This window comes from Alosa pseudoharengus, unplaced genomic scaffold (genome assembly GCF_046254945.1).
Source record: "Alosa pseudoharengus isolate Yale_2024_CS ecotype anadromous, Long Island Sound unplaced genomic scaffold, YU_APseudo_1.1 YU_APseudo_1.1_scf_21, whole genome shotgun sequence".
Classification (NCBI taxonomy): Eukaryota; Metazoa; Chordata; class Actinopteri; order Clupeiformes; family Clupeidae; genus Alosa; species Alosa pseudoharengus.
In genome coordinates, this window is record NW_027468674.1 from 33419665 (window position 1) to 33562110 (window position 142446).

Sequence of the window (142446 nt, forward strand, 5' to 3'; positions counted from 1 at the left end):
GAGTCTCATCAAGGCTGAAAACTGCGGATGTCAGGAATACACACCGCTATGATTACATTCAATGATGTATATTTTATAATCCTGATCCCCCCTCCGCAATTTGCAGCTGTGACATGTGAATACTTTAAAGTAGATTTTTGCTCTTTGCAAACAACAATGGGCAGTATATCTTGATTTTTTTATTTAGTATGCTCTTTGATTTTCTCCCCATTGTTCTATGCCACTAATACATGATTGGATACCTAATTTGACAGATTTCAGTTGTGCACTTTCTTGGCTGCAACTGTGTTACCCACCCAACAAAAATTGAAGTGCAAATTGACCATTTCAGTTGTTTACCACTGCTGGCCTGATAGTCAACATGGGATCACATACACCATGTAGAGAACAGGGTAATTGTTTGCACAAGGCTACAAGTCTAAAACCACTCAAATTAGTTTTAATAGTGCAGGGGTTTGCAGTAGTACTGCCATAGTAATTATTAGATTAAGCACCACAGGGAAAAAAACGTCATTGTGTGAACTGATTGTAAGTAGGTCTTCTGCAGTGATGTAGTCTAGTTAGCTGTAGTGGGTATACTGTTATGGCAGTAGTAGTAGCTGTGCTGTTGAGGTTGGGAATATGTGCGCCTGTAACCTTGGGATCACAATGCTGATCATGAAGATGATCACAAAACCTTGTACGGCACAATGGTGGCTTGAGGGTGTCTACATGTGCTAGGATTGATTGTAGAAATCAATGTCACTTTTGGATCATTTTGATACATCAAAACATGGCTTGTCATTTACTGTCATTATTTGAAAAATTATGCAATATCATTTAATGTTGGCATGAGACATTAGAAACAATATGTTTTTTAAGTTCAGATACGGGTAAATAATGGGGGTGAAAGCTAAAGCTAAAGTAAGCGGAGGTAAGGAAGACAGTCATATTCTCTAGTCATATACTCTACCTCTGTTCTCCTCCAGAGCATGGCTTGTGCAGTGAGGAAAACACATACTGCTTCTAGGCCTACTTAGTTATGCCACCATGCCCAGAATTTTTCCTATCTGTTTTTCTGGAAATGCCTCAATAGAGAGCATAAAAATCAATGCATAATATTGTGAATCATTAAGCCTAATTAAGGGCGCTGTCTCCGGAGGAGATCTTGTCCAGACAGATAATGGTGCATTATATATATATATATATATATATATATATATATATATATATATATATATATATATATATATATATTACACTGTTTTAGAGACAGTGGGAGCCACAATGTACCTCAATAATTGATGGGCTGTAATATATATATAAATATTTTTTTTTTAGTTAGTAATATATATGTATTAATGCAAGTTCAAATATGTTGAAATATTAATAGGCTTTGTGGTGTTATATTTATTCTCCATTCAAATGGCTAGATGTTTCAGGACCTTGGACAGAGTTGACCTGACAGAGCATGGAGCTCTCAAGGGCATTGAACTGTGATTGTTTTCTTTGGCCATCTTAATATTGATGGAGAGAGAGGTTTGGCAAATACGTTATCAAACTAGTTGCAGTTTTACTTGTTAGAATTTCTTTGTGTTTGAGTTTTGATCAGTATCAGTAATGGTATTTCATGCATGTTTTGCATAGTATATTCTTTGCTGCTAATTATATAATTGCAACTGTAAATGAGAATAGAGAAATTCCTTTAAATACTTCTATCCATCTTTGGAATCAGTATCTGATTTTATTGGCCAAATATGTTAACCTGCAAAAAGAGTTAGATTTCTAGCAATTTGGTTTCTAGTAATACTATTTATAGACATGATTCAATATACAGGCAATATACGGATTACAGAAAAGACAGTCAGTATACATAATGTGCAATGTGTTTTTGAGTGCAAATAACAATAATGTGGATTATGGGAATGAAATGAGCTGTAGATACAGTATGGAGTGGGATATCACAACTGTGTTAGGAAACAAGAGTAGGTAATGTACTGTACTGTATATGGGAAAGGAGACGATACTGTTGTGTTATTTATGAGGGTGATGGCCAGAGAAGAGAAGCTGCTGCTGCACCTGCATGTTTTGGTATATGAGGTTTGGTAGCGCCTGCTGGAGGGAGGAGATGAAGCAGGTTGTGTGCAGGGTGTGGGGAGTCTGGAATGATGTTGCCTGCCCACTCCCTGGTTCTTGAAGAGTACAAGTCCTGGTGGGTGGGCAGGGAAACCCCAATGATCTCATCCTTTCAAGGCAACACAATGTGGTTTTTATGTGAAAATAATGCCTTCAAACACAATTTGATGACACACAGACTTAGAGTAGTTGGCAGAACTGTGTCTCTGTTAATGGTGATACGTGCCTGGATCACCTGGCATTGTGCTACTGTATACAACTTCTATGGTGTGACATGACCCATCTGGTCAGCTTTGGATGCCCTTAGCTCTTCATTGGTACCTATTGTGTTCAGAGTTAATGACAAGGAGTGTAAATACCTGTTTTTATATCATATTGCTTTAAATGAGTAGTAATCAGGATTAATTTAGGATTTATGATCCCATAAGAGCTTATACTATTTGGCTGTCACACATTTTGAGAACTGTCATGCCAATATCTGATAGTCACTGGTATGTCAGTAACCACTGAATGTCATGCAGAGTTATGCCAGGATGTGCCAACTGGCATGAGTTGATAACAGAAGCACAGGAGCCCTATAACAGGAGGGTCAAGTGAAGTGTTTCCCATTTCTCTTAACGGTGCATGAATCTCCGGATCCTTTTGGACAGAATTTCATTACCAGGCCACATTGTCTTAACTATGCCACTCATTTGATCCACCCCATCAAACCCTCCTCTCCAGAGCACAGGGGGAGGGTTCGTGCTGGCGGGGTGTATAGATTTTTAGTATCATGGACTAATCTGCTCTTCCATCCCTACTTTGAGTCCTGACTGAGACGAAGTCCAAGGACAAGAATAACTCCACAGTGTTTGGAGGTTGGAGAGTGCTGCACGACTGTGCCAACTTCTATAGGAGAGTGAGGGGATGATGAGATGGACTTGGCTCATGGCCATGTGGCCATCCACAGGGCACAGATATAGGGGACTCTCTGTTATAGGGCCCTATAATGAGTGCTTGCACTGGGGGCATGGATGAAAGATGAAAGACCCTCTAGGCATGAATATCCCATGTAAGGAGGTGCCTATTATTGTCTCTGTATGATGAATGTTCTGCCCTTTTCTTCAAGGGTTGAGAGTTTGCTATATATGATTCCAGGTTTTCGTCTTCCCCAGTTCTGATGCTGCTGCTGTGGTGCTTCTCAGTAGTGATAATGAATTTCATTCAAGCAAAAATAAAGGCCTTGGGTGACTGTAAACTCCCAAAACACATTACTGTAGACGGGAAAGTCATCTCCGGAGTAAATTAAGCAGCTGTCTGTGGGTGGGCCTGCTGGAGAGCTCCACCTCAGACACAGAAGCAGCTCCAGACTCGGCGTGTCTGCCTACATCCTCCCTGCTGTCTCTCATTCATCATGCTGATAACACACAGGGACATGCCGTTGACATGGCAGACATTTTTATAGCACCACAACGATAAGAAGATTCTCACTTCCCTAGTTAGCTAGTCATTTATGTGTTCAGCGTTGATAAGCAGATGTTTAGTGTGAGATCCTGTGAAAATGATGGGATAGACAGTGGCTCTCTGGGTCTCTGCGTCAGTAGGGGGAAGGTGGGGTTTGATATTACTCATCTTCCCCCAGCCTTATTGAGTGCACTTTGATGCACTTTGAAGGCTACTTTATGCTTCTTTACTCACACACTCCATGATGTACTTTGAAGGCTACTTTATGCTTCTTTACTCACACACTCCATGATGTACTTTGAAGGCTACTTTATGCTTCTTTACTCACACACTCCATGATGTACTTTGAAGGCTACTTTATGCTTCTTTACTCACACACTCCATAAACACAGATTCCAGCCTGTCATATCATAAATCAAAGCAGTGGGATGGATCATTACAGTGATATATTTTCTGGATGGGTACCATTGCCAATAAATGCCATGGTGGCTCCCATTACCTCTATGGCACCTTGTGTTATATAACAGCTGGGAAAGAATCCCACAGAGCCCACATTTCCATATTCCCATAAGACTTGTCTGAATTATGTTACTGGTATTGTGTTGATAATGGGCTGGATCATTCATGTGTTGAAAATTCTTCATAGCACTTCAGCAAATATGTGTATGTGGACATGATCTGTTTCTCTGGCTTCTTATCCGTCTGACATGTTTATCTGCATCCCAGGCAAGGCATTGTGTTTTCAGAAAATGTTTCTGTCCTCTCAGTCTGGCCCACTAAGGGTGTTGTGGGAATTTGTCAATCCTTCCAACTGATGCCCCTCCTTCTCCTGCCTAAAGGACAATGGTAATGATGGACACATGCGTTTATCAGCCACTGACGTGGGAATAGGCAGAGTTGTGGTGAAGATTGTTAAGAAAGAGTGAGAGTGCATTAGGGAGAGAAGGAGAGAGAGATTGTGTATGTGTGCATGCAGTTTACATGCTGCACAACACCACCAATCCCCCCAAATCTCAAAAGATGTTGTCCACAGTTTTTGCATTGTGCATTGTTTGCACAGCTTAAACGGTAAACAGCCCTAGCTACGGGATAAGTACTTTGCTTCTGAATAAGAGACAGAACATCCCTGTTGAGAGCGCTTTGGACTACTCCCCCAGTGAGAACACTGGGCCAGATGCAAATAGGAATTGATTACCACTACTGTGTTCCCTTTGGAAGGCTGGCCTGGATAGAGTCTGTGTTTGTGTGTTTTGTGTGGGCAGGGGAACTATGTGTTTGCTAGGGGATGCATCTCTGCGTATTGATGTGCTTTATTTCTGTCTGCAAATGTGCTGCATTATTATGGCCTACGTTTGTAGATCTCTCAGTGTCTTCCAGCATGTCAAGCCAAGGGTTGCCTTAGTCTGTTGCATTGTCAGGGCATTAAAGTGGTGTAAACAAGTGAACATTCTTAACAAATAGTAATACATTTACAATATGCAAGCCAATTAACATAATGACGGTAGTGATTGACAGCATTACAAATCTAGCAAAGCTGAGACTGCACTGCAGCGATGATGGACTTTGCAGCAAACTGCTCGTGTGGGGCTTAGCCGTGTTTTGCAAGTAAGTTTTGGGAATGATGACATTTTGCAGTTGCAGTATTTTACCTCAGCTCTCCTAGAATCTCAGTTGATCTCAGAGAGCAACTGTGGAGCAACCCAAAAGGTGTTATGGGTGAGGTATTACACCGGGAAAAGCCTGTATTGTAGGGCAAATGCAAACATGTCAGGCTCTGGGTGGCGGTGACAGCCACAGCCTCAAGTCCATGTAGGTGGCTAAGGCATTTGATCTGCTGAATGAACAGACCTGCTTCATCATCAACCTGCATGCTTATATTGCTCCATCTTCCAACATTTCATATAGAGATTGAAAGGATCCAAACATGAAAGTGAAGAGCTGAAAAGGAGTGTGTGTGTGTGTGTGTGTGTGTGTGTGTGTGTGTGTGTGTGTGTGTGTGTGTGTGTGTGTGAGTGTGTGAGAGAGGGAGAGAGAGATGCTGTGTACTTCTCTATGTGTACTCCTGTTGTAGTATTTTGAGTATGAGGGGCAGATGTACTCAAATGTAAGCGTTCCTTTTAGGCTTAATGTTGTCCCAAAGTGTGCCTAAAACATGGCATAGTACAAACAGAGTATGTGACTACAGCTGCAGCCTGACTGCTGTAGGAGCCTGAAATGGCAAGTTGCACTTTTTCTACTTGTGCACATTAATAGGAATTTTGAGTTTGGTGTAAATACGTGGGAGGAGATGCTTTAACGTGAGTGATTACTTATTCTGTCTTAATGTATGAAAACGGCAGGGGATAGTGCACATACGTATATCAGTGAACATTTTTTGCCTCTTGAAAGCAGGTGTAATCCAACTGAGTGAATTCACTACGTGAATATAATAAACTTCTACAAACAATGGAATCAGTACACTGAGCATGAGTTTTGCTAATTGATACCTTGTCAAAAGCGAACCTTACTCTTGCTCTTCTTGTCTTGACATTGCTTTTTTGTGTTGTCCATTTTCTTACATAGATGACAACACTATTGAATATGTTCAATAGTTTCACAAATCATCCGAGTTATTGTCTTGTAACATCTCTCTGCTTGAAGACACCTTATTAGCATGTGTATCTGTTTCCCGATCACTAAGCCTTTAATTCCTTTTACTGTTGGTTGGTGATTCCATTTAACTGCGCCTGTAATTGAATCTGCTGTAAATTACCTTTGGATGGATGGTGACATGCACTGATTCAAACTGATACATAATCAGTTTCAAGTTTAGTATCTTCAACGCCGAATGAAAAGGCACAGCATGCGCTTTGTGTGGACTGGCCTAGTCACTGTTTGCGCTGCACTCTGTAACGTACATCTGGCCCTTGGGGTGGTGGAACTGTGTCCTGTGTTGACGGAGACAGAGCAGAGATCCTGAGAGAACTGTCTGACATTTAGAGGAGCTGTTAGTACAGGGCTGGCATCGATCAAGCTCGACCATCCCGCATATAAATAAAGATGAGGTGGAGTGGGCCGTGCCCTGCGACCAGACCGGAAACAACATCTATGACTATCACACACACACACACACACACACACACACACACACACACACACACACACACACACACACACACACACACACACACACACACAGAAAAATCATGTTTATATTTACTTTCATTAGAAAGGACAAAGTTTAAGTGTACACTGAAAGTGCTCTTAGTACGACAGGAAAGGAACATTACTGGTATTGAATATACATTCCTAATTCCTAAAATTAAAAAATGCAGGAGGCAAAATACATTAAATCAAAATGGCTGTGAATCAGTGGTTACATTTTTAGATCCATTTGTGAAATTTTAATGACTTACAGACCATTTTGTCCATGCAGTTGTTAAACTGTCCTAAGATGACCTATTGGTGCCTGTCTACAGCTGTCAGTGTATAAACAGGCACACAAAGCCAAACGTATGTGAGGGAGCAGGCACAGGGACGAGGCCACAACTTGTGTGGCCAATCTGCTTTAAAGTGGAACTCAGTTTACAAAGACTGCCACTAATCACATCGACAAAGAATAGAATGGCCTGTTAATCATGTTTTGGGCATGAAACACATCTGAAATGTGCTGCATAATGTGCCAATACGGATCTGCCAATAAGCTCAGAGAGATAAAGGAAACTTTGGACAGTAGAGTTTCTCTGGGACTTTGTTATCAGGGATCATATCACTTGCTGTACTTTTATAAAACAGGTCAAACCAGTACACAACGAAGAAGAAAATAAAAGTCAAACATTTCGCTACTTACATGCCAGTCTATTGACAACTTCCTAAGGTGATTTATAGTAAGGAGGCCTACTGTACATGTATGTATTTTTAATACTTTTCCCGTTTTGGGGAGTGGTTGGACTGTCTTGGTGGGTGTTTGAACTAGGTAAAAAATTAAACACATAAAAGCATTGTTTTATTTTGTTGACATTAGTTTCACCATGTTTTAGGGATATAATGTAATATCAGGGATATAATGTAATTAGGGCTGCATGGCTGCACGATTTGGGGGAAATGTCTAATTTCGATTTTTCTGACAGTTAATGTGATTGCGATTGCAATTTGCGATATGATTTTTGAATGTCAATGATTCAATTCAATCAATTGATTCAGTTGAATATTCCAAATGTCTCTTTAAGTTGTGCTGCTTCTGATTGGTGAGTGCAGTGTCGCCTCTACCACCACGCACATCATGCACTGTGCCTAAGGCACTAAGGGACAGAGGGGGCACCACAATGTAGCCAATACATAGGAGTAGCTTTACTGGAAACTGCTTTCCACTCTTCTTAGAGAATGTTTAAAAATGTCAAAATGCACCAAAAGCATGTTACATAAGGATGACACTTTTGGGTCCTCTCTCAGTCTCCTCTATATGCATCAGATCTACAGTATAGTAACATGAACATCACACTACTCCATTTCATTGGGAACGCATCTGAACGCGCACAAGGGGGAGAGAGGAAGTGGCAGGTTCCAGCTGGCTTTTCATTGTTGATATATCCTTTTTAATATAAGACACTTTTAAAAGGATATCATGAAGGCAACAAAGACGAGGCGAGGAGATTGTGGCTAATGACCATTTATAAACTGTGAGAGGGCACTTTGACATAGGTTGCACTCACTGTGATTTGGAAAATGTACAAGAATATGAAGAGTGTCTTTGCCTTTGTGTAAGGGAATTGGTGAGTGTTGAAGTCTTCAATCATTTGTTTCCCTTAAACTAAGCATTTACACGAAGCACATGATATGCTGGTTTAAACGCTTTCCACTCAGATAGCGAGGTGGATACAGGCTCATAATTCACTTTTAATTGCAAACAGAAAAAGGTATAAATGAGGATTTTTAATTACAGAATTGGACATATCTTTTACAATAAAAAAAAATGACAAGGAATGGGAAATATACCTCTGTGGGTTGCAATGAGGAGTTGTAACTACAATATTAGTCCCACTCTATCATAATCACAGTGTGAAATACCATTAGAGTGTCTCTCTCTCTATATGTTCTGCCATTCTGCTGCAGCCCCTAAAGCTGGCCACTGTGCATCTGGCATCCTTTCTGTTGTGTGTCTATGTATATGGTAACATTTTCACTGCATTTCTGCTTGATGCTGTGAATGGAACAAACAGCTCAATAACGGAGGTCATTTTTCCCTTGAAAACTCAACTCATATGTATTTACTTGGTACTTTTCCGTAATGAAGTCCCATAGGATGCTGTATATCTCTCCTCTAATACACATCATCTGCCACTGTGTACCTCCACCGTTGATTTAAGACTTCCAAAAGTACAATACTGTATAGTGCAATAGCCCTCCATCATACCAGAAACAGCAATAATTTATGTAATGCTTCCTGCTCTAAGGCTGGAGGACAACATAAAAATATTGGTTTTATACTCCACCCACTCTACAGTGTGTTGATATTACCTGGCCCTGCTCTTCTAAAGAAAACAAACTGGATAGTGGAACAGAAACAGGTGACAAGGTGACTCATTTACTAAACCACATTACATTGGAATAAGACAAACTTAGTCATGTTTCTCTTCAAAATATGATGATATTATATTGGACTAATGCATTTTGACAGCAATTTCAATTGATCTCATTGAATCATATATGATGAGAGCGCAGCATGAGGTATATTTGCAACAGGGAATGCAAATAATCACATCCGGAAAACGTTGCTCTCGCCACTCCTCTGCTCAGCTTAGCTTGGTGTTGCTAAAGGTGTTCATATGTGTTGATGTGAGGTGTTCTTGGTAAACCAAATGAATTGGCTAGACAGGTTGTCTGCTAATGTATGTATTGACACTTTATTTTCTATATTTCTTATCATGTGTATGTCAGGGATTGATGCTCAACATGTATCTTTATGGTCAGTTGCATTATGTAAGCACATAATGTAATCTGAAAACTGCTGCCCTGATTTAAAAAAACAAAAAAACAATGCAACTGATCTCAGCTGATATTCTGTCTATAATGGAGTGACCTGGAACTTTTGAACGATAGTGTAAATTCAATGAAATAAAAATCAGATGTCAAGTTAGTCTCAGTTTTATGAAACTTTGAGCAAATACATCTGCTCTTTCGTGATTTGGCGTCCATTTAAGGGTATATTTCACTTTGTACATTATATTAAAATATAGTAGATTATACAGTATATTATACAGGATGAACATCTTTAATGTGCACAACCCTTTCATAAGGGGTAAAAGACAAATGTGGCAGGTTTGAGACAGTCAAAGGCCTATGGATGTGTACCTCAGTAGGATTATTCATGAAAATGTGCCTTTCAGTGATAATATTCAGCAGTTCAGTTTTCAACCTGACTGCTCCTGACTGCTATTATTGTTAGTTTGACTCAGGACTGACAATCCTGTATCCAAATCCTGCTCATTCCACGTTGCTTTCACTGATTCAGCCCTCCTATGTGCCATCTCTTCTGGCACATTAGCTTGCTCTGAAAGGAGACAGATGGTGCTGATGTAGAGATAGAAGGGACACAGAGAGAGAGAGAGAGAGAGAGAGAGAGAGAGAGAAAGAAAGAGAGAGAGAAAGAGCTCTTCTGTTCTCTTTAGAGCTCTCTTGTAGCTTATTTTGTTATTCCGTACTTTAATTTCTTTACTTAATTTGTCATTATGGCCAGAACATTTCTACCTGGTTTGTTTTGTGGTCTTAATTCAAAGTGAAGGGAGGGCAGGGGTGTGATTTTGTTCCAAAAAGTGCAATGGAGGAGAAATGACTTTTGCTGAAAGATTGATTCACATGTATGTGACAATGCAGATGTGTTGATTAAAAACATTTCAAAATGCACATTTGAGGCTACACATAATCTGTAACCTAAACTAACCTATTGAATGTGTTTGCACAGTCTGTTTAAGTTGACATGTCAGATCAGAGCCACATATGTGTGGCTGATGACAAAATGAAGCAGCTGTGTCACTGTAGAGTTCTGGTGAAATGAATTTCCCTCATGCACTATTTGCATAAAGTCAGAATCGAAATAATGCCATTCAAGGTTGTGCTCCTGAGATATTTAGAAGCTGCTATACAGCCTGAGCATGTAACAGCTGCTCTTTCCAGGTAGAACGTGCAACTTTCGGACAATTGCAGACAATTTGATAAAGCAATGGGGACAAGTCCTCGGTGTCCTTGCAGTAAATAACAGTTCAGGGGAATGTGTCTTTCATCTCTTCTGGGGGCATTCTACTTCCACTTAATAATCTTATTTTCTGGAATTTTCTCACCTGATGCAGCATTCAATTTAGCCTCTGAAAGAAACAAGTTCATGCCTTGATTATAAATGATTGATTAGGGATTTTACATGAACCCTGCACCATGCATGTACAGTAACATACTTATCACACCATTTTAATCCTACTCTCCTACTTTGCCTCCTTAAAGTGTGTCTCAAACGATGTGGCCTTCAATCCAAAGAGAAAAAGATTGGTGTAAGTGTGACAATTACCATAGAAACAGAAACCTCCAGTGTTGAAAATTAAAATAGATCAAGCTCTCTGGAGTGTAAACAAACAGTTAAAAGCACCGTGTTTCCATGGTGAAATTCTTTGTGTTTACATGATTTTCCTTTTTAAAAAATAAAATAATAATTCACTTTTAACAAGTATTTTTGTGGGACATGATATCATTCTGCCTTCTGTCTTTGTGTCTAAGTGTATGGCTTGCAAACTGCAGGCCGCTACTCTGTGGGATGGCATTATAGCAGTGTTTGGCTCATCACTATTGGATGAAACATATTTTCAAAGGAATAAATTGTACTGAAAATGCAGTGTTCTCCATCCATTTCTAGTCATGTATTTTTTGTCCAGTCCAGTCCATTTGCTCAGCCAAAGCAGTAGCTCTGCTCTCATGTAGCTTATGCTTGGTGCTTAGGTAAGTGATGGTCTGCTTTATTTACTGAATATAATGGAATATGAGCTGCCAGGAGATTGGTAGGTTATTTTAGTCACTCTCATTCCCTGGTGCAGTCTGGTGGCAGTATGGGATTTGTGTGCGTGCACACACACACACAGACACAAGTCTCTGGGCTCTGGGAGGTTAAAGGAGTTTAGATGCTTCTTTTTTCTTAAAGATAGGTGAGTGTCAAGAGCCATGGACAAATAGAATAGTGGACAGAGAGGAGGTTGAAGAACCAAAAAATAACCTCCCCTTAATGAATCACTGACCAGATATAGCACTCACCGAGTACAGCCCTCAGGATCCTGAGGAACTCATAACCTCCCAGTCATCCTCGCAACTGACCCCCCATCCTTAAGCTGCCCAGGTTCTTATTATTGGAGGTGGCTCGAGGAACCTTTGGTCAGAGGGGCCAGGAGCACAGGAACAGCAATGCTCTGCAGCGTGTTCGAGGGCTGTCAACTGATTAAAACATTTCATCACAATTACCACAATCGCATGAGTATTTATAGCGAACCACAGATTAATCACAAAGTAATCTCTCATATTTTTCAGTTCAAAATGACCATTAAGGTACAGTACATCTTCACTGTGTAAATGACCATTAAGGTATCTCACTGTGTAGATGAGGGATTCCTAAAATGGACAGGGTAGACTTGCTTTATTCAAATAGAATCATTTCACAATACAAGACACTGACAAAGATTGTTGGACATCTTTATGGTCAGTTGCAGTTTTTTGTGTAACTGAGTAACTATGGTAATGAGGACTGGGCTATTGTCTATGTCAGTGGGCAGACTTCATTAGCAGCGTACCTCATCAGTGAGGCGATTAAGAGGTTTTGTTGCAGTGATTTTTATGGCCCTTATGGACTGTACTGTGTTTTACATTGTGTGAAGTCTGATACAAGCAGTCATGTGCAATGCATGGATTCCATGTGTGTGTGTGTGTGTGTGTGCATGTATATATGTGTGTCTTCAGTGCATACTGTACACTATATGCACATGCTTCTCTCTCTCTCTCTCTCTCTCTCTCTCTCTCAGTGTGTGGTTTGGATGGAGGTATCTGATGTTTGTAGTTTTTGCCCACACCAGAGTGAATTAGACAGCTGATAGGGGTGGGCTAATGTAGTTTCAGGGAAAGGTTTTGCTGACACGTTTGAAAAGTGGCCCTGAGTAGTGGGTGCAATTACAGCATGGTGTCACCACAGTGTTGAAGGGTTTAAGTCGGGTTGAAGCTCAGGGGTATTTAAGCAATGTGACGCTGTACAGTACCTACTAAGCTGATGTTGGAGAGTATATGCAGAAATACTAGTCCAGTGGCATCAGTTCAGGACTAAAGACTATTTATTTAGTTTCTCCTAGACTGCTGGTCTAGCACAGTGTTCGATAAGTCTTCAAGAATTCAGCAATATGTAACAGACAGTGCAAGATATATCACCTCATGTTTCAGATTAAATATTTATGGTAACACTTTCTAAGATGCCGATATCTATAAAGCCCTGTGATGGCATAAATAATGTATTCAAAAGTCACTATAAGTCCTTGTAACATTCATTATGACCATGTTTGTCTTCATAACTACATACTTAGTAGCCTAACTACCTCTAATCCTCATCATTGCAGACCCAAACAGAACAAATCTTGATAGACTGTGAGGATTTGCAAATCTTGTTAACCATATATTTAACTGGGCATAGTGTAGACAACATATTGATTGTTGAAATAGAAATGTTTTTTTGGTACACATACAGGTATGTTCATTTTGAATTTGATGCCAGCAACACATCTCAAGTTGGGAGAGGGATGTGTTTGTGTGTTTGTGCTGCATGGTCACTTCTTTTAATAAGTCTCTTAATATTTAGGAATTGAGCTTTCAGCAGTGCAACATTTCATGGTCCTCTTTGTCATGTTTTCTGTGTCATGTTGCTCCAAATATGACAAGTATAGACTGCATTTAAATGGGGCAATGCTGTAATATGTGCTGAAAGCAGTTTGGCATTGTCTTTCTGAAATATTCAAGGTCTTCCTTGAAAGAGCCTATGTTGCTCCAAAATCGTTATATATCATTCTTTATTAATGCTGCCTTTCCAGATGTAGCATACTGTACATCCTGCCTATAGTCATGGCACTAAGGTCCAATGCCATCATGGATTCTGGCTTTCCAACTGTGGGCTAATGACAAGTTGGATGGTCCTTCTCCTTTCCTCTCCTTCTCCATGATTTCCAAAAAGAATGTACAATTTTGATTGGTTCGACCACAAGACAGTTTTCCATTTTGCCTCGGTCCATCCTAAATGAGCTCGGGTCCAGAGAAGATGGGGGCATGTCAGGATCATGTTTAAATATGATTTCTTTTTGCAGGGTAGGCAACAGCATGTGTATTGAGCGTCAAAACTGTTCATAAACAATGGTTATTGGAGTTTTCCTGTGTGAAAGATTTCTTTGGATTCTCTGAATATTTATGATATTATATATAGATAATGAAAATCCCCAAAAGCTTTGCAATTTTACATTTAAGAGCCTTAATTCTTATATTGTTGCAGTATTTGCACACACATTTTTTTAACCTCTGAAAGACTCTAAAAGATGCTCTATTTACACCCAATCATGGTGTCAGTTAACCTAATTAGTTGTGAAATGTTCCTCTTTGTGTTTTCTCTAGCATTTTACAACATTTTCACCCTTTTGTTGCCCCCATCTCGACTTTTTATTGCCCCCATCCCGACATGTTGCTGGCATCAAATTCAAAATGAGTGTATTTTTCCATAAAATAGTAAATAGCTTTTGAAGAGAAAATGCATTTTGTTTTCCCAGTGTCAATGTAAGAGTACATAATGTTACTATAATAATAATGATTATACTATATCTTCATGATTTGCATGTAACATTAGTGTCACACAGGTCATATACTAAAATGTAAACAGACACATGTACACCTACACCTATGGACATACTGACACATACTCAGAAGTCCAGTGCACACACACACACAGACACACACACACACACACACACACACACACACACACACACACACACACACACACACACACACACAGGTAACTCCTCTCTCTTTTTCTTTCTATCTCTCTCCCTCTCTCTCACACACACACAAAACAGACACAAACACACACACACACACACTGCTTGCAGCAATCTTGCTTGCGCCAGGAAACTCCCTTGTCCCTCTGAGCTCAGAAATGTCTGTTGCTTAGCAACATTGGCTTTTGTGAGGAAGAATCGCAGTTCAGCAAAATAGTATCTCAATTATTGTTGCGGTTAGACTGAGGGGACCGAGTGCATCCATGGTTCTTGGCCTAAGTATGTATGATAGTGGGTTCCGATATCTTTATAAAATGTTTTGCTTGCTATACCTCTTCACTATTCACGTTCCAGGAACCAGCAGCAATATCAGTTGCAAGGTGGTCAGTTTAACTCTCCAAGTAGGGATGTTGAGAAGATCCATTTGGTGGGCATCTCAGTTATAAATGGCAAGGGTAAATGCATCTTTACAACTTTGAAGTTTGCATATTTTAATATATTTCTGAATGTTATTGGACAGACCAAAGGTGTGCCACTTACAGTAATATTTCTACCTAACTGCTTGGAGAAGTTGTGCTGTTCACTGCTAAAGTGGATCAGATCTCTTGTTTTGTTTGGGGCATTCTGTTTTGTGATTGGTAGCATTAACTAAGCATATTGGTAGCATACACATTGCAATTTGCAGTTATCAGCATCATTTTTTAAACATCACCTCAGATATCAGTCTCCAATGTGTTATGGTGTGATATGTAATATTGAAGACAAGCTTTGCATGTAAGAATGGCTTTTTCAACAGTGTCAGACCTGTGCTGAAGAAAAACGTCTGCAGCTAATCCCAGAGGTCCACTGTAAAACATTGAATTTGTCTTAGTGGCACATCAATAAGAGGCCTTGAAGAGCCAGACTCCATTAACCATCAACACTCAATAGCCAGCCAGCTCCTCTCCCTGCTGAGCAACTACTGTTTCCTGAGCCGATTCAGCAATTCAGAGATAAAGATCAGGGGGGAGTTAAGGTGTAATGCTGGTACAGAAGACAGGGCATACTGTCAGATGCAGATTTTGGTCGACACCTACAGTAGTTGTATTGGATGTTTGTCACCACCCTGTAGCAGTAGGATGTCGGTTGCAAGTTTCCATTTAGGATTTTCCTATTCTTTGTCACTATCCTTGCAATTGAAGGTGTCCCAAGGTTGTTGAGAAAATAATTAAATGAGTTTTCCAAGAACCTTTCCAAGAGCATTAGAACACACCGGTATGGCATAAGAATTAGAATTTTGCAGACCCCTTTCTACCTGAAAGCTCTGTGAAGCTCCCGGTCTTATTCATCGAGTTGTTTTTGCCTTTTCTCTCTGAACAAAAATCTACAGTGAAGTGAAGTGAAAAATATAAATGAAGAATATAGAAATGAAAGTGTAACAGTGAAAAGAGAAAAGGGGGGGGGGGGATATGTCATGAAACAGGAATACTGGATGTAGGTGGGTAGTAGGTGGTTGTTGGTTTGTGTTGTTGGTTTGTTGTGTTTGTAGTTGGTGCAAATTGCATTTTGCATTAAATTGTGTGTAATTGATTGATATCCATGTCGGAATCCACCGTATGAATGATCTTTTGTTTTGTTGGTATGGTCAAATCTGCATATCCCCACTTATGATTTAGGCTGTTTTGCTTTGCCATATTGTGCTCAGGCTCAGAGTATACCTTCACCTTTTCATGTTTAACTGTTTCACAATGTCCTGTCTCTATTCTCTTACTGACACAAACACCCTGGAGTCTTCTTTTATGCTTGTTCTTATGTTCACCCATCGATCACCTCTGCAACCACAAAAAACAAGCACTCCCTGCATCAATATGGACAGCAGTATGATAAATTGAGTTTATTCAGGCTTAACGAGAGCAAGAGAAATCCCCATGTGGCCACTGGTACAGAAGGAATACTGAGGCATACCCTGAGTTCATCTATAGTTCAGTTAAAACTGTGTACTGTGGAGGAATCATATTTTTTTTATTTTTTTTTTTATTTGATGAGGCCAATATGAATCATTACATATATTCTGTCAGGTAGAGACTGGCTCTTTCTATGTTGAAGTGTAAGATAAACAGAAATGAAAACACAAACAACACTTCCTGACCTACACACAAGAAACTACATTAAAATAATCATAGCTGAATTGTAAAGTTGCAGGCATTATTGTGACACATATGCAGACTAGGCCTTTACTAAAGCCACTTATTAGTGGTAGCTGACATCCCCCCAAAATGAATCATCTCATTAGCTAATCAACCTCTGTTCAACTGGAGTAGGTGGGGTTTGCAGTGGTAAAAATTACAGTCCCATTTTTCTCAGCAATGTGAAACTGCCAGAAGAAATTAAAGTGAAGGAGTCCGTATTTGAATACATTACAATACACGGGGGAAACCCTGAAGACGCATGCTGAGTGCAGAGGTTCTGTGTCATTATTCATGACTGTATACAGACTTACCAAAGTGATTCTTATGAATGCCATGCGAGCAGTATAGAGTAAATATCAAGTCAAATCAGATAAGAGATGAATATTTTAATTAACAAAGCACATATGCACTATGCACATTGCTGTGCAGACAGAATTGCTTGTTTAACGTCAGTGTCATTTTTATAATGCTGTTAATTCCTGGAAATTTATTCTGGAAATTTTACGCACACTGCTTCCTACCCCAAACGTTGTGGTCAAGAATGTCAAGTTACCCACAGCATGTCAATAAAAGCCAAGTGAGTGGTTGGCAGCTGGACCAGTTAGTAAAAGCTATATTGCACCTCCTAAGCTTGATGTCTCAGACTCAACTGTGAAAATCCACCACACTGTCATCCACCACATAAAATGAATCCTATCTTTTGAATGGCTGTTTGGTTGACTGATGCGTAGGAATTATACATCCAGAAACGGCTAACACTATATTACATCTAATTCTGTCCATGAGACAGCTGACATCAGACAATGAAGCAAGTGTTAAGGTCTTAGCAGAGGCTTAAATTAAACTATTTTCTAACATTACATTTCTGTAAGTCTTTCAACATACCCACAGATACTTTAGTCTGGAAGTTGATGTCAGGAGTTTGCAGAATCCTTGCTGTGCTCGCAAAGAAAAGACTGAAACTGTAGCCAAGCAGCATATACGACCGAAAAGTCTTTCTTGCCTGCTTTGAGAAGCAAGAAAGGCTCCAGTGCATGAAGAGACCCCATAAGGGAATTTGCCTGCACATAAATAAACTAGGAGGTGTTGATGAGGTTTTGATCCTGCTGTCGCCTGTGAGCGAGCTCCACTGTGAGCCACCTACACTCCCCCACAATGCTGCATGAGCCATGTGGGGCTTACACGTGAGAGTGCATGTTTGCTGGAGGAGGGAAGGCAGTGAGGGGTTTTGTCAAGGCACTTTTTGTATGCATGATGAACCCACTTTCTGTGACAATATTTTAAGTGAGACCACTGTCTCTAGAAAATGAGTTCTACTCTCGTGTGCATCTCTGCGTGATGAGGAAGAAAAACAAGATAAGGATTGTTTTTTATGGCTACGGATAGATATTTATAAGTTCCTCTGACCTTATGGGTTGGAACACTTAGTGTTGGAGGGAGATTTTGTTTGTGGTTATATGGATATTACGACTTTGAATGTGACAATTTTGGATTCAACACAATGATTTGGTTGCTTTGGATCTAATGGGAGCCAAATGTTTAAGATATTTTGTTCTTGGTTTGAACATTCTTTTACATAATGTTGTGTTCTACCAGTTCATTCATCATTTTTATACAGATAGTGCTTGTCTCCATATAAAGAGTTCAGATGCAAAACCCTCTAAATCCCTCAGACCACTTTTTTTTAAAATTAGCATTTTTTTTTTATCAGGCTTCTATCGCCTACTACTTGATATTTTAGACCAGGAAGAGAGTGGTAGCAGGCTTTTAAAGCTACATTATTTGATTAACGTATATTATGTGTGGAGAGGATTCACTCACCATCAATATCTCATTTTTGATGCAGGTGGCGTTTATAGAGGGTTTGCATCTAAACTCTTCATACACTATACTGTAGCCCTGAGCTCTGTTTGGAGATTAGTATAGTGGATAATGAGTAGGAATAATTCAGGAATAATTCAGTGATCAGTGAAGAATGATATGACATTTAAGCACTGTTAGTGCAGCTACCATATTTACAGCAGAGCTGTGGAGCTCAATGCTCTGTGTCCTTGTGCATTGAGTTCAATAAAGATTTAACTTAAGTCATGATCTAATCCTTGGTAGTCCCGGTGAGGCAAAAGTGTGTTATGTTTGGAGAATTTAGCCTAAATATGGATTGGGAAGATTAGCATAGGTTAGCAGGTCTCACACGATTTAAACTTTCTAATCTAAACCAATCCAATGCCTCATGAAGCCAGAGCTTAGAATGGCAGAGCCAATTCAAAAAAAAGATTCAATCTTAAGGAAAGGATAGTGTCACTTTTCCAATATTGTGGGCAGGATTTAGACTAGAACCATCCTTGATGATATAGCCTACCCTCACCATGTCTGACTCTGCTAACTAAATGTTTTGCAAATTGCATTGGTTGCATTTACAGTATTTGGCAGTAAGTGGTGCACAGGCACTACATTTTCACATTCTAATATGAAAGATTTCATTGCCTCATCACCTGTTTCCTTAGTAACATCGGTGATATTATAATAACACTGTGCGCTACCAGAGAAACTCTGAAGAGAAAATGTCAACATGATCGAAAAAGTTTAAGAAACTACATTCTTCAGTTTTACTGAATAATAGAATGCAGTAAGGGAGATGTATCTGTGGTCATCCATATTAAATAAACATTGTCAGATTATGGCAACATTATACTGTATCAGTTATAACAGCCGTTTCTTTTTCACAGTAAAACACTGATAGGCAGGTGTACTTCTATTTACCAAACCTGAAGCTCATCTCATAGTTGATGCTTTTTCTCCATTCCTATAATGTAATTTGCGGTTATCACAAGCACAGTTAAAAGGAATCAACTGTGGAGCACATTAAAAGGAATGAAATATTTAACGATCTGGAAATAATACAACACATGCTAAGAAGGCATCAAACATACTGTAGAGATAATGCAGAACAGTAATTCTACCATTAAAAAAAATGTTCAAGCTATTTGTGCAGCCAAAACAAACAAATTCAGAATCAATCAGGCATAGTGGATGACAAAGCGAAAGTAAGATATTAAAAAGGCAAGCAAAACTAAAGGTTGCTTTTGGCATGGTACAAATAAGCAAAACTGGGGCTTTGGATACTGATTCCATTGTTTCTGAAAGTTTCTTCTATTCACACATTTAACTGCAGTCTTCAAATTACACATGCATTAAAAGGTGGAACATTTTCAACGGAAAATAAATATGTGCGCTGTCACCCGTAGTTATGATACATATTCTAGAATACCTAATTCATCGCTGTTAATGCTCCTCCTCTCATGTCTTTGCACAAAGCTTTCACTTTTTCTCTGGCCTTCCCATGAATGCATATGTATGAGTGGGAAAAGCACAACTTGCCATGCAGCAAGCGCTCCTGTTGGAGGCAAAATGTACTTTCTTGTGCAGTCTGCTCATACATATCATGCCATATTTTAAGGTGCTGATAGCGAAGAATTAATGTCTGAAACAAGTTGCAAATGATTTGGTACATCTGACCCTAAGTCTCTCAAATGGACTGTGAAGAATTGAAATGGAGAGGACAGCGTGAGTGCTTCTTCCGGGTGTTTACATTTGGCTTTTTCATCATGACAATTTTTGGATATGAATCACTTTGTTGTTGTGATTTCCACCACAAATTCTGCCTTGAGAAATATTTTAATGATGCATTCACCTTTTTCAACAGTTTTTTTTATCCTTTGTCCTGTAATAACATGATAATGTGTTTGCCAGTAATTAAGAGAAATGAGCTGTTCTTTGTCTGGTTTCAGTGTGTTCAGACAGCCCCCTACCAGGGCATTAGCTTCTGTTAATTCAATTAGCATGGTGACAAGTTTTGGCTGCTTGACAAAGGTCGCTATCTGCATCTTTTGATCTATTACCTAGTCCAAGACTAAAGACATAAATGTGCAGCAGGCGATCTGTTCTGAGCAAAGTAAATTAAATGGCACAATGATAAACAAAATGATGAAGACATCTTTGTCTCCTTTTAATTTATTCTTATTAGTCCTATCTTGAAACAACTTACTGAGTACCAGTGGCAATATGTGGTATTAGTAGTGTGTCCATATGCTCACAAAACCAAGAGATGTTTAGGTTGTTTTATGTGAAAAGTTTGTTTTCATTGCTATTGACTGAATTTAATGTTTACTGTTGTGTTTACTTCACGATGCCATGAGTCCATCAGATTTTGTAACATCCGTTGATGACATTAAAAACAACAGTGCACACTGATAGAAGTGTTGAGCATCACACCATACAGTACTTATGAAATAGTTGTAGAATGACCTCTGTCATCAAATGTTCCTTAACTCCTGTTTCCCACGTGGTTTGAGAGGATGAGTATGCTGGTCATTCTGCTGAACTGCGTCACCCTGGGGATGTTCCATCCTTGTGAAGATATCTTGTGTGACTCGGAACGATGCAAAATCCTGGAGGTGAGTGTCCCTAGATATACCTAAACAACACCACTGTTCTGTGAGATGTCACTGTGTATTAAACAAAAATCCCACCTGTTACTCTCTAAACAATACATCACATCTCTGGTTTATTTGCCTTTCTGATCACTGAGAATTGTGGTTGATGGAATGAAACATTAAATGTTGACTGTTAGTAACTTGGATTGACAGTTGCGACTTCTCAACTGAAATTAGGAAAGAATCATCGATGCTGCTACACAGGTAAAATCCTGGAATTCTTCATCTTAGCAGTTGTGTTTACGGATTGTTCTGTTCAGTATGTAAAGTATAGGAAATGTGATGCTCAATTTCATCAGAACTGTTAAAGTGTTATTTTGTCTGAGAAGACTGGAAAAAGTCCTGTCTGTATATTTTCGTCTGTATGTTTTCTTTCATCTTACAAATATTTCTTAGAAACCATTTGTTTATTCTTTGCTTAATGCAGTCCAAAAATACTGCTGAACTGAGGGACACCATCCATAACACAGGCAGCGTAGTGGATCAGTGTACCTATTCGTCTGAATTACATTGCTCCCCTAACGTTTTCAACCAAGGAAGTGAGCAAATTTGCCATCTCCATCTTGACTCCAGACATCATTTGAGTGACAGTGACAGAATGCATACTGTAAGTAGGCGGACTGTCGACTCAATCTTGCACATTGAAACGAAATTTCAGCATTCGAATCCTGTTCGTGATCCAGATGATCCAGGCTCAACTATAAATATCCATTTTTAAAACCTTTATTATTGAGAAAAAACTGTATCAAGTACTACACAGATATCTTTGTCTGTAAACAAACAGCATGATTTCTTGCTACTTTATTACAGTAGAATATCCTATACAGGGTGAGTTAAGTATTCTTTTCAAGTTGGCTTGGAAGTCAACATGTAAATTTGTACTGCGGCATAGTGCAGCACACCACTTTATTTCTCTCTAGAGCTGAACGTGGAGGTCTTTTCCTTTTTGCCCGGGGCTCTGCGAGGTTTACAGCGATTATCTCCTCTGATGGGTGATCAAATCACTCCCCTCTTATCACATGGAAATTGGCACGGGTATTTTAGTGAAGTCAAGAGAGGGAGAGCAGAAGAGAGACTCATCCGACAGGCAATCCACAAACACATGCAGTCCTCTCCCATCACTGTCTGGATGATGGCTCCCAGGGGGCTGGCATGACTCGGGTTAACCTCTTGCTGAGCCAGAAATAATGCCTTCGGTGGAGTAATGGTATCTGAGGCAATGTAATAAAAGACTGAGTGTGCCAGAGCCCCTACTTCTGATCCGCCCCCACTCCAACAACAGCACACATCATCAGCTCTTACTCTTCAACTCACTCCCCTCTGCAGTATTGAGTGTGAGCTACAGTATGTGTCCTCTTTAGATGCTACTAATCTGGGCTAATGTGAGTGATGAGAGTTCATGAGACTGATCACTCTCACTGTGACTTCATTAACTCTCCATCTGCATATTTAGGAGCCAAGTACCACATGCATGTATAGATCATGTTTAAATCCATACTGATTTCTTGTGATGCTTGTCCAGATTGAGTCAAAAATAGACACTGCTAGAAATTATAAATATGGCATTTATGTTGTATGTATGAGGGAAGAGGGTTTATACCATTTTGGAGTCCCAAGCCTTAAAAACTGGATACATGCATATGTACTGTAGGTAACCTTTGGATCATTCCAATATGTGACAGATAGTCATCTCATCTCATGAAGATGTTATACTTGTTATACTACAATTACTTGTTGTTATATGTTGTTCTTGGTCCTAGAAACTCTCTCAGTGAAACTCAGGCATAGGTAAAGACTTCCTCTATTTTCTCTTCTGCCCTGCTTTTTATAGCTATTGTGAAAAGAGCTTTGTCATTATTCTGTAAATGTTGTTATATACTGCAGTCAAGATTATGTATAGAGTGTATGGTAAGTGGAAAGCTAGGAAATGTCCTCAGGCTTTTTCTGTGCTGACTATCATAGATGTGAGGTGCTACCTCTTTATGCTCGTGTGGAAGGAAGTGAGATTTTGGGAGGAGCAGTTGCCGGGTAAGATATGCAAAGGAGACTGTGTTTGGTATCCTTGAGAGGGGTTCTCAACTGAAATCATGAAGCACAGGGCAGAAGAACTCTTTCCATGGCTGAGCACACCATTTGTCTCTCAAGGTGTTGGTTCATATTTTTTTTTATCTTGAACTGTGTTGCAAGCAGCTCATCCAATTTTACAGTGTTATGAGGAAACAGCTCTGCGGACAGAGATTGTTTTAAAACGTATGTTCTTTATTATTTATCTTACCCAGCGGATGAGACAGTCCATATCATGCAACTGTGTTCCAACAGTCACTGTAGATAACCAATATCAACACCTGACCTGAAACAACTCTAGCAAATCTTCCAATTCTTTTTTATTTACCATTGTTCATTTTTTTCTTTATATTTTATCAGAAAGGTAAGTGTCAAATCTGTGAAAACAATGTGCTTTTCTTTTTAAATATTTTTGGTGTTGACTACTTTTTTCTATGATGAGCAGACAAGCAAGCACAATAAACAATGTCATGCCATTCACCACTCTGCAATCAATTATGCCTGTCTGCACTCACAAGGCAAAAGGAATTCAAAAAGGCAGTACCTACGTTTGCTTCATTATTCAGACCTACCATACTGTGCTAAACATGTTGAATGAAACATAACGTTGAACAAACTACGATTATACACGACTTAATATGAGGTATGTTTAAAGATAATAGAGACTGATTGTAATTCCCCTACTGTAGGTATCAGCACCAAATTGTCTGAATGTTCTCTGATATGTTGCCATCTGAATGAGCACTTTACATTAGAGTCCCTAAACCACACTTGTGCACCCGTGGCACTTTCCACTGCAGTCAGAGAGAGGATGATTAGTGTCTAGTGTTGTTCTGGGAAGTATACTGCATTGAGGGAAACCCAATGTTTGGATTAGTTCTCTTGAGAGAGCACAGCTGAAGCACATAACAGCTCACACACAGCATAAGCAATCACACCCACACACAGACACTTTGTACAGTGGTACAGTCAGTCACTCATGCTTGGTAGGACACAGTGGCTTACCTTTTGATCAGACACACACTAGCTCACACACACATAAGCACAGACACATATGGTTGTTCACTGACATTTGTCGCATAGTGCAGGCAACAGCTTGCTTTTTCTCTCCCCTCTCCTATCTTTCTCATCTCTCCCAGTCCCCAGCCTCCTCCTACGCCATTTTGCATAGTTACAGCCAATTCCAGCTGGCACTGATCACTTCGCCAGTATCTGAACAGGAAGGGGTTTCCCCTCTATAAGCCACTCTCACCAAATGTTGTACCAGCTGGTGAGACATCCCACAAGGTGTGTTACCTAGACAATGAGATTTGACCTTGAGGGACTGGTCTCCCAGCCTACTGCTGTATCTTCAGCCTACACCAAGGGTGACATCATGCAAAGGTACCAGCTGGCCCGAGTGTCTGCTGATGAATAAACAAGTAGAAATCCTCAACCTATGCAAAGCAGACTGCCAAGTCACTAATCAGTTCACTGGAGTGTCCGGCTCCAATGTGATCAGTGGTTTCTTAAAAAGAGTTTCTCACCGCATCATTTTGTAGGATATCATTTATCCTTCTATAATTTATCTATCTATTTGTACATAATTTGTACCTTACAAGTTGTGTACAATGGGGTCCTATGCTGGACCAAGAGAGGAAACTTTATGGGAAAAACAAAACAAATATTTTTGTTTGTTTTGTTATTATTATTTGTTTGTCAAAGACAATGTATGGTGTAAATGTAAGTATGATGTGCTCTGCTTTAATGTGATTTCACATAAACCTTAATATACATAGGACACTGGTAATTGTGTGTCAAGGTAGCTTAGCCTGACTACAAATGAATATGAATGTTGCGTCTTTCCCTCTTGTGTGTAGGATTTTGATGACTTCATCTTTGCATTTTTTGCTGTGGAAATGGTGATAAAGATGGTGGCCTTGGGAATTTTTGGAAAAAAATGTTATCTTGGTGACACATGGAACAGACTAGACTTCTTCATCATTTTAGCCGGGTAAGTGTCCTCTCTACATCTTCTCTTAATTCCTTAAATCAAGCAAATGATGTCCCCACATTTGCAATTACACATGCAACACATCGGTTAGTATTTTAAAGTTAACACCAACTGTCTAACAGAATAATAACAGAGATGCAATCACAATCATGGCCGCCGGCCAGATGAAGAAGCAATCACCAGACCTCATATTGTTAAACCACATTGTTTTGTAGTGTCCCGGGCATCCCCGGCCAGCATGTCATTCACATACCATAGACGTCACAGACCTAGTGTGTTGATAAATATTGATGATTTCAGGAAATGGTTTCAACACATTGGCCATACAGTATGTGTAAATACAACACAGATGTCTGCCAATGTGTAGAAGACGAGTGCAGAGTGGCATCAATCTGGCAAGCCTTTTTGGCAGTTTGATTAAATCAGTTTTTGTTTAGGCCTTTTTATTACAGCAGGGCGGAATATAATGGTTGATGACTTTTTCTGAGAACGTGTTACGTAAGTTGCTCTCTGGCACTGTGCATTTGTGTTGCTCAGCAGATGCTGGGTGTAGGTGTTCAGGTGAATAGGTGTTTTCTGTATATTCAGTCAGCAATTGCACAAATCTAAAATGAGACAACAATAATGATAACATGAGTATATAGGGAAGCTGCTGGAAGCATGAGAACGTACTGATCTACGTAGGCATACTCCCTGATGTCCTTCACATGAGGAGGATATCAGTTGGAGACAGACTAACCTAAACAGTTCTGATACACCTGAGTGTATTATTTCCTGCTACCCAAACTCTGTGAAGTCCATTTTCCCACTTACACCATGCAGGTCTTGCAATATATAAGTTCTTACTATATGGTTGCTAGGGGTGTAACGGTACACAGAAGTCACGGTTCGGTTCATACCTCGGTTCGGACATCACGGTTCGGTACGAGTTTGGTACAATGGAGGGAAAAGCAAAACAAAAATGCAGAAAGCATTTTTTTTGGTACATTTCTCAGGCTGTACCACCTAGTGTCCTACAGTCTCTTTCCTGAGCTATCTGCAACAGCCTGAAGTGTGTAAGATGTAGGCTAAACAGTACAATAAGTACCCAGACTCCTGTAACTTGTAAAAAAAATAAAACAATCAGCTATAAAACTGAAAATAGGCCTACAGCATCTCTTATTTCTGAAAGTGCAAATTACATAGAAAAATTATTTTTAAAAATCCACTTAGCCAAGACCTTCAACATCTGTGTTTAGTTGTATATGGAAGGGTCTACAATTTGCCTCAATATTTTTCATTGTGTGTAAAGTAATAATCTAGCCTACTAACTGTGAAAATATCACACTATTTTGCCTTTTTTTAAAAAATAAAAAAAACACCCACTGGGGCGAAATTGCTCCTTTCATTTCATAGAGACTACAACTAGAAGTCACGTGACTTTGCCCTTTGACGTTAACTCACCGTAGCATGGTTTGTTTATTAGCCTGGTTAGCGTTGTCACTTTACTGTCACTTAACACTACCAGCTCCTCATGTGAGAAGTTACAAGTTACCACGCGATTTACATAGCTTTCTGTCATTACGAAATCGTTTAATTTAAGCCATAGGTTTTGGCCCTATTTGTATGTATCCAACGGCTGCTGAAGCGCAGGGGAAGTTTTTTTTTTCAGTGATTGGTTGCTAGCCTATACATCATCTGGGTGATGGCTTCTAATATGTGTAGCATTTTTTCCACTCACATACCCAACAACAACTGCTGAACAATGCCGACACACAGTTTCATCTTATCCACCACTCTTTCGCCTGTACTAACGTTACTGTAACTGAAGTTCTCAAACTTGCGATATTAAAGAGACCAGCGGATCCTCTAACTCTTGGGCGACCCAAGAGTTAGAGGATCCACTTGCTTATGTTGCTGCTATCTCTGACTTGACTGACGACCTGACAAAAAAAGAACATAGGCGCCAATCAGAGCTTCAGAGCTAAGGCGAGGCTACAGATTAGCGTTAGGTGTCGCTAAAGAACTCCCGTAACTCTCGCTAGTTAACAGTAATTGCGCATGACATGATACCGTGTATTCTCCGTGTAAATTCATGCACCGAACCGTGACGCCCGTACCGTTTCGGTTCAATACGAATACATGAACCGTTACACCCCTAATGGTTGCTATGGCCATAGCCCTGTCATTACCTCCATATCTCTTGCTGCTTAGGTGCGATATGAAGCGTTTTACTGAGCCTTAGCTTTGTCAAATCACGCACTTCCTAAGGCTGATTTACAGTCCAGGCGACTAGTGTCACTCCAAAAAAAAAAAAGTTGGCGACAGATGTCCTGGTGCTGTGGGCTTTCGTAGACCTGTGCCAGCAACAAAATATTGAATAGAATAGCATCTATTTTCAGTGACAATGTACAGTAGCGAATGTTTACATTTTCTAACATCACAAAATGAAAGTAAACACAGACACACACCATGCCAACGGCAGCACTCCAGAACACTGAACTTTGAGTTGCTATCCAATCAGAGTGTGCAACAATGTTTGCGCTCTTTCAAATGTTTGGGTGTGCACCATTTCTTTTCTCTTAATGATAGGTTATGATGGGGGGAAATTATACATGAGGGGGCCTTATATACATTAATAGATTGATTAAGTTGATTATGGTCACTAGTATTGATGAATTGCATTTATAAATGGTAACAGTAGTGATTACCGAAAAGGATATCCTGGCAATAGTGGGTTAAGGGCATCACTCACCTCACCAAGATCTACCAATTATCCAGCATACATGAAGTCTAGAAATGTTGAAGAATGAAAATGCCCAGACATAGAAATCTGGATCACTTTACTTGTCCATTTGATTTATTTTGTCTGTCTGACTGAGAGCTATTTATGGCAGATGTTACGTGCAGATAGTATTGATGCAAATGACAAAGTAAAGGACATAGGCAAGGACACTGTTCTGATGAAGAAAAGCTATCTTTACCAGGGTACAAAGAGCCCGTAAAAGCAGCTTATGACTTTAGCAGGGAGGTAAGTGCAGGCATGCAGTGTGTGTCTTGGTCACCTACTTTTGTTTCCTTTAGGATTGGTATCTGCCATCAAACTAAAACAAAACAGGTCAAGAGAATGTTAGATGAGTAAGGAATGAGAGAACACAGCGTAATAGATAGAAACTTTAAAATGATTGCCATTCCTCTTTTGCCTGTGGGCAACTTCGAAGTTTACCGTAATCTCCCACCTATTAACCAAGGTTTATACAGTACATTGATTTTGCAACATTTCCTCAGCTATGAAGTTCATAAACAGAGGCGGGGTATACATGAGAATGTGTTTCATTTCTTCATTCTTCTTTCTCATTAAAGCATGATCTGATTCTGATTTTTTAGGCTATTTGGCACTGCACTTAATAAACAGTTTTGCGGTCATGCGGTCTATACACGGTGTGGCTAATACACTGGAAGTTACTGTAGTCTCAAGTTGCACACTTGGATGCAGTGCAGCATTTCACTGGTCCTACCCAAAGCCCTAACCATAGCATATTATCTTGGACATTTATGAAAACAACAGAGCACTGATTGGATTGACCAGGTGTTCTGGGCCATTACACACTCTCAACAACCTGCCATCCCCTTCAGATCTGAGGCTCAGTGAAGTTTGTTTTTAAATGGTCAGAGTAAGTGATGTCTGGCAGAGAAAAATGTCTTTTCTTTGTCTCGCAATAAATAAAACAGCTCTTATTGAGATCTCACCTGTTTCTCTTGAATAACCCTTTGAAGAAATAGGGAGCAATTTGAATAGATGGAGAAGAAGTGTAGTAGTTTTGGGATCTTAATTAGAACTTAAATTAGACTTTGCTGAAACAAGAGAAGAGCTAATTCTCAGAAGTTCGAATTAAGAAATGCAAGAAAATGGCCAAAATCTCATATTTGATGTTAAATTGAGCACATTTACGTTTAGGAGAAATAGAATAGACAAAAGAGATTTTTTCCTTTCCTGTGGGCTGTAGCTATCAAATTATATGAACATTTAGTTTTGAGCCTGCTTTAAGCCATGCCAGGTAGAGGTTATGAACTAATGATGTATGTTATGGAAGCCGGCGTGTGTGAAATGACTCGAAGGGGGTTGAAGGAGATGGCACCCAGAGGATAGGTCGGACAGGTGCTGGTCATAAGTTCGGTGACAGCGGTAAAAACCCTTTTGAATAAGTGAATGCAGGGGATTTCAGTTTTTGATGTGCATTTTTAATTTCATTCTGTGATATAAGAATTCCATCTTTTCTATCGCTTGTCCAGCTATGCCCTTATTTCATGTTATTTTATGCAGCAATGTGAACAAATGCTTAAACACATTGGAAGAGGGTGGTAGCACACACATTTCTCATGGCCAGAAAGGCTCCAGCAAAAGGCTTGTTTTGTCCTATTTTACCCTCAGCCTACTTTCCCCTGTAGTTGTTGACTGTTGATAGCTGAAGAACTAATAGGCTTATCAATGGTGCATGAAATATTTAGTGAGCATGAATTGGCAAAGGAATAGACATTTGAGTGGTTAATTCCAAACGGCTGTTAACACTAACAGAGGTGGAGTCATTATAGTAATCACAGTCTGATGAGTTTGAATGTAGCAATTAATATATGTGCAATTGTTATAGTGACTCACTTATGGAGAATAGATACGCAATGAGAAAGAAATGTGAAAAGAATACACAAATCTGATCTCTGTGTTCAGGGCAGCTCCCCTCTTTCTGTCGAGTGTTGGGGGTTAGGAGGTTAGGCTCTCACTCAGACTTGCTCCACTTACATGATAGCTGATGAAAAGCCAGATCCCTAACCACACGGCCTCCAGGGCCAAGGACCTTGAAGCAGGCCTGGTTTTAGCCTATTTGGGTGGACTGGTAGGAATAATAGGTGGGCTACTGTGGCGGAAGCTCAGGTCAGAGAATTGGGCTGGCAATAGATTACAGATAGGTAGGTGGATAGATAGGTCAAAACCAAAAGATCTGGATTTTTTTCTTTCAAGTAGCCTAACATAACAATAGGAGCTATGACACAGACAGAATTATAGCGAACATAATCACTGGCCTTTGTCTGCAGGGACGAGTGTACAGTAGTCTGAATACAAACAAAAACATCACATTTAATAGATTAGGCTACTGGTGTTGTGAAGGGTAAAACTGAAATGTTTAAATATCTAACTAAAAGTTAGGACATACAGTATTAATATCAAGTAGTGACCAGCAGATACAAAAATGCCATTCTGCAATGAACTTCATTTTCCAAAAGCAAGAAACAACATGCTAATGTCCGACAAGAAGACCCAGTGATATCAGCCTAATTATTAGCACTCTGACAGATGGCTGAGGTGGAGTCTGTTGTGGAAATGCATTCACATTAAACTAGATTGCATTTTTGGAAAAATACAAAATGAGGTGGAAGATGTGTCCTAGGTAGTTGTAACAGGTCTAAGATGTAAGAAACAGAATAAATTCTAGAGGGACACTGGGAAAGCTCAGGCCTTTGCTAAGGCCAAGTACACAATGTTACCAGTGATCTGGGCCAAAATTAATATGGCTCTTTCTTAGGCCATTCTGCAACTTTCCAACAAGTTTCATATTTTAAGTTTCAAGTTTCTTGTAGTTTTTACGTAATCCTGCCTATGGATTGACTAATATACAAGCAAACTGTACCAAAAACATAGTCTCCTTGTTTGAAGTAATAACTATTTAGTGGATCACTAAATAGATATTGTATTGTATTGTTAATGAAGGCCAACAATAATGGTGCTAGTTGGGGGTGGGGGGCTGTTACTTGAGCTAGATTGTGTTCGCAGCAGTGCTATGTCGTAGAGGACAGACATGTTGGATTTGTATCTCAACCAAATGTATGTTTGTGTATGTTCCTGATTACTACCTCTGTTTGTGCTCGGCTTATCTGCCCCAGCAGATGTTCTTTTTATATCCAGAATCACCCTCATAAACAAGATTGTGCTATTATCTGCCTGAGATCTAGTATATCACCTGTGAATGTTTCTCACACTTGTCCCCACTCATTTATAGGAAATGTACTGCATTGGTGCATATAGCAGTTTCATTTATAATGCAGGAGAGATTTAATGTAGAAGAGTGTTTTCAGTAATTATTTATCTGGTTTGCATAGTAATGAATACATTTACAAGTGGGTCCTCTTTTAAACAGGGTGTCCTTTGAATTGAGTTTGAATATCTGAGGTGTTTTGATTGATCCTGTTATGGCAACTTAACTGACAGCTGCTGACAAAAACTCCAAAACAAAACAACAGGCCTTGACATAGTATGGCTACATTCTTAGAGTTGCTGAAAGGTGGGAATTCCTCCATGTGCTCCCATCCAAGCTCCACATATGCCTAGCAGCTGCTCATGCATGTGTTTGAGTGTGTGCGTATGTGTGTACTCCCACGCACAAATGCACATATGTGTTTGTTTCTTGGACATTCCTCTGAAGAAGTGTTGTGATTAGTGGTACGTTGCTGATTTTCCTGCTTCACTCAAATGTAGACAGCTAAAGTTAAAACTTGAGTCATCTATGAACTAGATAAAATGCCCCTGTTCTCTTATGTAACTGAAAATGCACAAGTGAGAAGAAATAGCTCCTTTGATCACAGGTTTCACTTTTCATGCCTGAATGCCTCACTACCTTGAACACTGACATCCCTGCTGTCTTTCCCGCTACCATGCATTTTACTCGTTTTATTAAGTATACACCTTGAAGTGTTCAAATGCAGTATGCACTTTTGAATAAAAGGTATATACTGTACATTACATGGAATTAATGTTTTTTGCTAGATGTGGAAGAGCCTTTGATGTCCTCAAAGACATACGGGTTTCAGGGACGTTCTGCCCTGTGTTTGTAAGGACTTGTATGTATACTTGTACTTGTATGGAAGTACTTGTACTTAATGTATAATTATATTAACAAATCCAGCAGTTGTACTGATTTTGCTCATGCTCATGTTTACTGCAGGATGCTAGAGTACTCCCTTAACTTGCAGAATGTCAGCTTCTCCGCTGTGCGTACAGTTCGGGTCCTGCGGCCACTTCGAGCCATCAACCGAGTGCCCAGTGAGTATATGGTCCAGTAATAAATACATCATTTATTTACAAAACAGGCACATGCTCTCTTGTTGCATTATGAAATATTCCATCAAATACAACACATGTGTGACTTGATGCTGGCAACTAGTACGGCAAGTCCTCAAAGGATATTGTCTCTTGGTTTGAGGGAAACATGATAAATGATGAAAAAAATGAGGGTAGAATGCAGCTCTTAGCAAACCTAGTCATAAACCCACAGCCATAGCTGTGTAAACAGTGAATTTGATTGGTGTCATTAGATTGTGTCTTGTTGTATTATTAAAATCAGAGACTAGTAGCTACCAAGAGCCGGGTATAAATTAGAAGTTATTACATTCGGTACACATTCCATTCTGTTAGTGCACAACAATATAAACTGATACAACATTTAATTATGATTTCAGCTAATCAGAATATGAAGGTATTTCTTCCCTCAGACATTAATATTACTTAAGCACAACTGCTGCAGGTAGGTTGGTATAGTATAATATTTATTATAACATATATATAAAATTGTATGCAATCAAAGGGTCCTTGCTAAATATTTATTTGGAATTTCAGTAAACTATTAGCCACTCCACCCTTTCCTTGCCTTTTCCTCTAAAGGGCCACAGATTTGCACATTTTCCTCTTCATTACGTTTCCCTCTTCTCTCCACAAGTATACAGGCCACTGGCCAGGATGAGGGACACTATAAAGAGAGCCACACACATGCTCACAGTCCTTCAAGCAGAGAGGAGTCACCTTTTTTATTTACTGTGAAATTATCCTGTCTACCAAGCAGGTTTCTCTCCCTTGCCCTCAGCTAATAATGGCACAATGTCTGTTGTTGGTGCTGACTACATGAACCTAATAATTAGTTTTAAAGCAATGTTTGGGCGGACACTATGTGATTCAATTTAGGCGAGATTTTGATGAGAGCAATTTTGTGACTTGTGTTCCTCTGTAGTTATTCCCTGTTTGTGCTGAAGTGCAATTTTACATTAACCTATTTACTCCTAAAATGCCTGCTAAAAACGCCTATAGAATCCTATGGCATTCTAGACTAAATAACCTTATTTCCTGAGGGTTTTCTGAAAACATACAAAAAATTGTCAACGTCTACCAAAATTTAATATCTAAGCCTCTGTAGCACCTAGAAACATGACATAAAAAGTATGCTGCTCTACGCAGCATCCAGCGGGAGGGTCAATGTTGCGCTACGCAGCATCCAGCGGGAGGGTCAATGTTGCGTCATGCAGCATCCAGCGCGAATGGGTTAAAGGAAAATTCCGGTTTTTAGCACTTTAAGGCCCTTTTTTTGGTTTGTTTTGGATGAACTAGAGTGGTGGACACCGACATTTTGACGATTGGTCCTGTCTCGACTTTTCTGACTCGTTTTGAATCGCCTTTGACTGCTCAGGGTGGCTGCCAACAGGCATACTGTACTTACCGTAGGCTATTCAACGTTCGTTTTCAAAACTGCCGAGTGGTTAGTGGTGTTCGTTGATGTTCCAAAACAAGTAGCGTAGCGAAATACAGTTTCTGTCGTGTTTTATTTGGCATTTCGTAAAATCCCATTGATTTCTGTTGGAAGACTCATTGCACGTTGATATTATTGCGCCACTGTCTATGCTTCAGGTTCAAATATTGAGCCGGAAGTTTATACACGGTTGTGAGGTGTCTGAATAAATAGTTCCACAATAGGCCTAGCAAATAAGACGGCTGGAAATCATACATTGCGCTGATATATTTGCTTTTAATAGTCAACGAACTCCACTAACCACTCGATGAGTTGCACAGTTTTGAAAACGAACGTTAAGGGTTGTTTTAGGACATGTTTGAGTAGCCTACAGTATGCCTGTTGGCAGCCACCCTGCGCAGTCAAAGGCGATTCAAAACGAGTCAGAAAAGTCGAGACAGGACCAATCGTCAAAATTTCAGTGTCCACCACTCTAGTTCATCCAAAACAAACCAGAAAAGGGCCTTAAAGTGCTAAAAAACGGAATTTTCCTTTAAGTCCCTAGACACTACTTTGCCCTACCTTTGGCTCGATTACCAGAGATCACATTTCCAATAAAAAACACTACATCCGCTTTTACAAGAGTTGACCCAAACAGCAAAATGAGCTCCTGGGCCCCAGTGAGCATGAGCTTTTTAAATGTTAGTGTCTATTTCCTCTACAATTTGATTTTGCATAGTATATTGTAATAATAGTATATTGTAAGCATGTTTCTCGAACATGCTTACAATATACTATTATTACAATATACTATACTTTATTCTTACAATATTCTGTATTTTCAGTTTACTGTTCTGTTTATACTTACATAATGGATGTGTTTGGCATGTGGATGTTAATGTGAGAAGATGCTACCATGTAGGACAGCTGGAGGTTAATTGAACAGTTCTGTGCCCACCTGCTTGATTACCTTGTTGTTTGGAATGATAAAGTGATGTCATGGCCACTGAAAATCAAGGGTGATGAAATGATGATGGTCTTGTGTGGCCCTGAAGTAATTGGAGTGGCCTTTGCAGAGAGGAATCATGGGTTGGGGAAGCTGTGTATCTGAAACATGATTAGTATGTAAAGCATTAAAGTTGTGGCTACAGTATGATAAGGAGATTGGAAGGGAGAGGCAATGAAAGTGGAAAATGCTTGAAAACATGAGAGAATGGCAAACCATGACAGTACAACTGAAAGAGTGAAAAGGGGCAGTTAGTTCATGCATTTGTAAAGTAAAACAGCCTATACGGGTTTGCTGAATAGAATGAAACATGAAAGGGGGATGTTGCTATAAGCATGGCCAGTCAACCTGAAAGAACTAAGATTGATAGAAAGCCTGAGTAGTGAAAGTCTATGGATCAATAATGTTTATTATAGAGGTGCATGGCCTCACATTTGACCAATTCTAATAAGCTCGGCTTTGTCCCATTGTTCATCAGAGCCTTTTTCAATATTATTGAATTAGTAGAAGATTCAGCATTTCTTCGTAATTGCTATTTCATATTATGGGAAATGCAGGGGTGAGTGAGGAGGCCAATGCATTACATAATTAACTGCTTTGTTTATGAATGCTGTATAGATAGAGCAGAGTTAAGTTAGCTTTTGAAATGGAAAATAGTTATGACTAAGAGATATTAAAAACTGCTTTAGCACAGCAGAGCAATTCCCCTAAAACATTTCCCTAAAACTGTTGGAATCATTATCCATTTCTCACTCATAACAACCAAGGTTATAGCAATAACCCAAGAAAATGAGCCTAGATCAAAGGTGAGATGCTGAAATTACTTCAGAGGATATTGATGTGTGCATAGAGTTCCAAAAGGAATCCCTTGAGAGTCCATCATAGATTAAATGGGGACAGGCTCATCTGTCTGGGGAGCAACATCATGAAGATTTTTCAACATCGGCAAACAAGATCATTCATAATAGAAACAATAGTCTGCCTGCCTGGTTGTGTTTCTTATTACAGAAATCTGGAGATTAAATATGTTAAAATCTACTATTTTTTTCATCAGGAGGTACATGGTGATCTTGTGATTAAAACCAAACAAACCCAAATGTAAGGTAACCAGTTTTAATCGAGAGAAAGTGATTCAGCCTTTGAATCTTTCATATGGTAGTCAAATAATCTCAGCCAAGTGCTGATGATGTACCGGAAGTACTGCATATTATATTGAAGCAAAATCTTTCTACATGAAGACAAATGAAGAGTTTGGTTCAAACACTATATCTTCATTTTTGAAAACATTAATAAGTCAGTAATTAATATGTTATTTAATTGTGTATTAATGGTAATATCAATCAAATTGCAGTTGTGTTGTTACAAAATAACAATAACCCAATTACAGTTCCACTGAAATCACTTGGGAAACAAACAAAAAATATTTATGAAAATGAATTTGTCTTCATTTAGATAGATTTTTGGAACCAAACTCTTCAAATACAGCAGAAAACCTGACCTCAATCCCTAGCTAACGACAAACAAGAGAACATCAGTGTGGAGAACCATTGGGGCCAATGGGTACATTGCAAAAATGTGAAAACACAAAGGTCATTACAGGGTTCTTTGAAATACCAAGAAAATATCTAAAGAACCTTGTGTGGACTCTGTTCTCTTGGTTTTGTTGAACTCACAAGTGTTGTTTCCTTAATGTAATTTGAGGTTTGAGCTTCATAATGGCAGTCAGTGAACTTGAACACAGCCCCAATGATGCATCAGAAAAAAGAGCAAACGGAGCACCACCATAGCCTACTGTTGAACACTCTCTAAGCACAACAGTCACTACAGCAAGCACAGTAGAAATGCATGCGCCCAAACATATCATCATCAAAAACGTATTGTGCAGGGGAGAGAAAATCTGTTTGAAAAGGTCTCCATCAGGTTGTCATCCCCAACCTTGTTCGCCATGCACCGATGGTGAAAGAGAATTCCAAACGAGCACACCTGGATCCAGTAGACCCAAAGGCCAGCTGACACGGGAGAGAGAGAGAGGATCAAAGAGACACAGAGAGAGCACAGCACAACACAACTACTATATACTACAATAACCAGACAATATAGATGCAGCTAAACATATTAATCAAATAAACAGGTCAATCTTGTGATGTAGCTATTGGCAAGTTACATTTCCAACTGTAAAAGCAAATACTACAGCTTTGACGTTGAGTGGATATGTTTGGCTAGTTCCCAATGGGAAAGGTGTTTGCTAAGTCAGAGATCTTTTTAATTCTGAAAGTCATTGCCATATTTTAGATTGCTGGCCATGGCTCATTCTTATCACTGGTTCCCATTTCAAAATGCGCATATGACAACCAATTAAATTTTCTTATTACAAGGGGCATGACTATGGGTATTAAACTGCTCCACCCAGTGACCCACCAGAAATGTCTCAATTAAAACATAAATATTTTTATGGGAGTCACCGTTTTCATGAACATTTCAAACCAAATCATGTGCTGGGTCAAACTTGCCACTCTATCAGGTCAAATCACTGACCAAAAATTCGGTGAGAGTATTTGAGTATTACCACCTGCTCAGAAAGCTCAGGTGCACATTGCTGTGTATGGTTAGATGGCATTCAACTTTTCCATCATATAAGAAAGCAAAGGAATACCAATGACTAAAACGCTATTTTCAAGTTAATTTCAAGGACATGTATACAGTATGTGTGTGGCAGTTAAAGATGTTGGCCATGATTTTAATCCAATACACTTTTGTGTCCAGTGACCATATTCAGTTATACTGTAAGCAAACCTTTGTCAAAATTGTGTGAAATATTCATGCTGCAATGCAAATAATGTTAAATTATGGTTTTGGAAGACAATTTAGTCTTTTTAAGTTTGCTTTTCAGGACAGATAAGGCAGTGCCTGTACAAAACAAACCCATGCCCACACAAAGGACACCACATCTGCAGTCAGTAGTCATTCACACTCTGGTAGACAAACAGACTACAGTAGTGAGAACCTGCTGCATTAGGCTAAAAATCTCAATGTTCTTTTTTGAGACATTCTACTGGGTTATTTCATAGTGGATCATAATTACAACATTTCACAATGCCTTTGCCAAGCCAATGCCTTGTCTTTAATGTTTGTGTGTGTGTGTGTGTGTGTGTGTGTGTGTATGTGTGTGTGTTTGTGTGTGTGCCTGTTCCTGTGTGTGTGTATGTATGTATGTGTGTGTGTGTGTGTAGTGCCTGTGTATGTGTGTGTGTGTGTGTATGTATGTGTGTGTGTGTCGGTGTGTGTGTGTTTGTGTGTGTGTGTGTGTGTGTGTGTGTGTGTGTGTGTGCCTGTGTGCCTGTGTGTATGCGCACATGTAATGTTATAATACTGCACTGTTTCCTTCACAGGCATGCGTATCCTAGTGACCCTGCTCCTGGACACGCTCCCTATGTTGGGCAATGTGCTCTTGCTCTGCTTCTTTGTCTTTTTCATCTTTGGCATCGTCGGAGTACAGCTCTGGGCTGGACTGCTACGCAACCGCTGCTTCGTGCCTGAGAACTTCAGTTTGTGAGTACAGCACACACATAAAGCCAAAGCATCTGAATATGGCAAAGAAAATAATCTGAGTGTGCTTGAGTTAAAAATGTTCTATGATCAACACAAAGCAGAAGCATGATGGATTGTTGGGGCCGTTAATGAGAAATGTGTGTCCTCATTATGGTTCTGAATAATAGACAGGATGTGCTGTTTTTTGCTACTGACAGAAAGCAGATATTTTGCTTGGTAACACATAGCACTTCAGCTGTGTTCTTTTGGAGAATACGATGTAATGTGACGAAACACTAAAACATGCAGAGTTTGGAGTAGACTGTAAACATGGTTGAGGACGAGAAGATTAGAATGTATGACTCAGGAGGAGAAAGCTCATGCAAAAGTCTTGCTGTATACTTCAAGTCCTTAGCTCACATAATGAGTTCTGTAAATCCAGCACAGAGAAACTGACTGTCATTGATGATGGATGGAGTTATGTTTGAATCTTACATAATTTTCATAAACATAAAGTGAAGAAAATAAATAATCCCAGCCAATGCTTTTTGTTGCTTTTTATCCCTGTCCTTAGGCTGTGTTGACAAATCTGCAAGGTGTTGATATCAAGCCCTCAAATAATAATAAGATGACCAGGGTGGATTTTCACTTTTCACTAATCTTAGATAGGGACACTCTTAACCCTTAGAACCCGATTGACGCAAAGTGCGTCAAAAAACACACCCCTTCTTCTCTGTTACATTGCTCCGGAACGGTTCATCGCAGCAAGATGAAACCTTTATTGCACGACAGAGCAGAAGTGGGGCTTTCCAACGAGACTACACACTTGTCTGTACGATCAAGTATGAAAATTTAAAAAAATCATGAAATTAAATCAAATTGCATCATATTTACAGTCTATACTTCTCTGCGTTCACCTGCACACACATTACTCTAGTTTGAATTACTCGCGAACCCGTGATCGCATGGATATGGCAAGCATATCAGATGAAAGAGGGGGCACAGGGCTATCCATTGGTACCATGTTTATCGATCCTTCGGGCTTATAAAACTAGACGAAGTGACTGCAAAATAATAACGTCATGTACACAAACCAACGCTGCACACTCATTACTCTCGTTTGAATTACTCGCGGACCCGTGATCGGATAGATATGCCACGCATGTCAGATGAAAGAGGAGACACAGAGCTATCATTTGATACCAAGTACATCCTTCTGGGTTATAAAACAGACGAAGTGACAGCAAAATAATAACTTCATATAGCTGGACTTACCCCACGTTTTTGTCTGTTCTTGTGGCAAAGCATGTTTATAATCCGGTTTTGAGATCCTAGCAAATTCCTGCATGGCATCCAATTCAAGGCATACATTGCATCCCAATTTGTTCAACAAATAAACACCTTTTTTGCCTTTACTTTGTTCATGGCAATGCAGTAAAAAGTTGAGAATTATTATGACAGCATACACACAGGCACGCAGGCTAACACGTAACCTCGGGTCAAGTCAGGTCAGATCAGTTCGTGTCACAGATATGGAGCTCAGAAAGGTCACTATAAAAAATGGCATTTATTTCCGTAAATCACACAGCAAATATTTCTGTAAATTGCTCAGCCCCAGAGTATCCCTCCAACATGGCAATTATATTGCCCGATTCAGGACAGTCTGCCCTACAACCACATGCAATGCATGTAGAGCTGTGAGCTTGCTGTGGTGAGATACATGTCGAAATATAAGAATTTTTATAATACACTTTTTATATTTTAATTCTTTAAAAATCAAAATAAAATCAATGCTAGTATTAATACATGAAATGATGGCAGATCTGAATAGCATAGACTCTCCTGAAAAAAACAATATATAATATATGTGTTTGGCACTTACAATGACCAGAATAAATCCTTATGAATAAAGGTAGTGAAAATGCCCTAAAAACAGCTTAGGGTTCTAAGGGTTAAAACTGTGGCCTGTGCTGGTATCAATGCTAGACCAGGAACAGATTCATACCTGAGTTGAGCGCTAGGGGTGTGGCCTGCATGTCACCTCGCATGAATTTGAAATGAAGTAGGTACTGTCCTGAAGAAAATCATATAGTTCTGCAAAAAGGTCTGAATGCAACATCAAATGAACAGTAGGCATGAAATTGTTTTGACTGAATCTAAAGGGTTGCTGTCTTTCCAAATATAGACCACAGGGTGTGGATAAATTCTATCGAACAGAAAACGATGATGAGAGTCCATTTATCTGCTCCCAGCCACGGGAGAATGGCATGCGTCTTTGCAACCTCATACCCAATCTGTACAAGGAGGAGCTGCAGTGCACCCTGGACATGGCAGCATTCAACGGCACTGACAACACCACCTGTGTCAACTGGAATCAGTACTACACCAACTGCTCTGCCGGCGAGCACAACCCCTTTAAGGATGCCATCAACTTTGACAACATTGGCTATGCATGGATCGCTATCTTTCAGGTGAGCTGATTTGTCTGCTTAGCCCTCCTGTCTTGGAATCAGGGTTCAGTAAGTAAATACAGCATATTAGGATGAATCTATCTCAGCATGAGTGCTTCACTAAGTGCCTGTGTCCACCAAAATAATCTTTTGCGTAAAAAAGAGGTGACATTGACGAGCCCTGCGCTGTTCTAAAAGTGAAATAGTTATAAACTGGAAGCTCCCTGAGCGCAGCGGGGCCTTCTTATTCAGCTGAGGCCTCTGAGCACTGTTAGCACTGAACTTCATGACATTAGTAAAAGAAATAGATGGAAAAAAACATGTTTGGTGGACACAGGCCCTAAAAATTCCATTCCATTCCGTTCTTTAACAGTATCAAATGTAAGCTGTGTAGTATTACCATAATAATTTCCCTCTGGGGATTAATAAACTAATCTATCTATCTATCTATCTATCTATCTATCTATCTATTAGTAGTAGCCCATAGTCTGTTCTCGTTTCTCTCATACCATGGGCCCTGTCCTTGTCTTTTCGTGGCAATGACACTGTTGTTTATCTCGCTGTCTTGGTTGATGAAATACAACTTAGGTTTCTAAAGGTGCTTATGGAAGGTTTCACATTAATCTGGCTGAAGTGCTGCCTGTAAAGGCTTTATCATCAGCAGGAGTCCATTCTTTTTTGAGAGAGCCAGTGGGGCGGCAGAGGAGGCTTGTGAGATGTCAGATGCCGTTAGTGCCATTAGCACAGAGTGCTGTTAGTGGGGAACTTTTGCAATTTATTATTATTTTATTTACATAAACTGACCAAGTGTGGAATAATCAGATTCTAAATAAGACTGTTATGAAATATAAGTTTCCAGAAAGACAATTTTTCTTCTTGGATGGATGACATTTTAATTTGCAAACACAAACACACACTGTGTTCTTCTACAATTCATTTGAAATTCAATTACATGGGGCCCAGGGGGGTCTCATTGGCTCAGGTTTTTCATATTGATTGCTAAAGACAAAGTCATAATTCTGTGAAGTACTAAGCACCTGCCATGCATGTTGGGCATAATAGTGAAAGTGTGCCATTCCCCTGTCCAGTGGTTCCTATAATTAAAAATGTTTTAAACCGGCTGGAAATCCTAAGTTGAATCCTGAGTGGTTCCACCTTGGGATTTTTCAATTATCTTACATTCTTTCGTAATATGTTCAGATCACGTATCATTATTCTGTTGAGCGCTGACATGTCCTAGAATAACACCAAAACAGATGCCATAATCCTTATCATGAGTCATGACTGATGTTTAAAGAATGTGTTTTCAGTATTATGTGCATGGATAGATCTCTGGCCAGGGTCATGATCATGATATACCCTAAGGGCAATGTGTAAAGATTATCTGTGAATGCAGGGAACTCACATTGATCCAGAGAAAATACTACAAAGATGTACTGTAGTTAGCTGAGGCATCCCCGGAGCAGAACTTGACTTATGCTCTAATTTATGAGTGTGTCTTGAGTTTAGCTCAGTTCTGGCAAGTTATATTTTTAGAAGCCTCTGGATAGCCTATATGACAGTTTAAAGGCCATGTTCAAACACACTATTATTTGCTATGATAATTGGAGTTCCCGTATTCACAAAGCCTTTTATCTTAGGAGTACTCCTAAATCGCACTAAAAGATTTTAGCTAGGAGTTTTCTCTTAAAAGTTATTCACAAAGCCTTTCAGACCTACTCTTAGTAAGGAAAAATGACAACTCCTAAACTAAGAGTGAGTCTTCGTTGCTATGGATGACGTCATTACTCATGCACGAGCTTGACTGAAGTGACCACCTTGATTGGCTGATGATTGTAACGTGGGAATGATTCCAAACACATCCCTTACGATGATGAGTGACAGGTGACAGGTCTGAGAATGCGTGTGCTACACAAGTAGTGTGAAGGACGGAAGATGATGAATAACTGAATAAAAAGGCCTAGCCTAAATGAATAAAGAGTAAGGCAAAACAAATAGCTTAGTAGCCTAATGAAACATAGGCCTACGGATTGATGCAGTATCTTTGCAACATTATTAAATTAATCTGTCACCATATGCCTATGTTTGCAAAGAGGAGAACATTTTAATTTGATTCACAATGAAACGTTACATTTAATTTACATGTTGACAATGAGTCATTTTGGTTGTTGTTGGTGGCATTATTGCATCCCTTTTATGCCTACAATGCAAAATTGTTCCCTCGCGATTGGAAGCTCCTGTTGCCGCATACGCATTTCAAAACATTGCGACGTGTAATGCCGCAAAAAGCTGTTTGTGAATAGGTCTTAGTGAGTTAGGAGTCCTCTTGACTTCTTTTAAGCTGTCCCAGACTTAGGTGCTACTTTTAGATCTAAAATGCTTCTTGAATTACTTTTAGTGAAAAAAATTAGGAGTCCTAAAGTTAGGAGTGACACGCCCATTATTTTTAGGAGTTGCTCCTAAATTCGCCAGTTAGGAGCAACTTTTAGCCTTAAAATTCTTTGTGAATACGGCCCCTGGTCTCTAGGACATGTGGGAATATACCTGTGGGATTTTCTTTTTACATTTTGATAGTCTTTATACAAAATGTTACATTTTGAAATACTGAAATTTTTTATAGTCCCAAAATGCTGTTTAGATTGAAGAACCAGTGATAAGTGTGAAAAAAATATGATTGTATAGATTGAGAGAGTTGCATGTTTACATGAACTTAACAAGATCATTGTGCATTGGTGGATAGTGTCCTGAGTCCAATTTTAAAGAATGGCTGATGAGATAATAGTCAACAGCTGGTAAACGGAGGTTGGTGAATGAGGATGGCACTGTGACAAACAGACTGTTAAGAAAGACTTGGAGGTTCAGATTTAAGGCATGGGCTTGAGGAGATGATTAGGAACAGGTACTGCACTTACCATTATATACCCATTATATATTAGTGGATTAGTGGATAAGCCATTTACCACCCAAAGTGGGCCCAAACACCCCATGTGTAGCAAAGATAATGCTAATGAATAACATTTATGTAATCAACAGTGACAGAAAGGTCATATTTCAACAACCGTTAACTCATCTATATGAAATATTAAATTGTTGACAAAGCATGCCATTGTTTGTTTTTGTTTTCTAACATATTAGAAACAGTGTGCTGTGTACACAGTAACGATGGACAATGGAATAATGAATCTTTAACCCAATATTACTTGAGTATCTGTATTCAATGTCAGTAGTATGGCATCCTGGTTATTCAGGTTCAAGTCCCACACTTCCCTATATGTGAACATGACCTGGCTTTGTTCCTTCTTGTTAAAATATTGTACATGTTGTGCCATTGCTGATGACTTGGTCTACCTTGTGCACAACACACATTTTTGCATTTGTCAAACAATACTGAAGAGCTAAAAGAAGCAATGCTAGAGCCGAAAGAATTGACGTCAGTGTATTTAGTGAAATCCTGATATGAAGATGCTCCTGATATTTACTTAATTGAACTCATCTGAAGTTCAAAATATGTTTCTAAAGTCAGAGGCTGAAAATGTATTCTGATATCTGATTGCAGGTTATTACTCTGGAGGGATGGGTTGACATTATGTACTTTGTGATGGATTCCCACTCTTTCTACAATTTCATCTACTTCATTCTCCTCATCATTGTAAGTTACCGTCACAGCTTCCAAAAATGTTATTCAGCATCCAGAAAAGATAGTTGTACAGCTAGACTGTCACTGAAATCTCTTAAAACAATCCTATGCATTCTTCAATCTTCATTCAGTTGAGCTACACAGTTATTTGTTGCATGTAATGAAAAACTGCATGCATATCATTTAAAACTTAAAAGTACGTGTTTTCTTCTGTTCTCATTCTGACACCTATCTTATGTTTTCAGGTGGGCTCATTCTTCATGATTAATCTCTGCTTAGTTGTCATTGCCACCCAGTTCTCTGAGACCAAGCAGCGTGAGAGTCAGCTGATGAAGGAGCAGCGGGTGCGCTTCCTGTCCAATGCCAGCACTCTGGCCAGCTTCTCGGAGCCGGGCAGCTGCTACGATGAGTTGCTCAAGTACTTGGTGCACGTAGTTCGCAAGACCGGCCGGCAGCTGTGCCATTTGATTCGGGTCGCAGCTCGCCACGCCGGCCTGAGCGTCCGCGCCTCACCAGTCTTGGAGCAGACTTCACAAAAGCGCCGCCGGCAAAAACAACAGCAGAAACGGGCATCGATGCACCACCTGATGCACCACCACCACCACCACTACCACCTGGGGAACGGCAGCGTCCTGCGCGGCAGCGCCACAGACAGAGATCCTGAAACAGGGGCAGGCAGTCGGCGCTCACGCATCGGCTCCCTCATGCTGCCTGATACCTCTGTGTCTGCCAGCATTGCTGCTGGTGGGGGGCCAGATCTGTCACTTCACTGCACACCTTCAACCTCCATGGCCCTCCAGGCTTATAAGAGGAATTCAGTGCCATTTGCTGGGCCAGCACACAAAAACTATCCCACGCTGCAGAGCTCATTTCTCTTGGAGCAGCGAAGGCAGAGGTCTTTTTGTGATTCAGCTGGAGAGGGGGGAAGCTGCATGGACAGCATCTTTACCAACCTCAACATCCCACCACCTCCCAAAAGCACATCTCAGGGCCTGGTGGACACACACATAGCCCCAGGTGAGTGGGCCCACCAATGCAATGAAAGGAAATCAGTCTAATTATGTCATAATGGCCATAACCAAATTGCAATTGGCTGAAATATTGTACCCATGACTTTCATCAGGGAATAAGAAGGTATACAAATGCATGTGTATCAGTATAATTAAATATTAAACAATATTGAACTATAGTTATTATTATTATTAATGATAATAATAATAATAATAAGAAGAAGATGAAGAATAGGAATAATAATAAACATAATAATATGACTATTGTTATTGCTATTATCATTTTTATGGTATCATATTATTAATATTATTATTATTACTAGTAGTACATGTATTCATTAAATTATTATTATTGTTATTTTTATGAATCACGATCACATGTAATTAACACATTAGATGTTCCTGTCTGAATTTGAGGTTCCTTATTACTCCTTTTTTTGGAGTAATATGATCTTTTTAGCTATCAACACTTCTGAGTATTCTGCTTTGTGTTTCAGCTATGCTCAGCAGGTCATCCACTATCAGCTGCAGCAGTGCTCTAGACACTACCCTGGCCTTTGACCCCAAGAGCTGTCCTTATTGCATGAAGGCTAATGATTCAGAAGGGACAGAGGGGAATGAGACAGCTGACTCAGACAGTGAGGGAGTGTATGAGTTCACTCAGGATGCCCACTACCGGGACCGCCGGGATCCCACCAAGAAAAACAAGATGACTCTTGGTGCTCGGACAGCAAAGGTCATTCACTACTGGAGACTTGTGTGTGATACATTCCGCAAGATTGTTGACAGCAAGTACTTTGGCCGAGGTATCATGATCGCCATCCTGATCAACACACTCAGCATGGGTATTGAATATCATGAGCAGGTAAGAAGCCATTTATTTCTTAAATAACACCCCGCCAAAACCACCAAAACAATGCACCGAGGTTTCACTGATTTCACTGGGTCATAACTGATGTTATGATGACATTTCTCCAAAACCCAAGCCTGTGACCATGCCTTTTATTGATTCTCTTCAAATATCAGTGTAGTAAAGGCAGACTTTGTGAAAATGCTTGACGTTTCTCTTGGTATGAATTTGGTCAGTGCTGTGAAACTGTGTTGTACCCAATAATTGTGGCACCCTGCTGATGTGTGCATCCCATTCATTCCTTTGATAAATCCAACCTGTAGTTGATATTTGAAGCAGATTAATTCTTTTCAGCAGTGGAATGTATGCAAGTATACTGCTGTGGCTATTTTAATGTTGGCTGCAAAATCAAGAATCTGATTACGGCTCGAGGTTTTGATGTACCAGGGTGTCCTCCCATATGTTGCTCATGTTATTATTCAGACTGTGAGTCAGTTTAGGGTTGCATTAATCAAAGGTTTTTAATATTGAGATCATGATTTTTTAATGCACACATGCACAACATAACTGAGGCCATAATTGTATGACACTGCAATTACATTTTTATTGGGTCTTTAATAAAAGGAGGAATATACTGTACAGTAGTCTATAAGTATGAACATCTTGTATACATGTAGTGTAATCTGGGTGTCATGTCGGCGTTGCTAGTGTGTTCCTGTGTGTATGCACACTATAGTCATTGGTAATGCTGTCAAGAAAATTAATATTTCTCATTAAACTAAAATCTAAATCTATTTTAGCCAAGAGAAAGCGGTGTGGAGTCTGAGGATTTAACTGATAGATGCAGGTAGTTCATCTCTTATGAACTAATGAGCTGTGACACTGATAGAGGATGATGAGCTTCCTGGTGTGTGTGTCAGTTCCTTCTGAAGTGGAACAACAATAGCTATGTCATTATAATGTACGACTGGTATTGAAGAGTTCCAGCAGCTCATAACTCATAACAGCACCTACACCAACCTTTTGAACCTGAAAATCTCATGTCTGTGATTATGATTCATTCCTTCTCTGAGATGGGATTGGTGGTGACAACATTCGCTGTACCGACTGCAGGGGAAACGTACCCTTTTTACATTACATTACATTACATTACATTTGGCTGACGCATTTTTAGCCAAAGCAACTAACAACATGGTAAACAGTTTAAGTTTTAGAGCAATTCTCAACAATATTAGGACAATTTAGAGTACAGTAAGAATAAGTGCATCAGTGAGTGCTGTTTTTAACATTTAGGTGTCAGTTTAAGACGGCTGGTGAGTGCTAGGATCAGCAAGACTTGTTGTAAGTGTTGCTATGAGAGGAGATGTTCTCTAAAGAGCTGGGTCTTCAGGAGTTTTTTGAAAATGGAGAGGGATGTCCCCGCCCTTGTAGGAACTGGTAGTGTGTTCCACCAACGAGGAACAACGGATGAGAACAGTTTGGATTGGCCTGAGCGTACCGGAGGTAGAGCTAGACGTCGTTCGTCTGAGGAGCGCAGCGGTCTGGAGGTAGCGTATGTCTGTATGAGGGCATTCAAGTAGGTGGGAGCAGAACCGGAGACTACTTTGTAGGCAAGCGTTAGAGCCTTGAATTTGATGCGGGCCGCCATAGGTAGCCAATGTAGCTGGATGAGTAGCGGGGTAACATGTGCCCTCTTGGGTTGGTTGTAGACCAGGCGCGCCGCCGCGTTCTGGATCATCTGAAGTGGTTTCACTGCGCAGGCTGGGAGACCTGTCAGGAGGGCGTTGCAGTAGTCGAGTCGTGAGATGACTATTGCCTGAACCAGAAGTTGGGTGGCATCTTGAGTTAAGTAAGTCCTGATTTTCCGTATGTTGTAGAGCGCGAAACGGCATGACCGGGCGACTGAGGCAACATGATCTGAGAAGTTTAGTTGGTTGTCGAGAACAACTCCTAGATTTCTTGCAGTCCTGGTAGGTGAAACAGACAGGGAGTCAAATTTGATGTTGATGTCGTGGTGTATGGTAGGTTTAGCTGGGAGGACCAGCAGTTCAGTCTTTGAGAGGTTCAGCTGGAGGTGGTGTGCCTTCATCCATGTAGCTATGTCTGAGAGGCAATCCGAGATCCGTGCTGAAACCAAGGGGTCATCAGGTGGAAAGGACAGATAGAGCTGTGTGTCGTCTGCATAGCAGTGGTATGAGAAGCCATGCGAACGGATAATCTGTCCCAAGGAGGTGGTGTAGATAGCAAAGAGAAGGGGGCCCAGTACTGAGCCCTGGGGGACCCCTGTGGTGAGATGGTGAGGTGCAGATAGCTGACCAAGCCATGATACGTTAAACGAGCGTCCTGTGAGGTAGGATTCAAACCAGGAGAGAGCAGAACCAGAGATTCCCATGTTGGCGAGTATAGAGAGAAGGATGCGGTGATTAACCGTGTCAAAGGCAGCCGATAAGTCAAGCAGAATGAGTACTGATGACCGAGTGGTCGCCCTGGCTTCTTTTAAGGCTTCTGTTACAGACAGCAGAGCCGTTTCGGTAGAGTGGCCGCTTTTGAACCAGACTGATTTGGATCCAGAAGGTTGTTCTGTGAAAGGAAGTCAGAGACCTGTTTGGAGACTGCTGTTCAATGCCTTTGGATAGGAAAGGCAGGAGTGACTACTGAGGGACACACAGCCACAAGCCTTTTGTCTTTCTTCCACACAAAGTACTAGCTTCAAGGAGGCCACAGAAAGCAATAGAGATTCACTGGCTTTGCTGAGTGCTACAGTCACCAGCTGCTGGTAAAATTGTACATTATCATAACAATGTGTCATGCTAGAGAATAGATAGAACTTGTGGCTGTGTGTTTTCCATGGCCCTCAAGCAGTGTGTACAGTAAGAGTCATCATGGCTGGGCAGCTTGGAAGGGAGCTGTGGGGAACATGATTGTGTGAAAGCTGAACTGATGAGCTGATGAACTGATGAACAAGCAGCAAACAGCAGTGAGCCATTGAGCTGTGCTGTGTTTATAGCACAAGGTGTATACGCACACACACCAGAGCATTTTCAAGGGTAATGTAGCAGAACGTATTGTACAAGCTTTTGTAATATCTGCCATTTGTACTGGAATGTGTGAGGGTAAGAGAGTGGAGTTTGTGTGTGTGTGTGTGTGTGTGTGTGTGTGTGTGTGTGTGTGTATGTGTGTGTGTGTGTGTGTGTGTGTGTGTGTATGTCTCTGTGTGTGTGTGTGTGTGTGTGTGTGTGTGTGTGTGTGTGTGTGTGTGTGACCATGATGTCAGATTTGTGCTACAGTTACATTGCAGGGCTTTAAGCCTAGTTCTGATTTTCTGCTTATAATTGTTTTTCTTTTTTTACTGTCTGTATAGCCTACTGTACATCTGATTTTAAAAGCAGCCCATATCAGATACATGTGTTTATAGGTTAACTAACTTGTGGTTGTCTTGTCTGTGCTGACTAACACATGCTGCTCCCTCAACATTGGGAGAAAATGACCAACAGGCTAGTGTAGAGCTCCAGCGCATATATGTGGGACCTGGTGTGAGCCTGAGACGAACGCCCATTCACCGTCACGCCGCTGCACAATCCAGCCATCCAGATGCTTGTGAACTCTTTGTGTGGTCCCGTTTGAAAAGCTCCTTTCAGGACAGAGCCTATTTTCTTCCTGTAAAACATGTATCTGATCTTTCTGCACCACCAACTCAAGCACCGTTCTACAGTTGGCAGAACCCAGGGACTCACCATGCTTATGCACTATGCTGCCTCGTTGGCTGATAGAGTCTGAAAGACAAGCTGCACGCTCTCCCCCTTTATTGGCCCAAGAGAGGAGGACAGAGTTTTGGACTTTGGGGGCAGGGGAGTGGGCTTCCCTCTCTGGCTGCTGGAGCCTCTGTGCATTCATGTGGAAGGGGCACTGAGCACTCTGTCGCTGCGCTGAACGTGGGATCCAGGCTTGGAGAGCCTCGCAGTTCTTCATATCCACTTTGAATTTTGCTGTCATGAGGGTAACTGCATCACCAAAAATTCCCTTTGGGCTCACTGGAGCATCTAGAAAAGGGCTGTTCCCTGCCTCTGAGGGGCATGAGAGAGAAAGCCACAAGTAGCATTGTGACACAATCAAGGCTGCCATGTTGCGACCAATGGCTTGCGCTGTGTAATAACTGAGTCCCAGTCTCTTGGCAACTCGGCAAGCTGAGTGAGTAGCTGTGACTGGTATCACTGGAGAAAAGCCTGCATGTTCCCCACACATGCGCCTGGCCCGCGGCAAAGTATGCTTTCTGTGCTAACTCAGTCTGCTGTTTACCTACACGTGGAGGCAAAGCAGGCTTCCTCCCGAGTTGCAGGGGGAGAGGTAACTAGCCACTGTGTCCTCCACATGTGGGAAGTCTAGATAACCTAGCTTTAGCTTTAGCTTGCTTGACATCCATGTAGTCATGGAAGCCATGGCTTGGAGAGCGTGGGGAGCGTGGGGAAATGGAATTACTCCAGAATTTCATCAGCTCCCTGTGCACATCCAGAAAGAGGAACTGCCATGCTGAAGTATTCCCCATCTAACCATGATGTCAGCGTCTACCACGGCTTCTGTCATAGTATTGTCCCAGTGTGCCAGGCGATTCTTCACCCTGGCTGGACACACGAGGACCCTGGGCCAGCACAGGACACTTCTCACAGAAGAGCGTCATACGGGATGCTTGAAATGCAAAGCAACAACAATTGATATGCGCCCGGGGGCTTTCTAGCCTCAGCTTGGGCCTGGCTGTGTTAGGACTTACTCATCCATCAGCCATTTGGCATGATTTTGAAGAGTTTCGATTGGATGACACGATCTAGCTATCAAGTCCCATTGAGTAATAGGTTGCAGTTCCTGAGAAAGGGACCCCCCAAGATTCATCATTATCGGGAAACCGGGCCCTGTGCACCAGTATATGTCAAAATGTGTGACCTTTCGGATTTCCAAAGAGAGCAAAGTGTTGGAGCGCAAATGGCTGGGGCCAGAGGGACAAAAACTGCTGAGTCAAATGTTTGAAGAGAAACTATGCTGGCATGTTAAAAACAGACAGAGGCCACATGTTCATGGTGTTATTTATTTAACATGATGTTTCCATTATTTTGTTCAACCCCTGTATGTCATATAAATACGGAAAGGTATAAGATGATGTGCATTTCTGAAGACTTGTGAGTTGAAAATGACACATAACACATAACACATCAGCATCTGTTGAATGAGTTATGAGGATCAGCATCAGCCTCCAGTTGTGGTAGAGAGCAGGCATTATGCATGTTCACAGTGGGTATAATGCAGAGTATGCAGAGTGGGCATATTGTCATGGCAAGTATGAAATACCGATTATGATGTTCTTATGGTAATAATAAAATAGTTGTGGTTTATGCTGAATAAAATTACCACTGTCATGCAGCTAAAGCATGTTAAAAAGCACCTTTGTTCACGTGCGCACACACACACACACACACACACACACACACACATTCCCCGTCTACTCACACCAAACGTATTTTTTAAATCCTTGAGGAAAGAAAAGTCCATCTATGACAAATCTGGCAGTATGCATTGGCTTTTTATTGAGAACCATCTAAAAAAGAAGAATTTGGACTAACAAGGTTACTTAGATTCTTTGACCGAGTCTCTGAACTAGTAAAATCTGATGCCAGCCAGCCTAATTGTGTCTGTTCTATGTAAAATTCCAGTAGGTTTGTATGCTGTCTCTATGGTCTCATTAAACAGTACTTTTACGACTGCTCCCACCCCATCTCAGTTGTGTAAAAGTATTTTAATTTATTTTTTTCAAAAAGGTATCCACTATCAGGAAGTTGTGGATGGCTCTAGAATTGAATATATAAATCATCATCACATATGATTTAATAATAATGATCATTTCAAATGAATGCCAAAATGCCAGTGAGATAACTTCAAAAGCCAAGAGCTGGAGGTAAGGAGTTTGCATGAGGTTTGCAGTTTCACCAAAAGGGGAACTTAACATGAAAGTGGACTTAAAAACACACCTGATAAAATCAACACCAGAAAGCCAAAGGAAAGCCAAAGAGGCTACCAACTTCTATTGAAATGGGGCACTGGTAGCGAAGAGTTGTGTGTTCACCACCACCACCTTCCAACATTGTGCCCTAGAGCAAGCCACTTAACCCCGAGTTGCTCTGGGGACAATAGCCCTTGTAATATCATTGACTTAAATGAATTAATGTAAATAAATGTAAATGAAATCTTATTTGTTGAAGCAAAGTAGATCAGTCTGGCCTCCTGAATTTCATTTGAAAGTCCTTAATCCAAAGTGATCCACCAGGAAATACATAATTGAAAAGGAACATATTAAGGTCAGTGCTTCACAATAGCTGCTTGTGAAAAAAGCATTTGCATCATAATATGTAAAAATCATATCCGCTGTGCCATCTATGCTCCCAGCTTAGTATATTGTATGATGTTGCATCATGATGCATGTTAGGTGATGTAATGGTTGAAATACAGAGGCATTCATGTTTATAAATACAACTTATACAAGATACATTGGCTACCAGTCCAGTCCCATATCAAGTTCAAAATCTCACCTGAAAAGCCCTCCACAACCTGGCTCCCCTCTACCTCATTGAACTCCTGACCCCATGCTTCCCATCCTGCTCCCTTTGTCTTCTAGCAGTAACCTACCCAGTGTCCCTAGCACCAGACTCTCCTGGGAGGCAGTGGCCCCTAAACCCTGGCGTACTCTTCCAATCTCTCTTTGATTTATCTTCCTTCCCCTCCTTCAAATCTGTCTGTTTTTTCTTTTCCGTGAGCATTTCCCTAACCCAATTTTTGTGAGAGCAATGTAAAGTGACTTTGGGTTTGTGGAAGGTACTATTACTAGTAGTAGTAGTAGTGGCAGTAGTAGTGGTAGTAGTAGCATGATAGCATGTCAAGTCCATCTGACATTGAGTCAGGGGTGGGACTTTCATAAAATTTCCTTCCTTGCTTCTGGGTTATTCTTGTGTAAAATTTGTTTGAAAAAGAAGGAACCATAAAAGAGTATTTGTTTCAAAACTTTTCACCAGTTGTGTTATGGAAATAAGAATAAATGCATACCTCAAATCATATTTAACCACAACATTTGCAATGGCATGCTCAGTGTTTCAATGAAGAACAAGTTGAATACAGTACAGTATATGAGTGGTCAAACAATTAGCAGTTGAGCTTACATTCATTTAGTGCAGTGTGAGTGTGTGGAAGCCTTGTGGAGGCTATCATGCACAACATAGCATTAAGGACTTGCAACAGACACCTGGAATCCTGTGTTGCTTTGGAAGACTCCATCAGACACAGCTGCAGGACACAGGCATGACCTATGAATTGTTTTAATGACAGACATTAAAGCTCTAAAATAGCTGGGAAATTCCACGCAAAACTGTCACGTCCATAACGTCAATACAATGCCATGGTATGGTATGATGTGAATGATGATTACTTGAAATTTGAGCATTCACTCTTCTTGGTTGTAGAACTTACATGAAAAACTTTTCACATAATCATTTGCATCATACAAATACCATGGCATTTAGTTGGCGTTATGGACGTGACAGTTTTGTATGGAATTGCCCTGCTGTTATATGCCTGAATTATGTGTCTTGCATATTCAAAATTCAAAACTGTTACCATGAATGGAAAATCCCTAGTGTGCACCATTAGTAGATCAGCTTGCACATTTGTTTGCTGGTGGTTTATGCATGTACACTCGAAAACCTTTAGTAAGTATGTATGTAGTAAATATCTAGAACACAGCCGATTTATTTGGTCATATTCAACAGATAAAACAAAACGTACTGGTTGACCAACACATGGTTCATAGGCCTACTCGCTAGGTGGATCAGTGTCAGATTCAAAATACGTTTTTGTGGCAAAATGGGTGTAGCAAATGTTAGTTTTCAGATCCTTACATACATACAGGCTTGCTTAATTTGCATTCTATATTTCTAATTAACTAACATTACTTTGTAGAAATCTGCTCACTTTGATAGAGGATTTTTGTAAATTATTGTGAAAAAGGCCAAATTAAATTGATCAAGATTCCATTTATTAAAGCAATAAAAAAGGCAATATCCAAGGGGGATGAATACTTTTTAGGCACTGTAGTTCATCAGCATGCATAACTCATTCTCACATTGTGTTGTGCAGAATCATGTACCTCCACTCAGCAGCGCAGACCCAGAGTAATGGCTAATTTGCACAATTGTTCTTTAATCAGACATGCTTGGGCTGTTTGTAATTATGAGGTAATTCAGATTAATGACTGTAATTAATTTGATTTGTAACACATAAAAATATGGTATTTGCACGTTATTTGCACAAAAATACAATACTGTTTCAATGGATGTTTGTTTGTTGGTCTTGGTCTTGCTTTTCAATGCCAAATCTAAATAATGGAGTGACTTGAAACTTAGTAAGCTTCCTGTATTTTACTTTATATATTATTGATGGATTTTCAACATGTACTCTGTCAGTCCTGATGGCTGTATTAGTGAAAGAAAAAGGTAAATGCTATAGGTTGCCTACACACTTATACCACCACCAGGTATACCACCATCAGCAATTTCTTGAGCTGTTATAGGGCCATTATTGATGTTACTTAGAGGAAAATGTGATGTAATTCCTTTCTGAACAACTTTAACCTTGCTGCTTCTTTTAATAACCCCTTTTTGATATTGACCTCAGACCTTTGTCACCATACTTATGAAATCTTACTCCTTTTGCTTGTACACATGCCCTTGCACTCATCAGAGGTTGTTGTGGTTATTGTTACTGTTGCCATGAAATTGGTAGATTTCTGGCTTGCATCAAGAGACGCTAAGACCTGACAAGTAGTAGGAGGGGTAGAGCTATGGCTCTGAGCCCCATGTTACTTAGTTGCGATTGCTTGGATTCTGCTGGCAGGGCTTGCTGTTTGGCTGAGGCCCTGGTGCTCTGATAAGCTTGGTCCGGAACAGAGATGGAGGGATAGGGGGATACTGAGTTCCTCTCCTGTGACTAGCAAGATTTGTTATCAGAAAAAGGGATGAAATTTCAACCAGGTATACACTCTACGCATTGCATAACACACCTGAAAGACCACTGGTTAAGCGAGGCATGTCCCTTTGTCCATGTGTGGTTAGTAGCTCTACAACGTGATTATTAGCTCAAAGTGGATCGCAGCTTTTTCCCAGCAGATATGAAGCTAACACAAACAAATAGGGAAATAATGTGTTGACCCTTGTTTTGTGTGGAAATGAAAGCTCATAGTCATTATACAGGGAATGCGTTACTCATTCCTTGGAGATGGGCCACTTCCACCCCAACCCTTCTACTTGCCAGGAGAGCATTCCGAGAAAAAAAAAAGGTTTTTAAAGGCGAGAAATGTAACCTGATTACAGAGTCTCCACTTTGTCTATATGATTGGGAACAGGCCAATTATGGATGCTAATCAACTTTGCGCTCCTTGCCCTCAGTCCATTTGATCTCTCTCAACTTCCCTGTAGACTTTACTTCCATGAAAGCAAATGTATATTGTGCAAGTATTAGCATGTCATTTAGTATGGGTTGCCATAGATGCTGACCCAAATCAAAGTTTAAGACAGAATGACAATGTGGTAGAACCTCAGGAAAGACAAAGTTGAATGATTTTTCACATAAAAAGACCAGAAAGCAAAGACTGAACATAAAAGGCCTCTAGTTTGCAATAGAGATTTTAACATCCATCACATTTAAGTTAAATTATTTGAGGTTGTGCCTATGGAACTGCACATAATCTTGCTCTATCTACAGTACTTGTGTCACCTATGTGTGTTTCTGCCTGGTCTGGAGCTGCCTTCAGTTTTGGATACTGAGAAATTAAATCATGCACAGATTGCTATTGACAAGCAAAGATATGATTGCTTATGTCATTTTTTAGATCTCTTGAAAAGTTCACATAAGAACACATATATATATATATATATATATATATATATATATATATATATATATATATACAATATGTAAAGCCTGTCATACATTTGCACTGTGCCCACTACTCATAAAGCATTATAAACAAATAACGTCTTACATGTCTAGTAGTCCTGACTACCCACATGAATGATGACAGCTTGATCTACTGTAATATTTGAAAAGTTTTTTTATGGCGTCACATAAAGTCACATAATCAGCGTTTGACATAAGGCCATTTTTTGCACTTCACATGCTGTCCCACATTGTTTAGTACTTTAGTACTTGTGCCTTAGTGCCAGCTTTTGTGCACTGAAAATATAGATGGTTATCACTTATATTTAGACACTTTTATGTGAAGTGACTTGCAAGTGAGGCACAATGCAAACAAATAGCTGATCAAGAAAATAACGTGCCATAAATCTACTCTTCGCTCTCTCTAGACTCAAGTGCCAGATAGCTGAGAGGAGATTAAGGGGAGCCTAACAGCAGTTAAAGACAGATGGGTGTTTTTTAATCATAGGGTTAGAGCCTGAAAACGTGTCAAGTCACTGTAACAAAATGATTAGCACATTCAACATTACCCAGTTATATCTTCTGATTGGCCTGAGTTATGTGAATGTGTAAATGTCAAGTTTATGACTGGGTTATGTTGAGAATGCTAATATTCAGTGTATGTGAGGTGATCATAGTCATTGGTTTAGGACAGGGGTCGGCAACCCGCGGCTCCGGAGCCACATGTGGCTCTTTGATCCCTCTGATGCGGCTCAGCTTTTGAAAATAACAATGAGTAGGCCTATTTAATTAAAATGTATTTTATTTTAGTTCGTAGGTCTATCTGAGTAATTTATATAACTTCCCACCTCACTTGACTCCGTAACCGTAGCCTGCACAATATTGTTACATTCGCGGTTCGTTGCCATGTCAATATCAAACAAAATCACTGATTTCCTTCCATTTCAGGCAACGAAAACACTTGTCTTTAATTGTTATTGTTGATGTGTGCGCTTGCTGTAGGCTAGATAAGGAAAATGTCAAAAAGGAAACGTCAGCAACCACAGCTTGCGAGCGCGAACTAAGCGGGCTGAAATGGGAAAGTTTCCATCCGAAGGTTCTAAAAAACGCGAAATGAACTGCCCGTTATATATCGCACACTGCAACGAGTTAGTATTACTGTGTTAACCCTATTCCACTTGCATGTGAGAAATCTTTCTCACATATGAAAAATATACAGACAAACCTGCGCTCACGTTTAAAGGAACACGCCACCCAATGTCAGTAGTAATATATGTTGTTACCTTAACTTTCACAAGTTGAGTCATACCTCTCCCGTGTCCGTACGTGCACTCAAACGCACTGGTGCGCGGCTGGACTGTGTTAGCATGTTGCTATGCTAGCGGGCTTTGACGGCAACTAAGCGTAGAAGTAATCAAAAACATCCACGTTTTACCGACTTAAAGGAACACGCCACCCAATGTCAGTAGTAATATATGTTGTTACCTTAACTTTCACGAGTTGAGTCATACCTCTCCCGTGTCCGTACGTGCACTCAAACGCTCTGGTGCGCAGCTGGACTGTGTTAGCATGTTGCTATGCTAGCGGGCTTTGACGGCAACTAAGCGTAGAAGTAATCAAAAACATCCACGTTTTACCGACTTAAATACAGTTGCACCAGTAGTTGATAGAAATGCTACGGCCACGCAACATGAAACGTGGCGATTTTCCAAGCGAATAAACCGGAGAACTACAATGTGTGGCGCAATAGCACTTGGGAGTACTTCGACCTAGCGTAGTAGTATTGTTAACACCTAATTGTAGATCCTATCCACCACAGAGTTTAGAATCCATGCTGGATCGACCCTCAGCCTCTCCCTCCCCTCTGAGCGAGAGAGAGGCACACACACTAGAGATGCGCTGATGGGCTATTATTTCAACCATAACTGCATAGCAAAACTTATCATCCATCAGCCATCCATCAACACCAAAGTTTTTTGACCAATCTTCGAAACGGCACCCGCCCACCATCCGCTGGTTGTTTTAATGTAGGGGGTGATGCATCGCTGCTGACGTGAGGCTAGAAAGCCCTTGCCTGTTCTAGGAAGACTGATCCAATGCAGCAAATATATTAAAAGGCTAAAGTCGTACATTGGCTATGTTGTAGCCTATCCCCAGAATATCAGCAGCAAACTCAGTCTCTTTCTCGCAAAACAGTCTCCAAATAAAACGCACATCGGCCTGTTGCCTATACTGCCAGCTTGTGACAATATATCGTCCAAAATGCTTGATTGCATTGCATTCTCCACATTTTTAGCTACATTTTCATGTACCACATCAGCATTTTTGTTCAGTGAATCTTTTGTAAATTGCTTTAAAATGAATTGCGCTGTCTGTCTGAAAAAGACGCGCTCGTGCAGTCAAAATGAATGGGAGTCTTCAGAACAGGCTTTCAGTCACCCTGACATAACAGTGTGTAAAGTAGCCTATAATGTGAATGACTTGTTATTTTATCAAGGATTTCTTTCTTTTTGCAAAAAATAAAGTACAATAGGCATTAATTAGTAGGCCAGGAGCATGTTGAAATGATGTGGCAAATTGCGTTTTTTATTACAATTATAAAATTGTAAAAGGACGTGACCGAAGCTGAGGCAAGCCAGGCAATAGGCCTATAGGCCCGACGGTAATTGTAAAGCAAAAGATTCACTGAACAAAAATGATGATGTGGTACATGAAAATGTAGCTAAAAATGTGGAGAATGCAATGCAATCAAGCATTTTGGACGATATATTTTCACAAGCTGGCAGAAAAGGCAACAGGCCGATGTGCATTTTATTTGGAGACTGTTTTGCGAGACAGAGACTGAGTTTGCTGCTGATATTCTGGGGATAGGCTACAACATAGCCAATGTACGACTTTAGCCTTTTAATATATTTGCTGCATTGGATCAGTCTTCCTAGAACAGGCAAGGGCTTCCTAGCCTCACGTCAGCAGCGCTGCATCATGGTGGGCGGGTGCCGTTTCGAAAATTGGTCAAAAAACTTTGGTGTTGATGGATGGCTGATGGATGATAAGTTTTGCTATGCAGTTATGGTTGAAATAATAGCCCATCAGCGCATCTCTAGTGTGTGTGCCTCTCTCTCGCTCAGAGGGGAAGGAGAGGCTGAGGGTCGATCCAGCATGGATTCTAAACTCTGTGGTGGATAGGATCTACAATTAGGTGTTAACAATACTACTACGCTAGGTCGAAGTACTCCCAAGTGTTATTGCGCCACACATTGTAGTTCTCCGGTTTATTCGCTTGGAAAATCGCCACGTTTCACGTTGCGTGGCCGTAGCATTTCTATCAACTACTCGTGCAACTGTATTTAAGTCGGTAAAACGTGGATGTTTTTGATTACTTCTACGCTTAGTTGCCGTCAAAGCCCGCTAGCATAGCAACATGCTAACACAGTCCAGCCGCGCACCAGAGCGTTTGAGTGCACGTACGGACACGGGAGAGGTATGACTCAACTCGTGAAAGTTAAGGTAAGAACATATATTACTACTGACATTGGGTGGCGTGTTCCTTTAAGGGCAATTCCATAACGCCAACACAATGCCATGGTAGGCTATATGACAGTTTTGCGTGGAGTTGCTCTTAAATGATGACAGCCTCAATTCTTGCATGAAACTTCACCTCACTGAATATGAGCCAGCCAGACTCCAAGGCCATCACCAAATCTAATCTCTGGTAGGCCTAATGTTCTATTTCGCCAATGACATGTCAATGAAAATTGAGTGTTGTGTTGTGAACTATGATGTTACTTTGCATACCAAAGGACACTGGGAAAATAGGGGATGGTGTTTAGCCTACATGGGAAGCCTATGGCCTATACTTCTGGCATTCCACTTTACATTTCAAGTTACTTGCACATTACTTTTAAAACTAGTAGAAAATGTATTAAAAAATCCTCTGTTGAATGAAAGTAACTGTACGTTAAATATCCAATTTTTTCTTGTAACCGTCTTTATGTGGCTCTTCTGAGATTAAAAAAATATAAATTTGGTAAAAGTGGCTCTCCAGGGAAAAAATGTTGCCGACCCCTGGTTTAGGAGGATGTAAGTTGCCTCCTTGCAACTACACTATTTTGTAGGGTAGAAGGTCCTAATTACAGATGGATTATCCTTTACATCATTACCCAAAGGGCCTCTGTTAAAAATTTTAGAAATGAGCAAATCAGTGTCCAGAAAGATACACTGAATACACTAGAAAAGACAGGGGCATGTCATGCATTATAGTATGTTGATTTCATTATAGTATATTGAATGATCTGTCCCTGTTTATTCTAGTTGATAATAATTATAACATTCATTCACACCTATGACGTGCCATACTGATATGCAACTGATTTTGTTTGGTTACATTTGACCATGACCATTACACTGGCAACACAACAGCTTTGTTTTTCTTTCCCTGACTTGCATTTTACAACCTCTATTATTTATACATTTTCATGCAGGAGTTTCAGGATACAAGCACTGAGGATTGCTTCTGTTCAAACTGTTTTCTACATTCTTTGAGGCTTATTCAACCACAGTCATATCCCTGTGTTCATTTTTTACCTTTAGCACTCGGAATTCTTGTGCTACTGCTATTGACTCCTAAAATGGGACTGATGCACTGATGCAAAACCACTTAGCAAAGAGTAATAAACTCTTTAATGTAAATGTCTGTTGTCTTTGTAAATGTCCATTCTTGTTGAACTCAGTTTCTTCACTACTTTTGAACTAGGGACATCCTTCTTTATGTGTCTGTGCCCTCTCTCAGGGTAACATATGTGTTTGGGATAATGCTCTACACAGGGTTTAGATTGCAGAAGCTCACACACGCTCAAGGTGGTAAAGCGGCCATGACTCAAAGTGTTGAAGTAGGCCTATATAAACCTTTGACTCCTCCTCACCACCTATAATACTGTTGCCACACTTTTTGTAATGTTAATGTACTCACATTTTGATTGCTAAAACAGATGTTGACTATTTTTTTGACTTACAGGACAAACCATTACTGTGTCATTACCAGTTTGAAATGCAAGATTGATAAGGTCAAAGTCTATGGCAAACCGTTTTAATATTTAATCAAACCACACTCTTATCTGTCATATCATTGTGGATGTGGATGCCATTCTGATTATTAAGAACATAAGTTTGACTGGGAGAAATACCATTATGGATATCCACAAATTATATGACAGATAAGAGTGTGGTTTGATTAAATGTTAAAATGGCTAGCCTTATGGGCCAGGGTCCTGTTTGCCCTGTCAGGGCTTATTTTACGATAATGACTGGAGGACAGTACATTATCCCTTACTAGTAGTGTGTTATCACTCAATGCCTGAATTTACATTACATTACATTGATAATGATGATTTGCTTCTGCAGTGACCAGACTCCACAGTATCTGCAATCTGCTGAGTTGAAATTTGTTTTGGTGATATGTAGGCCTAATTAATTATACAGGTGTGCGTATGGTACAACTTATGTTTGCTGTATTCAAATAACGGTTTGTTTTCTGTCACCCCCATCTCAACCCCACTCCATTTGCCCAGCCGGATGAATTAACCAATGCCCTGGAAATAAGTAACATCGTCTTTACAAGCCTATTTGCCTTGGAGATGCTGTTAAAAGTCCTAGTGTATGGCCCCTTTGGATACATCAAGAATCCATACAACATCTTTGATGGTATCATTGTAGTCATTAGGTAGGTATTCTTGTTCTTAACTACATATCCAACATTTAAATGCTGTATACACTCAAACTGTCAAAGTGCATAAGTAAAAAATATAGAGAGCAGGGCATGTCACACATGCCAGTTTTACTCACAGTGACTGCAAGTTAAGTATCATAATGGTGACAATTTGATTGGTCTGCACAGTTCTCAAGTTTTCATAGAGGCTTCAGTCCAGACCGAATTTCTCAACCTCAAATGTTATGGGCGGAGTTAAATTCTGTCTGGCTTCCAGGCTATAGTACAACTATAATTTGCAGAGAAACACCAATATATAGCATGACTTACAATGTCAGTATAATAACTGTATACGTTAAGGCCTATTTTGACCTAACTGCAAGGATGCTCTCTTCTTTCATCCCAGCGTGTGGGAGATTGTGGGCCAGCAAGGGGGTGGTCTGTCAGTGCTGAGGACCTTCAGGCTCATGCGTGTGCTGAAGTTGGTGAGGTTCATGCCAGCTCTGCAAAGGCAGTTGGTGGTCCTGATGAAGACCATGGACAATGTGGCCACCTTCTGCATGCTTCTGATGCTCTTCATCTTCATCTTCAGGTGAGATAAAAGAGTTTGTAGAGTTATTTGTTATAAAGCCTGGAATAATTCTCCAGAATTGATGCACATCAAGAGTCTACACCAAACACTGGCAATGGACTATGGATGCACATCTTGAATACAAATTAAATGTGGCTAAATTTGCATAGCTTTAGTAGAACTAGCGTAAAACAGATTTGGAGTATGTTTTTCTTCAAGCAATGACACTAAAGGCGAAGAAAGACAAGTTTGCAGGATATTTTGAGATTCTGACGCTATGGTGAAAAGAAGGATGTGCTCTTATGATATCTGGCTTTTCAGAACTAGCAAAAACTAATATAAGCAGCAGACCAAGCAAGTGTGAAAACCTAATTTTGTATATCATATTTTATGCCATATGTATTGTCTTTTCAATGTATCATATTTTTGATATACCAGAATAATTACATCAATTTGATTCTTACTGTGCTTTATACTTTTGTCTTTTATGAAGTATATTGGGAATGCACTTGTTTGGTTGTAAATTTTCTTCGGAGAGGGCTGGTGATACTCTACCTGATCGCAAGAACTTTGACTCTCTACTCTGGGCTATTGTGACTGTGTTCCAGGTAGGTTTCTTGCTCTTTACCTTATTTGCCACTGATGAAGTATCCCTATATCCTGTGCCCAAATGTATGTTTGAGTTTCTATTGTTGTGTTTTGTGCTGGTAATGTGCCACCAGATTCTAACTCAGGAAGATTGGAATAAAGTTCTTTACAATGGCATGGCCTCCACCACCTCTTGGGCAGCACTCTACTTCATCGCGCTCATGACCTTTGGGAACTATGTTCTCTTCAACCTGTTGGTGGCCATCTTAGTGGAGGGCTTCCAGACTGAGGTAAAGCTGAGACTCCATGTAGATTATTGCAATTAAGTATGGACTTACTTAAACTCCGACTCTTAAAGAATTCTAAGAAAAATGGCTGCTCATTCATTTGTGCTTTTAAGATGATATCATTTGATTTATTATTTGTCATTCAGCAGACGCTTTTATCAAGAGTGACTTACAGTGAACTAACTAAAGGGTCAGTCCCCTGGGACAACTCAGGGTTAAGTGCCTTGCTCAGGGGCACAGTGGTGGTAGCCCCTGGGATCTAATCACATTTTCATTTGGAAGCCTACAGTACATCCTCAATCACCAGACCACCACCACCCAATAGACCATAACCACCCTTACACTTATTTTGGTGTATGTATTCTAAAAAAAAATATTGACAATCCTGTTTATGAAATGATAACTGGAACAGATAGATTTTTTGACTCGCAACGCAAGTCCCTTATTAGTAGCCTGGCCCTGCCCACTTAGTATCTCCATTCATTTTCAATTAACTGAGATACTAGTCTGGCATCTGATAATACACTAACGTTTCCCTCAGATATCCAGGGTGCCGGGCCAATCAGCGACGAGAGGGGATGACACTAGTTTCGAAATTGAAAGTGGCTATGGTAAAAAGTAGTAGCAACGCCTGCAAACATTAACATAAAGAAATTGCAGTCGGAATAATGTGTACATTTATGTACAGCAAAGGTAGGCCTAAATGCATTGAACTTGACTGCCAATGTGGTTTATTATCAGTTTGTAAAGGTTAGGTGAAGGAAGTAATGTAAGGAATCGTATCCCTGATCAATGTGATTGGTTAGGCTGGACCAATGAGTTAACACAAGGTCTACGCCCAGTAGGATGCTAGAGTTGGAAATGTTTCCCAGTCACAAGAGATCAGACTCTCTTCACGAAGTGAAACGAAGTAGTGCGTCTGGAAACCAGGCTACCTTATTATGCTCAGGGAAGTTGCAACATGCCTAGGACTGAATGAATGGCGGGTGAACCTTTGCTACATGTGCAGGCTGGGGAGTTGCAGAAGCAAAAGCCTGAGGAGCATATTAGGCTGTAGGAGCCTATTCACTCACAAACTAGATTATTTTTAGGAACTGTGGCAGTAGACATTCAACACTTCAACCATAGCTCAAATTGGTTGTCTCTTGGCATGTTGCTTTGTTGCTATTTCTTATGCCTTTCCTCCCTTAGCTCTCTCTCTTGTTTTAATGCATCCTTAATCTTGCCTTAAGTTTTTTTTCTGACATTGTGTTGGCAGATGGAGACACAGTAAATTCATAAATCTACAGTGTAACATATATGTAGTTACTGTATGTAGCATTTTACAATTGTTTAAAAACAATGCTCTTGATAGAAAAATTATATAATAGTCCTGAAGTAATGAAGGTGTATTATCATACAAACAGCATTTTCTCTGTACAGAATAGCTATTGCAAAATGTTCAAGGATTATTTTTGTTTTATTTATCTGTATGACCTAGAAGCCTGCCGTTGCGTAGAATTAGGTCTATTATACCAACAGAAAGTAATCTTCTAACTTTAATGCATGCAGCCTTATATTGGAAACAAGAACACTTAGGTGATTGGGACCGGCATTCGACATTTCCATTTTAACATTGACACATTTAATTTCAAGAATATTATGAAAACACATTATTCATGATAGAACTGTAAAGAAAAATGAGAAAAATTGTAAGCAAATTTAGGGGTTAAAAATGTAAGTGCTTAAACAAAAAAACTTGATATGTGTATTTTAAAGACCAAAAACAATGTTACTTCAAACATAATCTTACTTATTGAGATACTGAATTCGAGTATCTCTGCAATTGCTGTATCGTTTGGATTCTACGTCAAGCCTCACAAAATGTCCCACTATGTTGATGTGATGGAGACGGGCAAGAATGGAGTAGATGAATCAATATCCTCTCTGTCACTCTGTCACACTCTGGGTATAGAATGTCAGAGAAATGGCATTAATCCTTTTCAAATGTTATCAAGTACATCTAGAGCCTGTTGATCTGACAGGCTAATGCCCGCTGTGTCTTCAGGTGGGAGCAGCAGTTTCTGCTTGTTCATGCCACCCTCTATCACAGCCTCATGATGAAGTGCTTCTCTGCATGCCATATCATACTGACATATCCATACTCCTCCAAAAGCTAGCTAGATATGGTCTATCCCAAATACATACAACTTAAATGGGATAGAAGAAAGATTACATGTTTTGGTTGAATATGCGGTTGGAGATAAATCAGATATGGTATGATTATAGTTGTTGCCCGGGGCCCATTACCCGCATGATATGAAAATATGAGATGGAAAAGTTGCATATTCTTTGCACGTTCTCAGTTCAGTTCATGATTTATATCAACAAAATATGAACTCGTGAGCAGATTCATATTTGAACCCTGGAATAATCTCCATTTCTGCACTAGTAACTGCAGGATAATGGCGTAAGAGGGGATGCTGACATAAAGTAACTCAAGTAGATGGAGAGAAGAGTAGGCGAGGAGCAAACAGTTCAGGCCAGATAAGGTAGAACCACTGAGACCACAGGAATGAGGAGAAGTCAGTGAATATTGCACCATATACAACAGAGACTTCTGTTGGAACAGCAAGAGCAAAAGAGAGGAGAGACTGCTGGCGGTTACTTAGTGTTTTCTGTATCATGTCCGTTAAGCGTTGTTCTTAGCATCACTAACAGCGGGAGCTGGAGGACAAAAGGGAAAAGAGTGACCTACACAGTGGGCCTTATTCATCATCCTTGTCAGATAGGCTGGAACGGTTTTAGCAGCACTTGGCAACAGCAATCAGATATAAGTAGGGTCAAGAAGAAAGGGAAATAGAGAAGCAAATACAAGCCATGTTTTGCTGTCATCTCTTTGATATATAAGCTGATTCTTTCCGTCTCAACAGCCTACAACTAACAGTTTCTCACCAGTTTATTTAAAAAATGCTGGGTTCATTTAAGCAATCTTGTAAATCTTTATACAAACTATTATAATGGTGTACTTAATATCCTCATTTGTTGATGGGGCCCAGCACTGATTCAGTAGTCTCCTCTTCTCCATATATCCTTCAGTATACAACTACTGTACCTTTGTGTTCTGGTATTGCCAAAACATATTTGGGCCATACATTTTAATTTTTAGGAACATACATTCATTGAATAACAATAGGTCTTATGATTGATTAGGCCTAATTTTAATAGAAGTGTTTACCAGGGCCAATTCTCTGGGATTCACTGAGACCCAACATCTATTTTTTATTCAATATATGTATACATGTATAGTTTTTTTCATGTCATCTTTCTTTATTTTTAGAAAAAATGCCATAAACTGTAAATTATGCCCCACACTACTCTTTTCTACTTTTAGAAGGCAATATCTCACGGCTGCTTGCATGCTCAGGTTTGGTATGTGCAATAATTGTACTCAAAGAATTTTGTTACAAGGCTTATTGAATTGTCAGTGTAAAAGGCTGCCGTAAGTAAAAACGCTGCATGCAGTATGTGTTTAAACTGCAACTGAAACATACTACCTCTACAGCATGCCTGATACCTGTTTCTTCGGTACTGTATTTTCTTCTCTTATCTGCCTGTCATTTTATTTACTGTGGTTGAAAAAATGAATAAACAAAAAAGAATGACACATTTTCACTTCAGGAAGTGACCAAGAAAGAGGATTTGCAGGGCCAGTTGAGCTGTATTCAGCTGCCGGTAGACTCAGGGGTATGTAGTTCTTTGCATGACGTATCCCAAGTGAGACTAACCAGGAGGATCCCCAGCATTTGTCAGCAATGTGACCTGTGGTTGTTTTTGGAGAAGCAGACTCAACTCAAAGCCCCTGTTGAGAAAACTGAGGTTTAGAGAATGTTATAAACAGTAAAGACATAAGTTCTTGCTCATTACTAAGTACGCAATCTTTCAATCAATTAAGCAATGAAATTAATGATTTTTTAGATTAGACTAGTCCAATGCAGTGTTTAAAATACAACTGCAGGTACTGGTTGTTTTATATCATGGATGAGGGTGTTTTAGGAGGGTCTGCTTCTGAACATGTAGCACTGTCTATCACCTCTCTCTGGACACCTCATTGTGTTCCTGTTCATATCCACACAGCTGTGCTAGGTGAGAAAGTTATAGCAGTGAGAACCTTGGTCAGTATGACAACATACCAATTTTAGTTAGTTAGTTTAGTTAGAGGACAATATCCTCACAACTACCCAGTAACTTTGTTTTTTCAAATCTCCATTTATCTTACAGATTGCATATAACCCTGTCTGTGTCTTTCAATTGAATGTAATTGTGAACAAACCTAGCCTATTGTTCTCACTAGGATTATCTCACTAGGATACTAGGATTGAGAGTCCATGTAACTTAAACCCAACCAGAGTCCAATCACATTTTAATGACCAGGCTGCACCAGGCCACTATTTCTTTGTCAATAGATGAGCTGTCTCATCTATGTCTCTGAGGGGTAGCCTCTGTTTAAAGTCGGGGGGGGGGGGGGGTAGAAGAGGAAATAGGAAAGAAGGGTGGGCATGTATATTTATCAGCAGATTTATAGTAAACTTATTTCACCCTAACCCTACTTACTATGAATGTGGTATTTTCAGAATTGGGCAAGATACTTTTTTGAAGGCTAAAAAAATAATTGGAAAATAAATGACTGAGGCGAATGAACTCTGCTGAACTCAACCTATCACAGCTGTCTATGCATTTCGGTTATCCAAGTTCTTTTTTTCCACATGGGAAAAGGTGTTTACCCTTGTCTTTTAGAAGAGTCTGTGTTCCACTGTTTCTTACTTTCAAATTGTTTTATGTCTTCATTAATTTGTCAGATGTTTTGTAGTGATGTATAACTTCATTGGAAAACACTTCTCCATTAAAATAACACGTTGTTTGGGTTTACCTTTGTTGTATGGATATGTTATTGCAATTTGCTATGATTCTATTGGTTTGTATGTGTTGATGATTCCAAGGTTTTCCTCTTAACTTTCCATTTCCATTTCTGCTAGTCTAACTACTGACCACTAACCCTAAACCTAACTTTATGCCCAATCATACTATTATTATATATTACTATCATCATCTATTATTATTATTATTATAATTATTATTATAATTATTGTGGTTGTAGTAGTTGTACAATAGTAATGTAGTAGTAGTAGTAGTAGTAGTAGTCGTAGTAGTAGTAGTAGTAACAGAAGTATTGACTGTACCTTGTTAGAGACCTGTATCTTTATCATATCTATTTAAAGTAGTAGCATGCATAATTGTGGTATATAGTTAATGTGTGTTTGGATTTGCAAAATGTAGAACATTATACTTTGTATAACATTGTCTGAGGATAACTGTAACCTCATAAGTAAGAGCAGGCAGATCTATCCAGTCAGAACCCCACCAGCAACAGCAACACAACACAATCTATACACATAAATACACACATTTTGCTTGCACCTTCCATTTTAGCTGTACCTCACCTTTTGCATTTTCTCTGTGTGTGAAGGGAGATGAATCAAAGTCTAATTCAGAGATGGACCTTTACTCTCAAAGTATGGAAGACGTGACCAATGGCAAGGGGGATGTGGTTGCCTCTACTGGTAAGACCAGCAAGGATTAACGAGCCTATTTTATACAATGAATATTTATCTTACTGTCATCTCCATCACAACGTTATGTTGCATTGTGACTCATTCCCTCACTTCATTTAGCTCGATACAAAATATCCTTTAGTCTTATTGTCCAAATAGGTATACAGTATGCAAACGAGTATATGACTCCATGAAGTTTGATTTTTTAGTTTGTCGCAGCAGTTTTCCGTGTGCTGATTTTGTTTCCATTGCTGATAACTACTGTAGGTACACAGTAAAACATTTTGAAGCTGGAAATGGCACATCATCCATTTTTGAAGCTCTTGCTGGGAAACAGTGTGTTTCTGCCTTTATCGTGTTATACAACTTCACTGTGTTTGTAGTGGTGCCTATCAATGGACATGTGGACCTCAAGACGAGCCTTACCCCTCCACTCATCACCCACACTGCTGCCACACCCATGCCCATTCCCAAAATTGCAGGAGGAGGTGACCCTGCCTTAACCTTTGAGTCCCGTAGGAGCAGCAATATCCCCATAGACCCCAGCTTCTTCAACAAATCTCCTGTAAGTGTCTTTTTTAAATTTTTTCTATCATAATAGTCGAATGGTTGGTAATGGTTTTACTGTTTGGGTCATGTGTGACAATAAAGTGCCAAGTCAAAGACAAAAGAATAACAAACACATTGGGTGACAAACTGCTTGTATTGGACTAAAGTTCCTTCTTCGTCTTCCTCCATCTCCATCTGTGTCCTGGTGTCCTGTGCTCCCCTCCCCCAAATGCAGTCAAGTGTCCGCAGCTCACCTCCCCATGTGCCCTGGGGCTCCACCAGTAGCTGGAACAGCCGTCGGTCCAGCTGGAACAGCCTGGGCCGAGCCCCTAGCCTCAAGCGCCAGAAGCGGCAGAGCGGTGAGCGCCGCTCGCTCTTGTCAGCCGACGGCCAGTCCAGTTCTGAGGAGGAAGAGGTCAGTGGAGCTGACGCCGGGGGAGGGGGAGACAGGTTGTCCGAGTGCGACAACGCCTCCCTGGGCCGGACAGACTCTTTTGGCCAGCGGCCGCAACACCGCCGCATGGAGTCTGTGGAGACTCGTAGCTCGCTGGACTTGCCACCGGACACGCTGCAGGTCCCCTACCTCTACCGCTCGGCCAGCATCCACAGCGCTCGGCCCCCTCATCCCCAGCTCACGGCTGCTCAGGACTGCAATGGGAAGAGCTCCCCCTCAGCTGCTACCAACCAGCTCTCCTTAGATGAGCACCACAGTGAGGATGACAACCCTGAGGAGGAGGGCAACATGGTGAATGCACTTTATACTTTTGAAAATGGTCACTCTAGTGAATCGTTAGTTTTTAATTTTAATTTTAATTCCTCAGGTTGTTGATATAAATACAGTATTAAACAATAGATATTACAGTAGTAGTACACTACAGTGTCAGTTCATATCCATGCCATTTCAGTGACGAGTACATGCATAGTTTCTAAAAGGCTGTTCCATTTTGCCACTACTTGCTTCAGAGTCGGCGGTTGCGTCTACTTCGCTGGCTCTCACAAAAACAGCCTGAATGGTGTCGCCAACGAAGCAGCTGGTCCCTCTACCTGTTTCCACCCGAATGCAGGTTGGCCTTTCTCTCAACCCTTTTCATTCCTTTTTAAATGCTGCTTTTGATCTTCGTATTAAATGACTCACAAACTGTAAAATTGGAGGCGACTTCCTACAACCTCTTGTTCATTCTGGAGTGCTCATAATGCTCTCTGTATCTTGCAAGTTGCATGGTGTGGGACTGTATTTTCCCAACCACGTGGATGTGGCTTTCCTTTGGAACACCCCCCCCCTGTCTTGTTTCATCCTCCCTACTGCTCTTTGAAGTGCTTGTCTCCTCACATCACAGCTAGTGAGTGAACACGCTTATTACAGGAGGAAGAAGTGACAGAGAGGGGGTGAGGGAAGGAGCGTCACAGCGCTTTACTAATTAAACATCAAAGCAAGGGATCATCCTCCCCTCCACTCCACCACCACACATGGAGTCTCTGCTAGAGATGCAGTTTCAAGCATTCCCTCATAATCATGTGCTATTTAATGAGTTAACGATTTTATTCTCACAATGGCTCAATTGAATAAAAGATGTATAACATTTTCAGCATAGCACTTTTAGTTGTATAACATTGCATCAGCTTAATGACTTCTCAAGAATAATCCTGAAGGTGGTTGTAAACGATCACTGGCAATCACTGATTGAACCAAATGCAGGAAAACCCGTGGTCAGAAAAGCTTAGCTGGTCATTAGTCATGTCACCCGTTTTGGGGTCAGTGATAACAAAGTGGATGGTGATATTCCAGTTAGCTGTAAATACCAAGAGATCAGTCTTTGACACACAGAGCTGAAGGGGCCGGTCCCTGAGCCAAACTGAGATGTCATTAAAGTGTGCTGAGCATCATCAATGATGCCAGCATCATGCCCTGGCAGATGGTGTATTTTGTCATTAGCTGACAGTGTTTTGTGATAGAACTGTGTCATATGACAATTATTTGTGATTGTCAAAACAAATTCAAATGACTAAACATTTGATGGTCATTTGAATGATAATATGAATTACTTGTGTAAAAAAGGTAGGTGTAGAAATATAAAAGGCATTGTACAAAATCACTGCTAGTCAGTGATATTTGAAACAGTTGAAGCCTCTTGAGTGCTCCTGAATGCATGGCCATACATCAATATTCCCACTGTCAGTATACTTCATTAGGTTTTCCCCATTGCTTTGACATGCGCTATATTGGCTGAGTCTCCAGAGGAAGAGTAAGGTAGCGGAACCCAAGCGGGTTGCTTTGTGTGCGTACACACTGTGTCCTGGACTCTCTCTCCATCTCAACCAAATGCACAAGAGCTGATGGCATAAGAAAACTCAGACAAGAGATGGTTGGCATGGCAACCTTTCAAAAATATGGCTGTTTCAGACACTGCACAGAATAACTAGAGCAGCAACTACTCAGTGTCAAAAATGAATTAATCCATCTACATTAGCTTGACAACTTTAACTTCAACTAATATACTAATACTGTACTATACATGTATTATACATGTCTGGTGGTTTGACAAACTTGTCACATTTTGATTCATACATAGTCTCTTACTTTGTGTGTAGCTGTATTATGCACTGATTTATTGCAGGTGCATTTACGTACTCACTCCGACAACACAGATTGTTAGACAGGCAGTTTTGTGACAGAGATACCAGGCTACTACTTGTAGATATCAGACATTGAATGCATAGTTTTGTGTACTACATGTGAAATACATAATACATGTTTATTTCTGACAGGTTTCGTGTCATTTGCAATAAGATCATCGGCCACAAAATGTTTGACCATGTGGTTCTTCTTATCATCTTCATCAATTGTATCACTATTGCCATGGAAAGGCCCAGGATTGATCCAAGCAGTGCTGTGAGTGCAACACACACACACACACACACACACACACACACACACAGAGAGAGATAGAGAGAGAGAGAGAGCAACAGATGATATACTTTTGGTTTCCATTTACTGTTGAAGAGAAAAACACAAAATTGTGTAGAAAATGAAAATGTTATTTAAGTCCAGTTGAGACCAGTATGATATCTGGCAAAATTATAAATGACCAAATGCATACACAATACAGTAGGTCATGTAGTTGATGATGGGGCTCTGAGCTATGACTAGCACTGAGGAGCAGATCTATGTATGTTACATACTTGCAAGTTTTCATATATACAGTACATACATGCAATGCCTAATCAATCTCTATGCATCTCCTCCCATGTTTTTGCTCTTATTAACGTATATACATGAGTACGAAAAGCACAGCTTTGCATTATTTTCTACTGCAGTGTGTGGTTGTATGTACAGTAGTGCAGTCTGTTTGTATTATTCTACTGTATGCAGTATTGATACATTTATAAGCACATAGCGAGAAGTCTAAAACAGACACTAACATGTTAGTACTTCTGCCTTCGCGTTAACACTCTGTATACATTATCGTTGGTGTTACTGTAATCTTTTATAATCAAAGAATGCAAGCACCCTCTATGTAGGCGTATCTGCAAAAGGAAAAATACAAGCGGAAATGTTCATCCATCATATATTCAAGTTAAAGTGTTGATTTGAGCTTCATCAGAGAATATTTAAAATTAATTGTGAAAAATGGATGTGAAAGTGGATCTCCAGACATCCTGAAGCTCACGGAGGAGGTTTTCACAATTTCACAATCAAATCTTCATGACGTAATATAACATTAGTGGACAGGTTGTTCTCCACTCCACTCCAGCTTTCCAACACATCATGTAAAAATAATGCTGTGGGTGTTTGCAGTCAACAGCTTCTTAAATCATCAGTTGGAAATTTGGGAAATACTGTGTGTGTGTGTGTGTGCGCGTGTGCGTGTGTGTGTGTGTGTGTGTGTGTGTGTGTGTGTGTCTGTGTGTGTCTGTGTGTGTGTGTGTGTGTGTGTGTGTGAGTGAGTGAGTGAATGAGTGAGTGTTTGGTGTCACTTGGAATTCTGCTTGCCATCTGATACCAGCATTATTTATTTATTCACATAATGCGTTTCCTGGATGGGGCTTTCTCTTGAGAGGAAGAATTTTGCTTCCTGTTACTTTTATTTGCTGCTAGGCTAAGTGTGAAAGAAATGATTAAGATCCTCTGTAACAATGGCATGATCAAAAAGTACAGTTGTTCAAGCATTGTGGCAAGTGGCAAGTGTTTTCTTTTCTGTGAAGAAGAAGAAACTACATCAGCTACCACAAACCCTCAGATTGGGTATTAATATTCCATGCATAGAAATATTTTCATTTGGATATCAACAGCCATGGCTACACTTCCCACCTGAGTCACAGTGATGTCTGGGCTCCTATCTGGGAAACCCTGTTCAGTAAGCTAATGAGAGAGGGATGGGTGAAGGAGCTGAGTAGATGAGAAGGTAGATGGAGATCTTAGGGGACGAGATTGGCACATTTCTGGCTGTGTGAGCGATGGGGTATGTGTGTGTGTGTGTGTTGGGGGGGGGGATGCTATGTGCTATGTGCACATGCAGCTGAGAGTATGAACTGAGACCAGTTATCCAGAACATCTGAAATATCATATGTTCTCCCTGTGAAGTCACCATTCCTCAGATGGTTCCCATGAGAGAGAAAGAGAGAGTGAGAAAGAGAGAGCGAGAGAAAGAGAGAGAGAAAGAGACTTGAGGGAGTGAATGAGTGAGTGAGAGCACCCTGACTGTGTGAGACTTCAGAGGTCATGGGAAAGACAGACCCAGGGGTCCTGTAGCTCACACAAATGTAGGAGGAAGAGAGAGAGAGGAAGAGAAGAAGAACAAATAAGCAGAAGACTGTCTGTTGTCTGCATTCCTCTAGTGATGCTTTTTATAGCTGAAAACACAAAAGGTGACACTTGCAAAAGTCTTATGGAAATGTGCACGCATTACAGTCAAGCACACTAGAGTGGGAAATGGATAAGAGTCTTTCTAAAGATGTAAGGTTACTGAGACTTGAGGAATGTAAACAAAGTATAAACACTCAAGAATCTCAGAGTGTTTATCGCCATTGAGAACGTCCGTGTCTGTCAGAATTATTCTGTAATCTATAAACCAGAATAACTAGATTATGTGACAGTCAGAATACATGAATAGCCTTGTATTTAACACAAGACAGTTTACAGAATTTTAGCATTAATAAGAATGCAACCGGAATGCAAACGTGAACATTATGTGTACATACAGACAGTCAAACCTACACATATACATGGAACAAAGGAAACTATGGTTTTGGTCTGGTCCTTGCTCACCAGTCATTTGTCCTTTTCCTCCCTCCCTGCCTGCAGGAGCGCATTTTCCTCAAGATGTCCAACTACATATTCACTGCCATCTTCGTGACCGAGATGACAGTAAAGGTAGGTGACAGAAGTGGTATTTGTACTGGTGGGTGTGATGAGGTCCTACTGACAGCAAGTTAACAGACACAGTTCATCTCCTGACTGGGGCTCAAATGTGGGCCACCTCCGTAGCTCTCTGTGTTTTTGAGCAAGTTGTGACTCAACGCACGAATGAAACACAAGATGACTGCTCCATAGACCTATTATGCTGTGTAGGTGTGGAGCAATCTCGACCTTTATATGTTTATAGTGCTGTGTTTGCTACTGCATAGAGATTAGTTATTGAAATGAATTAAACAATGCTACGATGGCCTTTGGAATGGAGACACACGCAAAGGGATTTTATGTGTGGACAGAAAAGTTCACCAACAATAGTCTGGAAGGTCTAGGGCTTCTGTGATCAAATTCCTGCTTTATGCCAGGTCACACCTACTCGGAAGATCTTCAAATGGAAATCATGGCTGAGAATAATGATACTCACAGGAGGTTAATTAAGGAGACTGACAAAATAAAGGGGCAAAAAGTGTTCCAGAGGCTGGAAGACTCAGATAGGGGCACAGAGTGTCTGGCTTCCCATCCACATGACATGCCTTTGTTCCATTGAGGTTTGATCATTTGTGGTTGATGTATTTGGGACAAGTAGAAACATCATTAAGCCTGTATTGTTCTCTGTTCCTCTAAAATATTTCTGCCGGATCTGAAATGTATTTCTGGAACAGATTTCCTTCCAAAATACGCAAGATTTATGAAAATATTTTTGTAGATGCTTCATATGAATTATTAAACATTAAAGGTTTGTTTCTAGATCTGTTGAATGCTAATCAACCATTATGATAGTAGGCATCTGCCTTGTTTTTTCTGTCTTTAGGTCGTTGCATTGGGCTGGTGCTTTGGAGAGAAAACCTACCTGAAGAGCACGTGGAACATTCTGGATGGATTGCTGGTGATGATCTCCGTTATTGACATACTTGTGACCCTGATCTCCAACAGTGGGACCAAGATCTTAGGGATGTTGCGGGTCTTGAGGTTGCTAAGGACTCTCCGTCCTCTCAGGTACGCTGTCCGTCCCTCACAGTAACACTGTCTGCACACCATCACTAAAAGGCCACAACATGGCTGAGTGAAAGTGAAAAATGTATAGACAAAAATCACCAAAGACAAATATGCACACTGATGTGTGCTGATTGGTTATAAGATAATAAGACATCAATGGTGGATAGGAAAGTAATCCCAAAGTGAGATTAGAATCTACACGTTACAACTCCACTGTGTACAATTTTGGCAAAAACTATGGTTTCATAGAGAGAGGAGAGCAATATTTGTAAAAAGTGGTAACACATAAAATAATGGCATTCGGTGCAATTTTCTATCCATAATTGAAAAGGCATATCTCAGCAACGAAATCAAATATCAGTCTGACATTTTCATATGATAGTCATTAGGACATAGGGGTCTGTTTGGCCAAAAATGAGCACATGGTGACATGGTGTTGATTCCAATCATTTTGTGTTGAATTGCTATGGAATATCCCCTACTGTAGGTTTGTGAGGTCCAGCATGTTAGTAAATTTTCGATTATTTCATCAGTGCAAAATTATTATATCAGATAGTCTCATCAGAATGCAAAATATCCAGATGTGTCTATCAGAAAGACTGCATTGCACTGGCTCAGTGTGGTGTAAAGATAAGCAGCTTCAGTCACAGTAGCTGCCATCCCGCCAGTGCTTGATGGTTCAGCCCCTTGTGTGTCAGGGCCATTGTTTTAGTTCACCGCATCCCTGGCAAGGAGCACCGCCCTAGGAGAAGCAAAGCACTGTGAATTAAACATGAGTCAGTATTGGCTCCCTTTCTCCTCTGGTGTTAGACTGCCTCCAGCTTTAAGAGTCGACCGCTCGACCGCGGAGAAAACCAAATGGCACAACCTCTCCTACTTTTGGAGATTCAACAATCTGCGTGACACCATATACATCATTGGGTACGTTGGCCGAAAAATGGCCATTCTGTTCAACTGAGATACATAAAGGGACAGATGTAGAGCTATAAAGCTGCCAGGCAGCTACAGCCAAGTTCTTTAGCAAAGGAGGTGCTGCAGAGGTGGGTTATGAACGTGCATTTATGCCACTGACAGCCTCATCCTCCAGAGCCCACAGGATGCTGTGGCATACATCTCTCTCTCTCTCTCTCTCTCTCTCTCTCTCTCTCTCTCTTTCTCTCTCTCTCTCTCTCACGCTGTCTCTCATGCATCTGTTGCTATATCACTTATGTGTGGCCTCGTTATGTGCTGTGGACTTGACCCCAAAGCTGTCCAAGTACCTTGTGTGTGTGTGTGTGTGTGTGTGTGTGTATGTGTGTGTGTGTGTGTGTGTGTGTGTGTGTGTGTGTTTATGAAAGTGCTGTATACCCCTCAATAGAAATGTTAATCATGTTGTTTTGCAAGAACAGGGAACACAGTGTTTGTGATTATGTGGATGTGCTGACAGAATGATGTATAGAGTTTATGAAGGAAAGAGAGAGTATGTTAAGACTCCATTTATCACCTCACTGACCCCCCAGGTTGAGCTGTGGTTTCAGAAGTGCAAAACTTACAAAATAGTATGCAATCTATCAAATGTCATGATTTCCTGCTGTTGTATAATTGATGTATTTACTTATTAATGTTCCTTCATGCTTGCCTTTGTGCCCCAGAGCAGTGGTCCATTGACCATTTTGGCAGCTGAGGGTCTAAATATCTTTTACTCGTACATTACCATTGTGCATATAGTTATCCAAATTCTTTGAGTTATTGAATATGTTTTCAGTATCTCTAATACACAGTAGCTGCACACAGCAGGCCAGTGTTATTTGCGGAGCTGAATGGCTAGTTTTGTGAACATTGGGTTGTAGCTTGTTACTACTGTTGGACAGAGGTGCCATTTTTGTTTTAACAATGTTTGGCTCATGACCGGGACCAGGACCTTTGAATCTATGGATATCTTTCTGACATAACTGAAGTAATGTAACGTTAGCCATGCTAGGTCTGCAGTGGGAACCATAGGCCAATTTTCAAGACAGTTTAATAAAGACTGCTGCTCATAATATGTCATAAACATTTCCCAACTTGTATGTGTTGTTAAGTCGTAACAACTGTTTCAGCTAACTAGGTACAAGGCCAAGTTTAAACAACAAGATGTAAAAATTACTTGCCGTCAATTTCCCATGTGTTGGTACACCTTTATGGTAATTTTTCAACGTGCAGAGGGTGCACAACAAGATCATTTATTGCGTGACGATGTTCATGCATGCTAAGAAGAAACTTATGGTCAGTGTAACCAGTGTACCTATAGCAATCAACAGAAGCAAAGTGAATGGACATAACACTCTTTCAATTAAAATGTATTTTAGTACCAGTGATGAATTATTATTCATGAGCAAACTACTGGACTTTCAGATGCTAGTTGGCGATCTCTCCAGAAAAAAAAGCCAAATTGACAATATTGACACCACAAGCATTGAAAGGTTTGGTTACAAAAGACACACATGATTAAACATTAAATCCTTTGTGTTGGTAGCTAGGCAGCTTTACACCTAAATAAACCAGCTACTTAAATAAACCAACTGCTCAATAGGGATCACACCTTGCCAGTTCATGGTGCATGATGAAAAAAAAGAAAAAAAGTGTGTGGTGCTGTTCACTGGTAGATCCTGGAAATTGCATGTTTCAGTGTGAAGGGGTAAACAGATTATTCATACAGCAGATTCTGATTAGGATTGTATGGATAGTTTTAACCTGGTAAAACTGCAAACTTCCCTGAGAAATACAGAGTATGGCATGTGAGCATGACCACATTTTGTGAGTCACTCTGAATAAGTTGGCAGCCTTCTAAATGCAGCCTAGGGAGCAGTATTTCTATGCCACCTATGATGAACCTTTTAAACATGTAATGCACGTTTTATGGTGAAGAAAATTGTTCCCACAGCATATGACAGTAAGCGTTTATACCTTTGTATTTACTTATAACCATTTTAAAGAAATAATAAAGACTCATCTCTCTCTCTCTCTCTCTCTCTCTCTCTCTCTCCTCTCTCCCCCTCTCTCCCCCTTAATTACACTGACAGTCAGACACGTACACAAAGGTATTTGTAATAAGTGTTGTCATGTAGAACACACAAGAAGGCATCCCATCATGAACACCACACACAGCACATTAAGAGAAAATAGACAACAATCCCTCAGTATTACTGCCCCCTATTGGCTAAAACATGGACTCACAGTGTAACCTCCTCCCAGTCCTTAACAGATGTTATAGAGAGACGGAGTCATCTCAGAAGTATCATCTCTTCTGTTGGTCAGTGTGCTGTTGGAGGGAGGCAAGCCTGCAAACCTGGTGAACTTCACTTGTGCTAGTTGTCTACACTGTGCAAATAAGCCAATGAGCAAATAAAGAGTGTGTACAGCAGCAGATGCGGTGCAGTGTGCCTGGTCGTGTAGCGGTGTGACCGGTGTGACACAGTGGCCATTGTGTCCCTAACCCATTTACTCCTAAAATGCCTGCTAAAAACGCCTATAGAATCCTATGGCATTCTAGACTAAATAACCTTATTTCCTGAGGGTTTTCTGAAAACATACTAAAAATTGTCAACGTCTACCAAAATTTAATATCTAAGCCTCTGTAGCACCTAGAAACATGAAATAAAAAGCATGCTGCGCTACGCAGCATCCAGCGGGAGGGTCAATGTTGCGCTACGCAGCATCCAGCGGGAGGGTCAATGTTGCGCTACGCAGCATCCAGCGGGAGGGTCAATGTTGCGCTACGCAGCATCCAGCGGGAGGGTCAATGTTGCATCATGCAGCATCCAGCGCGAATAGAGACTTTCTAATGAGGAGACACAGCACTCAAAAAATCCCCCATACAAATGCATGGGGCTAGTTTGTAACCGTTACTACTAGGGCTGTCAAAATAACTGATTAATTTTGAGAATTAAATTAATTTGAGAAAAAAAACCTGATTAAAAAAATTAGTGCAGATTAATCGATTCCGTATGACCTTTGACCCTGAGCCGTTCTAGTCAGTAAAAATTAGACCTTAAAATGAAGGAGAGAGAAGAAAACGTGCTGCCTGGATCATTGATTGGAACATTTATTTTTTAAAAACGGCCTGATGGTGTTGATAAAAATAAAGTGTTGAAAATAAAGTCCTCTGCAATGTCTGCAGCAAGGAATTTGCATATCACCGGAGTTCATCAACTCTATAGTCGCACATCAATGCAAAGAAATAAGTGTTGACATTGAGTGTTAATTTATTTTCATTGTGTCCCCTAGGTTATATCTGAAGCACTTTTGAATTTATTTTCTCAGCATATTAGGTCTTATCATAGATTATTATGGCCATTATTTGAACAGTGAAAATAATAATAAAAGAGTTTTTGAACTTTAATGTCACTAATGCTGATTATTCAATGATTCATTTGAATTTAAATATTTAAAATACTTTCACAGCAAAAATTATATATGCGATTAATTTAGATTAATTAATCACAGAGTATGTAATTAATTCGATTATTTTTTTTAATCGATTGACAGCCCTAGTTACTACATATATCATACCCCTTCCTCGGCAAAACGTTGACATGTGAATACATTGAGCCAATCATGTGGTGTGTTGTGAAGACATCGTGACAATCATCATGTGTTGTGATCTCGCTGCTGGAGCAAGATTGGTGTCGTGAAGCATTGCGCACGCGCATTTCTGCCGAAATGGATGCCCGACGAGTGCCCAAAATGCGTTGCCATATGGCCGCCGAGTGGAGGACTTGCCTAAAAGGGATTTGCTTAATCTCACAGTGTCTCTCTGTCTTTTCTCTGTCGTTTCCTCCTCCTTCTGATCCAGCCATAGTCACCTTTGACATCACACAATGACATAATCCAGTATCATGGCATACAAGATGCCAAAAGTTGGGATGATATACAAACTGAAAATGGTCAGACTGCTGGATATGTCAAAAATAATGAGTTCGGCAATGAGGAGGAGAATCCATTTATGTGAGAGAAACATGGTCCAACTACACAGCGGCTCAGTGGGTTTACAGGGTTAATTACAACGGTCTATTTCCCTGTAATTAGCTTGCTAATTATCCAGAGAGACAGAGCCTCTAAATCTACACCAATCCAGGGTGAAGAACTGTCCATCATGCAGCATAGATTTCATTCATAGCTAACATTGTACAGTTTAACTGTACAGTAATTAATCGTACAGTTTTCCTCCTGTTCACTCAGTATAGTAAAGTTCATTTTTTTTGCAGCAGTGGCCAACTGGTTAGCGCTTCGGACTTGTAACCGGAAGGTTGCCGGTTCGAACCCCGACCAGTAGGTACGGCTGAAGTGCCCTTGAGCAAGGCACCTAACCCCTCACTGCTCCCCGAGCGCCGCTGTTGTTGCAGGCAGCTCACTGTGCCGGGATTAGTGTGTGCTTCACCTCACTGTGTGCTCACTGTGTGCTGAGTGTGTTTCACTAATTTATGGATTGGGATAAATGCAGAGACCAAATTTCCCTCACAGGATCAAAAGAGTACCGGTATATATACTTATACTTTGTTTACTTTCTACCGTATATTCCATCTTGTGTAATAGACTTAAGTATACTTTCCTCTTAATGTATACAAGGTTTCCACTGTGTGTACATTGCATAATACTATGTACTAGTGAATTTCTCTGGCATCAGCCTCAGTCAGTCCAAGTGAAATGTCCAGTCTCTATACAATGCTCTTTCTCCATGTCCAGAGTGATCAGCCGAGCTCCGGGCCTCAAATTGGTGGTGGAGACGCTGATGTCATCTCTTAAGCCAATTGGGAATATTGTAGTTATCTGCTGTGCCTTCTTCATCATCTTTGGAATCCTGGGTGTTCAGGTGAGACCATACAGTTCAATATTTCCTCCTGATACATTTGTATCCAGCTCCTCATCACTGACAAGACACACTTTTAACAGTAAAGGTGTCAATTTATGACTTGAAAATGATCCGCTAAGGGTGGGTGGATATTGGTGACCTATTACCTAAGGTATTTTCAGCAGTGCATAGGCCTGCATTTAGACTTTAAATGGTGTCAGTGTTATGTTTTGAGTGCTGGGTCCCAAAACCAAAACTCTTCATATGAAAGTCTCAGCTTGTCTCAGCTGGTTGAAATGATTGCAAGATCTGACACTGTATATGACTTCACTTGCTTTTTAAATCTTTACAATATTTCTGAAATGCATCCCTGAATGAACTGGCATCTCAATAACATTCGGGGTCCAAGTCCTTTCCCAGACATGGAAAGGCCCGAGGAAGGGCTTGGGCCCCGACATGTTACAAGGGAGTCATTAAAACAAATTAGGAGCAAGATTTGGTGTGTGGACTCTAGCTGCTAGACAGCTGAAAGGCATAGAGTTCACCTGCTCTGGATGATTTTCACATCTCAATAAATTCCCTTTCATCACTAATTTATCAACTCTATGTTGTGATGAACACTTAAAACAAGTATATTTTTTATGTAAATGGATTTACCCATTACAAATGAATTCCCCTGTTGACCTTTTATCTATTAGCCAAGCCCAAATATTTCAGTCTATAGAATAGGATTCTAACAAGGAGTAGCACTACTACAGGAATACTTGAGTCTCAAGAGAGTTATTTGCATTGGGGAGTCCTGAGCTTATACTATGATGATGTACAGTATGCCCTGCAATAAATCATGCCTTATTTTTCACAACTCCCCGAAGCCCATGAGACCTTGGGGGAATCCAACACTTACTCATCTGAAACACAATTTGAAGAAAAAGGCTCAGCTCAGTCGCCTGAAAGAGCAAAGCAGGTGACCTGTATTGTAACTGAAAACATGACAGTGACTTTCATGAACTGTACTGATTTAATCACTCCACAGCTATTCAAGGGAAAATTCTTTGTGTGTCATGGTGAGGACACAAGGAACATTACCAACAAATCGGACTGCCTCAATGCCGACTACAAGTGGGTCCGACACAAGTACAACTTTGACAACCTTGGACAGGTAAGATCTGAAATAGACAATGATAAATAGAAGAAGAAATGTAGAATTTCAGCTCCAAGCACAATGTGTTCATTTCCATCAGTGGTAGTGTGTTTGATTGATTGGAATGTCTTTGTCTGTCCTAACATGGTCTCTCCCTTACAGGCCTTGATGTCTCTCTTCGTCCTGGCTTCCAAGGATGGCTGGGTGGATATTATGTATGATGGACTGGATGCTGTAGGGGTGGATCAACAGGTAATTGTATACAGTAACGCCACACCATACATCTAAACATCCAGGTTAAATGCACAGAAAAATTGCCACCTCTTTGACTCAATCAGGAGACGAATACTCAAATTACAGTCAAAGTAAAAAGAAATATGAACAACAAAATGTAAATAATCTGTCACAAATAAACCATATTAAACTATGTAGTGATGCAATTGATTCAATTGGTATGTTAGTACATACTTACCTGTTTCTTAGCAGTAGAAACCTCTTCCAGTCATTGCTCTGTCCATGCAAATTTTGGGTACAAATTGAGGGTCATGAAATGTACAGGGCGCAGAAATGGGAAGGCCGTGTGTTTTTCTATAGCCCTGAGCAAACGGCTTTCAGTTTATCTGCTCACACATAAGCTCCTTACTGTCCATCCACATACACAACACACTACACTGCACACATACACACTAACTCTTCCTCTGAAGTGGCAAATTATTATTCTTAAATGTGAATTCAAATTCATATTTCAAGTACCTCTGATAGTGGCCTTACAGGCGGTGCTGTGGCACAACTGGTTACTGGTACCATATTCAGGTCCATGTGCCAACGGGGACCCAGGTTTGAGTCCGGCCTGGGTCATTTCCCGATCCCACCCCCTCTCTCTCCCACTCACTTCCTGTCACTCTTTCAATAGTCCTGTCAGATTAAAGGCATAATAGCCCCCCAAAAATATTTTAAAATAGTGTCCTTACAATGTTTTATTTTGCTATAGTATTTTGCAAGTTTTACTTTTTCAGCGTTTGCATTTAAGACTGTGAGCTGACATGAGTTGAGGCTGAGAACAGTGGTGAATAGTACTACTCATTGATATTGTACACCAAGAATATCATGAGATATTGTGGTATAGTTCTAATCATTAGAAGCAGGAAATCAATGAAATTGGCACCTACAGTGTGTACTCGAATGGTCAAAAGAAACGTTGAATTCCATTTATGACAAATATTTTGAAACAGGAAATTTGATTCCTATATGGATATTCTGTAATGATGAGAGAATGTATTATTGTATTATCATGTATTATTTAGTGTCCCAAGAAATGTACCATGTACGAAAATACATAGACCCTATCTTTTTTCTCTCTCCCTCTCTTTATATGTGTGTGCATGCATGTGTATATGCTTGTGTGTGTGTGTATGTGTGTGTGTGTGTGTGTGTCCATGCCTACAGCCCGTAATGAACTACAACCCCTGGATGCTGCTCTACTTCATCTCGTTCCTGCTGATTGTGTCCTTCTTTGTGCTGAACATGTTTGTGGGGGTGGTAGTGGAGAACTTCCATAAGTGCCGGCGGCACCAGGAAGCTGAGGAGGCGAAGATCCGCGAGGAGAAGCGTCTGAAGCGGATGGAGAAAAAGAGACGGAGTAAGGAGAAGGAGCTGGCTGGTCGGTAGTCTTTCCACTTCTTTCTGAGTCCTGCTTGAAACCTGCCCTCCGTTTCCTTGATTAAGTACTGCGCTAAATTCCTTGCTAATGCTGAGTTTGAATAGCCCCTTGTCCCCTCGCCCGGCGACAGTGTTACGCTACAGTTGGAGTGTGGGGCTTGGCCCCTTAGCTTGCGCTAGACCCTCGCTGAATGCCTGGGAATGTTCCTAGAGCATGCCCCATGGCTTGCATGATAGTTTGCTTCATGAGGCAGACAGGAGGAGGAACAGGTGACACTAAGTCCCTTTCTCGTCCTCTCTTGCATGCAGGGTAGTCTGTCTATAGAGATAGGCTAAAGTTTACAGTACTGTAGATGCTCTGTTTTAGCAATGCTACTGCCTGCTTACAATGTGAAGGCTCGCTGACCTGTTACATTTTTACTATGTCAATCCACTGTCCCCTACAATAATAACGGAGTTTATTCTCCTAACGGCCAATTCATTAATAAGAACGGCAGCATTTTTAAACAGACTGCTCTCATTCTCCACTGAATGTGTGTCTTAAACTAATAATGGTAGTTGACAGTGAATGACAGAGAAATATACATTGCCAGTTAAAAGTCTCTGAACACTTGGAACTCTTCTGTTTTATATTACTTTGAGTACATTTAGCCTTTACATATGAACCAAGAAAGGTGCATAATGGTTCTTAATTAAGGAAATGTATTAAATACTCAAGTTCTGTTGTCAAAAACATTTAAGCAGGTCATGTTATTACTTTCAACTTCTCTGCCTTCATTGTTCTTCAAATGATTCTGACAGTACTTGGGTATATGCTTGAGGATATTAGCTTTCTACCCAGTAACTTCTACATCTATGGGTAGTGGATGTTTGCATTGATGACATAGATAATTTATGAAGTAAGCAATGATAATTTAAAAGATTCAGACCTATAATTGACTTTCCACTTTCTAAATATCTGTCGATGAGGAAATCCATATTTTACAAGAATTACAAAATTGGAATCTACTTGATCAACATCCAAGCCATTACTCACTATTGTCCCCGGATTAAGAGTAGTACTTAGAACAAAACGTGATTGTACTGTAGAACTTAAATCCACAGATTCCAGTTCCTTAATGACATTTCAGATCATGCACAGGACAATTTGTGTATGAACTGTATGAAGCTCAATTAAGTCCTTAATATCTGTTCAATATCTTTTGACTGGCAATGAATGTGTGCTTGTTTTTTAAAAATACAAATGTTGTTTTTCCCCCACGGTGGAATCCTAAATGTACTCTCCGATTTTCCAAGAACCTCATCATCAGTGTTAAGGGTGTATGTATTACATTACCCATGAAATTTGTATTTAAACCAGAGCTTTTTTGGTAATCAACTTGTCTAATACTATTTTTCATCTCACTCTTTAACCAAGGCTACATTGTATTATTTTTAAATACATCTCTTTTCCTGTCATCAGACTTATTTTTTAAACTTTTTTGTGGAGAATCCCATGGTGTCGTCACACAGATGTTGGTCTGTCTCAGCAAAACATTTGGTTGTTAGGTATTTTTTCGCCTCAGCATACACAAATCACACATCAGTGGAGATTAGCATATTTTTCCTTGCTTTCAGAGTAATTTTAGCTTTCACAATTGAGTGCAGGGAATTGAGTGAGGTATCTTTCCTTGGTCAAAAGGAGACATCAATATTGTGGAGGTTGTGGTATAAGATATAGGGGAAAATAAAATCTGGACTCAGATTGACTGGAAATACGAATCCAGGGGGTATTTTCATAAACTCCTGTTACGTACATTCTCAGTACCTCTCATCAATATTTGATGGTGGTTTCGTTCTTCTAGATGTAATGCTGACGGGTTTCAGTCGGTCGGGCTTGGACGTCAAAGCGAAAGGTATTGAGTATGTTTGGCATGTTTGTGTGTTCTTCACCATGGGGTCGTGTGGGGTGAAAACAACTGGATGTTGGGAAAACACTCATGGGAAGGGATGGCACATCATTCTGAGTGGTTCCTCCGACTCACTTCATCAGATGTTCATCTATAGCTCAAAGTGAGAGACGTTTCTCTGTGGTGTGCGTTGTCTGTCTGGTGCTCCACTAATCATTCTCGCGTCCACAAGCACCACTCTCAATCTCCAGTGAACCTCTTTAAGGTCAGTTTAAGTGTATAGGTGACACTCTCAGATGACTCTTGTTTGACTCTTTCACCACATGACTGTAATCTGTAATCCATTGTCTGTTTATCAGTCTGTGATTCCCGTGTAGTATAATTGGATTTGTACTTGTTCTGCCACCCAAACCAAAAAGATATTTTTATGTTGGCGATGGATTCATTGGTGGTCATTCATTCACACAGTGATTACCATAATCAACAAACCAAGGTATTGCCAACTTAAACATTATCAATAAGTCTACTTTTTCCTGCTCAGATATACAAAGGAGAGGTGTTTCAACTTGGTTGGTAGGCTTGAAGAGTGGCATCATGAATTTACAGTAGCCTAAATGTATCCTGTTGCATAAGATAAACTATACATATTTGACACATACAGCACATTAAGTAATACTGCTTTTTTGCTAACACAAACATATCAATTATAGATTACAAAAAACAATAATTGGACAAAATGCTAATGAATGTTTGAATTTCAAAGTGCAATATGGCAATATTGCTAGGTGTTCTGCCATCATCATACTGCATTAGGCAGTCCTGTAGTAATGTCAGCTAATTAGTGTGTGTCTCACCAGACAGTCAGTGGGAATGAGACTGACAGATTAAGGGAATGAAATTGTAGAGCACTGAATAACCTCTGCATTTTGCATTCAAAGATAGTGTGGTTGCTTATGTAATCTGACATTCAGGAACATCCCCTCCTCCTCCTCCTCCTCCTCCTGCAAGTGTTCTTTATGTAACTTCACCAAAGTGACATCTCTGGAAAGGAAAAGAGCAGATGGCTTCAACTTTTCAGAAACAGACAGTTTTTCTCACTGATATAGGCAATAGTATAATTTTACACCTTTCTGCTCAAAATATTTCTTTAGGCATTTTTTCAGGTTCTACATCAAGTCTTATTAAAGTTTTAGACGTTTTAGTTTGTAGGAGCCTGCACGCAATTTCTATCATTTTAATGTAATTGCTGCTGATAATGGAGCTAGGCTGCAATGGTTAAGACTGCCTGAAGAGCATGTTTATGTTAATACCTAATTCTTTACATAAAGATTTACTTTACTTGCACAAGGTTATGCCTGATCCAGTAGTCTCTACCAATTATGTCTTCAGTTCAGACTTTATGAAATAGACATGCATTTGACAAAATTGTTTGTAGCCTATAATTTATGCGGACCTTTAAATATGGATACTTTAAATGGGAGAACATATATGAATGGCTAATTGTGTTTATGCATTTGAACAAGAGACTGTTAGCCTTGTAAAGTGAGCTTTCACAAGAAGCAGTCATCGCAATGTGTACCTCGTGTGTCCAGATGGTAAAACCCATCAGCACAGTTTAAACTAGAAGGTCCGTGTACAGGAAGTTAATCCAAAGCCCAGTTATCGCCATGGAAACCTCCCTGATCTCTGATGTGTTTGCGAGACTCCTGATTTGTGCAGTTGCTTCAGGTTTCAGGTGTTTTTCAGTTGTCTATTTGACTTCCGGTCTGAATATTGTTACAGATTGAATTTCATTGGAATCAATGGCAGAGGTTTAGTCTGGAAGCATTTTTAAGTGTGTACTATGTATGTAAAGAGGAAAGGTTTTTGTATGCCTTAGTTCTGTTTTTGGGCGAATCGTACTCACACAAAAACATATAGTTATGTCATGTCAGAAATTAAGTCAGTGCCAATTGATTTATTTATGCCTATGCTTCATGCCCACACCTTGCTCGTAGTGTCAATTCTCAACTATAGATACTTCTGTTCATAATAAAAAAAACAATAATGTAAGACTCTGATTTGTTGCATAGTTAACCAAAGGGTTAATTAAGCATTTTAAAGAACTTTGTTGTTTTGCCATGGAAAAAGCAGTTTATACGGTATAGTTTCTTTAATGTGTATAGTTAACATAAAAGCCTCGATGACTTCCAGTGGATTGAACAGAATATCAGAACGCTTTTGTTATTTTGATGTTGCAGAGCCATATGTCACTTCGAGCTCCACAGTCACCTGCCTTTGCCATTCATTTCAAGCAACTCATTACGATCAACTCTGACTCAGAAAGAAGTGTGTTATGTCTACTTGGCCTGTTGTGTGTGTGGCATTATGTAGATATTGTCTCTGTGTGTGTGCCTGCATATGTGCTTGCCTGTCTGTTTCTGTGTGTGTGTGTGTGTGTGTGTGTGTGTGTGAGAGAGAGAGAGAGAGAGAGAGAGAGAGAGAGTATGTGTGTGTGTTAATTTTCTGGTCAGGTTTTCACCAGTGTACATCTGTCACAGGTTTTGTACCCATTCTTTATATTTGTATGCTATTTCTTGTCTTTGTTTGAAATGTCATAATTCTCTTTAGTTTTCCCTCTCTCTGTCTGAATTCATCATTTCGCCCAGATGCTCCTCCTCCCAGCTCTGCTCAGCTCAGTTTTGTGTTCTTCTGTATTTTATGTGTTGTCGCTTCCCAACATTGCATTTATTTGACAGGTTTGCAGAGCAATTAGGATATTCAGCACATTTGTCGTTTCATCTCAAATATGGACTAAGTGTGTGGTGACCAGCATACACTGACCCCTTTAAGTCAAACAATTAGTCTTGGACAGTGGTGGCTAAACAACCGCATACTTACTTTTTCCATTTTTTTGCTATTTAATGTATGTCAGCCCACAGAAACCAGTCATTTTTTAATTCTGTTTGGCACAAAAACAGACAATGCATTTTTCATCAACCATTTAATGGTTCCAAAATATCTCAGTAAAAAGACTGTAGACTCTCAACTGTGAGTGCCAAATTTTTTTTTTGTATCCACTATGGGATGTTAATTTGTCTGTACCATTGCACTAGCTCCTTTTTGCAGGGTGGCTGGAGAAAACTCAATTATATCAAATATTGATCAAGTGTCAATTTAATCCGATTTTGATGAGAGTGCTACCTGATTGGCAGCCACCCTGCAATAAGGAAATGTATGTACTGGCTATCGACTTGCTGTGCCATACCATATTAAACCATACCATATCATAGGCTTAATTAATATAAATGCATCACATTTTGTTAACTTTCTACCATCCATTCTCAACAGTTTTTAGAATGCAAAAATGTCATGTTTTCCTCTCATCCAAGGCAAATATTATTAATGTAGCTTATGGAAATAGGAGTGTAGAAAGTGAGGAATTAATGGCAGCATACAAATTAATGATTGTGATCATATTAGAGGAGAAGTTGGTAGTTAGGCTGGAACTCCAAATGTTTGTGTCTGTGTGATACCTTGTAAGCAATGAGTAGTACAACTTTGGACACGAGGAGGAAGCAACACCTTGCAATTAAGTAAGAGAGGATTCTAAAGTAAGAGAGGATTCTAATTAGGTATTTTTATAGATGTTCTTGTTATGTACATGTAGACAATGTAATAATATAAAATAGTTCTAGCATTATACAGTAAGTTATGAATAACAGAGAAAGGAGGAAGGAGAGGTTGTATAAAGTGACACATGAGATGTCCTTGGCAATCTTGGCCTATGCCAGCATAACTAAAGAATGGTGCGTGCTGATCCAACACTATCACAAGGATGTTCTGAAGCTTTTTATACCAACTACAACTGCCAGGCCAGCTGCAGAGAGGCAACAGCAAAGGCATCCCTTTCCCAAGCCTCTGCCATGAATGCAGGAGCTCCACACATGATTCCTCACTATGGAGAATAATTAAGAGCGAAGTTCAGACAAATATCATTGTCAATGATCTGATCATCAGCAAAGTGTTTTACAATGTAACTATACCAGTATCATTACCTGTATTACCTGTGATAGTTCCAGTATGCTCCCAGTGTTTTAAACGCACACACACAACATAGGTTCACACATTTGTAGCACGTGCCAGCACCAGTATTAGCACCAGTATTTAAAATGGTCAGCACATGGCACTTGGACAACAAACAATATTGCTTTATGGTGATATTACACCTGACATGTCAAATGTAGCACTGTCGTGCTATGTGGTTGTTTTTACCATCTCTGTCCTTTCACCATGTTGACATTTGTTTTTTATTTACCATCCACAGTACCTTCTCAAAGTACAGTCTCAAAGACATTTACATCAGTAAATACTGGTGAAAAGTGAATAAATATGCTGTTATCATGTTACATTTTCTTAAAAATGTCATGTTGACAAATAGCAGAAAGACAGAGCATGAGCAGTGTTGAGTGTTAAGATAACTGTTTAGATATCTTTACTCCATCTAAGTGGCACAGATGTTTGAAGAACATGACGCTATATGTGTTATGTGTATGCTTCCAGACAACAGATGGACATGGCTCAAAGAGTCAGCACGTCTATGCATTTAAAATATATAAAATATATGCTGTGGCAGTTGCAAGTCTGTGACCCTATGGGTAAAAATGTCTGCCAGATGCCAGTAAACTTTAACTTTACTCAAGATAGTATTCGTTCCTCTGTGGCAAAATAACATTTTCAATATCTGTGTAGGTTGCACAGTTAAAAAAACATCGTCCAGAGAAAATAACATTATCAAACTCCTAGTTCAATATGCTTTTGTAAGTCTGCCACTGCAATTGTTGTCACATATACATAGAACCGTTCTATTGTCCTAGCAGTGAAAGACAGGGAACTCGATAAACAGGAGGAAATAACTCCATGGTAAAGAACATATGGTTCAATGTTCTACAACCTTCTGTGCTAATGTAATGTCTATTAGCTGCTCAACTATTAATATGTCCTATGCCAAAATAAGTGTATGACCTTTGCATTTGCATTCAGATCAAATGCATGTCACATCAGAGTGCACACTGCAATGATCTTGCTAGTCTAACAGGAATTAATGGAACATATTTTTCTGTATTTCCCTATATACATGTATAGTTCAACAACAGGCCATTGATCTCTCCACTCAACTATTTGTGTATGTTGTCAAACCTTTTCACATGCTAATCATTTTAACAAAGTTAAGTTTAACAAAGTAAACCTATAAAAGTAGTGCTGAAAATGATATGATATTGTCGCTTATTAATGGCCAATAATGTATTGAATTTATAAGGAGATCCATAGCCTGTTATTTTGCATTATAATTCTGTATGTCCCAACAGGTTGCATGAAGAAGAAAGCATGGGTATTCCTACAGTATCTGCTTGTTATAAATCACACATTGAAAGATATAGCCCATTGGGTATTGCACTTGGTCTATTCAACTCCATGAACAGTTATGGTATTTTGGTAACACTAGAAGGTTGTAATAAAGCCATGGTATGGTTTTAGTCCTGTGGGACATTGGATTGGTATGAATTAAAAAATGTGAGAGTGCTTCTCCAACGATTTAGAGCACATTTCAGTACTCTGATGCACTGCCTCACTCTTCCTTTTTATTGGATGAAAATGGACTCCATCCATTTTCACTGCCCTGAAATTCTTTTAAAGTGAATTTGGCTTGATGTGAAGTGGACGTTCTCTTGAAGAATTGATATGGCATGACATCAGACTAGTACCACTGCCAGTAGGAACCCAACATTCAATCAATTTTCCCCTGTGCAAAAGACTGCCACCCCCCCCCTCTCTCTCTCTCTCTTTCTGTCTGTCTCTCTGTCTATCCCTCTTCCTCCCTCTTCCCTATTTTTTTCTTTCCCCTCTTTCTGTCCTTTTGCAGGAGTAAGGGCTGAAGGCTTTGGAATAGCTGAGGGGTAATTTGGCTCTTCACACTCCTCAGTCTTGCTTGTTCCAGTTTTTACTGGGTAAAAGTGGATACTTGATGTGTGAGCCAAACTAAAAATTCCACTTCACGTTCACCCCACTAAACAGTGCAGTACCCAAAGGCTACAGTCAGTAAAACACCTTTGCAGAAGTTATTCCTTTGCTTATTTATTTTCTTAATAATAACACTACAACTAATACAGAGAAATGTATTTATTCAGAGTGGAAAATGTACATGGCAGAGCAGAAGTGGTAGCACTGGACAGTAGAAAAACTAGAGTGGTATTCCAAATGGCTGAACTCAGCATCAGAACAAAAATGCTTTGTGTTGTAGAGTAGTGTAGATCTTGTTGGGTCTCAAGGATCCCACTCAGTAACCACAACCAACTGTGCCACTGTGCCACCAAACACGTTAAGGAGCGCAAACATCTATAACTGTTTAGAAAAAATATCCAGCTCCATGCCAAGCATGGACATCTGAGATTCATAACTTGCAAGTTATGAAAAGCAGTGAATGTGATGTCAGCACATTCAGAAACAAGGCCTATTAAACATGGCTCCAATTAAACTGAATGCCAGCCATGTGCATTTGAAGAGTCTTGAGATAATGAAGTGCAGGAGTGCTCTGGCTGGCATCCTGTCCTGAGAACCCATACCATGTTGAAACCATGCACATGTATACATGTAACAGTAATTTACACATGCATGTACCCAGCTACAAATACACTAATTCATAAAGTAAGACGTGTAGTACAGTACTACTCCGTCTAATGTAAAAGACAGGCAGACATCCAGACACATAGATGACATAAGGGCACCATATATGTTGGGTCTAATGGCAGTTCTAGGAATATTGTGTTTGCTAGAAGAAACTTCAACAGTATGTGTAAACCATCAGATAGTAGAGTGTGTAACTGTTGCCACTATTTTAGCTTGTGTGCTATGTGTGAGTACTAAACTACCCCTTCTGCACTGCCATCCCTGTAGTCACAGAAAGACAGCTGTGGATAACTAAGGGAGTCTTGGTTCCCAGTCAAGTAATCCATTTACAGCCAAATATATTTTGGTGATAATCTTGTTTGGTGCAATTGTTTTGTTGTTGCAAATTATCTTGTCTCCCTGTTTTTTTTAACGTTGCTTCTGGAAAGAGAGAAAGAATGGTTAAACACATTGCCCTCAGTCCTCTATGCCATTTACAAACATAAACACTGACAAGTATAATCTGAAATTCCTTGCGGATAAGATTTGACTGATTTGTCAGCATTTTCTGTATCTTGACAGCTTATTTGAATAATTGTGAAGGAAAGGGATGTGGGAACTGGCGGCATTGCTGCTGACAAACGGACGTGGAGGATTTTGAGGCACGGTGGAGCTTAAGCACCCCTGTGATTCAGTCAGTGACTCATGCTAAGGACAGACTGTGCCAGCAAGAGCTGTAACCCTCTCTTACTCTCTTTCTTTGCTTCCAAAATGTTCTCTGAAAAGTAATATTAACTCCTGTTAACACACCTTCCACTGCGATTGTCTGCTTTATTTCTCTTGAATTGTAAATGCACTGATGTGAGTGACCTTACCCAACATGAGGCCCTTTGTTTATTGCCATCTCATGCTGTACCCCACTGCCCGCCATTCCCCCTTCACTATAGAAGCACAGAGCAAGCCATACTACTCTGACTACTCCTCCACTCGCCTGCTCATCCACAAAATGTGCACGAGCCACTATTTGGACCTCTTCATCACCATCGTCATCGGCCTCAATGTCATCACAATGTCCATGGAACACTACCAGCAACCTAAGGTAGGTCAAGATTATTGATCCTTAAAAAAGTCCCCTGCCCTAATCATGTTATTGTTTAAATGAAATGTCCAACACAGTGATGAAGTTTGGTTTAGGTTATGTCTTATTTTCAGAGCTAATGCAGAATCATCCACCTGTTTGCAATGGGAAAAAAAGTGTTTTTGCATTTATGTTCTTAATATTATGCTTATACATTTTTGAATAGAGATTTTGTGTGGCCTTTCTGTTGTGGGTGTGCTATTACTTGTAAACGTTTTGTGAAAATAGTTGTTATGCATTGTTGCTATGATTGTACTCCAGTCTATCAAGAGTGCATATATCTCTAATGAATTTCTAATGAGTTCTTCAGAGGTAAATGAGATGTATTTCTCAGTTGCATTTCCATGTGTGGATGTGATGCACTGTATATTTAAGGTTTCAGGCTCAATGTCAACAGCTAAATCTACTTAGCCCTGAGCTTTATCTGCTGACTAATATGAGACAGATACATGACATGACAAAAATATGCATATTATCATCAGAAATCCTAGGCATACAACAGTAATTCACACCTTGAAAATTATTAGGTCAGAATGATGGTGTCTCCTGCCATTTCATTGAGTCATCAGGCAATGTAATTCATACTACTGTATGTAACAGAAACAAATTGCCTTGCAGAATGTGGGATTATTGCTTTCCTTGAAATTTTTCAAATTGAAATTTTTTAATTTCATATGCCGGTACATCTAGCAAAAGTATAAGTTTGGTGCTATTAAGGGGAAGCAAGAAATATTAATTTAACGGTTTTAAGTAGTAACTCTTAAATATTTTGTAAAGGGTTAACTGAAAGTCCCTCAAAAGGGCATTGTTTCCATGGGCATAGTCCCTTTAAGCTGCACAAATTGAGGTCTTAAGCTTCACCTCAAGCTAAAAATACCAGGCTATTTCAATTAACAGCCCAGCGCGACTGCTGTCTGTACCGATGATTGTTAGGCACCCCCCCCCCCCCATCTCTGTATTCTCCCCCCAGCCCTGCAGTTGACCAGTCCACAGAGTCAATTTATTCCCACTGAAGCATTAGGACCCTTCTCAGCTTTAATTACTTTGTGTCGGTAGAGCAGGGACGGATGGAGGCAGAGGTCCACCCACCAGATGATGGAAATGCTAACAAATGACTGGCTTTGTCTCCTTAAGTTTATTCAATCAATTAGGATACCTCATCATCCTTTTCCATCATCTCAGTTAGCATCAGACATCCTGTAAACAAACTGATCCATGGAGAATGACTTATTCCCCCAAATTGAAAACACACTGTGTGTGTGTGTGTGTGTTTGTGTGTGCGCGTGTGTGTGTACGCGCGCACGTGTGTGTGTGTGTGTGTGTGTGTGTGTGTGTGTGAGAGAGAGAGAGGGAGAGAGAGAGATGGGGGGAGAGGGAGATGTGTGTGTGAGTGTGTGTGTGTGTGTGAGAGAGAGAGATGGAGGGAGGGAGGGAGAGAAGCCAGATGAAATGAGAGGAAAGAAAGAAAGTTTCTATGTGTCCTATGCTGCAATTTTCTTTATTTGTCTATATTATATTTGCCATTTGAAAATGACTTTGAGGATCTCAAAAATTGTTTTTGTGTGTGTGTGTGTGTGTGTGTGTGTGTGTGTGTGTGTGTGTGTGTGTGTGTGTGTTTGTCTGTACATTTTGTAATAAGGTGTACCATAATTTTCTGGATATTTCAATCATTTCAGAAGTACTGTACACATGAGAAGTGTTAAATTACTGTATGTGTGCTGTAGGTAGGGGATTTCCCACTGTGGCCAATCACCAAGCCTATTTAACATCACACAACATGACACAGGGTACAAGGACAATGCACAGTTGGCTGGCTGCAGTCACAAACATGCCACATGTTGTACCCAGGATCCATAATGACCCTCATGGTACCACATGTGCTGCCAGTGCCTGAATGCCCAAAGAACCAAAGCACCAAAAACAAAATGACCAACAATGTAATGTTTGGGCGCCAAACACAGCACCAATAGCCATTGGGTTAACAAGCAGGCACATTCCTTAATCTGTGTTCGTTGAATTAGCACCAGCTATGATACATAATGATTTGGGAGATGTTTCAACATATTTGTTCACTCTTAGTATTTCTGTCTGCTCCAAAGGTTCTGGATGAAGCATTGAAGATCTGCAACTACATTTTTACCATTATCTTTGTGCTGGAGTCTGTTTTCAAACTTGTGGCATTTGGGTTCCGCCGTTTCTTCAAAGACAGGTCAGAGAAAGACTTTTCTTAAACTGACGTAATTTTTGCAATGAGATGTCTTTTAGGCATTAAATAATGGATATATACCCAGCAAAGCAAACCTATGGTTGAAAATTAACCAAGCACCTACAACAACGATAGTTATTAAGATAGTTACTAGGGGGAAGTCCAAAGGAACTGTGACTGTGGAATGGATAGGCAAGTGGAGAATGCTAGCGCTCAAGTAAAGGTTAAGTAAAGTTTAAATAAAGGTAATAAGGATTTTCACTGCTCAGGTCATCAATTCTGACTGATTTTGTATAATCCTGTTTTCCTGAATTTGGATTACCCTCTATTGATATTTAGTAGTATTTAGTATTTAAAGGAACATGGCAACCAGTTGGTAAATTAGCTTACACACACACACACACACACACACACACACACACACACGCGCGCACAAACACACACACACGCACACACACACACACACACACACACAGACACAGAAACTATTGTTCATTTGTTGTTCAATCTATTTATTTGGCCAGATTGCCATGGGAATAAATGGTTTATGTTCCAGAAATCCAGATCAACAGTAAATTAAGCCTTTGTTCACAGTTATTTTCAGAAAAAAGGTCACAAATTGATTATGAATTATGACATCATTGAACGAACTTTGAGTGGATGAATTTCACACAAAAATTTGTGAGATTGGAACAAGAACTCCTTTACTCAATGCATAAGAGGTCCTTTACTCACTGCATAAATGTGAGAAAGTGTAAAGATATGAAACACCTTGGATGGCCAGACGCCATAGGGAATTGGCTGGTCATGAGAGTGTGTAAGAATTGGACTCATTTACAACAGAACTCAAGGCAAATCATAAGAAAAGGTACCAAAATGGCTTAGGGGAGAAATATGACTACTTTGAAGAAGATGGAAGAGCAATTGGAAATTGTACTCTGGGTTCAGTTGTAGCGCTTAGAACTTTAAATGTTTTTTTTCATCATTGAAGTATGACTGGAGTGTTATTTCCCCCATTACACTGCAGGTGGAACCAGCTGGATCTCGCCATTGTGCTGCTGTCCATCATGGGCATTACCCTTGAGGAGATAGAGGTGAACGCCTCTCTTCCAATTAACCCCACCATCATACGCATCATGAGAGTGCTGAGAATAGCACGTGGTGAGTATTGCCTCTACTCTACTTTCTCATTAGAATTAGATACCTTTACATGTATGAATGCAGTGATTCACTTTACATACAGCAAAGAAAGTCATGAAACAGTTATTAAAGGGAATGGGGTTACCTGTAGATTAAATAACTGGGTAACACTTCATGGTAAGGGTACATGAATTATCATGAATTCATACATGAATCAATTCATGATTTATGCATTACTTCATTCCTTTATATCTTATAGAATTGACATGAGTTCATAGTCTCTCATTCATGACCTCATGCATGAACATCACATCAACTAAGACATTAGGTACGATGGGTACATCCTTATGATTTATTTCTTAAGCATGATCATCATGGTTAGATTTGAATTTAATATGAATTGCTCGTAAGTTCATGTCTGTAATGTCATGTCATAATTTCTGTGGCCCCCCAACTAAGTGCTGATTAATGGCATGTGTTCAAATCAGAATTTGAGCAGTTATGACCACATTTTTGGCAGAAAAATAAATAATAATGATCATGCTTAATAAATCATAATTCATAATGATGTGCCCACTACACCTAATGCTTTAGGTGATTTGCTGTTCATGTATGAGGTCAATTCCTGATGATTCATGAAATATTTAAGAATGAGATATTAATTAATGCATGAATTCATGATAATTAATGTACCCTTACTGTAAAGTGTTACCAATAACTGCCTAACTACCTAAGTAAGCACTTTCACTTCACCTCAACTGCATATGTATATGTAACATAGACAATGGCACCCAATCTCCACCGGAGATGTCAGAAACTTGAACAACTAGAAGGTTTTTAAGTGGTTTGTTATGTGGGCTACACTATCCTCCATTTCCACATATTTCCACAAACCAATCCAATGATATTGCCGAGCATTCCTAAAACAATGCCATTTGTCTTAACAAAACCTTTCATTTGGTAGTCTGCTGGGGCAGTGTCAGGCAGGCTGCTAAGTATGCAGAACTTAAGTGAGATTAGTCAAGCACAACTATTTCCAGATGTTTTAGATTGCTGTTAACTAGATTTACATGATCAAAACCAGACTATTTATTTAACTTAAGTGTGGTTATCATTGAGTCTAATTAATAACAGGACTGGTTACACACAGACAGGCCAGGAATGGTCATCATGTGTCTGTATGAATAACAAAATGCAATGCAAATTTTGCTGCTGTTAGTCTGAAAGCATATATATTATTCTGTTATAGTTGTTTACAATGGCTCACTATTATGGCATCCACCAGGCGTGCAGGAACATCACAGAGTAAGCAGGGATGCTGTGTCATGCTAGGTGCAGTGTCTTAGATTAATTAACTGAACATGAACAAAATGTCTTTGTTAAAGGTGCTCTAAGCGATGTTACGCGGTTTCTAAGCTAAAACATTTTTGGTCACATACTGCAAACATCACCTCACCATCAGCTAGCTACCTGTGCCTTCCAAATCCAAAAATGGCAACAAAAACAACTTGGTCCAGCCTGGACCATAAAAAACTTTTACAGCCAATCACCGACAAGTTGCACATTTAGGAGAGTTTCAATTGCACGGGAGGGAGGAAGAGGGAGTAGCTAGCTAGATCTCTGTTTTGTTTGAACGTCAACAGAAGTGATGTTACCCAACATTGCTTAGAGCACCATTAACAATCAAAGCTGGAGTCCCACTGCAGTTTTGATCATTGTATTGTTTCAGCACAGAAACTTTTAGATAAATCAATGTTATATTTCCAAGGGCTCCAACTTGGAAAACAAAATTGCTGCAACCTCTAAAGAGACTGTGGATTTTTACTTTCTGTACTGGATGAAAATGAGGTTTCATATGAAAAATGAGGTCAAGTGTGCAACATATTTTTCTAACACAAACAATACAAATAGATAAATGATTAATTAATCGGTAAACATTTAGTGTCATTTAGATTTTTCTTGTAGTGTCAAATCGGGGTCACAGCAAATTCCTTCTGTCTGTTGCTTTTTGGTGCTAGTCCTGGCATTCATTCGAACCTTTGTTTAGGTATCAGACTCTCCCTTACAGTATATAGGTGGACATGGGTGTATCTTTTTGGTGGGCAAACAGAAATAATTGACAGATGTCTTTATTTTTGTTTTACAGTGTTGAAACTGCTGAAAATGGCTGTGGGTATGAGAGCTCTGCTGGACACAGTCATTCAAGCCTTGCCACAGGTATCATGTAACACAAAACATTTAATGTCACTATGTCACCAGGAAGAAAAAAATACTGCTTACGACTTAAACTAAATATGAGTTGATGTCATTCTGTCCCTTGGTGTTCTTCTGCAGGCTACTTGACACAGCCCACAGACATGATATTCCAACTTGAACACTCTAACATTAATCACTGGAGATACATTTATACTGATGCTACGCTATACAAAAACCCAAGAGGGAAAGATGAAAGAAGAAGTTATCTGCTCATTTGAATATACAGTATTTTTATAATATCTGTAAGCCAGAGCCCCTCATAAAGACAGGACAAATCTAGCTTGTATTCCCCTAGCAGTGATTTCTTCTAATTGATTTCACACAGTGATCAGATTCCCCTCTGTGTCCTTTCTCCTCCATGCATTTCCTCTCATTCTCTGTCACACTACAGGTTGGGAACTTGGGTCTTCTCTTCATGCTGCTCTTCTTTATCTACGCAGCCCTGGGAGTGGAACTGTTTGGTGACCAGAGTAAGTGCAGACGCTCGTGTCCCCTTTTATCTTTCTCCCTTATGTTCAATCTTCAATTACCAGCATCGTCACGCTCAGAGGATGCAGTATGCAGAAAATAGATATTTTCAATAATTTGGTCATTAAACAAAGTCACACATAATTACCAAACTCAAAACAGGCTCATGCCCGAGTCTAATCAATATCAATAATAGACCTGTGCTGTGGCATTAAAATTACTGCCAACATAGTTTTCATTCTCCTCCCAAAGCTCTAGCGGGTTCAGGCTCTGGGTTTTGTAAAGCAACATCAGACAGTTTTAGTTATTATTGGCACTATATGAATACAATTGAGAGATTGTTCTTGAGAGAAAATGTCTTAAATGCAGACATCTCAATGTTATTATTTCATTAATTACCAGTCTCTTATTTTTTCAACTAACATTAGAACCAGCAAAACACCATTCTTTTTACACCAAAACCCCTGAATGTTACTATAAAATTCTGAATTTCTCTCATGGAAAACACCGGGACCTTTGGATACGAAACTGCTGCTAAGTCTGTGGTTTCTTTCTTTCTGGACCTGATATCAGCCTTTAACATTTCCTCCTATCCACTCTCTTCTCTGTTCTTTTCTGAAAGAGCACATGGTGGTTTGAGTCCTGTATCACAGGTTGCCATTAAAGCATCATAGCAGGGACAGTTGTCTTGAGTTCCATTACCTCTCCTAAGAAGTACCTCAAGGCTCTTGCTCAGTCTTCTTCTTTTTGTTCACACCGCCTAAACTGAAATTATCCACTGTCATGGATTCTATATAACAGTTAAGCGAGTATGCAAAAATAGACAGCATCTTTCATTTTTGTTATATTTTTGTTGTGTATCAGCAAAGGCCCCATAAATATTTCATTTATACAGCATATGGGTAAAGTGACTTGTGCCTATGTGCATACAAGCATAGCACATAGAAATAGTAATTATGCTAAGCTAATTGAGAAAGGCAATTATTTTTGCTGAGATTAGACATGTCAGAGTCTGAAGCAGAGTGACTTGCATTTCTCTCTTTGAACTCCTTCTTACCTTCAAACTGAATTACTCTTTGTTGCACCAACTCGTTTTGACATTTACCAGAGTTTTGAGTTTTTCTTCCTTCCTCCCTTTCTTTCTTTCTTTCTTTCTTTCTTATTGTGTATATGGATATGAAGACTTTATGGATCAGGCCTTATATCTATTGGAAAACTATGGTGAAGAGTGAATTGAAGATTATAATGTGCGTATATTATGTGTGGAGTGACATCATGCTGACACATGTCTCTTCCTGATTGGTAGTCTGTGATGGGATTCACCCCTGCGAGGGACTGGGCCGCTACGCAACCTTCAAGAATTTTGGCATGGCGTTCCTCCTGCTGTTCCGTGTCTCTACTGGGGACAACTGGAATGGGATCATGAAGGTGAGATTAAACATTTTTGGTGAGGAAAGCTGTTCTCCAAACTTGCTACTGCTGCATTGTTAATAAACTCATTATCACATGCATTATTTTTACCACATGCACATGCTGAAGAGAAGAGAAATAAATATGAAATCCTGAACATGGGTCATAGTCTATACAGGGTGCCCAAAAACGCACTCTCAAAAATATATTTATTGATATTTAATGACCGATTGACATACATAACTTTAGGCTAAACTGCTTTTCAGAATTTGTTCCAGAACTTTTTCATGGCTGTCCAGTGTCCATATTAGATTATTTTGACAACTGGGGGTTGGAAACAGTAGAGAGGTATTCATCAGAGAAAAAAATCTACAAACCGGTGCCTTCTTGGTTTAGCCTTGCAGATAAGGTCCGACCGCCTCTTAGTCCAGATGGAAATTCAGCAGTGGCCTTGTCATTGTCATCCTTGTATTGGTGTTGCTGCCACCACCTTTGAGTCCACCCTACACTTCTGGCCAGGGATGTGACTACCTCCTGAGAGGTTTATTCCAGTCTTTTGAAGAGCAATGACCTGGGCATGAAGCTGAGACTCAGAGAGAGTAGCTATTCCAGACTTTAGCAATAGTGGTACTATTTAAAAAGAATACAGTAATTGATCAATACTTTGGTGAAGCAGGCTGGAATCAAACAGAATGTATAAAAAACGCCATAAACCATCATGCTCACACATCGTAACTGGTGTGATTTTTTCAGTGTCATTTTGGTTGCAATTCACGACAGCCGTAGATCCATGGATGTGCTGTGTACTTCATCAGAACTGAAAGTGTGATTCTGTGGTTGATCTGCAACTTAACTACACTCACATCACAATTCTTCATTTCCTTTTTCTTAGGATACTCTGAGGGACTGTGCAGGGGACAATGGTCCATGCTATAACGCAGTAGTATCCCCCATCTACTTTGTGTCCTTTGTCCTGACTGCACAATTTGTATTGGTAAATGTGGTCATCGCTGTGCTTATGAAACATTTGGAAGAAAGCAACAAGGAGGCCAAGGACGAGGCTGAGATGGAAGCAGAGTTAGAGCTGGAGGCCATGGGTGGACACATTGGGGGAGGACAAGGAGGAGGCGCAGGCCTGATTGGGGGGCACCTCTCCCCTTTCGTGCAGGGAGACAACAGTGGACCAGCTAGTCCCCTGACACCTCCATCCTGGATGTTTAAGAGGGATCCCCAAGAGAACTCCAGCCTGGCCAATGACAGCCCCCCACCAACAATGGTGGACATCCGCCGAGACTCAACAGCACACAACAGGGTTGACTCCCCTCATTGCCTGGAGCCACCCATGGAGGTGAGTGTCAGAAATCTAATTACTTAGTGCACTCTTATTTGATAGTGTGCATGTACAGTTTGTGTGTGTGTGTATGTATGGCAGGGAGCTGTCTATCTGTCCTGCTTTGAAAGAAAATATGGATGTCATAAGGGAATACAGAGCGTACACAACATGCTCCCATAAGTGTTAATGTGAATGGTCTTCTGCTCATCTTGTAGTTATCAAGACCTTAGAGTAACAATACTACCTCCCATACAAATACAAGATACCCAGATAGAAAAAGAAGTGCATGATACGTACGAGTCAGGCATGTTACGTTTGTTAGTGGTGTTACAAGAGAGATTTCTGAGGATAAAGAGACAACTCTGCTCTGAAAGCATTTGATAGGTTATTCCACCATCAGAGTGCCATAAAGGAGGCAGTGTGAGTATCAGTGAGGCGGTGAGATACAGACATTTGTCCTAGCCATAAGACATTGAACGGATGCTCAGTGAGACAGGATTCAAACCAAGAATACACATGGCCGGAGATTCCCAATCATATTGCAAAAAAGGCTACAAGGCTACAGGCTACAAAATGAACAGTGAATTTGAACAATGAATTTGTACAGTTATAAGCAAAACAAAGGTTTTGTTGAATTGGGCTTATTTGCGGTGCATTAACTTGGCTAATGAGAATACGTCATACTCCCCACTGCTGAAGCTATCTTAATCACCTCATTCTCATGTTACTTTGTCAGATGTCTGTTAGCCTATACTATTGTATGAACAGCCAATTCTGGAGGACTTCACTCATGTGAAGAATTGCTCAGCCTCCCCTATGATGGCTTGTTACAGTACAGTATGTTTCTGAGTCCTGGTGCTGTGTGGACTGCTAAACTCTATCAGATGTTGGAAGTGATCAGCACAGCTGTCCTTTGCATGGTTGGTGCAGACCTATGTTCTCTACAGAGAAGCTTAGGCAGTATATTCTAATCATCAGTAATGAAGACAGCATGTACCTTACTACATGTTTGCCGTCTTTGATCTTGAAATATTTTCATGAAGGATGTTTTTTTTTTTTTTCTGAAAACAGCTCGCCACCTCTCCCAGGTCAGACTAGTGCCATGGGAAAGCTCTGATTCTTCATCTTGTTTTTCACTTGAGTTGGCTATTTCCAGAAAAGCCATCTTTTTTCTTTGTCTTTTTTTAGTGAAAATATGGGCTAGGATATCATTCCTTGGCTGGTCTCCATCCCCTTTTCTTTCTCAAAAACAACCCTTCAAAACCCTCCTCCCCTGGAGTCCACCTCTTAAGTTCAAAAAAGAAAAGTTCCAGTGGTGCTCCTGTGCTCCCTACTGGAGCATTATGGCATGGCAAGGAACATCTGTGCTTGAACTGATGCTAGTGGCTAATTGTTATTGAGAAATAGTTATGGTGTGTACAATGAATCAGTTAGTGGTGAAACTTAATCCTTTAATTATTACATGCCCTTGTGTCACTGTCACCTGCCCTTCCCCTGAACTGCTGTCTTTCTTCCTGTCTCTTTTTCTGTATGTCTCTATCTCTGTGTGTCTCTCTTTCTGTTGGTTTATCTGTCTGTCTGTGTGTGTCTCTCTTTCTGTCTCTTTCTTCCACACCCCCTCCACTCCCTCCACTCTCTCACGTGCATACACACACACACACACACACACACACACACACACACACACACACACACACACACCTCCCTCCTGGTTATCTGTCTTCTTTTTCTGTCCCTTTATGTTCCCTATTTTCCTGTCTTTCTTCCTCTTGGACACATGGGATCCTAAGCGGAGGCTGATGTTTGACTCAGTTTCCCTGGTGATCCAGGGTTCTCTTGAAGGCGAGCTCAATCTCATGGACAACCTGTCTGGCTCCATCTGCCACTACTACGCCCTGCCCCCGCTGCTTAGGCAGCACAGCGCTGACAAACAGGTCTCCGCCTTTTCCAACCTACTGCAGTATATCACCACAGAGCATTGCTACCTTACAAAGAACATGACTACCTAGATACCCATCCTGCTACATCTATCTGATTAAATGCCTTCCTAATTGCTGTAATGAACCTATAATCCAAATTGTAATCCAACCTTTCTTTCCCTTAAGATCAAATGCTTTAGCAGCAGTAGGCATTTGCTTTAGTAGCAGTGGGTATTTGTTGGCACATGCTTGGATTTTCTTTGGCCTATGATCACCTAGCCTTATGCACTCTTAGAAAAATAGGCCAGCTACGTGGCATTCTCCATTCTCCAAGGACTAGAGAGCATTTATTTATTACATATTTCAAGGCACTGGGTGAAATCGGTGCATTGGAGCACTCACATCCATTCATACGAGGCAGACACTGTACATTGTAATTAGGTCTTTAAACTATGTGTTCCTATGTAGAGAAATCATTTATTCCCCCTTATTGGGCAAGATATTTTTTCATGTAGTAATTAACCTTGCAAAACAGTCCTTGAAAGCTTTTAAACTGAATTTTAGTGCCATTATGTTTTTTTATGGTAATTCCTTGACATTCCTTGTGATCATGATGCTTCATTCTAACTTTGCAAAATCCTTTCTTAACACTGCCCGTCCTAAGGTTGGGGTCACTTTGGACTTAAGGGGTCATTTTGGTCCCAGAGTGAGAGATTTCTCAACTAATTCTCAGGGAGAAGAGAGACTGTCGTCAGTTTCTGGATCAGACCTCCTTTAGCCCTGTGGAACCTGCATTTGAATGACATTTGTTGACAAGAATTGTATGTTAAGCAGTGCATTACTCCTAACGTGCTCAGGTGTAGTGAAGATGTGTTGTTCTCACCCATGGCTCCTCTCTCCCTATTCAGATTCCTCTAGCAGAGATGGAGGCTCTGTCTCTGGTGTCGGAGAAGTCCTGGTCCTTAGCTCTGACGGATGACTCTGTGCCCGACGATTTTAACCCCCTCTTACTAACCAGTCTGGAGTACAATGTATTTAACAACAATGATAAAAAATTTAAAAAAACATCCATATTCTCTTCTGCGGCAATTTCTTAACTTTTCACCTCAGGGGCTTCCAGGCTTATCTGATTTCCACCACAAAATCTTGGGAAATGTTTTCGAAACATAACAGCCTGCCAGCTCCTTGCTGGAGATAGCATTATGTACATTCCCATGTACTGTAACTGAGATACTGATGATCGCTGCCTAAATGATTATGTTGGGTAAATGACAGCAGTGATTTTAGACTATTAGTTGTAATGTACCATAAGTATGTGAAAGTACTTGTGGAGGCTACGTGCCAAAGTGGTTGGAAGCCCCAGGGTAATCTAACCATCCATCTCTCTCGTTCCTGCTCCTTCTCTCTCTCCTGTTTCTCTCCACCCCTCATTTCACCCTTTGCAGCCTGGTGTGTGTAAGGTCCAGTCCAGTAGAGTAGTGCTCCTGACCACATACTCATCTCTCAGCTCTGCTTTCTCTCCCATATGCAGCTCTGTCTGGAGTCCATTTCCGTTCTTCCTGTTGTGTCTCTGTTGTCTGTCTCTTTGTTTCTGCTCAGTTGTCAGTCTGCAATGTACATACAACGTCTGTCCGTACAGTCTTTGGTCTGGATGTACTTTAGTGTGTTTATCTCTGTTTTAAATATTTTATGACTGTCTACATGTTGTTGTCCTCATGAATTTGGAGATTGTTTGGTTTTGGGCCTTCGTGCTATGCTCATCTTTAATTTAGGAAGGGGCATGACACAGGGGCCTGCTGTTTGTGTCTTTCAGTTTTAGATGTTCTGGGCACTGGTCTAGCCAGAGGGAAGGTGGACACAGCTATCTCATTGTGCTATTGTAGAGGCTGTACCAATGAATATGCAATGGCACCCTGCATAGCACAGTCTTCTAAATTGTGAATAGCACAGGGTTGGGTATAGATGCAGGAGACACATATGAGATGCCAGCTATTTTAAGACACTGTAGGCACGTTGGAACATTTTTATATAGTATATAATTAAAAATTCGCAAAAAAGGAAAAGTCTAAATCAAGTCTGAATTTCACATTTATCCATCTCCCCAATGTAGACCAGTGTAACAAAGGTATTCTCACCAATCATGGTGTGACAGCCTGTTCAGTTTCTATGTGATGTTTATGTATGACGTCCGTATGGGAGGTTCCACCTAGCTTTCTCATAATGCCATTGCATCATGGGATGTTGCTTACCGCAGTCTTTCTCTTCAGCAGACAGAGACACTGGGGGCTACAGAGTCCGAGAGCCAGCAAGAGGAGCATCTGCTGACTGTGCGCAAGACATCTGTGGGTCGTACGCACTCTCTGCCAAATGATAGCTACATGTTCCTGCCTCTTTTACCAGCCGCCTCTGCTGCTCCCTCTGGACCATTACCGCACACAACCTCACTTCAGCCATACTCAGGTACTGTGTTCCCCACACGACCTCACTTCAGCCACACTCAGGTACTGTGTTCCCCACACAACCTCACTTCAGCCACACTCAGGTACTGTGTTCCCCACACAACCTCACTTCAGCCACACTCAGGTACTGTGTTCCCCACACAACCTCACTTCAGCCACACTCAGGTACTGTGTTCCCCACACGACCTCACTTCAGCCACACTCAGGTACTGTGTTCCCCACACAACCTCACTTCAGCCACACTCAGGTACTGTGTTCCCCACACGACCTCACTTCAGCCACACTCAGGTACTGTGTTCCCCACACAACCTCACTTCAGCCACACTCAGGTACAGTGTTCCGCACACAACCTCACTTCAGCCACACTCAGGTACTGTGTTCCCCACACAACCTCACTTCAGCCACACTCAGGTACAGTGTCTTTAGCTCATCAGCCACATTAAACACTAGACCACAAGGGGGGGCTAAGGAACCAGCTGAAATCTGTAAGTAGTTATAAAGTAATTATCCCTCCTATCTGGGCAAATTGTGATAGGCTATAGAGAACGTTTTCCTTACTAAGGTGTCACACAAGAAACATCTCATAATGGGTGAAAGCAAAGAGCTCTCCCAAGACCTTTGCAACCTTATTGTTGCATAACATATTAAGAAAATTTGATACAGACAAATTTCAAAACTTCAGAATCTTCCAGTAAGCACCATTGGGGCCATTATCTGCAAGTGAAGGAACATCATTCCATCATCAACAGGCCGCGCACATGAGCTCCTTGCAAGATTTCTGACCATGGAGTCAGATGGATAGTCAGTGGACGGTCCAAAGCATGCAGCATAGGAAACTCTCAATTGGTTTCAGAGAAAGAAAATCAAGGTGTTAGAATGGCCCAGTCATTCACCTGACTTAAATCCGTTTGAACATTTGTGGAAGGAGCTACAGTAAAGGTCTATTTTTATGGACCTAAAATGGAGTTTGCGTGTAGACTATAGGCCAAAACATATAGAAAAGGCTATATATATATTTCAAAACATAATCTTGTGGACAAAGTCAAGTACATGGAAAGTATTGCAATCCACACATGAATAACACAAAATATAAATATATATGAAATCCTTTGCATGCAAAGATTATTAATGGCTCATATCACCTCATATGGATTAATAAAACATTCTGTCGTTGGTTGCAGGATCCAGTGGATCCATTCAGATCCTGCAGAGTGAAACAGCCCAGCTCCTGGCTGTGCCCACCCAGCTCTTCCGCCCCATAAGCCCAAACAGTGTGTCTGAGCTGGAGGGCATCCCACGCATCCCCCCACCCCAGCGCACACACAACCTCACACGCCCACTCCGGAGACAGGTGAGCTGCACCACTGGTCGAAAGCCTCCTTGATAGTAATCGATTAACTCCTCATCAAATTCCAAGCTCCTTAAGCCACCTGTCACACTGAAGTATTCTGCTGTTGTGTAACCAAAGTAGCAGGTTTACGGGCAAGCTGTGGGACTGGGACACGGATTACTTGTCAATAACACACCACAGTAATGCAGTGAATAAGCTGAAGAGAAATCGTCGCCATTTTGTAAAGTGTCTAATGATGTGAACCTCTCTCTTGCTTGTTGAGCTACTCTCTTGTGGCTGGTGTGAAGTTGACTCCTCTGCATTCTTCTTCCTCTTTGCAATTGTAGTTCTTTCCTCACTCTGTCCTTGTTGTTTCTTTCTGTTCTTGCCTTTCATGTGCTGTAATATAACTCCTGGCAGATCAGCATGGTGCAGCAAAAGCCAGATCCTAAAATGCTCCTCAAACACAGATACTCCTGTTTCTAACATACCATGACCCAACCATTCACCCTGACCAGACCCTCTCCGCCCCATCACTGCAGCCCATTGCCATCTCTATCTTTTATCATTTGTCTATGCCTCTAAACAGCCTCGAAACATTTGTATTGCATCTCACAACAAGCTACTTGAAAGGACCACTTAAATGAGAACCAAAAAACATACATGTGATTTGGCTTTTATCATAAATGTAACCTAAATTTTCCCACCTTGACATCAGCACCTCTGACATTCTCCCTGAGTGACAAATAGAGTGTCAGTTTTGTCTTTGGTCTGCAAATACTTTCGTTCACAAGATAGCATTTTTTGCTTAAGAAAATGAATTTTGTAAAGCAAAAATACACTGTATGCTCCTATTTCTTACACTTTTACATCCCGAATTCGGCATATTGCAAGTTGATTTTCTTTAAGTCAGTTGACTCACTCTAAAATATTGAGGCCTTACTCTAAAATATTGAGGCCTTACTAACCCTAGTTGCATGCCCACTGAAAACTGACATTACCCTCTAGATATAGTCGAACCTGTTAGTTAGTAAAGCTGCTCAAGGGCAGTAGCCCTTTCTTCCATCTCAACATACCCCACATTTTTTTTTACTTGCAACCCCTCCTCCACCTTTTCTGGGGAGATTGTGCATTTCCAAACCTGAATCTTCAGAAAAGTAGCTTAATAATAAAAATCAGCTTCTGTTGGAGGTGGTGGCACATTTATAGTTTTTTGGAAGGTACTTATCCAGGTAAATTAGTATGAATCAACAAAGCCTCAAACCGACATAGACAGCCTCAAATTTGTGAATGAATGTATATAGAACAGTGTAATTTTTTTATTATAGTGCTGTTTGGCTCCATATTTGATTAAACCTCTCAGCTAAATGGCTCCCATCTGCTCTTGAACATGACCAACATTGTCCACTAGGTGCCCCTAGATATTAAATTACAGATGCTCAGAAAATAGACCACATATTTCAGGGCATGTATTAGGCTACTGTCCTTACTGTATTGACCTTTACACACACACACACGCAGGCCATCAGTTAGCACAAAGAGGTCCTCTCTGTCCTTCACTGGGCAACACATCAGGGTCAAGGGTCAGGCTGCATCCCTCGCTCCCTCAGGAGTTTAAGTAGGGTGGAAGCCTTCGCCCGGGAGCATTTCTGGGTTCAGTGTGTCATGAGCAACAAGGGATAAACAGATGGAGCAGTGTCCTTTCCAGTATCCCAGTAGCTCTAGAGTGAAGTCTGCCAAGTAGTGCCTCCAGCCGCTGACAAGAGTGAATGTTCTTTTGACAAATGTGTAAATATGTACACAACCTATTGCCCCCAATTGTTGGATTCCCTGACATCCCAACACATGAGTTCACTATTGGATTTCAAAATAGCTGTAGTGCATATAAGGTAACTCAGGTATAAAGTAGCTACAAAATACTAATATTGAAATGTGCATTTATTCTTTTTAGATCTATTTATTCTTTAGGGATGGTTGGATGGAAGAGGTAGAGGTTTGCCACAATTACCATATCTGCTGGGGTACTGATTATTCCGGCTCCTCATATCAGTTACAATTGATAGAACGGCAACTCTCTCCAGAACTTGTCAAATGTGTGTTGATTGTCTCAAATAGATTTATTTAGTGTACGTAAACTTACTTGGACTTTTTCGCTGACAATCTAGGTAGCTTTGAAATCTAGCAGTTGAGGAAGTGCAATCAGCATGTCGCATGGAAATCTAGCTCATGTTAAGCGTTCAGTGCCATCAGTGCAAATTTTTGGTGTGTTATTAATTACATCCTGTTCTTTTTAAGTGTCATGACATTGACACCATTCCAGCGCTAATAGGTCCACAGGCCTGCACTATTGCGCAGCTTTTTGATAGGTCCATTGATCCTTGCCTGCAACCCCATATAAGCTATCCTAATAGATTGCAAAGATGGTTAATTCTACACCGATTTTTTGTAAGTAATTACAGCACAAGCAATTTGTCAAATTTGGTTAGTAATAAACAAACTGGTCAAGTAGCCATTGCATTTGAGCTGTCCCTTGCCATAAGTGTATATTATCTTGTTGCTGGCTATAATTCCCAGAGATGTTTTGTAAATGTTTTCATTTGAGCTAGATGGAAGCGTCGTAGATTATTGAGACGGCATAGTTTGTAATACGATGCCTGTTACTCCAATTCCTTCACAGAATATGTATCAGTGTTCAGTGGCACACTGCCAGGCCCTTCCAACCATTTTTGGAAGGGATGTTGTAGGGTATTCATTATTGGTAATGTGCGTTGTTACTTTGTTGCTTACTGTATGTCATATGAAGCTCTAATGTTGCTGAATTGACAATTATGTATTCGTATTGACAAATCTGCAGCTATGCACATCTGCAGTAGGAGGGATGCCAGTGAAAAAATAAGCAGACATAAGACCAGTTAAACTGAAACACCGGTTGCCATACTGGGAAAAAAAAGTCAACAGCGTAAAAAAAGTAAACGGCGTAACTTTCCATGTGGCTCTGACATAGCTGTCTGCTGTTTGTATGCTAATATATCCTTTGGAATAATGCTATGTTCGCTATAGGTTCATGGTGAATCTGTGTTGTTGTTGAGTGAATAGTCGCTGTGTATCTTGTGACACAATTGTAAACATAATGTAAGCATTTTTAATTCAGTGCGACCATGAGGCAGCCTGCCCCCGTCCTTATCCAACAGGGGTACCGTGGTACAGTGGCAAACCATCCTTACTTGAAGCTTGAAGCACTTCCCTCCGCAAAGCTGGCATAGCGTACAAAAAATCACAGTCTTCTGCTATTGTGGCACAATCAGTCTTGCATCTTTAGTTAAGTTGGTATTACACCACATAACAGACTTGGTAAAACATTTCTCACTGAAAAGTATAAGCAAGCTATTCTAACCTTGGACAGCTCACTCTTCTTACCGGCTGTGCTGTGCCATTGCTCTTAACATTTCATACTAACTAGCCTCCCTCTCGCCTCATGTCTTAACCCCGTTGGTTTCCCCCCTCTCCTTCTCCTCCACTCTACCCCTCACCTGTCTCACTCCCAACAGGTGGCTGTGAGGACAGACTCACAGGAGACAGTGCACTCGGAGCAGGAAGAGGTTGTGGAAGGGGCCGTGGGGCTCAGTGGACTGACGAGCCCCCCACTGAGCTCTCCTCCTCAGCTACCTCCTCAGCACCAGCCCTCCCTCTTTTTGGTGCCGGCTGCTTCTGGAGCCTCCCCCAAAGAGCCCCACTCCAGTGTCCGCACACAGCACAACCCACATGACCAGTACAATGTATTTTCTCTGAGGTCTTCCCTTGCACACTCGCCCTCGCCACCTCCACTGCCCCCGCCACACACCCAGCCCCCCAGCCCCCAACAGGAGGACACGGACTTTGTGGACCAAGAGGTGTCGTGTATCATCCAAGAAGGCTTAGCTGCCAGTAGCAGCCCAGATGGACAAGAAGAGCAGAGTGGCATCGGCCAGATCAAGCTTGGTGAGGGGCGCAGCCCTTACCTGCGGCAGCTTAAGAAGTACCACAGTGCTGACACACAGGGTTGCCAAGGACTGCTGCTTCTGCGGCCCTCTTCCTGGTTGGACGACCAACGCCGCCACTCCATGGAGGCGTGTTCGTCAGGGGAGAGCAGCCCCCAGCTCAGCTCCATCTCCTCTGGCTTTGTGTCACGTGCAGACAGCCTGCAGCAGCAGATGCACGTGACGCCGACGTCCCCTCACTCGCGCAAGAAGAAGATGAGCCCCCCTTGTATTTCTGTTGACCCACCTGAGGGGCGGCAGGAGCCTCCTGCCGTAGGATTTCACCCGGCGATGGGGCTTGGCATGGTGCCCTCCCCTTTGACCAGCCGTGACATGAGCTGTCTCCGCAGACGAGCCCCATCCAGTGACTCCAAGGACTCCTTTGACCTAGGGGGAGGAGGGGAGGCTCTGGCTCAGGAGGGCGCCCACACTTCCAACCTGCTGACTCTGCCTAGTTTTTCCTTTGACAAGTCAAGTTCTGAGCACTGAACAGAAGAGAGTCAAAACAATGAACACATAAACTGAGAAATCACACTCCTAAGAATATATGATGCACTTTGTGTATCTGTGATGGTGATAGTCATAGTAATAATACTGTAGTGAGTAATAATACCAACTACAATTATGGTAAAGAGAAAACAAACTTTATAAAGTGATCAGATAGTGACCATCTATTTGTTTTGTACTGCCAAACCCAGCAAACACACACACACACACGCACACACACACACACACACACACTCTCTCTCTCTCTCTCTCTCTCTCTCTCTCTCTCTCTCTCTCCCTCTCCCTCTCTCTCTCTCTCTCTCTCTCTCTCTCTCTCTCTCACACACACACACACACACACACACACACACACACACACACACACATAACAAGACAACATAACATGATAAAGTGTACAATACAAAATGGTTCTCTTCCAAGATACCTACATCTTTTTGTAAGTGATTCCCAGCATGTCAGCACCTAATGCCAAGGGTGGGGCCATTGTGGTTGGGAAAATGCACAGAAAAGAACTGTGGAACTTTTTTCTTGTAGGAAGTGATAAAGTTACAAAGCAATATGAACGTTTCAGAGACACTATTTTCTTAAATTATTGGTCATAGTGTTTGTACAGGATGTAGAATTTTTTATTTCATTTAAAATTTATTTGTGACTGTTTTGTGGTTTTGCTTTAAATGTTTAAATGGTTTGTCATTTTATTTTATTTTTTCACCATAGGATATTTTTAGCTTGTTTGGAAAAAAAGGAAGAAACTTTTTTCAAAGTGCCGGGACCCATGTGTTTGTAGGAATATAAAAAATATATAAATATATATATATATATATATATATATATATATATATATATAATACAAAACAGCCCATTAAACTGCTCTGCGATTTTTAAACACATGCAGTGGACATTAGTACTTTGAACCTTTTCAATATCCTAGCATTTAACGGTGTCCTGGTTATTGGTTGAACAATGAAAGACAGATTGTGAAGTTCTGATGTTGCTAACCAGGTGAGTTAAACTACTACCTTTTAGTCACACTGGGCATCCTCAGCAAACAGAGATTGTATACGGTGTGAAAGGTTGAGGGAAGCCAGCTAACTTTGTTTTCATGCTGCTTTTATTAGCCGTTTCCCTTGAACAGACTTCATACTGTGATTTTGACATGATGCAATAAAGAATTATACAACAGGGTAAAAATGGGAAGGGAACATATTTCAAAAATATGCAGCTGTTGTCATCCTATTGATTTTTGCAAACAAAGACTACTTCCTATGATGCAGATGCACTATTTTTAGCATCAAATGTGATTTCTAGCTGCAATGAACAAAAGTTAACAGTTGCCAACATGGAAGAATTACAGATTCAACATTTATTCATCATTATGCATTTTTTGCTTTGAGCTCTATGACACCCTTATCATTAAGGAACTAGGATTAGGAACATAAATTGTTTCTTTATCGCTCAAGTTTTTTTACCATACATTGCTCTGACAATGAGCACTGCTGTTTCTAAGGAGCTTTATAAAGGCACTTAAACGATTTAGGGGTTTTAGATGAAAGGCAAAGTTACCTATACAGTGCTAAATCCTTTTGGGGCTTAGCTGTATGTGTGTCTGATACATTGTGATAGTTCCTCTTACTGAAAAAGCAGCCTCACATGGTATCAGCAATTCTCTTCTGGTCTTCTGATATGACAGAGAGAGACGATTCCACAAGCTCAAAGAATGTCTGTCATTAAATCCAGCTTAAATTCTCCTTAGCCTACACGTGAACATTGACATCTGAAACAAAAATAAATCCTCGATAACAGCAGACAAAGCACAGGCCCCCTTTTGTAGTGTTCCACTCATTTCTACTGAATTTGGAAAAACAGCATTAGAGCCAGGAGGAGAGATAAGCCTTCAGTTCATCAATACAGAGTGGTCAGTGGATGATTACATTTATCTTATACCAACATGTCTCTGGGCACATCCACAGCTGGGGTTCACTTTGTGGGGTGAGAGTCGTTCTGAACTTAATGTCCCTTTAACACGTTATTGGTGACCTCCAAATCCCCTCATGAAGTCCAAAGTGGAAGAATATCACCCATGCTGATTCCCAGTTCTTTAACCCTTTTGGTCCTTCACTGAAATTGTACAGGGATCCATTTTGTTTCTGTTTGTTTCTCAAAATATCACATAACATATGACACCTTGTTTACCAGTCCTATTTGTCAAAACTGCAACAGGGCTTTGGGAAGACTAGATTGCCTATACTGGACATCAGACATTTATTGGTTGATGATTTGAAGACATAATTAGACATTCATTCACTCATTTATTCATTCACTCACTCATTCAGGTTGGTAGCTATCCTGATTGTTTGTTTTATAGGAAAGTAAGGTGGCACCCAGGATAAGAACTGACACTGGATAAGATTTAGTTATTCTAAGGTATGACTAAACAAAAGTTAATTTGCTGGGAAAGATAATTGGGAACATTACTCATTTAGGATTCTGCACTACCATCTGTCCCTTGATGAAAGCCTAGACAACTAATTATTAAAAAGTGTGCTTCAGTTGCTCCCTTCCCAATAATTTCCTCTCTGTCATCCTCTGTTATTTCCAATAATCAATACAATTTGTACATTACTGAATTAAGCACAGCTCATTAACCAGAGACCCATGCTAGCTGCAGTTACATTCATGAATGGTAATTGTCTTAACCTGTTGTCCTGCAGAAAAAAAATATTTTGTTTATTTCACCGAACCCCTAATTTTCATATGAATATTTGCAAATGAAACATAATTTCTTTTTGTGTGCCACTACAGTCTGTCTATAGTGTGTGTATATTATTTATCATTGAAAAATACTTCAGAAAGAAAATGGAAACTGCTTTGAGAAAGCAGAAAGAATTTAATGAATTGAATAAATCATGAAATGGGAGCAAAAACAGCTTAAACCGGCTTATGGACCCAGAAACTCCATTGACCGTATTTAAATCTAAACATACGGTTTAAATCACATCATATCATAGTGCAAGTGTCCATCATATTAGTGCAAGAAATCCACTTTTGCTAGATTAACGGTGGAAAAGAATCTCTGACCACCAGACACATGGTTCAAAAGACTTACTTAAGTACTTACGTTTCTTAATGGTTCAAAAGACTTACTTAAGTACTTACGTTTCTTAATTGATCATGGGTGTTTTGGGTGCTTAAGTACTTACGTTTCTTAATTATGACCGCCGCGCAGCGGTAGCTATAGGTTTAGTCAGATTTTTTTTCTTTTTTTCTTTTTCACATGTCCAAATTTCCGTCAAGGATTCCCGGGACACTGAAAGACCGGGTACACGAGACTTGGTGGGCATGTAACCCCACATGGATAGCATGGAACCATTGTTTTTCGTTTTGATCTGTAGCCCCCCGCTGGACTGGACCCCCGAAAGGAGGGTAGGGCAGACACAGTTTTCTGTGAATATCTCGAGAACCGTAGGGTTTAGGAGGATCATTTTTTTTGTATGTTGATCTCAAGGGGCCATGTCAACCCATTCCATAACCACTCATTTCATGTATAGCGCCACCTAGTTAAACACAAAAAAGTAAAAATGAGGTGTTGTAATCGCAGGTATCTGTGACCTAACATAGTCAAAACTGCACGAAATTGGAAGTGTAGGATCATTATGACACCCTCTGAATGCACACCAAATTTCGTGGAATTCCGTTCATGGGGGGCCACACAATAAATTAATTTATGTTACTGTACACCAACTGGCCTGTAGGTGGCCGGAGACAGTTTTCTGTGAATATCTCGAGAACCGTAGGGCCTAGGAGGTCCACCTTTTTTTTGTATATTGGTCTTAAGGGGGCATGTCAACCCATCCCATTACCACTTATTTCATGTATAGCGCCAACTAGTTAAAAATTAAAAAACAAAAAATTAGGTGTTTTCATCACAATATCTCTGGCTGACATGGTCAAAACTGCATGAAATTGAAAGTGTAGGATCATTATGACACCTTCCGAATGCATGCCAAGTTTTGTGAAGTCATGGGGAACCTTACAATAAAATGATTTATGTGTACATTTAGTGACCGTACACCAACAAGGATTCCTGGGACACTGAAAGACCGGGGTACACGAAACTTGGTGGGCATGTAACCCCACATGGATAGCATGGAACCATCGTTTTTCTCCACAGTTTTCTGTGAATATCTTGAGAACCGTAGGGTCTAGGATGACCAATTTTTTCTGTATGTTTTCCTCCAGGGGTCATGTTAACCCATTCCATGTGCACACATGTGCATAAACAGATACACACACACATTCACAGTAATCATACGTATGACACATACTCACACAGTAGACATATGTACGCATGCATGCACATGCACGCACACACACACACACACACACCCACAAACACACATAAACATAAACGTGTGCACGCACACATGCACATAATTCAAGAATTTCTCAGAATTATGAACAGGCAAGATGGGGGTGGGGTTGTATAAAATGAATTTTACATGTGAAATCTATGAACTAATCATGTGTTGGTACTTGTTGTCTAACAGATACCAGTGAAAATTGAGTGTGGATAATGCAATTTAGTGAGACAGTTAGAATCATATAGGCCTTTCAGCGTGATTTATTTTTGTGGAAAAAATGTGCTGGACTGGGCGGCGGTCATATTTTGTACCGCTCTGCGGTACATCTAGTTGATCATGGGTGTGTTTTGGGTAACATGCCATAAACCCATGAGAGTGCCATCTCTAATTCCCCTTTAAAAGCCAGGTGTGCTTTGGCTACCTGAGAAATAGCTTGTCTGGGTTTGAAACCCAAATACTTCATTGCAAGTCCCTGATAGTTTGGATAAAAGTGTCTGGTAAATCCTACTCACTTTAGTTTACCTTGACACGTCTCTGCAGAGGGAAGGAATCTACTTGTGCAACCATTTGTAACGTTACAACAGTAGGATTCCACAAAGCTGAAACAAGTGTGTGTGTGTGTGTGTGTGTGTACAGGAAAATGTTCTGCACCCACCTATGTAGGTAAGGGGTTGGTTTCGTCGAACTACCGTTCATTTCAGTTTAATTTTAAAAACTTCATTTATCCCAGAGGAGCAATTCCAAAGAAATCACGCCCACAGGTCAAACAGCAAATGACAGAAAACACATAACAAATATAGTACACAGGAGTGACAAAAAAAGCTGCAGTAGAGTTCAAATGTCCAGCACTAATAATACATAGTCTTAAATTGTGTTGCACAATGGCTGTGACTCTTACGGATAATATTTGTCTCCCTACTGAGACTTAACAGGATGCTGAAGTTGCTGGTAAAGAGTTCATGGTCACTGTTTCCATGAACACTACGACATTTTGTTTTTCATCATATCTCCAACATAGGCACTGTTGTTGCCTGTTTGAGTGGAATGATTCTGTAACTATGCTAAAACAAACTGACTGTTTCAACGTAGAATCTCTATACTATAAAAAGTGCTCAAAGTTTTCCTCTAGAGTAGCCTACCATTCACAAGGCAATGCAACAGAGGTAGACTCCAAAGCTCAATTCACCTAAGAGCAATGTCATCTAACATTCATTCAACCATGGACGGATTATGAACTTTCGGGCCCCTGGGCCCAGATGAATTAAGGGCCCCCCACTAATTGTCACATGTGTGGGAGGGGGGGGTTTGGGGGTCCTCCCCCAGATTTTTTTTCATTTGTTTGATGTGATTTCCTGTATTCTGGTGCATTTTGGGGATGGCCAATACTAAATTCAATCAGATTCATAGCCTACATCCTGATTTGTTGATATTGAGGCAATGACTCCATGCAAAGGCTTGGGCTTCAGGGCCCCATGACCTCTTGGGCCCCTGGGCCTGGGCCCGGTAGGCCCGTGCAGAAATCCTTCCCTGCATTCAACTACTACCACTTAAAATATTGTGAGGGCTGACAAAGGATCTGTATGATAAGAACTTGTTCAATGCCCAATGGATCTACTCTACATTGTAACACAAACACTTTCCTTCTAATGTGTGTGTGTGTGTGTGAGAGAGAGAGAGAAAGAGGGTGAGAGAGGAAGAGAGAGTGAGAGAGTGCATCTTAGTGTGTAGGAAGTCAAATGCAGGATCCACACAAGATTATGGTAGGTAAAGTTCAAGAGACATATACAGCTTGAAATAAATGTTGCTCAATGATGTTTCAGAACACATCTGGTCAGAGAGAGATGTTATCTCTGCAAAAAAAAAAAAGACCAAGCCAGGAAAAGGTGTCCAAACAATTAATACAGTAACCTTGCACCCCAGTGTCCCTCTGAGTACACTTAATGACATGAAAACACAATTCCTCCAAGCGCTTCTCTTTTCAAATTGTTACTACTGATTAATCAGTTCTTCTCTCCCTAGTTTTCTGTTGAATAATTTTCTTACCATGCATTTGTGGCAAGTGGGAGGTTAGCTCTAGTTACAAATTGTCGACTACGCCATCTGAGGCCCTGCCCCTCAGAATCTTCAATGAATTGGACTATAATTAGTGATCTGAAGCCCAACCAGGCAACACAGGTTCGTGATCACAGGATAACCAGAGTCGTGGTTCCAAAAAATAAACTCTTTATTTTACAAATAATAAAAACATACAGGGAGGGAGTTCTCTCCAGACAATCAGACTTTTGCCACTACGGCACTGAGACAAATGGCCTACAAGGCCTGGACACACATATACACACAGACAGTCACACACACATACACCAGAATATGCTTGTTAGATTAATGGCTGAAGAAAGCTGGGGAAATCCAGGGACAGGACTGAAGCTTACCCGGGGCAGGGGAGTATATCAAAAGAGAGGGTCTAAGACACACCACACGTGAACATGTCAAACCAAATGCTCAGATGCACCACAGCAGGAAAAGTGTAGGGACGCCACCACCTTGAGATAGCCCGCCACCCCAGTTGGCCTGCAGCTCCTGTCTCGCAAGAGAGAAAGATCATTGAATGAGCCACTAATCATAATACACAAAATACACAATGGGAAGAACATCTTCTCATACAGCAATAATGTCTTCTCGCACGTTGGCATGACTTCTGGTTAATGTCCATTTACAATAAGAATCAGGCATTCAGTGCACAATTACAGCTTCAATTGGAATTGAACCCGCAGGGCGTTCAAGGCCACTTTAACAGACATGACGCTGGATAGAGCGTCCGTTGTACAGTTCTTCTCCCGTGTGTAAGTTAAAAGATATACGAACATACAATAAACAAAACATGCAAAAATCGGCGATCACAACTTAGGTGAAAACAAAACAGCAGCGTTCGGAAACCCGGACCAAAGTAGCCTTGATGTTGCCGCTCCTTGTGTTACCACCAAGCTCGATCAGGTTGGTTATGAGGCCCATGTTCTGCGACCGACAGCAGTCCAGGAATGTCACTGGAGCGTGCACAGCGGGCAGGAGGCCAAAACAGCACAAGGGATCCCGCGGTGAAGGCAGGAGTCAGGTGGACAAACAACAGTATGCAGCTATGACGTCAGTTTTCAAATTAAAAGCTGAAGTTAATATAGCCACTACTAAATGCTGATTGGCTCACCTCCGAATGGCAAGAGCCACTTGCAATGGCAATCCTGACCTAGACAAGGGGCGTGGACCTTGTCCTGTTACACATTGTTAGCTTAATGATTCATTCACTGAAGATCTGGAGAGCTGTGTCTTAACATAAAAAATGTCAGGCATGACTCATAAGTGCAAACTATTTCCCAACTGTGTTGGTGAACAGCAAACCCTGCAATCAAAACAGGTCATAAATCTTATAAAACTGTGTGCGCACAACAACCACTTATGATGTTGGATATGTATGGTCTGTAATGATATTGAATATGTGTGGTCCTTAATAGAAACTGAGAGTGTTTATAATTTCAGAAAATGTAAATGTTAGTAATTCCATCATTGGACTTAGTTTCTATAGACCTGGTGACAAGTGGTAGTTATAGAACATGAAATACAGCCGGCTCTGGCCCTGCCTGTAATGCATCTGTGTTTGTTAACCAGTTTGTTTCCCAGGTACTTGTAGGTCCTGACCACGTCCACATCTATCCTGCAATGAAAACTGGTAGAAAAATGAGCCTCTGGAAATCCACCACTATCCTCTTGGTCTTGGAAGTACTCATCTGTAGATGGTTTCACAAAATGGTTCAGGCCACCGGGATCTCCTCAGAACTTGGGGAGCTTTCCAGAGTGCAGGGCCTTTCCCAGGTGCAGGCTAAGTTAGACATGCTGAAGTGGCTTAATATAGTTAACTTAGTATCAGTTTGACATATTTCTACTGCTGGTGACCTAAACATATCTCAAGGAAAGTATTTATTTTTCCCTGAAGCCTGATATTTAGGCTATACAAATATTTTTTTGAAATCAGATTATTGAATTTGGGAGCTGTCAGACTCTAATTTTGAGTGTAAAATCCATTACAGCTTAAATGCTGCATGTTATGAAAAAAGTGTTACTGTAGAAAGTTGCATATACAGTAACTATTGGCTAAATGAGCAATTAGATGGAAAAAAATTACTTTGAACCGATGCAATCCTGCCAATGTGGTCCTATGGAAATTATGAAAATACAATACAATATTACAGTATCATAATGTTTACAATACAACCAATTATGTCATCTTTTCCACAATTTTTAGAACTGATAATGAAAAAAACAGTCAATAGCATAACATCTTTTATCTGTGATCTCTTTGTAGCACAACACACTGTTTTTTGCATTGGTGGATGGGAAAGAGTTCAATGCACCTGAATAGCTAAACAAAGTTCATAGACCTTGTGAAGCACAGGTAAAATAACAGAATAAAGCGAACTTTTGGGATTTCAAGGTGGCTCAAACACTGGAGCAACCAACATCTTGCCCTTTTGTTTTTCCATGAATTGATGTAATTGTACAGTATGTTTTAGCTTTGACTGCACATTTAATTCCAAACGTGACAAAGCAATGATGACAATGATATAAAAATGTGTTTGCAGTTTGCTATTACAGCACAAGCCTGTATTGCACATTGTGTGTTGTTGATGACAACTTTTGAGAGGAGTGGTAATAGAGGTGGAGAGGAATGTGATGTCAGACCCTGAGAGCAGGACCCGCTAACTGAAGGGGAGAATTACCAAATCATGAAAACGCAATTCTAAGTCACATAATGTTTCATGTTTTGTCGTCTTTCCTTGATATGGTGGTTGAAAACTATTTTATTTTCCATCCCTATAATGCAAATGAAGTCACACATCACCATATCCCCTACAATAAAAATGTAAAAAATGGCTAGTTGTCATATGTGCACAAAAAGGAGAGTGAATAGATGAAGTTAAAATGATGGCAGAAGTGCAGGGGACTATGACCATACTAAAACTAAAGTGGAAGATGCAACTAGAGCCAAGGGTCTTAATCGAGAATGACATGAGATTCATGAGATTTACCTTAAACACTTGACAAGCACAGCCAATAATAGCTAGGCTAGCTCCTTAACTTTAACTCTAATGTCAAGTCTGTATCCATGCATCACATTTGGGGTTCAGTATTGAACATGACACAAATAAAAGGTTAGTACAGGGTGCTTCATTCATCAAATTAGTAATATGGCCATTCTGCTTAATAAGAAATATAGGTATATATGGAGGGCCTCAGAGAAAATGTTGTCCTCAGGCTCCATTTAAAACACATGGCAAGGAATTCCTGTGAGTTAATAATCCAAAACTTAATTAATTTGATTTAAAGCCACAATATTATTGTCATTTTTTAAATCCTGCTTATCATTGTCTTCCACTCATCTATTTCTCCAATAAGTGTTGATTATTACTGCATGTTCCACCCAAAGGTTTCATTGCATTGAAGTACATTCTCCACCTGATATAGCCCTGATCTTATAGGTGTGTTTCTTGCAAGGTTCAAACCACCATACAAAAAGTTGAAAGAATGAAAGAATGAGAAGGCCTAGATGGTCTGGAATATAATTTTCACAATCTGAGCAAAATGTATGTTATTTGCTTCATCCAAGATATCATTCAGTAAAGGCATAGCATTGAATAAAGGTAGTTTTAAAAAAAATGTCTGGGTAGGTAGGAATGTCTCTATGAAAGGGGATCGTGTTAGCCATATATGGAAACAGTCCAGTGGCTGCTTCTGAAAATGCAAACCAAATGACTGCAATGGGAGGAAGCGAAATGTGAGGCTAAAAGAACACAGGAACAGCTGAACTTTGAAGATGAGTCCAACCTGTTGTGAAAAAGCAGTAAAGCACCAAGAAGCACCACATAAATACCCACAGATTGACATGACTGAAATTCTACTTGCCTTCTTATCTTTCCATACATATCAAGTTGTCCAAATTAGACTTCTTCGGCCACCTGGATGATAAAGATTATTTTAACTTTATTGTAACCCATATCTCAGAAACGTCATTAAACCCTTGATTCTCTTCACTAGGCTAGCCTATACAACAGCATACAGAGTTCTCATGTTACAGATCACAAGCCTTGCCATCTGCCAGTGTCTGAGAGCATGAATTAAACATATCTGTTGTGTTACTTCTAACTGTGAGCTGCACAACAAAATTGGTCAAGTGAATGCTTAGGGACATCCAGTTAACAGCTCTAAAACAAACATATTATAACATCAAAAACAAAATACCATTCCATATTAAGGGTGGAAAACAATTTCCCCTGATTTGCACAACCCTTATCTATCTCGTTAACATCTTTTTGAGTCCGTATTTGCTTCCGTATCATCTGTTTCTGCAATCAGCCCCCTGCTTCTCCATTCCTACCCCAGGGCCATGCTCCTGTGGGGATAACCAGACAGGTAGTGAGACATTAGCAGCCATTTGAATCCTGACAAGATACTCTCAAAGGGGAGAAAAACATGCCAGAAATAAAGTGTTTGTTGAAAGGTGTAACATGAATGAAAATATGTTTCATAAACATGTAGAAATCCACTGGTCTTTATATGTATACTTATACTGTATGTGTATGTAGTAATTATTGAATGGGGATCATGTGTTGTATATCCTGGTTTTATTTGGTTTAGATATTATTTCATGTATTTGATATTATTGGTGAGTTGAGGTGCATTCATTTTTATATACATTCAGTTATATCCCCACATCTGTGATTACTTGTGTCACTCAAACTTCAGCCTTGTGCTTATGAATCACAGCATATGGGAGCTTGCAATGCCGTATCTGTGCATGGGCCACTGTCTATTGATTGTTAATGTCAAATCATGTTTCAGCATAAACCAATAAATTAACTTCTGTAAAATGGTATTCTGTCTGGACATTCCTTAGAATTCTACAAATCGTATTGATAATAAATGTCCAGTCCAGGAAATATAACTATGAATATTTTCAGAAGGGAGAATGAGTAGTCAGGGGAGAAGGTGGTCCAAGTGGATATTCCAAAAGACTAAAAGAGGCCACAACAGCGGCTCTGGTTCCAGTGTTTATTGGGCAGAACTGAGTGGCATGCTCAGCACCTCTATAAGAAACCCTGCATAGACATGTAGCATGAAGACCACCAGCAGAGTCCATGGACCACACATTCAGTCAAGTCTTTGCAGAGTCTTTTGCACGTGTCATAAGGTCCAGAGGTTCCCAAACTGTCTGTGCATGTATAGAGAACTGTAGGAGTCTGTGCATGTATATAACTGTAGGAGTCTGCATGTAGAGAACTAGGAGTCTGTGCATGTATATAACTGTAGGAGTATGTGCATGTAGGCCTATAGAACTGTAGGTGTCTGTGCATGTATAGAACTGTAGGAGTCTGTGCATGTATATAATTGTAGGTGTCTGTGCCTGTAGGAGTCTGTGCATGTATAGAACTGTAGGTGTCTGTGTGTAGCCAGGTGATGAAAGGGTCACTTAGAATGGGTAATCTGCTGTACAGCATAGTGTTCAGGGTAAAACACAAGGTCCCTTTAAAAACGTGCGCGCCTGTATGATGTCATCAGCAACGAGACCAGAGCAGAAGTTGTCGGATGGAGCATGGTTTAACTAAAAACCCAGCAATCCTAGTTTAATGCACGTTGCAAGTGTGCAGTTTGAATGAGATGTAAGAGATTAGATGTTAAATGAGTTTATACCTTGGGAGAGGAAGTTTGCATGTTGATCGATCTGTAACCCGAAGATGAGGATGGATTGTCCAGGACTCATGCCCGCTAGCTAGAGACCTATGGTTGCATGAGTTCGCTAGTTCATGTAGAAGTAAGTATATGTGTTTAGATAAGAGTTCACAAGTTAATTGAATGTAATAATGACAGTGCTAGAAAGTAGACTAATGTGAATATTTTCCTTTGTCAGCATTGCCACTGCCGTATTCTTTGTTTAGAGAAATTTGCATTGTAACAGTCATTTAGGATAATAGCTGGATAGCTAAAGCATAGGCTAATCTGAAAACCACACAGTTCATAAGTGAAAGATATTTTTTTTATTATTTTCTTTGAGTAAAGTTAAAGATCTAGCTCCTGCAATAAAGCAGTTAGTTAAGACATATAGTAAGATATTTTGTTTAGGAACGCAAGCCTAAGGAAATAGGCATCTTTGAGATTCAGTCTTGGGTTACGTGACTGTGTTAAGACAAGTTTAGCTGGGTTACCTGGTCCAGTATTGCTAACAGTTAAGTGAAATTTGGAATAAATACATGGCAGATAGTGCTTTGCATTACCCTTTTATTTTAAGCATACTGTATTTTCTTTCTTTTATATCTTGTAACTAGTCAACTAAGAATCTATCAGAAATAAACCCTATCTTTTGTATTTGTTGTGCTGTGTGTATTTTACCCGGCCACAAATTTTGGTACCAGGAGTGGGGTATTCTGATAGTTAGGTCTCTTGAGGTGCTATTGTTAGGGTATAAGTTGCAGTGCAAATAAAAAGAATACGGCAGTGGTGAAGAGTGGCCGTGGTGTTCAGTGTGGTGGAGCCAAGCCTGACGTGGTGAGATCATCGTGCCTGAGACGTGCATGAGGCGTGGCAGACCTCAGACGAGGACTGAGAGGCCAGCGGAGCATCGCCGGACGGTTGGGCCATCCAGATTGGACCAAGAGACACTGTTTCAAAGACATTATCCTTTAAATAGTGTTAACAATATGACTGAGCAGGCTGAAGCCTCTGGGGGAGATGATATCCAAGCTCAGCTAAGAGAGCTTGGAGATAAACATGAACAAGCCATGGCTACTATTGAAACTCTGAAGGGTGAGGCCAGTAGGTCTTATGTCTATATTCCCAGAGAGCGGCATATTACTCCCTTTAGTGGTGATTTTGAGAAGGATGGGCGGTCAGTGGATTACTTTATTGAAGAGATTGAACGGGTCCTACGTGTACGAAATCAGTCAGCCCATGATCAATATGATTTTGTCATGTCATTGCTGAAAGGGTCAGCCTTAGAAGAGGTACGGTTACGCACTGATAGTCAAGTTGATCAGGTCAGTGACTTGTTCCGTTATCTGAGAGAAGCCTTTACTGATAAACGTAGTGGGCCCCAACTTTTACATGACTTCTATAGTTGCAAACAGAGAGATGGAGAGGACATACTTGACTTTTCCCATGCATTATGAAAGGCGCTACAGAAGGTTATCAAATGATCACCTAATGCTATCACCAATGAACAGGTTGTCTTGAGGGATCAGTTTATTGAGGGGATTCGTGATTCTACCCTTAGACGAGAGCTTAGGAGATATGTCAGGGATAAACCCACCTGCACAATGGTAGAAGTGCGTGAAGAAGCGTGTCTTTGGACACTAGAGGAATCCTCTGTGAATGTCAACAGCCTAAAAGCAAAACCAAAGTGTCTGATCAAGTAGACGAGGCGTATTGTGCCGCAGTAAATGCTTATGGACTCAAGCCAGTGCCTTTAAATGAAGTTCTTAAAGTAGTATCTGAGCAAGGGAAGCAAATAAGCGAATTGACACAAGCAATAAAGGATCTAGCTGTCAAGACGTCAAGCACTACTAGTGTGAAGCCAAGGGCTCCTCTAAGATTTACTGAGGATGGACAGCCTATCTGTCTCAAGTGTCAAAAAGAGGGGCACATCGCAAGAGAATGCCCACAAAAACCTAAAGCTAAAGAGGGGGTTAGCGGGGTTCAGGGAAACGAGACACCCCAGTTGCCATGAGCCGGGCAATTCGGGGGCAAAATGCAGGCTCAAAGATTTCACCATCTCATGATCAGTTATTGCAGCGTGCGGTTGGTACTTGTCCAATGGTAGAAATAAGGGTGGGTGGTGTCTCTGTCCCTTGCGTATTGGATACAGGTAGTCAAGTGAGCACAATCACAGAAAAGTTTTTCCGTAAGCATCTAGGGGGAGAAGATGAAGATATGCTTTCCACCTCTGGCTGGCTCAAGTTAACAGCCGCTAACGGGTTAGACATTCCTTATCAGGGGTATCTTGAATTGGAGGTTGAGACAATGGGAATGACAATTCCTGACTGTGGTTTCTTGGTCGTGAAGGACCCACATAGTTCACAGTTGTCTGTACCAGGCATTATTGGTATGAACATAATAAGTCGATGTCGTCAATTGGTCCAGGCTGAATTTGATACTACTTTGGGAGGGAAAGTGGATGCAGACTGGAGGATGGCATTTCAAAATTTGCAGAAGTGTAGACCCGAAAAGACAGTAATGGCAAGGATAGCTGGTAAGGATAGGGTATATGTACCTGCAGGGTCAGTCGTCACAGTTCAGGCCAGAGGACTGGCCATTGGTGCAGAAAGCGAAGGGCAGTGGTTATTGGAGCCTAGTGGTATATCCTTGCCAGGAGGGGTTGTAGTCATGCCTACACTTGTGAATCCGTATAGTAATCTGGTGCATGTGCAGGTGTGTAACCTGTCTGATGAGGATGTGTGGCTTCAGCCTAGAACTCGGCTGCGTATCTTGTCACCTGTGCAGTGCATGAATAGTGAACAACAGTGTGAAGTGAAATTTCAGCGTATATCAGCAAACACTGAGCATGTATCTTTGGATATGACTGAATCCCACACTGAAACTAACTTGACGGGTCTCTTGGATAGGCTAGATGTTGGTGGCACAGAAGAACAGCAAGCACAGCTGCGAGTGTTGCTGTCAAAATATGCAGATGTATTTGCTGTTGGGGAGGATGACCTTGGCTATACAAATAAAGTAACTCATGAGATCAATCTAGTTCAGTGTTTCCCAAACTTTTTTTCTGGCGACCCACTTTTTAAAAATGACAGATCATCGCGACCCATTTCATTTCAAATCTACCCTGCAACCACCAATATTGTTTTAGGCCACAGGTTCTCCAACTTTTCTATGCCTCCCCCAACCATACATTGCTATAGGATCCCTGCTTTGAACACGGTTGTGTTGCATTTTGAGCACCATCAGCGTGAAAAGTTGGAAATGACTACTGAAAAGATACGTTTTAATGCGCATCCGAGAGTAGGGCAAATTCTCGCATGTTGCGCAGTCGTCATTCGTCAGCATAGTAAGCTGTTCCTGTATTTCTAAAAATAAATGTTGTAGGCTACGTTGCGTTGCAGACAAATGGGTCCATAACACTGTGGACGTCAATTCCAATGTAAACAGCAAATAACTCAAGTCGTTATATTGTACTGTTGTATTATATTATATTGTATAGTCGTTATATCAGAACAAGAGGCGTTTGCGCAATAGCCGGAAGAATGCGCCTTTACTTTGGAGTTAGCGAGGTAGAAAACGAGAGGAATAGTGTTTACAATGCCCATTTAAATTGTAGACTAATATAATGCACTGTTGTGCATTTTAAATCAGAAATAAGAATGTGAGGAGGTTGCTATTAACTTTAAAGATTGCATCTGCAATCGAAACTGTATTCAAATTGAATGGCCTTATGTCCGGTCTATGGATGTTTGCTTTAGTTGACAGCACGGTCACTAGATTTTAATCGGTAAAGTTGAGGAACTGGTATCTATTAATGTTCGTGCAAATAGGCGGATTCATGTCCCTTGCAGTTTGCAACTGCGAGGTACATGGCAGGCGCCCCATAGAACGGTTTCATTTTGAGAGGTAGATATCCATGCTGGCACCCCCTCTGCGATGCGTTCGTCCCCCAGTTTCATGCGCCAGTTTCATGAGCTTTTATGACAAAACCGTGACTGTGGTAGTTAACAGTCTACATCCTAATAGAAAAATGTTAGCTTTCCTGGTATCAAATGACAAATGGTATCAGTTAGGCCTATAACACAACATAAATTGTGCTGGCGACCCAAATAAAATCTCCTGCGACCCACCCGTGGGTCGCGACCCAGACTTTGGGAAACACTGATCTAGTTGATGAGGTACCTGTCACCTTACCTTACCGTCGAATTCCCCCCACTCAATATAAAGAGGTAAAAGAACATATATCTCAGTTGCTGAGAAAGGGAGTCATACAGGAGAGTTCAAGCTCTTATGCCTCACCTGTGGTAGTGGTTAGGAAGTCAGATGGTAGTATACGGCTCTGCGTCGACTACAGAAAATTGAATCAGAAAACGAAAAGAGATGCGTTTCCTCTGCCACGCATCGATGAGAGCTTTGATGCTCTTCGAGGTGCCAGATTCTTTTCAAGTATTGATCTTGCTAGTGGTTATCGTCAAGTAGCTGTCGCAGAACACGATAGACATAAGACAGCCTTTACCACTCCATTTGGTCTTTATGAACACCTGAGGATGCCCATGGGAGTTTGTAATGGACCAGCAACCTTTCAGAGGTTGATGCAGGTGACCATGAATGACCTGATTTTCCAGATAATGTTGGTTTATTTGGACGACATATTACTGTTTTCTGGAACTTTCAGTGAACACATAGAGAGATTGGACATTGTACTTAAACGCTTGCATGAAACAGGACTTAAGGTCAAGATTGAGAAGTGTCATTTTCTACAAGAGAAGGTGACATTCCTAGGACACCAGATATCAGCAGAGGGAATAGCAACAGACCCCAATAAAATCTCAGCGGTGAAAGAGTGGCCCATGCCCACTACGCTAAAAGGATTAAGATCTTTTCTGGGTTTCTGTAGTTATTATCGGAGATTTGTTCAAGGCTTTTCAAAAATAGCTGGGCCACTGCATGACTTGGTGAATGTGTGTCTTAGTGTGGGACCTCCTGCCAAAGTCAATCAAATGCTTATTAGTCTATGGAACGCAGAATGTCAGAGTTCCTTTGATGTGTTGAAAGAGAAGTTAACAAGTGCACCAGTGCTCGGATTTGCAGACTTCACTTCCCCTTTTATGGTAGAGACTGATGCGAGCGGACTTGGCTTAGGAGCTATTTTGTCACAGCGTCAGGATGACAAGATCAGAGTCATTTCATATGCAAGCAGAAGACTAAGAAATGCTGAAAAAAATGACAAAAATTATAGTAGCATGAAACTAGAGCTATTAGCCCTTAAGTGGGCCATAGTGGAAAATTTTCGAGGATACTTGCTAGGCTCAAAGTTTACGGTCATTACCGATAACAACCCATTATGTCACCTTGGTACAGCTAAACTAGGAGCCATTGAGCAAAGATGGATGGCACAGTTGGCAGCATTTGATTTTGAGGTGCAGTACCGCCCAGGTCGCTGCAACGCAGCAGCAGATGCCCTCTCTAGGCAGCCCTTAGCAGGGGAGCCAGAGGTTACTTCTGAAGAGGTTGAGTATGACAATTGCATTGCTATTTGTAATGTGATCAGGAAGGGCACAGTTCTGGACCCGGAGTTGACCTTGACTGGTATGGAGAGATGTGAGGTCAGACAGATTAGGGCTGTTGATGTAGGAATTTCAACTGGTAGTCCTACTCAAGGGACTACACCTGCCCTCCCAGGATATTCACAGGATGAATTGTGTCTGTTTCAGAAGCAGGATCCAGTTCTGAGTGAGTTTAGGACATTCTGGGATCAGAAACAGAGGCCTAGTGGTAGAGAAAGGGGGTGTTTGTCTAAATCTGTGCAGTCCTTGCTCAAACACTGGACCCGTATAAGAGTGCGTGATGGATTATTGTACCGTGTTGTGGAGGATGTAAGATATGGTGAATGCTACCAGCTGTTGGTGCCCGACTCCTTGAAAAGGCAGGTACTTGAGAGTGTCCATGATGCAATGGGCCACCAAGGAGTTGAGAGAACGTTGCAGCTCTTAAGACAGAGATGTTTTTGGGTAGGACTGCATGAGGATGTTGAGTTGTGGATAAAGAGATGTCAGCGTTGTGTCCTAACGAAAATGCCTCAGCCTAAAATCCACCCGCCCATGAAATCCTTCATAGCAAGCAGACCTCTGGAGGTTGTGGCTGTGGATTTTACATTGTTGGAGCCAGCCTCAGATGGTAGGGAGAATGTGTTAGTGGTTACGGACGTTTTCACTAAATTCACACAAGCTTACCCGACACGAGATCAGAAGGCCAATACCACAGCTAAGATTCTTTTGAGAGAGTGGTTCATGAAATATGGTGTGCCGGAACGACTGCATTTGGATCAAGGCCGCAATTTTGAGAGTGAGATAATTGCTGAGCTTTGTAAATTGTATGGCGTGAAAAAGAGTCGCACAACACCCCACCATCCGACTGGAAATGCTCAATGCGAGAGGTTTAATAGAACTCTCCATGAGCTGTTGCGCACTCTACCTCCAGACAAAAAACGTCGTTGGCCTGAACACTTGCCAGAACTTGTGTATGCATATAATGTGACTCCTCACTCGACCACAGGTTACTCCCCGTGTTATTTGCTGTTTGGGGTGGAGCCCCATCTGCCTGTTGATGCGTTGTTAGGGAAAGAGACAACAGCAGTAACAAACTGTGATTGGTTGGCGGTGCATCAGAGGAGATTGAAAGAGGCACATGCTCGAGCTAAGGAATTTTCAGAACAGAAAGCCGCAGAAAGAATTGCATTGCAACGAGGCAAGGTGTATTGTCCTCAAATTGATATTGGCCAGTGGGTGTATATCAGAAATAGACCACAAGGACGAAATAAGATACAGGATGCTTGGCAGTCTGTCCCATACCAGGTGGTTGGGATCCAAGGGACCACATATACCGTTGAACCAGTAGGAGGGGGGCTGACAAAAAGGGTGAACAGGGTGGACATAAGGCCCTGTGTGTGTGATCCGCCTCCTGTCTTGGCACCTCAGAGGAGAAAGAAAAGGCAGCCTTCTGAGTCAGTCATGTCGAAGGGATCAGGGTCAGACTCTGAAAGCTCAGATGATGGGGACATTATAGGTGAACTCGTTACCACTGATAAACCTACTGGGGAAGCAGTGACTGAAGAGGGGCGGGGTCTAAGGGGACTTGGTACTCCTGATCAAAGTGCTGACAAGATAGTAATTGAGGGGGGTGATGGTCAGTCAGAAAGTGAATCTTTAGGCTCTGAAATTGAGAATGATTCAGAACCAGAACTAGTACCTCCCTCTGTCCCCCGCAGAAGCACCAGACAGAATGCAGGGCAACATTCAAACAGGCATCACCAGCCTAAATCAGCATTAGATGCTGGTTCACTCAGTCCAGCAGTAGTTTCACATATAGTTGTCAGTCTAGCTACAGTATTCTTTAGAGAAGCAGTGAAGGAGGTTAGGAATATACGGACAGTCACCGAGGACGTTGACTCCTGAGCAGGGGAGAATGTAGCCAGGTGATGAAAGGGTCACTTAGAATGGGTAATCTGCTGTACAGCATATATGGTGTTCAGGGTAAAACACAAGGTCCCTTTAAAAACGTGCGCGCCTGTATGATGTCATCAGCAACGAGACCAGAGCAGAAGTTGTCGGATGGAGCATGGTTTAACTAAAAACCCAGCAATCCTAGTTTAATGCACGTTGCAAGTGTGCAGTTTGAATGAGATGTAAGAGATTAGATGTTAAATGAGTTTATACCTTGGGAGAGGAAGTTTGCATGTTGATCTGTAACCCGAAGATGAGGATGGATTGTCCAGGACTCATGCTCGCTAGCTAGAGACCTATGGTTGCATGAGTTCGCTAGTTCATGTAGAAGTAAGTATATGTGTTTAGATAAGAGTTCACAAGTTAATTGAATGTAATAATGACAGTGCTAGAAAGTAGACTAATGTGAATATTTTCCTTTGTCAGCATTGCCACTGCCGTATTCTTTGTTTAGAGAAATTTGCATTGTAACAGTCATTTAGGATAATAGCTGGATAGCTAAAGCATAGGCTAATCTGAAAACCACACAGTTCATAAGTGAAAGATATTTTTTTATTATTTTCTTTGAGTAAAGTTAAAGATCTAGCTCCTGCAATAAAGCAGTTAGTTAAGACATATAGTAAGATATTTTGTTTAGGAACGCAAGCCTAAGGAAATAGGCATCTTTGAGATTCAGTCTTGGGTTACGTGACTGTGTTAAGACAAGTTTAGCTGGGTTACCTGGTCCAGTATTGCTAACAGTTAAGTGAAATTTGGAATAAATACATGGCAGATAGTGCTTTGCATTACCCTTTTATTTTAAGCATACTGTATTTTCTTTCTTTTATATCTTGTAACTAGTCAACTAAGAATCTATCAGAAATAAACCCTATCTTTTGTATTTGTTGTGCTGTGTGTATTTTACCTGGCCACATGTGCATGTAGAACTGTAGGAGTCTGTGCATGTATAGAACTGTAGGAGTCTGTGCATGCATAGACAGTCTTATAATTGGAAAGGCTGGTGTCTCAAATATAAATTAAATGTGGCCTCATACAGCTGTAATGTGTAGTTACAAAAGGCTACTATGGGGATATCTAATAGGTCAACCCCAACAAATATTCAAAAGGAGGAAACGGGTGACTCGACAGTATTGGAGTAGTTCCTGGATATGCTAAGTGATTAGGAGAGTGTGAGGGATTGGAACATGGTCTAAAGACTCAAGGAATGCAAGAGGGATTGATTACGGTTGGACACGCTATGGACACCTGAAACATAAAAACATTACTTACTGGTTTTATATTAGGGAGCTAATGGGTAAGTGTTATGTACTTAAATGCTCTGGTGTATAGTATACTACTGCCCTATAACAACACATACTATGTGGTGAAATACTGGAAGTAAGCCAATTTTCTCAATATTACCTGAATCATCAGACAACTTCCTTTTGCACTGAAGCCATAACTGTGAATCACCAATTCTTAAAAACGGCTAAATTACACTCAAAGAAAGAACACCACTGGTGTGGTGGACATATGATATGGACATTATCATTTTTTCCAACTTAGTGGATTCTGAGATCACAGTCAAAAATTGAATTGCATCAGCTTTTTTGGTGCGTTCACATTCATCTGCATGTCTACCATTTTTTTTGCACCATTTTGAAAGTGGCCCATGTATGATCTCATCTACTTCTGACTGTTCTGTTTCTCCTTCCTTCCCTGCCCTCCTTTCTCCATTCTATCTGTTTCCTTCTGGGTATGATTTTTGGCTTTGCTTCTCTTGCCACACTTGCCACTGCCAAAATGAATTGAATTGTGTACACTATGAGTATGCTACATGTATAGTGTTTGAAGATATATATTTTGCCTTGCATGTGTTGAAGAGGCTTTTCAGTACATGCTGTTCTTAGCATATGACAAAACGGAACAGGAACCAGATGCTTCTTTGACAGGTCCCCTCCCTTGACCTCTGCGCTGCTGCTTTGGTGAGAAACTGTTTTAAAAAGAGCTGCTTTTATGATGAATAAAATTTATTACTTTTATGATTGTAAGCCTTGGTGTGCTGTTGCATGGATTGCTATGCTACTAAAAGTAAATAACTCCTTAAATCAGTGTTTCTCAACCTTTTTTCAATTGCGGCACCCTTTAAAAAAAAAAAAAGCTCAAGGCACCCCAAACTTTTTAAAACTGTTTTATGTAGATTTTATGTAGATTATCATTAGAATACACACACTGTCTCTGAAGACCAACACATGCATAACACATGTAGCATACTACAACTCATGCACGCACGAGCACACACACACACACACACACACACACACACACACACACGCACACACATACACACGCACACACACACAAGAGTTATACACACAGCGAGAGACTTGGGCCTGGGACGATGCACACAACAGCTCTATTCTTGCAGCAATGGATGACTGACGCACACGTAGCTCCTGGTCCAGAGCTCTCTTATCGAAAGTAGTAGTAGTAGTGTAGTAGTAGTGTAGTAGGCTGCTACAACATGGTCAGGCCAGTCATTACTTCGTTATTACAGTCATTAGTAATCGTGGGACAACGTAACGATGCATTCTGAAGCCCTGTTTCTTTTCCCCCACGCCGTTGTGCACTGAGGGAGGGGTGCGCTTTTCTCTCTCGAGATACTTTCTCCTCCGATAATAAACTTGTACTCGTAACGAAAGGCAATTTAAAATGTAGTAAAGAGTAGATTACTTGCTCAAAAATGTATTTGAGTGAAAGTAGAAGCACAGTTTTGAAAAAGGAATGTTGGAAAGTTGCCGTTCCTCGAAAAAAATACTTTTTTACTCATGTGCGTTAGGCTACTTGTAACGCAATACTACCCACCCCTGGAAGATGAATCCGAATGTGAGGTACTTGTCACTGTCATTTCTTAGTCTTGCTAGGTCTCTACCTCCTTCACTGAATGACCACACGATGAAAAGGATGATGTTAAGGTCTAATGTATCAGACTCTGGAGCTTTTCAAAAACCTGTCCATGTTGCTGGCTAATTAACCATTAACCATTAATCCCCTCTTCTACTGCACTTTTTACCCCCCCACCCCCCCCCCATAAATGCACAAATAGGCTGACACCAGACATAATTTCACTGCATTTCTTACATCCAGTAACTATATGCATGTGACAATAAACTTCCTTGTATCCTTGTATCCTTGTATCCTTGTAACCGTGACACAACGCTATGACAACTAATCCGCAAGCGCTGTAAATATTTGTAGATGTCATACAGGCTACGTTCCAAACCATAATTGCAGCTTCTGCGTTAGAACAAATAATCTGAACTATTTTCTCTGATGGGGCCTCCAACTGTGTGATAAAGCTAGAAGAAATATTCCAAAATTATACAATTTATTTAAATGTCATTTTATTAGTTGTCAGCCATGTTTCTGCGGCACCCTTGAGAATGCCGGACGGCACCCCATGGTGTCGTGGCACCCCGGTTGAGAAACACTGCCCTAAATAACACAGAACCATATTTGCACATTAAGGGCCGCTTAATGTGAGGGCTCTTGCATTTCGCAATCCTTAATGTACAAATATGGTTCTGTGTTATTTAAGGAGTTATTTTCAAAATGTAGTGGTTTTGAGACCAATTTAGTTGTTTTGCCTCTTACAGAGTTTCAATCAGTGCACAAATCTACTTGACATCTCCACAGACACTTTATCCCAGCAGCAAGGCACTTTCAACGGTGAAAAATACATTTGACATGGGAGCACAGCAGCAGTGTGAAACTAGTGAAAAATAGGCACTCAGCTTCACTGGAAGTCAATAGACCGTAGGCTTGACCTGGATACTATGGCAAGCCGATTGAGCATTTATTCTGATATCTTGATATCTTCTGATATCAGGCATAATTGTCATGTACATGTAAGCCATTTTTGTTAACTAGTTAACTAGTGAGCCATGTTTGTGTGAACTATTTAACTAGTGAGGGCCAAAATATGCACACTAGTTAACTAGTGGGAGCCAAAAGGCTCACTAGTTAACTAGTTAACACATTTTAGCTTCACTAGTTAACTAGTGAGAGCCAGAAATGTCTACTAGTTAACTAGTAAAGGCCAAAATGCATACCAGTCAGCTAGTTGAAGGCTTTTGGGTCTCACTAGTTAACTAGTGACAGCCAAAAATGTGCACATGTTTACTAGTGAAGGCAAAACACATCACTAGTTAACTAGTTGCAGTAGGTCAATGTCACTAGTTAACTAGTGAACCATAAATGGCTTACTAGCTAGCTAGGTGATGGTGGTAGGCTCACTAGTTAACTAGTTGATGCATCATTTGTCCAAACTAGTTAACTAGTGAGGTCTTAAATGTATACTAGTAAACTAGTTCAAGACAAAATTCACACTAGTCAACTAGTGGCGCAGAATTCAAATTAGGAGGCGGAGAATTCTGGAAATTGAGGCTTTCTATTGGCTCCCTATGTCCAAATAGAACATGACAACCAATCACAGTACAGAATTTCACAAAATCCCACCCACAACATTTGCCTGTGGCAAGTTAACATGCTGGCCAAAGGAACTCTAGCTAGTAAACTAGTGGCTTCAGTGTGACACTTACATGTAAACTAGTGAAGGCAGAACTGCTCACTAGTTAACTAGTGAAGACACAAATGCCCACTAGTTAACTAGTGAGGTCTAAAAAGTGTCACTAGTTTACTGGTGTGCACCAAAACACCCACTAGTGAACTAGTCATGGCAATTTCCATTTGACTAGTTAACTAGTGCGGTGCAAAAAGTGTCACTAGTTTACTAGTGTGCCCCAAAATGCCCACTAGTTAACTAGTGAAGGCCATTGCAGCCCCACTAGTTAACTAGTGAGATGCCAAACCGCTCACTTGTTAACATGTAAAGGCCAAAAATGCCCACTAGTTTACTAGTGAGGGTGATGTGGGCCTTACTAGTTAACTAGTGGCATGCATATTTTGTTCACTAGTTAACTAGTTACACCTAAAAACACAAACAAGCTGACCATTTTTGTCCACTAGTTAACTAGTGGAACAATTTAAGTCTCACTAGTTTGCATGTGTGGCAGTAAAGCAGCTCACTAGTTAACTAGTGCGCACAAGACACACACTAGTGGCTGTTTTTGGAGCTATCTAGTTCACTAGTAATGCAAAAGGTACTCTTACTAGTTAACTAGTGACACATTGGCCTTCACTAGTTAACTAGTTGACATGTTTGGCCTTTGGAACAGGACATGCTCACTAGTTAACTAGTGAGCATATCTGCATTATTAATGCCTTTCACTAGCTTATAGAGGGCATTTTGAGCCTTACATGTTAGCTAGTGAGGACAAAACACTGTCCATAATGAACTAGCAGGAGAAAAATGCCATTCACACTAGTAAACTAGTGGAATTTGAATAAATACACAAACGGCTGGCATTTTGTGCAACTAGTTAACTAGTCAGACGTAACATTGTCCCACTAGTTAACTAGTGTGCAATGTCGCACTTGCATGCAAATGAAGAAGGCGGAACAAGGATTTTGATTGGTCCATTTAGGACTCAGAAACCTAGAAAACATGGCTGACTTCGTCCAGGCTGTTCTAAGAGCAAACTTTTATAAACTAAGATCGTTTGAGCATAAAAATATGTTTTGATAATATGTCTAGTGACAAAGTTGTGGTGTATTGCTGTAATCTTTGTTCAGTTAATGTCTACAATCTTTAGTTTTTCAGTTATTAGTCTGAAAATCGCGATAAAACTGGAGGCATTTGTATATGGTTGCCTAGCAACAAAACGTTTCAGTAACATGAACATTGATGATAGCATTGCTGATGTGGCAAGATTAGCTCAAGTGGTTAAGTAGCAGGCCATCATGCGGGAGACCAGTGTTCAATTCCTTAGAAGTGCATGAAGTTTTTTTCTTGATCTTTGAGCTTTTAATTACTTTTGAAACCATGTGCAGTTAATGTGTACAATCTTTTGTTTTTCAGTTATTAATCAGAAAAGCGTGACTGAATGGATACATTTATGTCTGTGGTTGCCTAGCAACAATAAACAAAGAATAATATTAAAATCGATCCCTTGAATCTTTGGTGTGGATCACTAAGAGCTCACTTGTTAAAGCATGGGGTTTCCCTGTTATTATTAAAAACCATTTTGACAGAATATGAGATACTGCATATGTGGGTACCTGATCTGCACGGGTTACCAGATCTGCATGATTACGTCATAAAATAAATAAAATACATTCTGATTGGTCTATTAGCCGTTGCACTTCCAGAATTTCATTGGTCAGAATGTTGTTTGCTGTTCGATAATTCGCCTGAGTTTATTGTTTTCTGTTGAAGGACCCAACGTACAGGAAGGAACGCAAGTGTCTTTGAAATATTGAACTAGCCGGCAAGCCGCCCAATCACCGATAGCCCTACCTACCGTTTTTGTAATATAAACAAATAAAACATTAGTTGCAATATTAAATTGCAAACTTCTAGCCTGTCAATACTTGAAATACAGAACTACCAGCTAGCCACCAAACATCGATGTACTGTCTTACTTATAGGAACGTATTTCCAACCTCTTAGACTATGTCACTTAATAGCTAGCCATCAAACATCGATGTAGCAGCTATGTATTTCCAACCTCTTACATGTGTCACTTAATATTAATTTATATACAAACCAAGACGGTGGATTCCTAAAGAAACACAGGCATCCACACGTGTATCTAAATGTACATGTTACCGTGACTCAAAGTGCTGTAAACAGTGTTGAAGGCTGCGTGTAGAAATCCGCTTGGAGCTCCAGTACAAATTTCAATTGCGAACTTCTAGCCTGTCAAACCTTGAAATACAGAACTACCCAGCTAGCCACCAAAACATGCAGTCTTACCTAGGCCTACTGTTTGTAATTTAAAGAAAACATTTGTTGCAGTAGGCTCCTAAATTGCAAACTTCTAGCCTGTTAAATATAGGCTATACGGCTCTTCTACTTCTTATCCTGCACTGCCACCTAATTATATATATATATTTTTATCGCTTACAGCCCGACAACATTCGTCAGTGAATCTTTATGGGCACAACCCTCCTACCTGACATGAGGTTAAAACGAGACCCTCGATATCGGACATTACAATTTCTGTAATATGATTTACATGCAAACTACCGGAAACATTGACGTCGTTAACCCAACCCTTGACAAAACCAAATCAGACTAAAGAAATTGACGAGCTATACATGTGTGAATAAAATGGGCAGCAAATTAAATTCATTTCTGTGAATCTTACTTTAAGTACCTTTGGTTTAAATCAATGTTTTCTTAAGTTTAAACACGCCACTCTTGTAATATGATGTCTACCTTTGCTTCTAATTAAATATACATTTCTGAAATACATCTAATATCAGCTGATTGCACACATATAACAGTAAAATGAAGCTTGTCCATACATTTGGAAATCCATTACCACAAATGACAAACAAAACAATTCCAGAGAAAACAGTGGACATGTTTATTAGTGTCTAAAGTGTTCCACAATGTGTGTTGCATCAAGTTTCAGTGTCCATGTCTGGTCGGTGCCAGTCCAAAGGTAGATCACTGTCTCACTGTCCATCGAGGCCTGTCAACCTGTGAAAATAAAACCAACAAACAATCAGTGTTTTAAACCAGTTACCTTTAAGCTAAAGTTCTATAAATACAGAGTCTGAAATAAGTCTGAAATAAGGTTTTTGTCTCTTTAGTAGTTTATTAATCTCTGTGCAAAGAGGTCTCATAACAGTGTTTCCTCTATGTTTATTTCAGCATGGCGGCCCACCACGGTTTAATTAATTCCGCCATGGTATCAGAATCAGGGCAGACGCACAATGTAGCTGCAGTTACTCTTTAAACTAGATGTACCGCATAGCGGTACAAAATATGACCGCCGCTTAGTCCTGTACATCCGTTCCGCGAAAATAAATCACACTAATCAATTTGTATCCATCTTTTACTCCATCCCCCACTCTTGAAACTTTTGTGTATGCTTGTTTGGCATGTCTGTGTGTGTGTGTGTGCGGCTGCACAGAAAGTAGCCTACTGGCGCTGCAAAGGTGAATAGATTGTAGAAAAGCCAAAAAAGTTGTAGTATTGTTATAAAACCTTTAAAATCTATAAACAATCACAATAAGGGCAGTTCATCACAGTTCATCCATTGCAACTGGATTGATGAAAGGTCACTTACACCTGTAGGCTACATTGTATTTGGGAAAAGCAGAAGGTATCAGCATAATGTTATATTTTTATTTATTTATTTATTAATAAACAAAAACATCTCTGTTAGTTCCGTGCAGTTTTCAACAGCTATCAAAAACAAAGGTCATTTTCGGATGGATGGATTTTTTGTGAATGTTTCTTCTTCTACATAAGATTTTAGTCATCTTTAGTTCATGTGATACTTTATTGTCAATGCACAAATTAAGTAAGCTTACCAGTAGTCTGAAACGAAATGTAACTGAGGTCCATGGTTAGTCTGGCTTTCACCATACCAAGCTTAATCTTTTAAGAAATCAAAAAATAAATCGCCGGCATATCAGGCTGGATTCACCCAGCCTAGTCCATGGTAGGTGCCCGATATAGTTTAATTTTCAAATTGAGATATCCACGCTCTGGCTATTCTAAATACAAAAATGTATCAGGGAGTTATGACAAAACCGTAACTGTTAACAAACTAGATCCTAATAGAAAGCTGTTAGCTTCCCTAAGCTACAGGTATAAGGTAGGCCTATTTACAACATAAATAGTCAATAGGCTATGCTGGTGACACATATAAAATCTCCTTTGGAAACCAATGGCCTACGCCTTACAGTATCAAGCGGACTTAAGCTGCCACATCGTGGCGAAAAGTTTTAATAAAATTCACGCAGCTCCGTGAATCACGGAAAGCGCAAATGAAGTGGTCACTTCTAAATGGGACCCACTACACAGTAGCTTAAGGTTTGTTGCTAAAGCAGCCATAATGAAAGCCATAATGAAGGTGTCATTGTTTGGATACTTCACACACACGTGCTTTTTAATCTCACAGACTACAACTACCAAGCTGGAATCAAAGCACATCGATTCGCCTCTCACACCCTGCATGCACTTCAAACAAATAAACAGGCGTCTCAGGCAAAACTGTATCAGACCGGTGTAACGTTGGTAAATCTTCCATTGCACAGAACTTTTTATTGAAGAACTTTTGGGAAGGGGCGGACATACTGGTTAGCTGATTGGATAAACCATCTGTCTATCACCACCTTTGTTGGTTATCGACGGGCCAAATCAACCAATTAGTGACCATTTTGGCATCTCACTAGTTAACTAGTGGGGCTGAAATGGCCTTCATTAGTTAATTAATGGGCATTTTGGGGCACACTAGTAAACTAGTGACACTTTTTAGACCTCACTAGTTAACTAGTGGGCATTTGTGTCTTCACTAGTTAACTAGTGAGCAGTTCTGCCTTCACTAGTTTACATGTAAGTGTCACATTGAAGCCACTAGTTTACTAGTTAAAGTTCCTTTGGCCAGCATGTTAACTTGTGTGCCACATGCAAATG

General features: G+C 40.4%; 1 protein-coding gene across 4 annotated transcripts; it reads left to right on the forward strand.

Annotated features, from left to right (window-relative positions):
* The first annotated feature begins 21078 nt into the window (after window positions 1–21078).
* On the forward strand, window positions 21079–114067 carry cacna1g (calcium channel, voltage-dependent, T type, alpha 1G subunit). 4 transcript variants are annotated; one of them, XM_076298691.1, is made up of 33 exons: window positions 21079–21210; window positions 25173–25306; window positions 32281–32378; window positions 38227–38386; window positions 40551–40836; window positions 44372–44464; window positions 44698–45469; window positions 45960–46327; window positions 61846–61997; window positions 62389–62574; window positions 63047–63161; window positions 63276–63431; window positions 68935–69028; window positions 69403–69584; window positions 69804–70313; window positions 70532–70632; window positions 72335–72458; window positions 74871–74939; window positions 75790–75974; window positions 81678–81804; window positions 82817–82942; window positions 83087–83176; window positions 84371–84563; window positions 94065–94216; window positions 96355–96464; window positions 97489–97622; window positions 99748–99818; window positions 100249–100327; window positions 101632–101753; window positions 102628–103083; window positions 107255–107447; window positions 108628–108797; window positions 112325–114067. In XM_076298691.1, the coding sequence occupies exons 1-33, from the start codon at window positions 21112–21114 to the stop codon at window positions 113279–113281; spliced, it is 6864 nt and encodes a 2287-aa protein (XP_076154806.1). In that variant the 5' UTR covers window positions 21079–21111; the 3' UTR covers window positions 113282–114067. The 4 variants fall into 4 exon arrangements, with proteins under 4 accessions (XP_076154806.1, XP_076154804.1, XP_076154805.1 ...); XM_076298689.1 differs by having other exon boundaries at window positions 63047–63431; XM_076298690.1 differs by having other exon boundaries at window positions 63047–63431; window positions 107258–107447.
* The last annotated feature ends 28379 nt before the right edge of the window (window positions 114068–142446 follow it).

Bases quoted from the DNA above. Each gene is read 5' to 3' on its own strand.
- cacna1g (XM_076298689.1), top strand. From the start codon at position 21,112: ATGAGTATGCTGGTCATTCTGCTGAACTGCGTCACCCTGGGGATGTTC. The intron at 62,575-63,046 runs GTGAGATAAAAG...TCTTTTATGAAG, and splicing joins CTCTTCATCTTCATCTTCAG to TATATTGGGAATGCACTTGT. The intron at 69,029-69,402 runs GTAAGACCAGCA...CTGTGTTTGTAG, and splicing joins GGATGTGGTTGCCTCTACTG to TGGTGCCTATCAATGGACAT.